This window comes from Salvelinus namaycush, chromosome 36 (assembly GCF_016432855.1).
Source record: "Salvelinus namaycush isolate Seneca chromosome 36, SaNama_1.0, whole genome shotgun sequence".
Classification (NCBI taxonomy): Eukaryota; Metazoa; Chordata; class Actinopteri; order Salmoniformes; family Salmonidae; genus Salvelinus; species Salvelinus namaycush.
Genome location: NC_052342.1, coordinates 12597961 through 12742139, shown reverse-complemented (window position 1 = coordinate 12742139; position 144179 = coordinate 12597961). Strand labels below are relative to the sequence as shown.

Here is a 144179-nt window from a genome sequence, read left to right as displayed (position 1 = left end):
CGAGTCATACTGTACTGGCAAATTTGATACCACCTGCTGTGTAAGGTCCAAAAAGCTAAATCAAATCACATATCGAATCGACTTCAGGGAAACAAAAAATATATAATAAAACGGAAAAACTAAAACAGCACAGCCTCTGAGAATAAAATGGTGGTCTTTATGGAAGTAGTTAGGATTGGTTTTGTTGAAACCAGTGTTTTTACTGAGGGCACCAAAAATGATCCCGTATCATAAAACATTTACGCCATTAGCTGGAATGTGGGGCAGCGTATAGAAGGGATGGCTTAAATCATGAGAGTAATACACACACACACAGAGTCATTATACAGAGAGACAATGCTGAATAAAGACCTCCAACTTTCACTGCCCCACAGCTCAAGTGGAGCTGGCAGGAGCCATTCATAGTTTGCACATCTGTCACTCAGTCGCGTCATGCCATTGTTATGAACGTTCTCAAGCCGTCCTCTGCCGGCGGCATCATAGTGGTGCCCAAAAGTCGTGATAAGCCCAATCATTCTGGACGGAAGCTAACGACTGTTTATTCTAAATTACACAACAGTGTCCTGGAAATACGAGGACATTGCTAAAGTAGGCAAATATTTAGTTGGAAACAACTTTGCCATCATTATCATGTCGTCAAATTCCAAGTTTAGACAGATGGCAATGTCGTCATTAGCTAGCAAAATTCGTCAAAAATAGCAAGCAATGCTAACGTGAGCTAGCTACAATCTGGTGGTCTCCCCTCAATCTTAGCTAGCTAGATAATGTTACACTGCATCTGAAGTCAATCTGGCGACATCAAAACGACAAAAGGTTTTCCTACTAACCATTTGCCTCCTTTCAAAATGGCATTTATTTCCAAGCCATTATAATGCAGTTCTGAAGAAATCTTCCCTATTTTAGGGGACCAAAAGTGTTGAGACAAATTTACTTAAAGTATATGTGTATTAAAGAAGTAAAAAGTTTAGTATTTGGTCAAATATTCATAGCACGCAATGACTACATCAAGCTTGTGACAAATTTGTTGGATGCATTTGCTGTTTGTTTTGGTTGTGTTTCCAATTATTTTGTTCCCAGTAGAAATGAATGGTAAATAATCTATCTGTATCATTTCAAATACAAAGTGAAGGAGTACAGAGCCAAAACACTTGTCACTGTCCTAATTCTTTTGGAGCTCACTGTATGTCAGGCAGGTTAAGAAATATTACCAGTTGTTATGCCTTTGTCAGAGAAACGTCTCAGGAAAAACATATTTGTCAAGACAACAAAACAATAGAGGGAAAGAAGCCTTTAAAAAAAAAAAAAAAAATACCAGTGACAAGAACACAATACACATTCATTTTACAGATTGACAACGAATGTAACTAGGTGAAAACGATGTACGCAATAAACATCTCCCAGCTAGGAAACAGACTGGAGGTATAAGGGAGTGTCGTGTGCCTTCACAAACCCTTTATAAGGACCTTTATAATGCGTCACAAACCATTCATAAGCAAATGCCATGCTAAACAGTAAAAAAGGTATTTAATGTCGGCAATGCACCAGATTAAAAGCTATCTGCCTGGCTTGTGAACACGGGTGGGACCACCTTGCAAGAATTAAATATTGATAACCATCCACCGCGTCATTGATTCAAATAACTGCTTATTAAACCCAATTAAATAATTTGTTCCACATTTGATCATTTAGGCCTAGGTATCTAAAACAATAAGCAGTTTGATTTGATCAGAACCATCTATATGTACAGTATAGACCAGTTTGATTGAATTCCAGCCCACAACGAAAGTGTGATTTCATGAGAAGAAAAGAAAAAACACCTACTAGGCTTTAGAACACCTAAAACAGTAATGACCGTAGGGTAAGGTTACCACTGATTGTTTTCACAAGCCAGATGGCACACACAGGTAGACCCCTCCACCAGCTATGAGGTGCGATATGCCTCCCTCTTCATCATCTACCCTCTCCTTTATCTTGATATTCTGGCAGTAAAAGGTCGTTTACAGACAGAGCAACTCTTGCTACCAGGATTATACTGCATAAGCGGTTGACTAAAACGAATTAGGCCAGCCATCCAGAATGCACTGCAATGGTACTGCACCACAACAAGAGGAAAGGCGAGGTCAGCATCTAGCAATATAGTCAAAAGTGATATCTGTCAGACATACACCGTTGGGACACTGCCCACAGCTGTGGAGCAAATATTATGAAGAACGACGTGGCATTGGATGAGCAAAGACAAGGTACACTGAAAGTAAACTACAGGTTGACATCCAATTAGACAAAAAGCAAAGCATGAACTGTCCTCTCGTTTTTCCTCTAGGGGGAGGATGTCAAGGTCTTCACCGTCTGAGGTAGATGGCTCGTTTAATTTTGTTATGGGCATGTTTACCGTACACCCACCACATTGAAGATGATGCTGTAATCACGTGTCACCACCTCGAGAGCACTTCACAGATGATGAGATGGAAAGTCAGAGACAAACAAGTGTTAGCTAGTAGGCCTACTAAACCTTGGTGAGGAACTGACAAGAAGGATTCAAAACTTTGACAAATAAATGAATGTTGCAGACTCTGATCCTGATTGGAATGTTTTATGTCACACACACAGAATAGCCAGTCACTTATGTTAGTCCATTCCCTTTCATATCTAAAATGGCATTGAGGACAAAATAGCAAATTTATATTGAAATGTGACAGAAGAGAAGATGAAAAGTTCTGAAAAATAATTTGTTCGATAAATTAATTTATCAATACACCTAGTCACTACAAAGATACAGGTCACTCAGGGATTCCCCCATGAGGTCAATCGTGACTTTAAAACAGTTAGAGTTTAATGGCTGTGATGGGAGAAAACTGATGGGTGGATGGAACATTGTAATTACTTCAGAATACTAACCTAAATGACAGAGTAAAAAGAATGAAGCCTGTAGCAAATCAGAATATTTCAAAACACTCATCCTGTTTGCAACAAGAAACTAAAGTAATACTGCAAAAAATGTGGCAAAGCAATTCACTTTTTGTCCTGAATACAAAGTGTTGTATTGGATTTGCCCCAAACATATTACTTAGTACCACTCTCCATATTTTCAAGGATAGTGGTGGTGGCATCATGTTATGTGTATGCTTGTATTTGTTAAGGACTGGGGAGTTTTTCAGGATAAAAAGTAAACAGAATGGAGCTAAGCAAAGGTAAATTTCTAAAGGAAAACCTAGTTCTGTCTGCCTTCCACCAGACACTGGGAGATGCTGAAAGGTGAATTCAAGACAACCTAAAACACAACGCAAAATCTACACTAGAGTTGCTTACCAATAACATAGTGAATGTTCCTGAGTAGCCGAGTTACAGTTTTGACTTAAATCTGCTTGAGAATCTAATGGCAAGACCTGAAAATGGTTGTCAAGCATGATAATGATAAACAATCAACTTGACAGAGCTTGAAGAATTTGTAAAATAATAAATGGGCAAATGTTACACAAGTCAGATGTGGAAAGCTCTTCAAGACTCACCCACAAAGACATGCAGCTGTAATTGCTGCCAAAGGTGATTCTAACATGTATTGATTCAGGTGGTTGAATACTTATCTAATCAAGATAGTGTTGTATTATTCATGATTGTTTTTACAAAGGTTAGATTTTTTTCTTCGACTTTGATATTAGAGTATTTTGTGTAGAATCGTTGACAAAAATAAATGACAATTAAATCATTTTAATCCAACTTTGTAAAACCACAAAATGTGGAATAAGTCAAGGGGTGTGAAAACTTTATGAAAAAAACTGTATATAGATAGCAAAACATTAAATGAGTAAATAAGTGTGAACGCGTATGGCCTACGTCAGTGGACTACTGGGGTGTCGCAGATATGGCAGTCTTGTGTGCAAAGGAATGAGATTGAAACGTTCAACTAACCAATTCTGGTGGCTCATGCTAGCCTATATTTAATTTCTCGTGCGATGCAGATGGTGCCCTCAGGTCTGTTAGTGCGTCAGTTTTCCCATAACTTGCATGGTGGCACTCAAAATGGACAACATTATACATGTGGAAAAACATACATTTTCATTCTATTCCAGATATTGCCGTTCATCCGTGACCCTATACACAGTTTTCCCTTGAGCATCCTATTGTATACAACCACTGTTTCAAGCACCCATTGTAAAACGGACTGTGAACTGTTTAAGGGTACCCCACACAAACTTCATTCATCAACTTCATATTGGACTAAGTAACGCATTATTTTAACATCTTCTGAAAGCTGGGTTGTGAATAGAGAAACGGACAAACGCACGTTGCCGGTGCATAGTGCCAACCATTCCCTTTATAATAAACCATACCACAAACTATTTGAAATGTGCACATTGATTCCCTAATTTGGATAAAACAGCAAGGACGCGCTCATTAAGTGACGCTCTTTAATCACCGCAACTGACACCAGAAACTATTGATATCTTGACAAGGCAATTAATTGCAACCTGCGTAACCAATGAATACCAACCGTGACACACCGTCGCCAAGTTTATTTAAAAATGAAGTCTTAAATATAACAGCGTATAACTCATTAGCCTACACATTACATCCAACACAGGCAAATATTGTATATACGAGAAACTGCAGGTAGGCTAATTGAAGTGCATTTGCGAACCAAAATATAGATGAAGATGCAGGCAAAATCGTATAGTCTACGAATTAGCATAATATTCTTACCGTGTTTTAGAAGACAGTGGTGAAACGAGTATACCCTTCAAATAGTCCTCCCATTGAAAGTGTAAGTGATAAAATTGTTCACACTTATTTTCTTTACACAATTGATATCGTCCTTGCGCACAGATCAGTCTCCTCAGAGGGTCGAGGGAAAAGATGGGCGATTCCAAATAATAATTTCGAATAACTCCGCTTATATTTTCTCAGAAGTCCGATAGTAGGCTAGAAGAGCTGGACATGTCTGTATGATCCGTGTACTGTCGATATTGCTGGAGAAAGAACGGTCTCCTTGTGTATCCAGATGACAGTCCCTCAAAAGAAGTGGCGCACATTACGTCCTCTTGTGCAGTAACTACTACATCACGTCCTCTTGTGCAGTAACTACTACATCACGTCCGAAAGTAAAAGCTCAAAGGCAAAACACATTAGCGCAAAAAAAAAAGTAGGCTATGCCAATAAATGTGTCTTGTTTGAAAATCTCCACGGCAAAGAGCTCGATATATTTTTTTGCTTCCAAAGCTTTTCTCTCGGCGCATATGACAAACCAATTTCGGAGCACTGCCTGGGAGAAATGCGGTCTTTGACTCAAGGTAGAATGCGAGAACGGCGAGACGCAAAACTCGGATCTGGATTGTCGCTCACACAATATACTCGGGCTCCACCTAGCAGTAAACATGGGATAAAAATGCAACCAACTACCTACGCCTCTACCTGTATCATGCGTGTTTGACTGTCAAGTGAAAGTCATATTACATTTGTTTCAGTAAAATAGGTCTGTGCTTGCAGGCCTGACTCGAAATATTTATGAGTAACATACCTCTCAATAATTGCTTGGTAAGGCTGTGGACATGTGAAAATGAATTAACTGTCAGCTGCTAGCAACACTGTATATAAGTGTACCACTTTCATTAAAGTACCAAATAATTAACAGCTGTGCCATATAGATTGAAAAATAGTTGGGAAGATATTTTCGATGTACTGATTCCATGGTTTGTGAACTGATACGCAAAACGACTCCGGATTCAAACCGTATAATTTTACCATTGAAATTATTATACAAAATTATTGCAACCAATATATATATATATGGGGGATACAACCTTCCCAGCTCTGCAGATTTTCCGGCAAAAAGACAGTCATTTATTTTGGTACTGTCCATATGTAGCTTGTTTTTAGTCACAGGTCCAAGAATGGCTAATGCTGCAGATAGCACTACTGGGTGGTTTGAAAAGTCATAGTCAATCGATCAATAATATAATAATACTTTTAGCAACAGAAAAACATCTTTAATTTACCATCTGTAGAAAGTATGAGAATAGAAAGGTTCAGAACTTTTGTGACACATCACAGCACAGTTTAAAATCATATGGAAAATAGAAGAGATAGATGGGAGGGGTTGAATGGAGCTAAAAGGTGGGACTAATAGCAACAAGATAACTCATGTAAAATATACTGTGTCTGTAAAATGTATATACTGTAGGTTCAGAACTTTTGTGAAACAGCACAGTTAAAAATATATGGCAAATAGAAATCAAACTGGATGGACATCAGAAATAGATGAGAGAGGTTGAGGGTAGAGGAAGGACAGGTCTAAAAACAAACAAAATAGAACTATTGTAAAATAGATTGTGTCCGTAAAATGTATATAGTATGTATAAACTGGAAGTAGAAGCCTAAGTGTTGTTTTTCATTAGTTTACACCAATTAGGGGAGGGGTGGTAGGGTTAGTGGAAAATAATAAAGGAAAATATATTTTTAAAAGAAATATGTATGTATGTATATGTATATATAAGTACCAGTCAAAAGTTTGGGGACACCTACTCATTAAAGGGTTTTTCTTTATTTTTACTATTTTCTTGTAGAATAATAGTGAAGACATCAAAACTATGAAGTAACACATATGGAATCATGTAGTTACCAAAAAAGTGTTAAACAAATCAAAATACATTTTATGTTTGAGATTCTTCAAAGTAGCAACCCTTTGCCTTGATGACAGCGTTGCACACTCTTGGTATTCTCTCAACCAGCTTCACCTGGAATGCTTTTCCAACAGTCTTGAAGGAGTTCCCACATATGTTGAGCACTTGTTGGCTGCTTTTCCTTCACTCTGCGGTCCAACTCATCCCAAACCATCTCAATTTGGTTGAGGTCAGGTGATTGTGGAGGCCAGGTCCTCTGATGCAGCAGTCCATCCCTCTCCTTCTTGGCCATCTAGCCTTTACACAGCCTGGAGGTGTGTTGGGTCATTGTCCCGTTGAAAAACAAATGATAGTCCCACTAAGCGTTAACCAGATGGGCTGCAATATATGAGGCTGGTAACTCTAATGAACGAATCCTCTGCAGCAGAGGTAACTCTACAATCGATCTGCAAAATTAAAGCTGATCTACCCCTCCTCCCCAAATAATGATAAACATAAATAAGGTATAAGCCTAGTTAAAATGATTCGTTTTCACCTTATAAAGCTGTGGGCTAATAAATAGTTGATGTTTGATTGAGAATGTTTTCAAACTGGAAAATGTACTGATAGAGATTATGAATTAATTAAATAATGTATTAATTATTAAATTAATGAATGTATGTTAAATGACAGGTCTGCATATCTTAAATGTTATACTGAATGTTTAGGACTAAATACATGTAAATATGTCTTTTTTTAAAGTATTGTTTCAAAATCAATCACCAAAAGCGCTCTATATCACATACAAATGTTTGAATATCGTGTTGTGTAGACCTTGATAGTGAAGCACATTCCTTTTAAGTATACTGGGACACCTTGATCTAGTGCACTGCAGGCAGGCAGTGGTTCATTTTTCAACGGGGCTTCCATTTGAAAAGACGAAGTGTTATCTCTAGCCAGCACTGCTTGCAATGTACCCCCGATGCAAATGGATTTCTGCAGGAAGTACGCTGACCAAAGCTGCATGTCATTACTGTACCAGTGCTTGAGAACCTTGGTAGCTACCTAGGTTCTGTATGGCTATATACTGTATATAATATACTGCTGCCATCGTGACTGCATTAAACAGTACATGAAAACTGCCTCCACAACAACATATTCCAAGCACAATTATGTGAATATCATACCATTTATGGAAATAACCACATTCTGAGATCTTGCATTATCACACATTTCAGAGACACAAATTAGACCAAGACAGTTTAATAGTATAGGTTGCATGTTACACCATAGCACATACGTCTGCGTCCCAAATGGCACCCTGTATTCTATAGTACACTACTTTTGAACAGAGACCTATGGGCACTGGTCAAAAGTGGTGCAGTAAATAGGGAATAGGTTGCCAATTGCAGGAGAGATTGAGAGGGACAGAGAGGCATGCGTCCTGCATCATGTAACTAACTCAGTCCGCCTCCGCCACACTTGCAGCCGTATGTGCTATATGCTGATTCTATGGAGCTTCAGTGACTAGATTCACAATAGTGAGATACATTGGTGGAGGATACCATTATTGAGTCATTATTGAATAGACAGAGGCACATTTCAATTTCTTATTACTTGTAAACACGGCCATTGAGTTACTGGACAATGTATAATTATGTGTGTGTGTGTGTGTTACTGACAAATACAGCTGCCAACAGTGGGGTTTACCCAACACAGACAGTTAAGCACCTGAGACATACTGTAGTCATAATAATTGAACATCTTAAAGTGATACATGGAACCATAAAAGCTCAATGCACAAACTCAACATGCCGCTGAGAAACTATGCCAAATATAAAGCTGTTTAGGAAAATTAAAGCTTATGGGGACATGAAGCAAATCAAATAAAGTAGCAGACATTCCCATTCATTCATGCTTGCAAGCAAGCAGAGGATTTTATTTCATCGTGGAATGTTGACACTTTAATAGTGCTGAATGCTTAAAGTGCTGAAGCAACTTAAAGCTTAGTTGTCCTCTGCTTATTGTGTTAAAATGTGTGAATGTGCAGTTGTTTTGCATTATTTACAAAGGGTTGTTTGATTTCTCGATTTTCAACATCAGTATCAAGATAGTGAACCTAGTTGTAATTGTTAGGCCTTTGTGCTACTCCCTTGGGTAACCTTCTCACTACTTGATAGTAGGCTTTTGAGCAAGAGCAATCGAACCTTATATAAATATCAAGTTTGCTTAGCCTTACTTTCTGATGGTCTCACGTAGAGCATATAAAAGTTCTGTAGACATTTGGAAGATTTAGGCCTACCGACAACTATACTGTTATCCAACAGTTAGCCAGTCTACTTTACTTGCATAACAATGGTTGAATGGAAACATGGTTAGTGTTAGGTTTTCAATGTTGCCGAGAGCTGTGACACACTGGTCTGTACCGGAGCCCGTTTGTTGGTGCAATATTTGCTGAAAAATTTGCTCAAGCTTTGATTGGTTCTCTTAAACGTTATTGTTTTCCTGAGGGGTTGAGAACTCTCCTTGTTTGGATTTGAAAATCCAACCGTTGTATTGGAAGGGGGCTGTGTGTGGCTGTCCATGGGGCTGTTTGAGTGAGACAGAGAGGAACCAATCAGTAAAAAAGCACTGCCCCCTTTACTATCAACGCTTCAAACCTATAACATCAAGTTGCCTTTTCAGACTCTGAAGTCAGGAAGACCTCGAGTTTGCAGTCAGCCAGACTAGACAGTCATTGGTTTCACATGCAAAACGGTTTAGCTTTATCATGTCATGCCTATTGTCAAAGGTTTGGGTATTGAGTTTGCTATTTCTATATTTAGAAATGGTTAGAAATTACCTTTGAATCCTCATGATTGACTCAGTGAAATGTTTGTTGTTTCTGCTGTGTCAACCAGAGCAGTGTTTGGGAAGCCAATTATCCTGTGTTTTTGGGTAGGCCTAATGTAATGTTACTAAATCCCAAAGGGAGAGTAGGGTTTGCCGGTCTATTACATGTTCTATGCATAGTTAAACACTACTATTGAAATGCAGGCTATATACAGTATTTGGTCATTGAGATTGTTTTACCTGAATGTGTGAATAGTGTTTTCATGCCTACGGAAGACTATTAATTGATGATTGGTCTAAAATGGAATAGTCCATGTTGAGGGTATCCCAGGTATCCTGTTTAAAGCCTGTCATTCCTCTGCCAGAGAGAAAGGGGGTAAGGTTGTTATACTGGATGCTCTAGCAGGTGTGATTGAGGCTTGATTGTTTATCCGTTTATCTGAGAATGTTTTCCTGTTTGTTGTTTTTGTTGTAAATATGTGTTACATAGTGTATATGTAAGTTTGGCGCCATTAGCTTCTCCACTAATAAAAGTCCTCACTCAAGGCATTACACTTCACGAACATCATGATGCCTGCCTCCTCACTGCAACATCCACCCTGACACTGGAAGGCTAACATAACACCATGCGGACAGATCAATTTACGCCTGTGTTCTCAGTGAGTCAGAATTTCATAATCAATTTGCAATGTGGTGTATCACTTGAAATGGCACGTCCTTGTTTAAAGCTGAATGTCAACTCAATGAATGTCAGAGGGAGATATGACATTGTTGAACATCAAACAGGTCAGTAATATTGACAGCAGGGCTTGTGTCAATGTCTTTTTAATTCCAGTCAATTCAGAAAGTAAACCAAATCCCAATTCCAAAATGTCCTCATTGAAAAGCATCGAATACTCTTTACAATAGAAAAATAAAACCCATAAAGAAGGAGAAAAACTAAAAGATAAAATCCAGAAAAACACAGTTTAAATAGAAACACTAACACCCTTCAACAGTTGAAGCTTGAATATAACACAATAAACACCTGATCTGCAGAGATTTCTGCCAGGAAATCCAAGCAACAATATGTTGAGAAAGGTGAAAGTTCAGGGAAAATTGGCAAATTAAGAAAGATTGGCAAATTAAGAAAGAGGAAAAGGAACGTACCATCCATAGCATTCAAACCCCAATTGGTACATAACAATGGATCCTCCTGAAATCAACTGTCTTAAAAGAAATGATCACAAACTGTATCAATCCGAAAACAAAAGTTCAAAGGAAGATACAGACAATTTCCTTTCAGACCGTTTTACAAATTTACAAGTGAACCAAAATAAATAAATATGGATATAAACATAACCTCAGGTGAATTGTTGGAGGCCATCAATAATCTACAAAACGGGACATCGTCACAAATGACCAAAGTCTATGTTAATTATGATCACAGCAGCTCTAGAGAAAAATGTACTTCCCCGGTCATTATGTTTGGCTACAATCACCCTACTTAAAAAGAAAGATAAGGATCCATTGTCATGTGGATCCTTCTGCCCAGTATCACTCTTGAATGTGGATTACAATATCATTGCTAAGCTATTGGCTTTTCTCATAGAAACAGTAATACAAAAGTTGATTCACTCAGATCAAACAGGGTTTATAAAGAACAGGATGTCTTCAGATAATCTCTACCGTTTTTGTTTTTCCTCAATATAATTCGTCACACCAAGAACTTGAATGCTCCCATAGTGACAGTATCAACAGATGCTGAAAAAGCATTCGATAGGGTGGAATGGCATATTTGGTGGCTGTTTTAAAAAGTTTGGTTTTGGTCTGGTATTTTGTTCCTGGATTAAGCTATTGTACAAAGATGCACCAAAGCATCTTTACGAACAAATGGACAGATCTCTGAATCATTTAAGTTATCAAGAGGGACAAAACAGGGATGACCTTTGTCTAGTTATTTATTTTCTTCAACCACAGAACCCTTAGCATCAATAATTAGAACTCACGGTTCAATCCGGGGCATAGAGATTGGTGGAGATCAACATGTGATATAATTTTATGCAGATTACATTTTACTGTATTTATCTGAACCAGAACATTCTCTATCATTTATTTTACTACTATTGGACACATGGTGCTGTAGAATTCAAAGTGAATTGGGAGAACATTGAAATAATGCAAATTTCTAATTATGATATACAAAACAAATATATTACCAAGATGTACTGTATGTATTTATATAGCCATTACATTCATAGGACTTCAAACATTCATGCCAGAATGCATGCAATGCACCCAGAAATGTTACATCTCTGTTGGAGATGCAAAAAGCACAAAGGAACCCTATTACACATGCTGTGGTCCTGTAACAAACTGACACCATTTTGGGATAATGTATGTGCTATCATTTCATTGTGTCTAGGAATTGATATACATCCATCTCCATGATTATATATGTTGGGGAATGTATACATTGTTGATCAATATCAGAGAACGTTTTGTCATCTAGGTCTAATTAGTGCAAATAAATATGAACTCAACAAAAAAAGAAACGTCCTCTCACTGTCAACTGCGTTTATTTTCAGCAAACTTAACATGTGTACATATTTGTATGAACATAACAAGATTCAACAACTGAGACTTAAACTGAACAAGTTCCACAGACATGTGACTAACAGAAATTGAATAATGTGTCCCTGAACAAAGGGGGGGTCAAAATCTAAAGTAACAGTCAGTATCTGGTGTGGCCGCCAGCTGCATTAAGTACTGCAGTGCATCTCCTCCTCATGGACTGCACCAGATTTGCCAGTTCTTGCTGTGAGATGCTACCCCACTCTTCCACCAAGGCACTTGCAACTTCCTGGACATTTCTGTGGGGAACGGCCCTAGCCCTCACCCTTTGATCCAACAGGTCCCAGACGTGCTCAATGGGATTGAGATCCAGGCTCTTTTCTGGCCATGGCAGAACACTGACATTCCTGTCTTGCAGGAAATCACGCACAGAACGAGCAGTATGGCTGGTGGCATTGTCATGCTGGAGGGTCATGTCAGGATGAGCCTGTAGGAAGGGTACCACATGAGGGAGGAGGATGTCTTCCCTGTAACGCACAGCGTTGAGATTGCCTGCAATGACAACAAGCTCAGTCCGATGATGCTGTGACACACCGCCCCAGAACATGACGGACCCTCCACCTCCAAATCGATCCCGCTCCAGAGTACAGGTCTCGGTGTAACGCTCATTCCTTCGACGATAAATGCGAATCCGACCATCACCCCATGTAAGACAAAACCGCGACTCATTAGTGAAGAGCACTTTTTGCCAGTCCTGTCTGGTCCTGCGACAGTGGGTTTGTGCCCATAGGCGACGTTGTTGCCGGTGATGTCTGGTGAGGCCCTGCCTTACAACAGGCCTACAAGCCCTCAGTCCAGCCTCTCTCAGCCTATTGCAGACAGTCTGAGCACTGATGGAGGGATTGTGCGTTCCTGGTGTAACTCGGGCAGTTGTTGTTGCCATCCTGTACCTGTCCCGCAGGTGTGATGTTCGGATGTACCGATCCTGTGCAGGTGTTGTTACACGTGGTCTGCCATTGCGAGGACGATCAGCTGTCCGTCCTGTCTCCCTGTAGCGCTGTCTTAGGCGTCTAACAGTACGGACATTGCAATTTATTGCCCTGACCACATCTGCAGTCCTCATGCCTCCTTGCAGCATGCTTAAGGCACGTTCACGCAGATGAGCAGGGACCCTGGGCATGATCACCTTGGGGAATGTGTTGTATAGTGGCTGTTTTTGTTTTGTTTCTGTTGTTTGTGGGGTGCTGTGGAAATTCAACAAAACAAACATTGAAAAAACATTGGAATTTGAATTGAAATTGAATTTGGAATTTCAGTATACTTCCTTAATTGTCTGGAATTGAATTGGAATTGACCCCAGCCCTGATTGACAGGAATATTTATGTAAGGACCGATGCTGGAGGTGAGAAGCAGGTACGAGTAGTCAACATTTAATTTTGACCGGACATAGAACATAACAGGAACAGCGTCAGCATCGGGTAACATAAGGACATATGACAATTAATGCAGCAGCGGGGAACAGAGATAGGGAACTGACAAATATAGGGGAGGTAATAAACAGGTGATTGAGTCCAATAATACGCTGATGCGCATGACAGGGAAAGGCAGGTGTGCGTACTGATGGTGGCAGTAGTGCGTAATGCTGGGGAGCCTGGCGCCTTCAAGCGTAAGGGAGGGGGAGCAGGAGCAGGAGCAGGAGCAGGAGCAGGAGCAGGAGCAGGAGCAGGAGCAGGAGCAGGAGCAGGAGCAGGCGTGACAATTTATGTACTACAGTCTTTTTATTAAATTCAACAAAAAAATCTCACTCACATCGGCCTTCAAAAAAACATAAGTTATAGATATAGCTTTAGTGTAGTTTGAACTGTGAAGGTTGAAATTCAGTTTAGTACCCCACATAGACACGTTTAACAAGCTCTCTAAACAAGATAAAAACTTAGCTACAAATCATCAAGAAAAAGCACATTATAACATAGCCCTACAGAGCTCTCTGTCACGTATACAGCTAATAACAGTAAGTACAGTTATTTTAACAGTAATGTTCCGTCATAGCGCATAACATTGGAAATTGTATGCGCTAATTTGTTGAGGAACAGCGGCACTGATCGGCAAATAACTCGCAAGGTGGGTATCTATACGGAACAAAAATATAAACGCAACATACAACAATTTCAAAGATTTTACTGAGTTACAGTTCATATAAGAAAATCAGAAAATCGAAATAAATAAATTAGGTCCTAATCTATGGATTTCATATGACAGGGAATAGATACCTTACAATAAATGTAAGGGCGTGGATCAGAAAACCAGTCATCGCACTGCATTTGCCTCATGCAGCGCGACACATCTCTTACGCAAATACTGTAGTTGATTAGGCTCCTGATTGTGGCCTGTGGAATATTGTCCCACTCCTCTTCAATGGCTGTGCGAAGTTGCTGGATATTAGCAGGAACTGGAACATGCTGTCATACGTGTCGATCCAGAACATCCCAAATATGCTCAATGGGTGACATGTCTGGTGAGTATGCAGGCCATAGAAGAACTGGGGCATTTTCAGTTTCCAGGAATTGTGTACAGATCCTTGTGACATGGGGCCGTGCGTTATCATGCTGAAACATGAGTTGATGGCGGCAGATGTACGGCAGGACAATGGGCCTTAGGATCTTGTCACGGTATCTCTGTTCATTCAAATTGCCATCGATAAAATGCAATTGTGTTTGTTGTCCGTAGCTTATGCCCGCCCATACAATAACATCACCGCCACCATGGGGCACTCTGTTCACAACATTGATGTCAGCAAACTGCTTGCCTACACAACCCCATACACGTGGTTTGCGGTTGTGAGGCCAGTTGGACATACTGCCAAATTCTCTAAAACGACGTCTACTTATGGTAGAGAAATGAACATAACATTCTCTGGCAACAGCTCTGGTGGACATTCCTGCAGTTAGCATGCCAATTGCACGCTCCCTCAAAACTTGAGACATCTGTGGCATTGTGTTGTGTGACAAAACTGCACATTTTAGATTGGCATTTTATTGTCCACAGCACAAGGTGCACCTGTGTAATGATCATGCTGTTTAATCAGCTTCTTGACATGCCACACCTGCCAGGTGGATGGATTATCTTGGCAAAGGAGAAATGCTCACTAACGGATTTAAAAACATTTGAGAGAAATAAGCTTTTTGTGCGTATGGAACATTTCTGGGATCTTTTATTTCAGCTCATGAAAAATGAGGAGCAACACTTTACATGTTACGTTTATATTTTTGTTCAGTGTATATATTGTACGGTATAGATGCTACACAAATAATTTATATGCAAAGTCACTACATAAAGGGTGATATAAAAGGTCAAACATATGTATCAATAAAACTTGAATTAGAACAAAAATCCTGCATTCCCACTCATTAAAATGTACCAATATAATTGTAGACTTGTACACATGTTCTATGATTAGGGGAGGTGTTTGTGTACTGTCGTCCCACTAATCAGAGCAGCAAAGCTCAACTAGATCACGCCCTGACCGTAGAGAACTAACAAAGCTCAATTGTCACGCCCTGACCGTAGAGAGCTTTTTATGTCTCTATTTTGGTTTGGTCAGGGTGTGATTTGGGTGGGCATTCTATGTTGTATGTTCTATGATTTTGCATTTCTATGTGTTGGGCCGGGTGTGGTTCTCAATCAGGGACAGCTGTCTATCGTTGTCTCTGATTGAGAACCATACTTAGGTTGCCTTTTTCCCACCTGTATTGGTGGGTAGTTGTCCATGTTTAGTTGCCTGTGAGCACTACGTTGGCTTCACGTTTCGTTTGTTATTTTGTTAGTTTGTTAAGTGTTCTTCGTTGAATTAAAAGATGTATTCCAATCGCGCTGCACCTTGGTCCACTCCTTTAAACGGCCGTGACATAGATAGCATGGTTGAATTTGAGATAGTTACTGAAAACGTGTGTCAGGTCTCAGAGGTAATGCCTAGGCTTCAGCTCAGTAGTCTAAACACTGTCTTGCCGCGGTGCAGAAGGCCAGGATTTGTCTGTCACACCTTGACATATGATTGGTTTCTACATGACTTGCATTGGCTAATGGTGCTTGGTTAATTTGTGCCATTTATGATGGTTCATAATAGGATTTATGAAATAATAATGTGTATCTAATTGCAGAGGAAATAACTGCAATGTCAACTATTGGGGATAGAATAGAACTTTCATTTGTCAAATCTGCCAGCTCATCCAATGACTTCCCCACTTTCATATTGGCCTCCCATAGGTTGATACAATAAACTGTCTAGGAATCTGAAATGCACGACTGAACAAGAACATCCTGTTATAAAAGCAGCATGGATTGGAAAAGGGATTTAGCAAAAAGTGTCCCAAAATGATCTGAATTCACACTTGAAAAATTAGCAACTGTATCATATAAAGGGTTGCAAAACAGTTTGGCAAACCATATGTTATGACCTAAACTTAACAATATGTCTGTCAAACTATATTTTCACAGTATTATGAATGAATTGTGGTTCATAGTGTGGCTGATTTTAAAATCGCATTAGTACTGTACAAAGTTTGAGGTGCGTCCAGTGTGGCATCCAGTGTGGAGAACTGAGGTCAACCTAGCCCCGCCCCCCTCCCCATCTTGTACTTCTGAGTGGGAAACCTTCCCAGGCAGTAGCCTGCCTAGCTCACAAACTAGAATCAGGGCACCCACTATGACAAGGTTAATTGACCCACAGTCCCACACGGTGACATGATATCATTGATGTGACGTGCAAATGAGCGAATAAAAACTGATCTCGCAAATGTCACCATTCCAATTTTTTGGTGCGGTCGCCCCATGCCGCCCCCATGTCGCCTATACCTAAATCCGCTACTGCAGCCGTGTATATCCCCCCGCAAGAGGATACCAAGATGGCCATCAAGGAACTTCACTGGACTTTATGCAAACTGGAAACCATATATCTTGAGGCTGCATTTATTGTAGCTGGGGATTTTAACAAGGCTAATTTGAGAAAAAGGCTCAGCATATCGATTGCTAAACACGAGCAAGTAGCTACTCTAACTTCCGTGATGTATACAAGGCCCTCCCCCGCCCTCCTTTGGCAAATCTGACCATGACTCCATCTTGTTGCTCCCCTCCTATAGGCAGAAACTAAAACAGGAAGACCCCGTGCTTAGGTCTATCCAACGCTGGTCTGACCAATCGGATTCCACACTTCAAGATTGCTTCGATCACGTGGACTGGGATATGTTCCGGGTAGCCTCAGATAATAACATTGACATATACGCTGACTTGGTGAGGGAGTTTATAAGGAAGTGTATGGGAGATGTTGTACCCACTGAGACTATTAAAACCTTCCCTAACTAGAAACCGTGGATTGATGGCAGCATTCGCGCAAGACTGAAAGCACGTACCACCGCATTTAATCATGGCAAGGCGAATGGAAATATGGCCAAATACAAACAGTGTAGTTATTCCCTCCGTAAGGCAATCAAACAAGCAAAGTGTCAGTATAGAGACAAAGTGGAGTCGCAATTCAATGGCCCAAACACGAGATGTATGTGGCAGGGTCTACAGACAATCACGGATTACAAAAAGAAAACCAGCACCGTCGGGGACATCAATGTCTTGCTTCCAGACAAATTAAGCAACTTCTTTGCATGCTTTGAGGACAATACAGTGCCACCGATGCTGCCCACTACCAAAGACTGTGGGCTCTCCTCCTTCGTGGCCAACGTGAGTAAAACATTTAAACGTGTTAACCCTCGCAAGGCTGCCAGCCCAGATGGCATCCCTAGCCTCGTCCTCAGAGCATGCGCAGACCAGCTGGCTGGTGTGTTTACGGACATATTTAATCAATCCCTATCGCAGTCTGCTGTACCCACATGCTTCAAGATGGCCACCATTGTTTCTGTTCCCAAAAAAGCTAAGATAACTGAACTAAGTGACTATTGCTCCGTAGCACTCACTTCTGTCATCATGAAGTGCTTTGAGAGACTAGTCAAGGATCATATAACCTTCACCCTACCTGTCACCCTAGACCCACTTCAATTTGCTTTCCGCCCCAATAGGTCCACAGATGCTGTAATCGCCATCACACTGCCCACTGCACACTGCCCTATCCCATCTGGACAAGAGGAATACCTATGTAATAATGCTGTTCATTGACTACAGCTCAGCACTCAACACCATAGTACCCTCCAAACTCATCATAGTACCCCCCCCCCCCCAGTGCAACTGGGTCCTGGAATTCCTGATGGGCCGCATTCAGGTGGTGAAGGTGGGAAACATCTCCACTCCGCTGATCCTCAACACTGGGGCCCCACAAGGGTAAGTTCTCAGCCTCCTGTACTCCCTGTTCACACACAACTGCGTAGCCATGCACGCCTCCAACTCCATCATCAAGTTTGCAGACGACACAACAGTGGTAGGCTTGATTACCAACAACGACGAGACAGCCTACAGGGAGGAGGGGAGGCATCTCGGGGTGTGGTGTCAGAAAAATAACCTCTCACTCAATGTCAGAAAAACAAACTAGATGATCATGGACTTCAGAAAACAGAAAAGGGAACACCCCCCTGTCCACATCGACAGGACAGCAGTGGAGAAGGTGGAAAGTTAAGTTACTCGGTGTACATATCGCAGACAAACTGAAATGGTCCACGCACACAGACAGTGTGGTGAAGAAGGGAAACAATGCCTCTTCAACCTCAGGTGGCTGAAAAAAATGTGGCTTGTCACCTAAAACCCTCACTAACTTTAACAGGTGCACAATTGAGAGCATCCTGTCGGGCTGTATCACCGCCTGGTATGGCAACTGCATCGCCCACAACTGCAAGGCTCTCCAGAGGGTGGTGCGGTCTGCACAACGCATCACTGGGGCAAACTACCTGCCCTCCAGGACACCTACAACACCCGATATCACAGGAAGGCAAAAAAGATCATCAAGGACAATAACCACCCGAGCCACTACCTGTTTACCCCGCTTACATCCAGAAGGTGAGGTCAGTACAGGTGCATCTAAGCTGGGACAGAGAGACTGACAAACAGCTTCTATCTCAAGGCCATCAGATTGTTAAACAGCCACCACTAGCACAGAGAAGCGACTGCCTACTTACAGACTTGATATCATTGGCCACTTTAATAAATGGAACACTAGACACTTTAATAATGTTTACATATCTCACATTACTCATCTCATATGTATATAATGTATCCTTCACTATCTTTATTATCTATTTCATCTGTAATGAATACGCAGGGTGAAAAAGGTGTAGATTCACGCGCCGAGAGCAGCAGATGTTTATTAAGCCTTCGCAGAAGGCAGGAATTGTGGTCACAGGCAGGCAATGGTCAAACACAGGTAGGCATTCAAAAACAAACAATACCTCACAACCAAACAAACAGAAAGAATTGAACTAAATAGGGAGCTGATGAGAAACGAACACAGGTGAAATCAATGAACAAAAAGGAAAGACACGGCTATGTTCCAGAACACAAAGAAACAGGGCTACATTCAAGAACACAAAGAAAAAGAACACAAGGTTGACTAAGAAAATAAAAGCAGAAACTTACAGCCTCTTAGCCGCTCTGTCACTGCTCATCCATATACAGTACGTGAACCCTTTGGAAATAGCTGGATTTATGCATAAATTGGTCATACAATTTGATCTGATCTTCATCTAGGTCACAACAATAGACAAACACAGTCTGCTTGAAGTAATAACACACAAACAATTATACGTTTTCATGTCTTTATTGAACACACCGTGTAAACATTCAGTGACGGGTGGAAAAAGTATGTGAACCCTTAGATTTAATAACTGGTTGACCCTACTATGGCAGCAATAATCTCAACCAAAAGTTTTCTGTAGTTGCGGATCAGACCTTCACAACGGTCAGGAGGAATTTTGGACCATTCCTCTTTAGAAAACTGTTTCAGTTCAGCAATATTCTTGGGATGTCTGGTGTGAACTGCTCTCTTGAGGTCATGCCACAACATCTCAATCGGGTTGAGGTCAGGACTGGGCCACTCCAGAAGGCATATTTTCTTCTGTTGAAGCCATTCTATTGTTGATTTACTTCTGTGTTTTGGGTCGTTGTCCAGTTGCATCACTCAACTATTGTTAAGCTTCAATTGGCGGACAGAGAGCCTTACATTCTCCTGCAAAACGTATTGATAAACTTGGGAATTAATTTTCCCGTCGATGATAGCAAGCTGTCCAGGACCTGAGGCAGCAAAGCAGCCACAAACCATGATACTCCCTCCACCATACTTTACAGTTGGGATGAGGTTTTGATGTTGGTGTGCTATGCCTTTTTTTCTCCACACCTAGTGTTTTATGTTCCTTCCAAACAACTCAACTGTAGTTTCATCTGTCCAAAGAATATTTTGCCAGTAGCGCTGTGGAACATCCAGTTGCACTTTTGCAAACTTCAGACATGGAGCAATGTTTTCTTTGGACAGCAGTGGCTTCTTCCGTGGTGTCCTCCCATGAACACCATTCTTGTTTAGAGTTTTACATATCGTAGACTCGTCAACAGAGATGCTAGCATGTTCCAGAGATTTCTGGATGTCTTTAGCTGACACTCTAGAATTATTCCTAACCTCATTGAGCATTCTGTGCTGTGCTCTTGCAGTCATCTTTGCAGGACAGCTCCTAGGGAGACTAACAACAGTGCTGAACTTTCTCCATTTAGAGATCATTTGTCTTACCGTGGACTGATGAACATCAAGGCTTTTAGAGATACTTTTGTAACCCTTTCCAGCTTTATTCAAGTCAACCATTCTTAATTCTTAATCTTAGGTCTTCTGAGATCTCTTTTGTTCGAGGCATGGTTCACATCAGCAATGCTTCATGTGAATAGCAAACTCACATTTTGTGAGTGTTTTTTTAAGGGCAAGTCGGATTTTAACAACATCTCCAATCTCATCTCATTGATTGGACTCCAGGTTAGCTGACTCTTGACTCCAATTAGCTTTTGGAGAAGTCATTAGCCTTGGGGTTCACATACTTTCCCCAACCTACACTGTGTATGTTTAAATGATGTATTCAATACAGACAAGAAAAATACAATAATTTGTTTGCTATTAGTTTAAGAACACTTTGTTTATCTATTGTTGTGACTTAGATGACGATCAGATCAAATTTGATGACCAATTTATCCAGAAATCCAGGTAAATCGAAAGGGTTCACATACTTTTTCTTGCCACTGTATTTTATACGTATATATTCTTATCCCATTCCTTTACTAGATTAGGTTTTGTTGTGGAATTGTTGGATGTTACCTGTTAGATACTGCTGCACTGTCGGATCTAGAAGCATAAGCATTTCGCTACACTCGCAATAACATCTGCTAACCAACCATGTGTATGTGACCAATAAAATTGTATTTTATTTGATTCCTCACACTCATTCTTGGAGGTGTGTTGTGTCATTGTCCTGTTGAAAAACAAATGATGGTCCCACTAAGCGCAAACCAGATGGTTTCACAGACAGGGTCACCAGCAAAGCACCCCACCAACATCACACATCCTCCTCCATGCTTCACGGTGGGAACCACACATGCAGAGATCATCCGTTCACCTACTCTGCGTCTCACAAAGACATGGTGATTGGAACCAAAAATCTGACATTTGGACTCATCAGACTAAAGGACAGATTTACACCGGTCTAATGTCCATTGCTCATGTTTCTTGGCCCAAGCAAGTATCTTCTTCTTATTGGTGTCCTTTAGTAGTGGTTTCTTTGCAGCAATTCGACCATGAAGGCCTAATTATCGCAGTTTCCTCTGAACAGTTGATGTTGAGCTGTGTCTGTTACTTGAACTCTGTGAGGCGTTTATTTGGGCTGAAATTTCTGAGGCTGATAACTAATGAACTTATCCTCTGCAGCAGTCACTGGCTTCATCAATAAGTGCATCGAGGACGTCGTCCCCACAGTGACCGTACGTACATACCCAAACCAGAAGCCATGGATTACAGGCAACATTCGCACTGAGCTAAAGGGTAGAGCTGCTGCTTTCAAGGTGCGGGACTCTAACCTGGAAGCTTATAAGAAATCCTGCTATGCTCTCCGAAGAACCATCAAACAGGCAAAGTGCCAATACAGGACGAAGATTGAATCGTACTACACCGGCTCCGACACTTGTCGGATGTGGCAGGGCCTGCAAACTATTACAGACTACAAAGGGAAGCACAGCCGCGAGCTGCCCAGTGACACGAGCCTACCAAACGAGCTTCGAGGCAAGCAAAACTGAGGCATGCATGAGAGCATCAGCTGTTCCGGACGACTGTCTCATCACGCTCTCCGTAGCCAACATGAGTAAGACCTTGAAACAGGTCAACATTCACAAGGCTGCTGGGCCAGATAGATTACCAGGACGTGCACTCTGGGCATGTGCTGACCAACTGGCGGGTGTCTTCACTGACATTTTCAACATGTCCCTGATTGAGTTTGTAATACCAACATGTTTCAAGCAGACCACCATAGTCCCTGTGCCCAAGAACACTAAGGTAACCTGCCTAAATGACTACAGACCCGTAACACTCACGTCCGTAGCCATGAAGTGCTTTGAAAGGCTGGTAATGGCTCACATTAACACCATTATCCCAGAAACCCTAGTCCCACTCCAATTTGCATACCGCTCAAACAGATCCACAGATGATGCAATCTCTATTGCACTCCACACTGCCCTTTCCCACCTGGACAAAAGGAACACCTACGTGAGAATGCCATTCAATGACTACAGCTCAGCGATCAACACCATAGTGCCCTCAAAGCTCATCACAAAGCTAAGGATCCTAGGACTAAACACATCCCTACGCAACTGGATCCTGGACTTCCTGACGGGCCTCCCCCAGGTGGTGAGGTTAGGGAGCAACATATCTGCCACGCTGATCCTCAACACTGGAGTCCCTCAGGGGTGTGTGCTCAGTCCCCTCCTGTACTCCCTGTTCACCCATGGCTGCATGGCCAGGCACGACTCCAACACCATCATTAAGTTTGCAGACGACACAACAGTGGTAGGTCTGATCACTGACAACGACGAGACAGCATATAGGGAGGAGGTCAGAGACCTAGCCGGGTGATGCCAGATTAACAACCTATCCCTCAACGTAATCAAGACAAAAGAGATGATTGTGGACTAAAGGAAAAGGAGGACCGAGCCCGCCCCCATTCTCATCGATGGGGCTGTAGTGGAGAAGGTTGAGAGCTTCAAGTTCCTTGGTGTCCACATCCCCAACAAACTAGAATGGTCCAAACACACCAAGACAGTCATGAAGAGGGCACAACAAAGCCTATTCAGGATACTGAAAAGATTTGGCATGGGTCCTCAGATCCTCAAAAGGTTCTACAGCTGCAACATCAAGAGCATCCTGACTGGTTGCATCACTGTCTGGTACGGCAACTGCTCGGGCCTCTGACCGCAAGGCACTACAGAGGGTAGTGCGTACGGCCCAGTACATCACTGGGGCTAAGCAGCTTGCCATCCAGGACCTCCATACCAGGCAGTGTCGGAGGAAGGCCCTAAAAATTGTCAAAGACCCCTGCCACCCCAGTCATAGACTGTTCTCTCTGCTACCACATGGCAAATGGTACCAGAGCGCCAAGACTAGGACCAAAAGGCTTCTCAACTGCTTTTACCCCCAAGCCATAAGACTCCTGAACAGGTAATCAAATGGCTACCCGGACTATATGCATTGTGTCCCGCCACCCGCCAACCCCCTCTTTTACGCTGCTGCTACTCTCTGTGACTATCTATGCATAGTCACTTTTCCTATACCTACATGTACATATTACCTCAATTAGCCCGACTAACCGGTGCCCCCCCACATTGACTCTGTACCGGTACCACCTGTATATGGCCTCGCGACTGTTATTTTCACTGTCATTTTACTGTTTTTTTATTTCTTTACTTATCTATTGTCTACATAATACCTATTTTTTACTTAAAATTGCACTGTTGGTTAGAGCTTGTAAGTAAGCATTTCACTGTAAGGTTGTATTTGGCGCACGTGACAAATAAACTTTGCTTTGATTTGAACTCTGGGTCTTCCTTTCCTGTGGCAGTCCTCATGAGAGCCAGTTTCATCATAGCGCTTGATGGTTTTTGCAACTGCACTTGAAGAAACTTTCAAAGTTCTTGAAATGTTCCGTATTGACTGACCTTCATGTCTTAAAGTAATGATGGACTGTCGTTTCTCTTTGCTTATTTGAGCTGTTCTTGCCATAATATGAACTTGGTCTTTTACCAAATAGGGCTATCTTCGCTATACCACCCCTTGTCACAACACAACTCAAATTAATCATCCCATTTCACATACAGTACCAGTCAAAAGGTTGTGCACCTACTCATTCAAGGGTTTTTCTTTATTTTTTACAATTTTCTACATTCTAGAATAATAGTGAAGACGTCAAAACTATGAAATAACAGATATGGGATCATGTAGTAACAAAAAAAGTGTTAAACAAACCTGAATATATTTTATATTTGAGATTCTTTAAAGTGGCCACCCTTTGCCTTGATGACAGCGTTTCACATTCTTGGCATTCTCTCAACCAGCTTCACCTGGAATGCTTTTCCAACAGTCTTGAAGGAGTACCCACAAATGCTGAGCACTTGTTAGCTGCTTTTCCTTCACTCTGTTTTCCAACTCATCCCAAATCATCTCAATTGGGTTGAGGTCGGGTGATTGTGGAGGCCAGGTCATCTGATGTAGCACTCCATCACTCTCCTTCTGGGTCAAATAACCCTTACACAGCCTGGAGGTGTGTTGTGTCATTGTCCTGTTGAAAAACAAATGATAGTCCCACTAAGTGCAAACCAGATAGGATGGCGTATCGCTGCAGAATTCTGTGGTAACCATGCTGGTTAAGTGTGCCTTGAATTCTAAATAAATCACTGACAGTGTCACCAGCAAAGCACCTCCACACTATCACACCTCCTCCTGCATGCTTCATGATGGGAACCACACATGCGGAGATCATCCGTTCACCTACTCTGCGTCTCACAAAGACACGGCGGTTGGAAACAAAAATGTGGTTCCAAATTTGGACTCATTAGACCAAAGGACAGATTTCCACAGGTCTAATGTCGATTGCTCATGTTTCTTGGCCCAAGCAAGTCTCTTCTTTTTATTGGTGTCCTTTAGTTGTGGTTTCTTTGCAGCAATTCAACCATGAAGGCCTGATTCATGCAGTCTCCTCTGAACAGTTGATGTTGAGCAGTGTCTGTTACTTGAACTCTGTGAAGCATTTATTTGGGCTGCAATTTCTGAGGCTGGTAACTCTAATGAACTTATCCTCTGCAGCAGAGGTAACTCTGGGTCTTCCTTTCCTATGGCTGTCCTCATGAGAGCCAGTTTAATCATAGCGCTCGATGGTTTTTGCAACTGAAAAGTTCCACATTGACTGACCTTCATGTATTAAAGTAATGATGTACTCTCATTTTTCTTTGCTTATTTGAGCTGTTCTCTTCTGTACACCACCCCTACCATGTAGCAGCACAACTGATTGGCTCAAACACATTAAAATGAACTTTTAACAAGGCACACCTGTTAATTGAAATGCATTCCAGGTGACTATCTCATGAAGCTGGTTGAGAGAATGCCAAGAGTGTGCAAAGCTGTCATCAAGGCAAAGGGTGGCTACTTTGAAGAATCTCAAATATAAAATATATTTTGATTTGTTTAACAGTCTTTTGGTTACTACATGATTCCATGTGTTATTTCATAGTTTTGATGTCTTCACTATTATTCTACAATGTAGAAAATAGTCAAAATAAAGAAAAACCCTTGAATGAGTAGGTGTGTTCGAACTTTGACTGGTACTCTATATCATTAATTTATTCGTCCAAAAATGACTGTAGCAACAGCAGATTTCCCCTTTAAGGAGTTATTTCTTAATGATTGAGATCACTGACTTTATTGATAGGCATACGCACTGAAGTATATTGAGAAACTATTCTGCATCAACTTGAATAGGTTTCAGGACCCCTACGCTGTGAGTAATCAGAATAACACAGGAGATCAGAACTTCACAATGTGAAGGACAGATGGAAAGATAAAGATGTGTTATCTATGTTTTGACAAATAGTATGGTATATACCCTTGTTTATCATTCTTGCCAGCGACCATTTCTTCAAGCATTGATGTTACCTGCAACATTGTGAAAGCCTGTGTTAAGTTACATTGCATTGCATTGCATGTTCTGCCTACGCCCCCAATACCCATTATACTTTTTATGCATGGTATTTGAATGTATGTGTAGCGTGGTTCATTCTGCGTTGTGTGTTTTTAATTAGGACGCTGCCACAACTGATGGTCTGCTCGTTGAAATCTTTTTATTTGCCCTGCACACGAAGAGACAACACACACGTTACCCTTGGTGCAGTCACAGCTCTCCGGCACCTTGCTAGCCGAGGGTCAGGCAAAAGAGCGCCAAAAGGAATTAACAGGTGCTGCGTGCACACACTCGCTGCACAACAGCATATACAAGTAAAACTATACAGAACATAATTCTGACAAAATAAAAGACATACCTGCACACGAAGAGACAACACACACGTTACCCTTGGTGCAGTCACAGCTCTCCGGCACCTGCGCGAGCACATGGACACTCACTCAACCACTGTCACAAGTACTCAGAAGTTACAACAGATACCCCAGTCAGTGAGCTCTGTGAAACTTGTTAACATAAATTCCTACACTGTCCACACTATAACAAACGTATGGTTGCAAAACAGTACATTGTATAACCTTATGACGGTTTTATATTAAACAGTTTCGGAGCCAAGGACAACATACCTTGCTAGCCGAGGGTCAGGCAAAAGAGAACGATAAAGTGGTATGGGAATACAGATAACCCGCGATGGGCCAAACCAAAATATACAAAACTTTTACAATCACTTGTATGTACAATATTGGTATGAAAAAGTGTTTGTACACCAAATAAAAACATTAGCTATGCAGCTGTAATTAAATAAAAAAATACACTGAATTATTATTATTATTATCAGATTATTAACATCCCCTCTTGACCTGGCCTATTTGACTTGGTCCTTGTGTGCAATTTGGTGCGTAATCTAGGGGAACAACATCACACTGCTACATATGCAATAGCAGACATGCCTTTTGCAATACCCATGATTATAAAAATAGACCCCCTTATAAAATTGCCCAATGCATATGAAATAAATCCCCAATCAAGTCTGTCTGAGTGCAATACTTGAGATGATTGAGATGCAGAACAGCAGGCTGCACTTTAGGCCTAGTTGTCATGGTATCCACCAAGCGGCGCCTGTGACTTCCCAATAAACTTCCACCGTCTCTCCCATAGCTGGTCTCGATCTCAACTCTCGGTGACGCTGTTGCTGCAAATGTCTATAGAATATCGAGTTACAATACGCCCCATCTTTAAGCCCAGTCTATGCGCCGTTAGCCGGAGTACAACAGGACACGTCCTGTGTAAGCCGCCAGCAAAGGGTCAACGCCTGTGTAAGTTTCCTTCGTTCCTATAATACTCCTTTCAATGCATTTGGCAAGATAAAAGTTATTAAGCGTTTCGGATACATACGTAACGCTGAATTCCGAGTTTGGATTTTGAGCAACAGTGTTGCTATTGTAAAGGCTACGTTATCTGACGCTCGCGCGGTCAATGTTTCCAACGACATCTGTATTTTCTCTCCCATAGCCTATATTATATGTTTATAGTTTTCTCCGAATGTTTCAAGCACTTGGGCGGTTTCATTACGTTGTCACAACGGTATACAACTTCTTTGGCGTCTCTGATAATGTCGAATACCTGTTGATTCAGTATCCTGAAGAAGAGATGGAGAAGGAGGGGGAGTTGAGAAAAGCGGATTGTATTCGTTGCCTTCTGTTGCCGAGGCGAGGCTAGATTTAAAATAATACTATGTAAACGTATAAACAGACAGTGCTGACACTTGTACAAACACATTTCAGTTAGTTAAATATGCCTTGAGTGAGCGGTGAACGAAAACTATGCTATAGTGGTGTTATGGATCCATAGTTAGAACTATCCCAGCTAGCACATAACGTTTCTTAGAGCTTGGTAAGAGCCAGTGGCGTGTATTGATGGAGGCCATGGGAAGCCAGGCTTCCCCCAAAAAATTACCAAGAAAAAAAACCCATACAATTTATCTTTCATCTCTGTGTTTTCATACTTCTCCTTAAATTCACAAGAGGCTGAATCTATCTCTCCAGAGAAAGTATCTGAGCGAGCGAAACAGCACCTCTCTGTCTCTGTGTGTAGCCCATGAGATTGTTGCCGCCCGTAGCATTGCATGCAAGTGTAGCCAGAGAGCATTTGTCCACCCATGATTAAAAGAAACTATAATATAATAGCCAATCAGCTTTGAGCTAAACTGAGTGAGCTCAACTGTGAATGGTCCTGGCACACCAAAAAAAAGGGTCAAGGGAAGCCTGTTTTGGATTTGGCTTCGGCTTCACACCAATCACATCACATCTAGAGCAAACATCAAATGATATGCAACAAATCTAGTTTTTTTCTCTTGTTGTGTTGTTTTCCTTCGGTGGATAGCTAGCTAAAATCGGCCCTTTCCTAAATTAGCCATGGATGGAGTTAGGGATTTTGACTTGTGGATTTTACTTAATTCTCCGTACTGGCCAATAATTATAACGGCAATTCTGATCCAACCATAAATTCCTACTTTGTGCCCCTGAAAGGATGTAGGTGTAGTAGGCTTATGTTGACCCAGCTCATCGTTGCCCATGAAACAAAGTTAGGCTAGCGAGCAAGTATTTTAGCCAGGTAGCCTATGACAACAAAAACTAAAAGTGTATTGTATGACTGAGTCATAGACCATTTCGTACAACTAGGGTGAGTCAACATGTTTCTATTTGCATTAACACACACAGAAATTAGAACCATGGACAGCCAAATAATATTTAGCTTACATTGATTGGACTAAATAGTTTTTGGTGTCTTTTAGTTGTCACTGTATTAGACTAAGCATGGGTGATTTGATGATGCAGAAATGGTGCTGGAATAGTGGATGCAGCTTCTGTTTTCTTTGTAACTTGTGGTTACTCTCCATGGTTCTAAATAGTGGTTTAGTAGTCCGAAAATGTCAGAAACATTCACCCAGAAACATTCACCCTAAAGGCATTTCATTACTTTAACAGAACCTTGATAAACAATGATCATCTGTGGGAATTTCAATACTTCAGCATAACATTTTCTGCAGGTTTCCTCATGGTTACATTTAGTCATGTTCTAAGAACATTAAGAAAACGTTACATAAAAAACCATAAGAAGACATTAGTAACGTTGTAAGAATGTTATTTAAAACCGATACATTCTGTTCTCAGCGTCAACAAAACTCTATTCTCGATCTTGTTAAGTGTGTTCAGGTGTGTTGGCCACGCCCACTAATTTGCCACACCTTATCTTAATGAGTGCTTGTTTCCTTTGAAATTTTCGCTTAAGTTCTCAGAACGTTTTTGTTTTACCGGTCAGGAAACATATGGCTTCGTTCCCAGAACCAATTGGAAACCAAAAACGTATGTTCCCACAACTACAAAGAAACCAAATTTGTTAGCTGGGATCCCTAGAAAAAAAACTTCAAGAAACCATTATCCTATTGACTAGTCAATCTGTTTGTCCAAACCAAATGATAGGCCCTAAATAAAGCTTTAAGTTGTTTCTATTTTGGTTTCAAACTCGTTTTTATATTGGGTGACAAAAAGGGCTATTGTCTGTAAGTTTATAGACATTTGCTGTAAATATAGCCTACAGATAGGCATATAGGCTATTCTATGGCTGATAATGCCATGAGAATCGGCTATTCAGCATATGCACCTGCACCTAATGATTGAGCTAATATAAGATTTAAGAAAATTAAATAATTAAGATCCTCCCCATACCACTTCTCATTGATAATGGATAAATGCAATTAAAGAAACCGTTTTCTATCAATGTGCTTGCATGGTATGACTGGAGTGGGTATGACAAGGTTACAGAGCAGTTAGTAAGACAATTTACTGTATTCCAACTAAATATGCAAAATTTAACATCCAGGTATTTGTACATTATTGTACCTTTTGATGTATAAAAAATGTCCCAATATAAAAGGAAGACATTTCATTCACATTAGAACATTGACTTCATCTGCATCACTTAACCTTTCAGTTTTAAAAGCATCACTGTGCCTTGGTATAGTAACACACAACTAATTTCTTAATGTATTAGTGGATACTTGATATACAGTAACTGAGATGTGATATGGCTATTGATTCGGGTACTGAGCATAGAAGCAGAACACCTGCCTGTTTGGCCTAACATGCATAGTAAATGACTTTGCCAAGGCCAAACAGATGACTGGCGGTGACATACATGTCACAAAGCCATTGCCAATGTCAGTTAAGGCCCCAGGAATGGCAATTGGCAGATGTTAATCCCTGAATAAGAGCATTACTCAAATACAAAGGCCCCATCAACCTGCATGTGCCTAGTAATGACCTACTTCTTCTAGTAGTATTGTAGCACCTGCACGAAACCTTTGTTTTGTAGTGTAGCAGCTCTCATCTTTAGCATAACAAAAACAAATTCAGCATACAAATCTGTATTTTATATTATGTCCTGTGAAGTATGACAATTCAGAGAGTAGGCTGCTGAGATGTTTTAATTGTCGGGCAGTCTTTAAGAACACACTCGTCAGAGTGGACATGGATATAAACACTGAATGACTAAGTAGCCTATGTGATAATGATTGACAAAAGTAGCATTGCAACAACACTCGTAATGGTTTCATGTTGATGTCATATTCATTTGGTCAAAGGTCAAATAGGGGGTGCTTATATGGAGGGTGTGTAACACATATGTATTTTTTGCAGGCCTTGACTACGTGAAGAGTAACACTCATCGGTTGATAGGCAGCTATCCCATCTACCAGGAATAAAAGACATGATTGAGACAATGGGTAAGTGATCAGTCAATGTGTGTTAGAAAAGTGTTGATTGCTAGTGTTGTCAGTTATGTCCAAGGTCTCACAACATGAAAACAGGGAGAGGTGATAATGTTTTGATGAAGAGAGTGAATTAGATTGATGTTATTATTTATTTAGATAATGTTGCTCCCCATCTCCCATCCAAACATAAAAAAATCCGGACTAGGCCTCAGTTATTGTAAAATCACCCTATTTCTCGAACAAACACAGACCCTGAGGAGAATCCTTGTTATGCACGCCTGAACACTCCGCTACGAAAACAACAACAAAGTACCCCGGACGGTACAAGCCGTTAACAGAGAAATGTGTCTGTCGAGACTCTCGTGTTATTGGTTTGTTTACTGTCTCTGCACAAAGAGGTGGGCTAGCTCTCAGAACAAACAGTGCTTTGGAACTCGTGCACACCCTATTAGGTGTTAGTCACAGTCCGCGGGCTTTGGAAATTGCCCCGTCAAACCCATCCTTGGCTAACAAGCCGCTTTGAGGAGGCGAGAAGAGCTTATGCAGGGTCGAGCAAGCAAACTGTGGAGGACCTTTTTTCTCCGGTTGCCCAGTCCGGACCTGTGCGTCTTTCGGCCGAGCGAAAGCTAACAGCAAATCATTGTTATTCTGAAAGAGAACATCATGTTGAATGGAAGTTAAGCTAAGCCTCAGGGTGGTCTCTCTCGCCCCCCCCCCCCCCCCCATGAATCATTCACATAGTGCTTCACACATTAGCAAGCACGTTTGGTGCTGTGTGTCAACAGGATGTGTTACTACTTACAGTAGATAAGACTTTAGAAGTCAATTGTAGGATAGACTTCACATTCCTTCAACACTGGGCCCCTCAGGGTTGTATACTTAGTCACCTCCTGTACTCCCTTTCACCCACAAATGCGTGGCCCGCACATGATTCCAACACCATCAAGTTTGCTGACGACACAATGGTAATGAGACAGCCTACAGGGAGGAGGTCAGAGACTTAGCAGTGTGGTGCCTGGACAACAACCTCTCCCTCAACATCAGTAAGACCAAGGAGCTGATTGTGGACTACAGGAGAAAGAGGGGAGAGCACGCTCCCATCCACATCGCTGTAGTGGAGCTGGTCGAGAGCTTCACATTCGTTGGCCTCCACAACACTAAGGACTTAACATGGTTTACACGCACCCTCACATTAGTGAAGAGGGCACGGCAGCCACTCTTGCCCCTCAGGCGACTGAAACGATTTGGCGTGGGTCCTCGGATCCTCCAAAACGTTATACAGCTGCGCAATCGAGAGCATCTTGACTGGCTGTATCACCGCTTGGTATTGCAAATGCACCACCCTGGACCGCAAAGCGCTACAGAGAGTGGTGCAGACAGTCTAGTACGGGCTGAGCTCTTTGCCATCCAGGACCTCTATATCAGGTGGTGTCAGGGGAAGGTGTGAAAAATGGCCAAAAAATTCAGCCACCCTAGCCATGTTCACTCTGCTACCGTCTGGCAAATGGTACTGAAGCATTGGCTCTCGGAACAACAGGCTCTGAGACAGCTTCTACCCCCAAGCCATAAAACTGCTAAATAGCCAGACTGCTAAATAGCCAATGAATGGTACCCAAACTATCTTGCAGTGACCCTACGCACACTCATTAGACTATATATACACACCATATATGTATTATTTCATAGTTTTGATGTCTTCACTATTATTCTACAATGTAGAAAATAGTAAAAATAAAGAAAAACCCTTGAATGAGTAGGTCTGTCCAAACTTTTGAGTGATACTGTACACTTTCAAACTCATCCTATGCTGCCTGCTGCTACTCTGTTCTCTATTTATTCGTATTATTGTTTATCCTGATGCTTAGTCACTTTACCCTGCCTTCATGTACTTTTCTACCTCAAATACCTTGTACCCCTGCACATTGATCTGGTACTGGTATATTGCTCAATTTTTTGTGTATTTTGTTTCCCTTGTGTTACAATTTTGTATTATTATTGTATATTTGGTAAGCAGTTGAGGCTGCTGAGTGGAGGACGGCTCATAATAATGCCTGGAATGGAGCAAATGGAATGGCATCAAACACATGGAAACCATGTGTTTAATGTATTTGATACCATTCTGCTCTAGCCATTACCACAGGTCCGTCCTCCCCAATTAAGGTGCCACCAACCTCCTGTGTTGGGAAGGGCTCGTAAACAAGCATTTCACAGTAAAGTCTACACCTGTTGTATTCGGTGCATGTGAAATAAATACGTTTTGATATCTCAGCAATCCATCCTAAATAAAGATGTCAAAGGGGGCATGTCAGCCTCCTATCTAGCTGTACTCAACTTCTAAACAATTTCAAAACACTTGCGTTGACCACCCTGCATGTTCATACTGATAGCTATCCCTCTCTTCCACTCTTCTCCACGTGGCTGCCTCCCCATGCGGTCACTGGACTATGCAACGCTTTTGCAGATACCCAGCGTGCCTTGCAGGCAGTGGAGCGTCTCCAGGCCAAGCTGAAGGACCGGGGGGAGGTCCCCACCGAGGAGAAGCTCAGCCTGCTCAAGTCTGTTCTCCAGAGCCCCCTGTTCCACCAGATCCTTGCCCTGCAGAAGTCTGTCCAGCTCCTCAAAGACCAGGTGGGTAAGATCAGGTTTCTCTTGGGTGTTGGGATGTAGGATCACTAAGTTAGTCAGCTAACTTTGATGAACAATATCAAATATACAGTGCCTTCAGAAAGTATTCACACCCCTTGACTTTTTCCACATTTTGTTGCGTTACAGCCTGAATGTAAAATATACTGAACAAAAATATGAATGCAACATGTTGGTCCCATATTTCATGAACTGAAATAACATTTTCCATAGGCTCAAAAAGCTTATATCTCTTACATTTTGTGCACACATTTGTTTTCATCCCTGTTAGTATTTCTCCTTTGCCAAGATAATCCATCCACCTGACAGGTGTGGCATGTCAAGAAGCTGAGTAAACGGCATGATCATTACACAGGTGCACCTTGTGCTGGGGACAATAAAAGGCCGCTCTATAATGTGCAGTTTTGTCACACAATGCAATGCCACAGATGTCTCAAGTTTTGAGGGAGCGAGCAATTGGCATACTGACTGCAGGAATGTCCACCAGACCTGTTGCCAGAGAATTTAATGTTCATTTCTCTACCATAAACCGCCTTAGAGAATTTGGTAGTATGTCCAACCGCAGACCACATGTAACCACGTCAGCCCAGGATCTCCACATCCAACTTCTTCACCTGCGGTATCGTCTGAGAGCAGTCACCCGGACAGCTGATGAAACTGAGGAGTATTTCTGTCTGTAATATAGCCCTTTTGTGGGGTAAAACAAATTTTGTTTGGCCTGGCTCCCCAGTGGGTGGGCCTCTGCCTTCCCAGGCCCAGCCTTGTGAAATCCATAGATTAGGTGCTAATAAATATATTTCAATTGACTGATTTCCTTAAATGAACTGTAACTCAGTAATATCGTAAAAATTATTGCTTGTTGCGTTTATATTTTTGTTCAGTATAGTTTAATTTGAGATTTTTTGTCGCTGGCCTACACACAATACCCCATAATGTCACAGTTGAAGCCTAATTAAGTTCAGGAGTAAAATTGTGCTTAACAAGTCACATAACATCACATAATAAGTTGCATGGACTCACTCTGTGTGCATTAATTGTGTTTAACATAATTTTTGAACGACTACGTCATCTCTGTACCCCACACATACAATTATCTGTAAGGTCCCTCAGTCAAGCAGTGAATTTCAGACACAGATTCAACCACAAAGACTAGGTAGGTTTACTAATGCCTCGCAAAGAAGGGCACCTATTGGTAGATGGGTAAAATAAAAGCAGACATTGAATATCCCTTTTGAGCTTGGTGAAGTTATTAATTACACTTTGGATGGTGTATCAATACACCCAGTCACTACAAAGATACAGGCGTCGTTCCTAACTCAGTTGCCGGAGAGGAAGGAAACCGCTCAGGGATTTCACCATGAGACCAATGGTGACTTTAAAATAGCTACAGAGTGTAATGGCTGTGATAGGAAAAAACTGAGGATGGATCAACAACATTGTAGTTACTCCACAATACTAACCTAATTGACAGAGTGAAAAGTGTAGGAAAAAATTAGGCAAAGCAATTTACTTTTTCGGTTCAGCCTGCTTTCCATCAAACACTGGGAGATGAATTCACCTTTCAGCAGGACAATAAGCTAAAACACAAGGCCAAATTTGCACTGGAGTTGCTTACCAAAAAAAAAAACTTTACACTTGCAAACTTTGCTGGAGTTGTTAGCTGGCTAATTGTTTTCGTCTTGGATGTTTTGTTTACTATTGCAACCTTTTGATGGCAAATTTATTTTACAATTCCACATAGGCTAGCTAGTTGCTAAGGGTCGACTTTTCCAGAGAAGTTTTTGCACTGCAAGACTGCGATCAAGCAGAAAACGGCACTATTCTTGCACCACAGTATATTGTCTAGCTATGTAAATTAGAATTTCATTTTACTGCTGTTACGTTCATAGCTGACTTGTAAATTGTTATTTTATTATACAGCAGCCTACATGCTTTTTGTAACTAAAATAGGCCTACTGGTTGAAATGGATCAAAGGGCCCTGCAGCTGCTTATGAACTCTCAGGTAGCCTGGACTCTAGAGCATGTTATGACGTCTTGCCTCATTTTGTTTTGTTGACCCGACAAACCTCTAAGCAGTCTATGGACAAGGTATGACAGCAATCCATGCTTTGGTTGTTTTTTGTACTTTGAGTGAACTATCCCTTTAAGAATGAGGGTTAGGGTAGCCATCACTCTAACCCTTACAGGGCGTCATACACATGACCCAATAAAGTAAACATAGACTTAACCTCAACCCATCTCTGGTTCCAACTCCCTAACTTGTCTTTAAGTTTTTGTCCACATTGTAGATAAATGTGTTAATGGCATAGCTTCAGACTCAGGATTGACCATGTATGGTCTTTGCTACGACAGTATTATTATGTCAGGTAGCAGTAATTTATTTCATTCTAACTACCAATTTCAATCTTGATTTGGTCTGCATTGAATCCAATTGAATTATTAGGGCTCCAGACAGATTTAGCTTTTTTTTCTTCTCAAATCATGTATTACTGTGGTCATATTGCAGTCCGAGTTCATCTGGGCACTTTTAATAAGGTTACATAAGCAGACAATACCAGGAAAAGCCAAAAGGCCTCCTCGGCTTATCCAGGGCCCATGAGAAATGTAGATTTGTTTTTGCCCAAGAAAGAGCTCTGGTTAGGTCACTGTGGGAAGGGGCCAGGGTGAGTGCTTGAGACAGAAAATATGTGAGCTATGCAGTGGGAGGCAGGGGGGCTGCTACATCTTTTATTTTTTTCAACCCTGAAGGAATTCAGATTATAAAATCCTTGCAGGCATTTTTTTGTGCGCCAGTGCTTTATAGCTTATTTCAGCAGTGTCACATAACTTAGCACAATGTAGCAATCCAGTCCACACCGTATAGCATGAGTAACTGTGTGTGGCATGCTAAACTATTGCTCTTCCACCCTAATGTTTTCAAGCTAAAATACATGAGTAATGGAGTCTATGTTTATAGATAAAGTGAATCAAAGAAAACATGAAATAATGTAAATTCAATTTAGAGGAACAGAGATTAAGCTGAGATTTTGCAATACAAATAGACTTTCTGGTTTCCTTAGGCGAAACCAATTTGTAGGAAAGCTGTAGTTAGTGTTTTTGTTGTCAGTCAATGCCTAGACCCACACATAGTCTGTCTGTCTACTCCTGCCAGTAGCGCCTAGCACTGTCAGTGTCGCTATGGCGACGGGGCCTGCTCGCAGAAGAGAGAGGCTGCCGCCGTGTGAAGTGGGGCAGAAACAATTTCTTAAATGTGCAAGAACCAAACTGGAACTTTAATCCTCTTAGCCCGGCTGGCTAACAAAGCTTGTGTATGGGACAGCAACTTGAGCGCTACGCTAACTTAGCCGAGCCTGCAGGGTTTTTCTCTTTACAAAGGCTAAAACCTCACCATATGCTACTGGCTGGATGACATGTCAGCTAGTGTGTCAAAAATGCTTCTTCAATATGCTAAGCACACAAGCACAAGTTCAAAAGGGCAACCGAAGCCGAGGATGCTATATTTCAAACAAAGTGCTCATGAAGCAATGCGCTAGTCCTTTTGGATCACATTCAAACGAATCATAAACAAACATTAGAGCCAAAAAGCAAATGAGATTCAAAAACATAGTTTTACACATTGTCTAATTCATGTAATCCATTAGTCACAAAACCACAGTGGTTGCAGCCCATTTATTGAGTAGCATATCAAGGCATCCAGATGGCTATGATGGAAAGAGTCATTGTTGGATCAGCTGAAAGGCTATTATCTCTGAAGGATTAGACTGCTATAGATCCAGCTAATCATGGTTGGGTAACGAGCTGGCCTGCCTCTCCCGCTCCTAGACTTAGTTTGATTTAGGGAATTCACGAAATTAGCCTTTGTTTATTTTAACAGCAGTGATGGCAGGTTTTTGGTTAGAACTTGATGGGATCGGCTTGTGTGGCCTTATTTGGGATATTAGTGATACTCACTGCAATGCATGTGCGTAACAATGTGACAAGTAAACATGGTTTGTGTTGATATATTCAAAAATAAAGCCGTAATTTTGTGGATTAAGTCTGTTTCTTGCGAGATGTATAATTCCTACCATCACAACATTGAATATATTTGATTTCAAATAATTGGTTATAGTGTTTGTGATCATGTCTCTCTAACTTCAATCAAACAACTGCCACAAATTCAATAAACAGCACTTCAAACTATATCAGCCAACAGCTTTTAGCAGCTGCTCTTATAAACAATACTGAGTTTACACAGTTTGCCAAAATGTTGCAAAACCTAGAATTCTTAAATGCAACACTTGTTGACTGTATTTCCATTGATGGTTTCAGGGTGGTGTCACATCAACACTTAGCGGTGACCTGAGTGAATGCTACACATCAGCCCAGGCCAATGGTGGCCATCTTGCCTACCCAGAAGCCTCCACTAGTACACAGGTCAATGGGAAGCAATCGCCTGAGGATTTTGAGCACATCATTCGCTCCATGGCTCAGGTAAAGACATGTTTGGATAAAAAGCAAGCATTTCATACATTTTGAGTTATTTAATCACAACAATTAACTTTATTTTAGATACACATATATTAAGAGGTACATATTTCATTATGGTTGATTGTTTTTGTTTCATATGTGACTGGACTTTTGCACAAATGCTGTTGGTGGTACAATTTCTCTACATCCCTAGACTGTAAAAAATGTATTATCTCCAGAAATGGATCTTGATAATCACAAGCAAGACTGGTTACACTCCCGGTCAATCTAGCTAAATATTCAAAGACATTCAAAGACAAGTGCGCACTACACTACACTACGCTGTGTTCAGTGTACATTCTTGAGTGACTTCGGAGGAGAGTGTGTGACTTTGCTGCTACTGTGAGAGGGGGGTAAGGAGGAGGGCTAACGTGGAGTGTGTGATGTATATGGGTACATTTGTGTGTGTGTGTGTCTCTAGGGGCGCTACGTGACGCACATGGAGCTGGTGAAGCCACTGTCTGGGGGTCTGGGCTTCAGCGTGATTGGCCTGAGGAGCGAAAATCGCGGGGAGCTGGGCATCTTCGTCCAGGAGATCCAGCCCGGGAGCGTGGCCCACTGGTATGGGAAAGTTAACAAGGGTCATCCCCAGCAGATAAGTCTGGTTGAAATGACATCATTAGAACCAGAAACCCAGTTTTGCCTACTGGGTCAACCGTTGATTATCTAATGTGTTAGTGATGGGCTGGAACAAAATGCATGCCCACCCTGTGGCGGACAAATCTGGTTGTAATGAAGTCATGAAACCAGAAACCCAGTTTTTGCACATTCAACAGTTGATTATCTGATGTGTTAGTACTGGTCTGGAACAAAAGCCTGCCCACCCTGCATCTCCCCAAGACCATAGTTGGTGACTACTGTCTTTTTCAACCTGCATCTTTTCAACAGCGAGATTATCCGCAGTTCTAAGCCTTACAGCCCATTAGATAATCAACTATTCAATAATGAATTTAGTTGCACTGAGGCCGCATCCTAATGAACTATGTTTGACCTCGAGTCATCAATGAAAACTTAACAATATAAGTATTTAAAGGGATAGTTCACCCAAAATTACATATTGGAAAAAACTACTCAAAAGTTACCACTTACAGCTGCAATATGTCACTTTTTGGGCGACCTGACCTAATTCACTTAGAAATGTGTGTTATAGATCTGTCATTCTCATTGAAAGAAAGTTTAAGAAGCAGTAGATCTGTTCTATCTGCGCTATGTCTATGCTTCAATATTTGCGATTATGAAAAATATATTTCACAGCAGTTTAGATGCTACAATAATTCTCTACACTATACTTGCTTGTTTTGTCACATAAATTAAGTGAACTATTAGAATTGTAGCAACCAGGATGCCATACTGTCATTTTGGTGAACTATCCCTTTAATTGATGTCTTGTGGGAATATTTTTTATCATGAGAATCCTCCTGTTCCCACAGCGATGGGAAGCTGAAGGAGTCAGACCAGATCTTGGCCATCAACGGTCAACCCCTGGACCAGACAGTGACCCACCAGCAGGCCATAGGCATCCTGCAGAGAGCGTCTGAGTGCGTGCAGCTCACCATAGCCAGAGGACCCATCCCTCAGCTGGCCAGCCCCGTGGTGTCCCGTACCCCCTCCGCTGCCAGCACCCTGTCTGCCCACTCCAGTGCGGTGAGGGGAGTGCACACACAGAAGCTTGTGGAAGCATACACGTATATAAACACATTAGCGCACACACACACACACACAAACATGAGCATACTCACATTCTGTATACACACACAAACTATAGTGTCTCACATTCCCGGGGGAGCTAGCGTAAGGCTTGACCTCTCTAGCGTGATGAGGAACACAGACACAAAAGCACCCCTTATACACAGACGGTTGTATAACGTTAGTTCACTGGGGCACACACACACACAGCAATATTCAAATTCCTTCTTTGAGCACTTAACATATTCCTTCTCGCTCCTTGTGGCACAAAGAGCCTCAACGGTGTATCTCTATCACCCTGTTCTGTGTAGTTTTCTTTGCATCCTCCCAGGTGGTTCCTGGAATGATGTTTCTTCATTTCCTCTTCATTAGTCCTAGTTGTTCTCCTTGGACGGCATACCTCTCTTTTACCGTGAGGGTTACACCCTATATATAGTAACCTTTCTGTAGTGAATGTTTTGAGATCCTTATCTGACGCTCCACTCTCTGGGTCCCTCCTTAGGCCTACTGGAATCATGTGGAGACCATGGAGCTGGTCAACGACGGGACAGGCCTGGGCTTTGGCATTGTGGGAGGAAAGACCACCGGTGTCATTGTCAAAACCATCCTGCCTGGAGGCATCGCTGATCAGGTGACTTCAATGTCATGGATGCACCACACATTGGTATTTAGAGGATTTGCCAGCAGGAACCAACTGGGCAAAAATAGTTTTAATCAATGTTTTTTTACACGTTATTTCAACAACAACAAAAAATCCATGTGATGACGTTGAATTAACGTGGAAAACTGATTGGATTTGCAAGAAGTCCTCAGCGTAAGGATTTCCCTAAATCCAATGTCAGGGTGACATTTTTGGTTGAATTCACGTTAGTTGACATCTCAACCAAGTTCTTATAAAAAATAAATGTTGAACTGACATCTGTGCCCAGTGGGGAATCTTGGTTTTTGTAAGCCATACCTACTAGTAATAACCAACTTTCATACCTTGTACTTAGGATGGGCATCTGCGCAGTGGGGACCACATCCTCAAGATTGGGGACACTGACCTATATGGCATGGGAAGTGAGCAGGTGGCTCAGGTACTGAGTTTTGTATTGAATTGACTACTGATAATGAGACTTGTCTGAGACTTTTAGACATATGACATTGAGTCTTGACAAAAACTTCTCAATTTTATCCCCATTGTCCTGCTTTTTCCATGGTTCTATACAGTATAGCCCTAAGTGACAAGTACAGTATTTAGTGTGTAATGCTGGTCTCAGTTGTATTGTGATTGGTCCAGGTCCTGAGGCAGTGTGGTAACCGAGTGAAGTTGGTCATCACCAGAGGCCCTCCAGAGGAGACCGCCATCGTCCCAATGGTGTTGCCCACGGTCACAGAGCAACAGGTACGACAAGACAATCGTGTGGGTGGTTGGGTAGGGGGGGAAAGGGGGAAGATGAGGTGGTTTTATTAGGTTTGTTTCCTTAAAATGTTATATTTACTAATGACTAGGATTAAGGGCACATGGTTCTGTCTCTCTTTTGTTACAGCTCTCTTTTCCTCAGAGATAGGTATCCAATGAGAATAATTTGTGACACGTAACATCATCTGTGACTCAGCCTGCGAAGTCACAATGTTCCAAAAGGCTAACAACTGGAATTCGCTGTCCATTATCAAGCAGTATTAACCATGAACTTTATCAACATTCCATGACTCACACTCCCAAACTAGACTGTATATTCTTCTCTGTACACAGTCTCTGTAACCCCATTGCTTGATTGCAATTTTTAGTTGACATTCATCAAATAAATAACATAACTCATCTGGCTGACAGAGTTGATGCATAGGTGAGGAATGCTTCTTGGTAAATTGGTAACAGCACGTGGAATTGGGGGAATTCGGCACCCGCGACTCGCCCTCTCCACTGTGCTCTCTGTCGGCCATTTTGTAGAATGTAGAAGCTGACTCACTCTTCCTCTTTCTCTTCACAGGGATACGAGGAAGAGGAGGCCGAAGCGTTCGACGTTGGGCTGACTAAGAACGCCCAGGGTCTGGGAATCACCATCGCCGGCTATGTGGGGGACAAAAATTCTGGTAAGGCTTGGCAGCATTGTTTACTACTGGAAATAGTTTGGTTTTATTTATTTTCTAATTTATTCACTCTCCTTGGGATGGAATGAAACCACTTGGGAAGGAATTTACTTTAAAGAGTCCCATGGAATGTCTGGAGCAAAGAGCTTTGTAGTGACACTGCCTCTTCTCGGGAAATTGTGAGTGTTTCTGACTTCTCTAGAACACTCAAACTGCAGATCCAGTTTGAGTGTTAAAGGGCGTCTCTTGTACTGTATAAAGGATACTGCTTGTTTTAAGAATGTTATCCACACATGGTCATTGTGTCTATTTTGCCATTTTCAGAGCCCTCTGGTATTTTCGTGAAAAGTATAACTAAAGACAGTGCGGTAGAGCAAGACGGCCGGATCCATGTTGGGGACCAGATCATAGCCGTAAGTGTCTTAGACTATCCTCAACTCTTTTTTTTATTTTCATTTTTTGGTTATTGTAAATTTAAAAATATATATTTTCACTTTCTGACTTGAACAGATAGAGTGATGGAGGATGACAGTGGGTAAAGATGGATAGAGATTGTGGAGTAGGCCAGATTGGAACCTAAGCCAACACTAGCTGCCCTAAGCGCTAGACCACCCCAAGCCACACCCTTCAGATTTTTTATCAGCTGTTATGTAAATTTCAATTCCATGCCAAAGTATAAAATAAAGTGTGCAAGGATATTTCTCTCATTTGGAATAATATGGAGCTTTATCTATAGATAATGTGGGGAGATATTAATCTCCCATATTTGAATAATTTATCTTCAGCTGAGATTTATACACACTGTTCCAAGGCCGTTACGGTGACCGTATTACCGCCACACCGGCGGTCACGAGTCATGACGGCAGTCAAATTCCACGTGACCATTTAGTCACGGTAATTAGGCTTCTCCAAGCTCTGATGCTGCTGATGGTCATTAGTAGTCTACCAAACTTGATAACTGCCTGGTACTCAACATTCTATTTTACCTCTAATCACTCTGACATCAATGCAAATGTAATCAAAAATCTAATCAAATACTTAATGGGAGCCCATTAGCTCATGTTGCGCAACATTTCTATAGGCTATGCGATTGAGTGAGAAAACAGAGTGAAGGCCTCTATTAAAAATAGTATTATCCCATCAGCTTTCTATAGGCCAGGCCTACTATATTTATTTCTCAACTTTTCTAATTTTAAGCACATTGCTTCTCTTTACAACAGGAGTATAGCCTACATGGCTGGCATTGAAAATGAACCACAGGAAAAGCGTCCTCCATTCGCTATTTTCGAGACAGGTGCATGAAAATGGTCCATTCTAAATCAAAACAAATTTCACACATACAGTACCAGTCAAAAGATTGGGCAGACCTACTCATTCCAGGGTTTTTCTTTATTTAAAAAAAAATGTCTACATTGTAGAATAATAGTGAAGACATCAACACTATGAAATAACACATATGGAATCATGTAGTAATCAAAAAAGTGTTAAACAAATCAATGTATATTTTATATTTAAAATTCTTCAAATAGCCACCCTTTGCCTTGATGACAACTTCGCACACTCTTGGCATTCTCTCAACCAGCTTCGTGAGGTAGTTGCGTCACGGATTTGTCTGTCTTCAGTTGTAGCCTGTGTGAAAGACCCGATCACGTGATTGCATTGGCTAATAAGAATGTAGCTATCTTAGACAGCCATGTGAGTTAGAGGTGCTTTGGAGCACGCAGGCGGGAAAAGGGAATTATTATATTCGTCCCAAGCGCACAACGGCCACTGGCCGCAAAAGGCATGGATTTTTTTAGGGGGCATTACAAAGGGGATGCCGCCCGGAAATTGCTTGGCAAATTGTGAATGAGAGACTGATGAAATGTGTGCAGCCTGCGCAAATAACAAAACAGAGTTCATGCCTTACATGCAACTTTTTTCAAATCATCATTAGAGTCGCATAATGCAGCCTTAGAATGTGTTAAAAATACAAACGTTGGGCTATATGTTTTGATCACAACTAAAGTTGCATAAAGAACTATAAATTAAGCATATAGCATGACCTGTTTCTATGTTAACTGCTCAACACAGAATAGCCGCATGTGTGCACTCCCTCAAATCTTTTGGAGAAAATATCCTTTCTATTTTATTCAGCTATGTTCAATTGTGTTCTTCATACTATAAATTAATGCCACGGAATTCTAAACAAATCTTGCCTGCTAAATGAACTAGTGTAGCCCACAGCCATATGGCATAGCCAGATCAGGTCCCAACATAAGGACAACTCCGAGTATACTATTCTGTTCTTCTGAAATAGACTACATTTTCTTTATATCATGTTTCTTTAGACCTGTCTAAAATACATTATGGATTTATTGGGATGGTATAGGCTATATTACATTGATTTATTAGACTTTTTAAAATGTAGATGTTCCAAAGGTCTGAATGACTGGCTTGTAGACTATGCGTGGAAGCCAGGAAATGCAAAATAAATGTCATGTTAATTAACAGTCAATTACCGTGAGACCGGCAGTTATTTTCTTGACAATCACCGGCTGACAAAATGTCATGACCGTCACAACCCTAGTCATGACCCTAAATTGAGCATTTACTATTAATGCAAAACCCTTTGTGTTACATCCTGAATAAATTAATGGATTTGAAGCCTGAGCAAATCTTCCATCATGATTTATTTTCTTTTTGTGATGTAGGTTTGTCTATTGGCTGGGACTATTTCTGTGTGTATGGGTGTGCCTGGTATGGGTGTGCCTGTGAGCTTGCTTTCCTATTCGTGTGTTGTCCTGAGAATGTATCCCATAGACTTGGATAGACGACTCACGTGCCATAAAGGCTGTTTAAGTATGGAGAAAGATCTCATTGACGCTTTCCATGCTGTCACAGAAGCCAATATGACAAAGATGCAAAGAAGAGCACTCTAAGCACTCTATTCAACTCCATGATGTATCCATAATCATGACATGAATGATCGCCCCCTGCAGGTGGACGGTAATAACATCCAGGGCTACACCAACCAGCAGGCCGTGGAGGTGTTGAGACACACAAGCCAGACAGTTCACCTGAAGCTGATCAGGCGAGGCTTCCGTCCAGAGGATATCCCACCCGCCGCTGTGGTGCCCAGTGTGATCGTAGTCTCACCAACCCCAGGTGGCAGAGACACGACACTGGAGAGGACGGATGTTGTGGACGCCACCACTCAAGGTACCTGTAGACAAAGGGTTTGGGCCATGTTCATTAGGCAGGAAATTGAAAAAAACTGACTTAAACAGGGAGAAACTACCTGGATTTGTCCAATTAAAAAACACACTCTATTGCGTTTTCCGCTGCAAAGCATTTTAAAATGTTGTCAATGGCGTGCCCTAATGAACATGACCATGACAACTGCATCTTTGATTGACAGTCACATATACCTCCAATCACAGTAGTCTATATTCAAGCAAAACACAGTGCATATATGCACTACCGTTCAAAAGTTTGGGGTCACTTAGAAATTTCCTTTTTTTTTTTTTTTAAATAACATCAAATTGATCAGAAATACAGTATAGACATTGTTAATGTTGTAAATGACTATTGTAGCTGGAAACAGCAGATTTTCTATGGAACATCTACATAGGCGTACGGAGGCCCATTTATCAGCAACCATCACTCCTGTGTTCCAATGGTGCGTTGTGTTAGCTAATCCAAGTTTAAAAATAAGTTTAGAAATAACACAACAATACACATAAATCTAGAAGTACAAATACACATGTGCATGCACACACACACTTGTGCACACTCACACACACTACCCATAATAACACAATCCGTGACGACATAGCCAGCATGTTCGGAGCTGGAACCAGGACTAACTGAAGCAGACCTCTGATGCGTGTGTGTCTTTACCATACAAGACACAATGCACAACCCATGCCATCATAACCACCATGTTTGGGCTGGGAGCAAGATGACTTAACCAAGAGCACTACAAGTGTGTATGTGTGTATTGATGTGTATATATTGTGTACCCCGGTGCAGATAAGAAACAGTACCAGGCATTGAGTGGGGAATCTGATGTCACCAACGTGAAGGATCAGTTAACTGAGAACACCAGAGACGGTAAGTGAATCCACTCCCCTGTTATCTGGGGTCCTTTACTAAGTATAGCTAATGGATTGGAATCTGTTTTAAAGTATGCTATTGTTGTGAGGACTGGTTTGAGGCTACTGTGAATTTCAAAATGATTGAACCAATGCATCTGTAGATGCTCAACAAACTATTAATGGATGTCTATAGATGTTTTCCCTGTTGTAATTCAGCAAAAATGTTGTTGACGTTGTTTCGATCGTCTGTTGATAGTTTGTTGAGCGTCTACAGATGGACTATCCAAATGAAGTGTTACCACATATTTCAAATATAATGTGCATGTAGAACATAAGGATCTGTATGTTTTCTCCATAATATATATACAGATTCTCTTCACATTAAAGGGTAAATGAAAGATCCTTTGAAGTGGTTCTTAAAGTAACGCGTAAACTCTTTCAAGTAGTGCGTTTGGAGATGTCTAACTGTAGCCTACCGCTTGCTGTGACTCATTGAGTCTGAATCAATCAGATGGGACATAGTAGTTGGTTGAATGTACTTTAAACGTCATTCTATTTAAGTCTACACTGAGTGTACAAAACGTTAGGAACACCTTCCTAATTTTGAGTTGCACTCCCTTTTACCGTCAGAATAGCATCAATTCATCGGGGCAACAAGGTGTCAAACTTTCCACAGGGAACGCTTTTGACACCTTGACTCCAATGCTTCCCACAGTTGTGTCAAGTTGGCTGAATGTCCTTTGGTTGTTGGACCATTCTTGATACACACGGGAAACTGTTGAGTGTGAAAAACCCAGCAGCATTGCAGTTCTTGACACAAATCGATGCGCCTGGCACCTACCCTGTTCAAAGGCACTTAAACCCTCTGAATGGAACACATACACTACTGTTCAAAAGTTTGGGGTCACTTAGAAATGAAAGAAAAGCACTTTTTTTGATCAAATTGATCAGAAATACAGTGTAGACATTGTTAATGTTGTAAATGACTATTGTAGCTGGAAACAGCTGCTTTATTTTTAATGGAATATCTACATAGACGTACAGAGGCCCATTATCAGCAACCATCACTCCTGTGTTCCAATGGCACATTGTTAGCTAATCCAAGTTTATCATTTTAAAAGGCTAATTGATCGTTAGAAAACCTTTTTGAAATTATGTTAGCACAGCTGAAAACTGTCGTCTGATTATAGAAGCAATACAACTGGCCTTCTTTAGACTAGTTGAGTATCTGGAGAATCAGCATTTGTGGGTTCGATTACAGGCTCAAAATGGCCAGAAACAAAGTACTTTCTTCTGAAACTCGTCAGTCTATTCTTGTTCTGAGAAATGAAGGCTATTTCATGCGAGAAATTGCCAAGAAACTGAAGATCTCGTACAATGCTGTGCACTACTCCCTTCACAGAACATTGCAAACTGGCTTTAACCAGAATAGAAAGAGGAGTGGGAGGCCCCGGTGCACAACTGAGCAAGTGGACAAGTACATTAGTGTCTAGTTTGAGAAACAGACGCCTCGCAAGTTCTCAACTGATAGCTTCATTAAATAGTACCCGCAAAACACCAGTCTCAACGTCAACATTGAAGAGGCGACTCCGGGATGCTGGCCTTCTAGGCAGAGTTCCTCTGTCCAGTGTCTGTGTTCTTTTGCCCATCTTATTATTTATTTTTTTATTGGCCAGTGAGATATGGCTTTTACTTTGCAACTCTGCCTAGAAGGCCAGCATCCTGGAGTCGCCTCTTCACAGTTGACATTGAGACTGGTGTTTTGCAGGTACTATTTAATGAAGCTGCCAGTTGAGGACTTTGGAGTCATCTGTTTCTCAAACTAGACACTAATGTACTTGTCCACTTGCTCAGTTGTGCACCGGGGCCTCCCACTTTCAAAAACAAGGACATTTCTAAGTGACCCCAAACTTTTGAACTGTAGGGTACATCTGAATTGTATCAAGGCTTAAAAATACTCATTTAACCTGTCTCCTCCCCTTCATCTACACTGACTGAAGTGGATTTAACAGGTGACATCAATAAGGGATCAAAGGTTTCACCTGGATTCACCTGGTCAGTCTATACACTGGAAAGAGCAAGTGTTCCTAATGTTTTGTACACTCAGTGTATGGTATGTTGATGTTTTTAAGATGCAAAGCTAACAGAGGATGAGGAGTTGGAGCTGAAGAAGAAGTGGCAGGAGACTCTCGGCCCCAGCAACGAAGTAGTGGTGAGTTAACAGAAGTAACATCCACCCAAACACAGCCTATCTTTACTAAATGATACATGGTTGTACTTTTTCCTGTTTTACTCATTATATTGCAATTGTATAGATGGAAAAGCACTGGTTGCAGAATAAAAACATTATTGTATGTGTTGTAAATAAAAACATTGTTCGTTAAAAAAAATTATACTATATTGCCACACTACGTAAATTGAATGCTGACCATTATAGGACAATTTCATAAGATGTGCGAAAGCATAATTTTTCGAAAAAGCTTCATAGTATTTTTGTGCCAACTGAGTTGTGCCCATGCCCATGACAGGTTGCCCAGGTGGAGAAGTTCAGTGAGAGCAGTGGTCTGGGAATCAGTCTGGATGCCAACAGCGGGCACCACTACATCCTCTCCGTTCTGCCGGAGGGGCCAGTGGGACGCTGTGGGAAACTCTTCAGTGGGGACGAACTGCTCGAAGTAAGGGACACCGCCAATAGCGAGAATATGGTGAACAACCGTTAGCCTGGAACTTACTTAGTGCACAAATTCTTCTACCACTGATATCAAGGTGCCTAAATTCCTTGGATATATGTAGAGTTTACCTTGAATAGGATCTCTGCAAGCGTGGGAACATTGCCTTTAAAAACAGCAATGCCCTATAACCTTTAATCGGATTGAATCCTGGCATGAGTGACTCAACATAAGTGTTGACCATTGGATGTGTGTGCCCACCCCTCTCAGGTCAATGGAATATCCCTGATTGGTGAGACCCACAAGGAAGTGGTGAGCATTCTGAAGGAGCTGCCTGTCTGTGTCTACATGGCCTGCTGTAGGCCCGCCCCTCTCCTGAAGAGTGACAGGGATTCTGGCCAACCAGGGTTGGATGAATTTGCTACTGAACCTAAAATGAAGGTACTTCCCCACTCTGCTTTGATGTTATTGATCATAAGTTGTTAGTGAAAAAACTCACCTGCTATGGATTTACATTACTTGCCATCGCATGGTTGGAGAGTTATTTATCCAGTAGAACCCAGAGAGTGTTCTTCAATGGAAGCTTTTCTAACATCAGATATGTACAGTGCGATGTTCCTCAGGGCAGTTGCCTTGGGCCTTTCACTCTTTTATATTTTTACAAATAATTTGCCACTGGTCTTACATGAAGCTGGAATGAATATGTATGCTGATGATTCCACACTCTACATGTCGGCACCCAAAGGCAGTGAGCTCACAGAAATTCTAAATAAGAAGTTATGGTCAGTATCAGAATGGGTCATTAACAGCAAACTGGTCTTAATTACATCTGAAACTAAAAGCATTGTATATGGTTCAAAACATTCTCTAAGACCTAAACCTCAACTGGAGTTGAACATAACGGGTGTGAGTTGAGGAAGCTACACTCCTAGGTATAACATTGCATGGTCAATTATCATGGTCAAGTCATTTTGACAAAGTTGCTGTGAAGATCGGGAGGGGTATGTCTGTTAAAAAGATGTTCTGCATTTTTTAAACAAATCAACTGTACAAGTTATTCAGGCTCTGGTCTTGTCCCATCTTGATTATTGTCCAGTAATATAGTAAAGTGCAGCAAAGAAAGACCTAGCAAAGCTGTATCTGGCTCCAAGCAGCGCAGTACGCGTTCCCCTTAACTGCACATATAGAACTAACAATAACAACATACATGGCAGTCTTTCCTGGTTGAGTGTTGATGAGAGATTAACTATAGACAATTCCAGATTGTCTGCATAATCAAATAACCTACAGCTCAGACACCCATACAGTTGAAGTCAGAAATTTACGTACACTTAGGTTGGAGTCATTTGAAATTTGTTTTTCAACCTCTCCACAAAACTATAGTTTTGGCAAGTTGGTTAGGACATCTACTTTGTGCATGACACAAGTACATTTTCCAACAATTGTTTACAGACAGATTATTTCACTTATAATTCACTGTATCACAATTCCAGTGGGTCAGAAGTTTGCATACACTAAGTTGACTGTGCCTTTAAACAGCTTGGGAAATTCCAGAAAATTATGTAATGGCTTCTGATAGGCTAATTGACATCATTTGAGTCAATTGGAGGTGTACCTGTGGATGTATTTCAAGGCCTACCTTCAAACTCAGTGCCTCTTTGCTTGACATCATGGGGAAATCAACCAAGATCTTAGGAAAAAAAATGTAGACCTCCACAAGTCTGGTTCATCCTTGGGAGCAATTTCCAAACACCTGAAGTTACCACGTTCATCTGTACAAACAATAGTACGTGAGTATAAACACCATGGGACCACACAGCCGTCATACCGCTCAGGAAGGAGATGCGTTCTGTCTCCTAGAGATGAACATCCTTTGGTGCGAAAGTGCAAATCAATCCCAGAACAACAGCAAAGGACCTTGTGAAGATGCTGGAGGAAACAGGTACAAAAGTATCTATATCCACAGTAAAACGAGTCCTATATCGACATAACCTGAAAGGCCGCTCAGCAAAGAAGGATCCACTGCTCCAAAACCGCCATAAAAAAAGCCAGACTACGGTTTGCAACAGCACATGGGGACAAATATTGTACTTTTTGGAGAAATGTCCTCTGGTCTGATGAAACAAAAATAGAACTGTTTGGCCATAATGACCATCGTTATGTTTGGAGGAAAAAGGGGGGAGCTTGCAAGCTGAAGAACACCATCCCAACCGTGAAGCACGGGGGTGGCAGCATCATGTTGTGGGGGTGCTTTGCTGCAGGAGAGATTGGTGCACTTCACAAAATAGATGGCATCATGAGGTAGGAAGATTATGTGGATATATTGAAGCAACATCTCAAGACATCATCAGGAAGTTAAAGCTTGGTTGCAAATGGGTCTTCCAAATGGACAATGACCGCAAGCATACTTCCAAAGTTGTTGCAAAATGGCTTAAGGACAACAAAGTCAAGGAATTGGAGTGGCCATCACAAAGCCCTGACCTCAATCCCATAGCAAATTTGTGGGCAGAACTGAAAAAGCGTGTGCTAGCAAGGAGGCCAACAAACCCAACTCAGTTACACCAGCTCTGTCAGGAGGAATGGGCCAAAATTCACCCAACTTATTGTGGGAAGCTTGTGGAAGGCTACCCGAAATGTTTGACCCAAGTTAAACAATTTAAAGGCAATGCTACCAAATACTAATTGAGTGTATGTAAACTTCTGACCCACTGGGAATGTGATGAAATAAATAAAAGCTGAAATATATCTTTCTCTCTACTATTATTCTGTCATTTCACATTCTTAAAATAAAGTGCTGATCCTAACTGACTTTAGACAGGGATTTTTACTATGATTAAATGTCAGGAATTGGGAAAAACTGAGTTTAAATGTATTTGGCTGGGCCTCCCGGGTGGCGCAGTGGTCTAAGGCACTGCATCGCAGTGCTAGCTGTGCCACCAGAGAGTCTGTGTTCCAGCCCAGGCTCTGTCGCAGCCGGCCGCGACCGGGAGGCCCATGGGGCGGCGCACAATTGGCCTAGCGTCCTCCGGGTTAGGGAGGGTTTGGCCGGCAGGGATATCCTTGTCTCATCGCGCACTAGCGACTCCTGTGGCGGGCCTGGCGCAGTGCACGCTGACCAGGTCGCTAGGTGTACGGTGTTTCCTCCGACACATTGGTGCGGCTGGCTTCCGGGTTGGATGCACGCTGTGTTAAGAAGCAGTGCGGCTTGGTTGGGTTGTGTTTCGGAGGACGCATGGCTCTCGACCTTCGCCTCTCCCGAGTCCGTGCGGGAGTTGTAGCGATGACTACTAACAATTAGATACCACGAAATTGGGGAGAAAAAGGGGGTAAAAAAATGTATTTGGCTAAGGTGTATGTACATTTCCGACTTCAACTGTACATACCCCACAAGACAAAGCGAATCTAAAACAAATTAATGGCAACGCGTTTCATTATACAGTGTCCAAGTTCCTTGCTGTTCAAGACAGTCGTGAACAGGGCACGACAATGCCTATTCCTCCTCAGGAGGAGAGAGGAGACTGATATAGGAGAGGAGAGACTGAAAAGATTTGGCATGGGTCGTCAGATCCTTCAAAAGTTCTACAGCTGCACCATTGAGAGCATCCTGACTGGTTGCATCACCGCCTGGTATGGCAACTGCTCGGCCTTGGACCGCAAGGCACTACAGAGTGCCATCCAGGACCTCTATATCAGGCGGTGTCAGAGGAAGGCCCTAAAAATGTCTACCCCAGCCACCCTAGTCATAGACCATTCTCTCTGCTACCGCACAGCAAGCATTACCGGAGTGCCAAATCTAGGTCCAAAAGGCTTCTTAACAGCTTCTATCCACAAGCCATATGACTCCTGAAAAGCGAATCAAATGGCTACCTGGACTATTTGCATTCACCCTCAGTTTATTTTAGTAAATACTTAGCACTTATTTTTCTTAACTGCATTGTTGGTTAAGGGCTTGTAAGTAAGCAATTCACTGTAAGGTCTACACCTGTTGTATTTGACACATGTGACAAATACAATTTGATTTGACACTTTAAACCCCCTATGCAGCTTTGAGACCATTCTTTCAAAGTCATTGAGATCTCTTCTTCTAGCCATGGTAGCCAAAATAATGGGCAACTGGGCATTTGTATATATGACCCTAAGCCTGATGGGATGTTTTAATTGCTCAATTAAATCAGGAACCACACTTGTGTGGAAGCACCTGCTTTAAATATACTTTCTATCCCTCATTTACTCAAGTGTTTCCTTTATTTTGTTACCTGTAGATGCTGTTGACATTACCATTATTACATAGTGTATTTTTTTAACTGTCAGTGTTCCAGTAACTGTCATAGCATAGTCAATGCTTACTAGCCTAAACATAATGCAATATAACATGCATGTTTGGGGTCAATTCAGATTTCAATTCAGTCATATACTTTGTTCATTTCAGCAAGTGAATTGTTCAGGAAGTGATTTGAAAATTGAAGGTAAAGCCAGAAAGTCCTTCACAAAATGGTGGGTGTTAGACATACAGTAGCATACAGTAAACACTGTTTTCCCCCACCCCTTGATATTCAATGGCTGATTGGGAATCAACATCAGTAAGTCCTCCTACTTCACTCATCCACCCTCATCCATTAGTTTAACACAGTCTGTTCAATGCTCTGCCGGGCCTCCAGATTGGCAATGATGATGGATTAAGATTTAGGATTAGGAAGGACGCTGACTCTTTATTAACACCAATCCATCTAAAGTAATACCTCCGGTACTGTGACAATACATGAGATACAGGCAATAGTAGCCAGGGAGCTACACAAAGGAAACCTGCATTTGGATTTTGGAATTCTCCTCAGCTCATCAGATGCCTCAGTTCAGGAAGAAAAAAAAAGCATACAGCACTTCTGCTTAGCATCCAAAGATTCCCTTTAATGTGCTGCCAAAGATCTTATGAAACGGTACTAGTGGAATACCAGCAGCCTATGGGCTCGGAGTGAGTCAGGAATGCGTGTGCTGGGATGATATCGAGGGTTTATCTCTGCAGATACAGGGAGACCTCGGCAGTTTCCTGGTTTTCGAAGGTTCTGAGGGGGTGGCGACGAGGGAAAATGTAACGGATGAGACACTCGGAGCTCCTTTGGCCATGTGGGAGACGGAGATACAGGACATTGAGCTGGAGAAGGGTGAGAGCGGACTGGGATTCAGCATCTTGGACTACCAGGTGGGATTTCTGATTTGGAATTATGGGAGTGATTATCATAGGAATGATACGCTTTTGTTGTGGGTCGTTCCTGTCTTCTTACTTTGGGAGGAAGTGGTCACGTGAGCTTTAGGGCCGTTGCCCTCCTGGAAATGAAGTTCAACAAATAGCATAAGTGACTCAATACACTGCAATGCGCTGTTTTTTCCCATGTAGATTGAAACTAAGTTGCTTACTCTTATTTTTGTTAAAAGTAATAACTTGTGATTTACAGAACATTCAGAATAAACAAATCCTCCAAATAAAAGTGAATGATACATCTCCGTCCTTGTTGGTGTATTGGATTATCTGTTGAGTGCATCCATTGACATCACTGACACAGATCTTGTCGTAGGACCCAATGGATCCTGCCAAGACGGTGATTGTGATTCGCTCTCTGGTGTCTGAAGGAGTGGCAGAACAGGATGGCAGGCTATTGCCAGGTGACCGGCTCATGTTCGTCAACAGCACCAACCTGGACAACGCCAGTCTGGAGGACGCTGTCCAGGCATTGAAGGGGGCTAACATCGGCAAGGTCCACATTGGGGTGGCCAAACCACTACCTGTAAGGACACCCTATTGTGAGGTCTGTCCTATGGAGAGACTAGTGAGGTGTGTGTGTGCGTGTGCATGTTTTATATGTACAGTGAGCTCCAGAAGTATTGGGACAGTGACCGTTGTTGTTTTGGCTCTGTACTCCAGCACTTTGGATTTGAAATGATAGAATGACTATGAGGTTAAAGTGCAGACTGTCAGCTTTAATTTGAGTGTATTTTCATCCATATCATGTGAACCGTTTAAAATTACATAACTTTTTGTACATAGTCCCTTCATTTTAGGGGACCAAAAGTCATCATTGCGTGCTAGGAATATGGGACCAAATACTAAACTTTTGACTACTTTAATACACACAAGTGAATTAGTCCCAATACTTTTGGTCCCCTAAAATGGGGGGAACATGTACACTAAATGCAGTAATTTCTAAACCGTTCACCCGATATGGATGAAAATACCCTCAAATTAAAACTGACAGTCTGCACTTTAACCTCATAGTCATTGTATCATTTCAAATCCAAAGTGCTGGAGTGCAGAGCCACAACAACAAAACATGTCACTGTCCCAATACTTTTGGAGCTCACTGTATGTGAGCGTTTGTGTGTGTGTGTGCGCGCTCAGCATTTGTGTGCGTTTTCTCTCCGGTGTGTGGCCACCCAATAATGAGGGCTCATCTTACAGATGTGTTGAATTTTTCATGCTGAGACAGTAGAGTTAGGCCACATGCTAATGCTGACATACTCACCTCCAAGCTCCCTGACAACAGCATAAGGCAGCACAAATATCTCTGCCTTTTGTATCATATTGCTTTATTATTGCATTTTGAGGCACCTTGGAGTCCGTGTACATAAATGCATTGAGGCAGCTGTCAAAATAAGGGTTTTCCTACAAACATATTCACCACCTGAGGGATTGCTTATCTAGTCTTTCTGTGAAAATTGGTTGCATTCTTTCAGCTTCAGAGTTATATTTCTCTATTGGGCTTGCCATTAGATTATGATGAGAACATACAGTAAGTTCTGGCTCTGATGTCAAGGTTGTTGCATGTCCGGTGGATTACAGTGTTTTTGTGAAGCCTCTGTGGAGGTATCGAGCTTTCCTGCAGCTCCTGGAATGTGTTTTTTTTTTTTTTTAGGGAGGGGGGAGTGGCATTTTTGTTATATTGCTTCACAAAATTGAGTTTGACTGGTATAAGCCTCTAATAGCTTCTCCAATCTTTCCCTCTTTTCTCTATATCTCTTGCTCGCCGGGCATTGCGCTAGATACAATCAAGATCAAACGGTCCATTTAAAGCAATCTGTGGCAAACTCCAAGAAATTATCTCTTTTGAAGTCCTTTGGAAATCAAATAACCAAGTACAACTTGTCACCAAACTATTACAAAAGTAGAGACCAAACCATGGAGACCAAATCAAACCAATAAAACTCACACTCCTTTCGCTACTAACAACCTCAACTAAAAAATTGAACAACTCCAATAAAATTTGGCTTGTGAATTTGTAGACAATGATTGGAATTTCCTCAGTATTTCTTTCTGAGAATTTCCGGATATTTTCCATTTACAGCCCTCTCTCCACAGCCATACAATGAAGAGGGCAGTCCGTCGTCATTTTCGGGAATCTGTTCTTTTATATTCAACACTCTGCTGGTTAAAGAGAGAGAGGAGGAGCCAGCAGAGGGCCACCGTTTCTGGGCAGAGCCTGCATTGGTTAGTTGCCGTTGGGGACAAGTCAAACTAATCAATGAAATTGAGGGACAAGGGAAAAACCAACCAATCAAAATTAGACACAAAGTAACCATTGTGACTTCTAAAATGCGTCCTTTAAAATACTCTATTAAGGGAATTGAATTTAATTCATAACTAATCAAATTTGAGCAACAAAAAACAATATATCCTTTTGAAATGGCTCTGATGGCACCCACACAGCTATCCATGATTGGATAGCTCATCCATGGCATAGAGAGACATATTCCCCATCCAATTCACTACATTGACATTCTTTAATGCAGATTGACTCCAATGAGGTAGACCTGACCGACGAGAGGGTGTTGGCGCATCGCTTCTCTGGCGAGGAGGATGACACCTTCCAGGCATCCATGCTTGCCCTCCATGGCAGCACCTGCAGCGCTGACCTGTCCTACCAGATGATCTTGCAGTCCTCCACACCCAAGGTAGGCCAACAAACTTGCACTGTGGCTAGCTAAGTCAATTTTAAAGCCATTACAGTCAGCAATTTTAGAAAGCTTATTTCAAAGCAAAAGCAGTATCAGTATGGTCATGTCATTTATTTCAATGTCATTGGAGCAATTGCAAGCTGCTGCCTTTTTCACTAAGAAAACCCCTCACGTAATCAAAATAAGTTGCTTATTCTACCATACAAGGTTGACATTAGAAGTACTGTGCTATCTATAATTGTTTACCTTCTTCAAACTGGCAGCTATATTGAAGTGACACAATGTTTATTTTGTTGTTAACCCCTTTGCATGTACTGTATGTTGCCTGTTTTTGTTGTAGAGCTTTGTCTTGGAGTACTGGCCCCAGACTACTTACGGATGAATGGTTGAGTGTTTTTTAGATTAGTATCTACCTATATACTGCACTGCACCGTAACAAGATATGACTACCCTATTAGAATTAAATGGTCTGTTGCGTGCTTCAGTCCTGCTCTCAGCATTTCTGCTTGTTGCAGTTCTTCCAAATAGTTTGCTCTCCCAGGGATTTATTTTCCCAAGTTTTATATTGCCATCTCAGATGCTTAAGGAATCGCTGAAGAGATTCATTGCAGCACAGTCCGGGCCTCATGAAATATATCTAGGATGATAATAAAGAGATATTTGGTGCATCGCACACTCTAAAACAGGATCATCTGTAATTATCGCTATTCCCCATCTGTCACTGATGGCTTTTCAATGGCTCATTACGAGGAGTGCAGAACGGCGACCGAGGTAGACGAAAACCCCCCAGTTGAGTGATTGTGAAACTAACGAGGTGTAACCTCCATTTTGGCTCGTCTGGTTTGTTTTACCTACATAGCGGAGTGCTCGTCTGGACTTGTTGACCGAACATCCCTTCGTGACGTTGTCCTGCCTCGCAGACGACACTGAACCCTTTTCCCCGGAGGAGAATCCTATCGCTTTCCCCCTGCCCAGGAGTATTGGAAGTCACACCCTAATGATTGACAACACACTAGCTAGCTCCGATCAGTACCTGGCACATCAATTAACCCATTTGGAGCCGTCGGATCTGTCGAACTCGTACAGTCCGTACACTGACCCCGAGCCCGGTTTGAATGATTTGGGGGAGCCAATGCAGTCTCTGCGTTTTCCGGTGGAGTCCGCCATGGCCCTTGCGGACATAGGGGAGATGGAAGGCTTAATGAAGGTAAACCAGCCTTCATCTAAAGAGCTGTGCCATCTGTCGGTTTGCCATCAAATGTCATTAACTGTGCCTCATAATCAAACAATCATGTGTAAATTGGTCATCAGGAACTTGAAATGCAAGAAGTTACGTTTAACAAATGTTGAAATACAGTACGACTCATCACAGGCCAATGTGAAATTAATTGGATTTACGAGAATAATGGCTAATATCTTTTGGCTAACCAGTTTTAAACATTCTACTTTTTACTAGAATCTAATTTCTAGGTATTACATGCTGAAGGTAATGGCATAACAGAAAATAATTTAAGATAAACCCCTTCCTTACCTTGTATGTTTGATTCCCTGGCCCTTACTAATCGTTCCCACGTAACCTCACTGGTAGTTTAGATTAACTATATTTTATTCTGTCACAATTGTTTAATTTTATTTACATTTTGTACCAAAACGTCCTCCATAGAAAATATTTTATAATTTAAACTCAATCTCATTCTGTCACAATTATTCGTTTTTGGATTTTGTACCATAGAAAATATAGAGAAATGTGATTAATGAATACTTTTTATTGTATTGTCGTTCTCAAGGGGGATGAGCCATCTGTAAAGCAGTCCAAAGAGGAAGGGGACAAGATTATAACCACTGGGAGTAATTTTGAAAGGACAATCACTGTTGTCAAGGGCAACTCCAGTCTCGGTTTGTATTAATACTTTGGCAATATGCTGTATATTTATTTTTCTAAATGTCAGCCCTGATGAGAAATTGCTGTGAAGAGAACAGCGTTCACTTTTTAATAATAAATCATTCATCTTTATAACTTAAAATTTTATGTAAATAATGCAATATCTGTTGCATTATGGTCTTTCTGTCTGTTAAGGTTGTTGGATATTAACTATGATATTATCTATGTGGATCTCCAGCGCATCAACATTATTAACACATGATTAAAGATTGAACACATTACACATAAATGTGGGTGAATGTATTACGTATAGGTTTCAGGTCTTTGAGAATGTTGTGTTTGTATCTACCTACAGGAATGACCGTGAGCGCCGTCAAGGATGGCTTGGGGATGCACATCCGCAGCATCATCCACGGAGGCTCCATCAGCCGAGACGGCCGTCTGGGGGTGGGGGACCTCATCCTGGCCATCAACGGCGAGCCCACGGCCAACCTGACCAATACACAGGCCCGCGCAATGCTCCGGAGACACTCCCTCATCGGGCCAGACATGGGGTAAGGACCCGGGCTATGCAATATGTTCAATATTTTGAAACCTTGTCCTTGGAAACCTGTTTTATATGGTTTCACTATAGGCCTAAATTAAAATATCCCAAATACTGCATATACAGTTGAAGTCGGAAATGTACATACACTTAGGTTGGAGTTATTAAAATTAGTTTTTCAACCTCTCCACAAATTTCTTGTTCACAAACTACAGTTTTGGCAAGTCGGTTAGGACTTCTACTTTTTGCATGACACAAGTCATTTTTCCAATAATTGTTTACAGACAGATTATTTCACTTATAATTCACTGTATCACTATTCCAGTGGGTCAGAAGTTTACATACACTAAGTTGACTGTGCCTTTAAACAGCTTGGAAAATTCCAGAAAATGATGTCATGGCTTTAGAAGCTTCTGATAGGCTAATTGACATAATTTGAGTCAATTGGAGGTGTACCTGTGGATGTATTTCAAGGCATAACTTCAAACGAAGTGCCTCTTTGCTTGACATCATGGGGAAAAAATCTAAAGAAATTAGCCAAGACCTCAGAAAAAATTATTGTAGACCTCCACAAGTCTGGTTCATCCTTGGGAGCAATTTCCAAATGCCTGAAGGTACCACGTTCATCTGTACAAACAATAGTACGCAAGTATTAACACCATGGGACCACACAGCCGTCATACCGCTCAGGAAGGAGATGCGTTCTGGTGTGAAAAGTGCAAATCAATCCCAGAACAACTGCAAAGGACACTGTGAAGATGCTGGAGGAAACAGGTACAAAAGTATCTATATCCACAGTAAAACGAGTCATATAGCGACATAACCTGAAAGGCCGCTCAGCAAGCAAGAAGCCACTGCTCCAAACCCGCCATAAAAAAGCCAGACTACAGTTTGCAACTGCACATAGGGACAAAGATTGTACTTTTTGGAGAAATGTCCTCTGGTCTGATGAAACAAAAATAGAACTGTTTGGCCATAATGACCATCGTTATGTTTGGAGGAAAAAGGGGGATGCTTGCAGGCCGAAGAACACCATCCCAACCGTGAAGCACGGGGGTGGCAGCATCATGTTGTGGGGGTGCTTTGCTGCAGGAGAGATTGGTGCACTTCACAAAATAGATGGCATCATGAGGTAGGAAAATTATGTGGATATATTGAAGCAACATCTCAAGACATCAGTCAGGAAGTTAAAGCTTGGTCGCAAATAGGTCTTCCAAATGGACAATGTCCCCAAGCGTACTTCCAAAGTTGTTGCAAAATGGCTTAAGGACAACAAAGTCAAGGTATTGGAGTGGCCATCACAAAGCCCTGACCTCAATCCCATAGAAAACTTGTGGGCAGATCTGAAAAGCGTGTGTGAGCAAGGAGTCCTACAAACCTGACTCAGTTACACCAGCTCTGTCAGGAGGAATGGGCCAAATTTAACCCAACTTATTGTGAGAAGCTTGTGGAAGGCTACCCGAAATGTTTGACCGAAGTTAAACAATTTAAAGGAAATACACTCAATTAGTATTTGGTAGCATGTAAACTTCTGACCTACTGGGAATGTGATGAAAGAAATAAAAGCTGAAATATATCTTTCTCTGTCACGTTCGTCGTATAGAGGAGACCAAGGCGCAGCGTGATTATAATATATCTTCCTTTTAATGAAGAAAGAAACACGAAGAACACTAAACAAACTAACAAAATAACAAAACGACCATGAAGTTATATTATAACAAGTGCTGACATGCAACTACATATAGACAATAACCCACAAACCAAACTGGAAAATGGCAACCTAAATAGGATCCCCAATCAGAGACAACGATAAACAGCTGCCTCTGATTGGGAACCAATTCAGGTCACCATAGACCTACAATTACCTAGACTTACAAAAAAACATGATCTACAAAAACCCTAGACATGACAAAAACAAGCATACCCACCCTGACCAAAATAATACAGAAAACATAGAATACTAAGGTCAGGGCGTGACATTCTCTCTACTATTATTCATACCACCCTGAATACCACTGCTGGCTTGCTTCTGAAGCTAAGCAGGGTTGGTCCTGGTCAGTCCCTGGATGGGAGACCAGATGCTGCTGGAAGTGGTGTTGGAGGGCCAGTAGGAGGCACTCTTTCCTCTGGTCTAAAAAAAATATCCCAATGCCCCAGGGCAGTGATTGGGGACACTGCCCTGTGTGGGGTGCCGTCTTTCGGATGGGACGTTAAACGGGTGTCCTGACTCTCTGAGGTCATTAAAGATCCCATGGCACTTATCGTATGAGTAGGGGTGTTAACCCTGGTGTCCTGGCTAAATTCCCAATCTGGCCCTCAAACCATCACGGTCACCTAATAATCCCCAGTTTACAATTGGCTCATTCATCCCCCTCCTCTCCCCTGTAACTATTCCCCAGGTCGTTGCTGCAAATGAACGTGTTCTCAGTCAATTTACCTGGTAAAATAATGGATAAATAAAATTAAAAAAATAATTCTGTCATTTCACATTCTTAAAATAAAGTGGTGATCCTAACTGACCAAAGACAGGGAATTTTTACTTGGATTACAGGAATTGTGAAAAACGGAGTTTAAATGTATTTGGCTAAGGTGTATGTAAACTTCCGACTTCAACTGTACATACAGGGCAGATTTCACCTCAAATATATTATCCCTAGATTCACTACACATATACACACACTTTTTTGATGTTACAATGTAAAAGTCAGAGAGGACTTTTACATAGACACACGATTATACAATCAGATAAATGGTGCCTGACATCACACTAAATGCCTCTTGATCAAATGTGGAATATTTATTTTTTTGTTATGTAAATGATTTGGTGGCTTTTTCTAAAGCCTATGTCTACAATTATGAGCAAGTCAAGCATTGAGTTAAGCTTCGTAGTGTTTTGCATTTGAGTAAATTGTGCCAAATGATCCCATTAATGTAATTTGTTTTGAACCTCTCGTAGAAATATTATCTTCTCCTAGTACATCTCCCACACAACAGCTAACTGTTTTAACCGAAGCAAATACACATTTCATTGAACTGAATTGAGATGACTAAAATGCATACCTCAGAAACAACACCTGACAATGAATGTGTAGTAAACATTATAATGCAGTAGAGTGTGTTGAGGAGCTCAGTTTAATTTTAACAATTCACTTAGGAAAGGTCATTGTAATCCAGTGTTGTGAGTCATAGACCACCTTAATATCACTTAAAAGTTGTGCCACGCAAAGCATGATAGAATGTTCATATGTAGGATCTTAATTTGAGCCAGTTTGCTACAGCAGGAAAATAATCCTGCAGCTACAGGAAATGTGAATTATTATGTGAATTATAATTAATGGACATTTTTGCAGGGGTTGATACATTTCTCGTGAGGGAAAATCAACTCTGAAATTTCAAAGTTGAAATCGCAAACTTCAGAAACCCTTTTAAACCCTTTAAAACTACAAGTTTTAAATGTTCTGCCTTGCAGAAAAGTTCTCCTGCAACAGGGTGATCAAATTAAGATCCTACATCTGTATACAGTATCAATCAAAAGGGTGATCAAATTTAGTTCCTAAATTTGTATACAGTACCAGTCAAAGTTTGGACACACCTACTCATTCAAGGGGTTTTCTTTATTTTTACTGTTTTCTACATTGTAGAATAATAGTGAAGACATCAAAACTATGAAATAACACATGGAATTATGTAGTAACCAAAAAAGTGTTAAACAAATCAATATACACTACCATTCAAAAGTTTGGGGTCACTTAGAAATGTTCTTGTTTTTGAAAGAAAAGCACTTTTTTGTCCATTAAAATAACATCAAATTGATCAGAAATACAATGTGGACATTGTTAATGTTGTAAATGACTATTGTAGCTGGAAACGGCAGATTTTTTTCATGGAACATCTACATAGGCGTACGGAGGCCCATTATCAGCAACCATCACTCCTGTGTTCCAATGGCACGTTGTGTTAGCTAATCCAAGTTTATAATTTTAAAAGGCTAATTGATCGTTAGAAAACCCTTTTGCAATTATGTTAGCACAGCTGAAAACTGTTGTGCTTATTAAAGAAGCAATACAACTGGCCTTCTTTAGACTAGTTGAGTATCTGGAGAATCAGCATTTGTGGGTTCGATTACAGGCTCAAAATGGCCAGAAACAAAGACATTTATTCTGAAACTCGTCAGACTATTCTTGTTCTGAGAAATGAAGGCTATTCCATGCGAGAAATTTCCAAGAAACTGAAGATCTCGTACAATTCTGTGTACTACTTCCTTCACAGAACATTGCAAACATTGTCTCAACGTCAACAGTGAAGAGGCGACTCCGGGATGCTGGCCTTCTAGGCAGATTTGCAAAGAAAAAGCCATATCTCAGACTGGCCAACAAAAAGAAAAGATTAAGATGGGCAAAATAACACAGACACTGGACAGAGGAACTCTGCCTAGAAGGCCAGCATCCCGGAGTCGCCTCTTCACTGTTGACGTTGAGACTGGTGTCTCAGCATATGTGAGAACTCCTTCAAGACTGTTGGAAAAGCATTCCAGGTGAAGCTGGTTGAGAGAATGCCGAGAGGTTGCAAAGCTGTCATCAAGGCAAAGAGTGGCTACTTTGAAGAATCTCAAATATTAAATATACAGTGGGGCAAAAAAGTATTTAGTCAGCCACCAATTGTGCAAGTTCTCCCACTTAAAAAGATGAGAGAGGCCTGTAATTTTCATCATAGGTACACTTCAACTATGACAGACAAAATTAGGGGAAAAATCCAGAAAATCACATTGTAGGATTTTTTATGAATTTATTTGCAAATTATGGTGGAAAATAAGTATTTGGTCACCTACAAACAAGCAAGATTTCTGGCTCTCACAGACCTGTAACTTCTTCTTTAAGAGGTTCCTCTGTCCTCCACTCGTTACCTGTATTAATGACACCTGTTTGAACTTGTTATCAGTATAAAAGACACCTGTCCACAACCTCAAACAGTCACACTCCAAACTCCACTATGGCCAAGACCAAAGAGCTGTCAAAGGTCACCAGAAACAAAGTTGTAGACCTGCACCAGGCTGGGAAGACTGAATCTACAAGAGGTAAGCGGCTTGGTTTGAAGAAATCAACTGTGGGAGCAATTATTAGGAAATGGAAGACATACAAGACCACTGATAATCTCCCTCGATCTGGGGCTCCACGCAAGATCTCACCCCGTGGGGTCAAAATGATCACAAGAACGGTGAGCAAAAATCCCAGAACCACACGGGGGGACCTAGTGAATGACCTGCAGAGAGCTGGGACCAAAGTAACAAAGCCTACCATCAGTAACACACTACGCCACCAGGGACTCAAATCCTGCAGTGCCAGATGTGTCCCCCTGCTTAAGCCAGTACATGTCCAAGCCCGTCTGAAGTTTGCTAGAGAGCATTTGGATGATCCAGAAGAAGATTGGGAGAATGTCATATGGTCAGATGGAAAACTCAACTCGTCGTGTTTGGAGGACAAAGAATGCTGAGTTGCATCCAAAGAACACCATACCTACTGTGAAGCATGGGGGTGGAAACATCATGCTTTGGGGTGTTTTTCTGCAAAGGGACCAGGACGACTGATCCGTGTAAAGGAAAGAATGAATGGGGCCATGTATCGTGAGATTTTGAGTGAAAACCTCCTTCCATCAGCAAGGGCATTGAAGATGAAACGTGGCTGGGTCTTTCAGCATGACAATGATCCCAAACACACCGCCCAGGCAACGAAGGAGTGGCTTCGTAAGAAGCATTTCAAGGTCCTGAAGTGGCCTAGCCAGTCTCCAGATCTCAACCCCATTGAAAATCTTTGGAGGGAGTTGAAAGTCTGTGTTGCCCAGCAACAGCTCCAAAACTGCTCTAGAGGAGATCTGCATGGAGGAATGGGCCAAAATACCAGCAACAGTGTGTGAAAACCTTGTGAAGACTTACAGAAAACGTTTGACCTCTGTCATTGCCAACAAAGGGTATATAACAAAGTATTGAGATAAACTTTTGTTATTGACTAAATACTTATTTTCCACCATAATTTGCAAATAAATAAATTAAAAATCCTACAATGTGATTTTCTGGATTTTGTTTTCTCGTTTTGTCTGTCATAGTTGAAGTGTACCTATGATGATAAATTACAGGCCTCTCTCATCTTTTTAAGTGGGAGAACTTGCACAATTGGTGGCTGACTAAATACTTTTTTGCCCCACTGTATATTGATTTGTTTAACACTTTTTTGGTTACTACATGATTCTATATATGTTATTGCATAGTTATGATGTCTTTACTATTATTCTACAATGTTGAAAATAGTAAAAATAAAGAAAAAACGTTGAATAAGTAGGTGTGTCCAAACTTTGGTCTGGTACTGCACATTTAATATTTCTGACGAACACCAATTGAATACTGTCGGCTACATTAAGGTCGGACTTTCAGTACTATAGAAAGGCTTTTGGACTACAGCATTTGGACTGTGCTAGCATAGATGCTCAATGGTGAAATTTGAACAACTGACTAATGCCCTTCACTTTCCTAAATTGTATTTTCTCCATGTATTCGAGGGAAGCTACATTAAAGTGTGGGGCACCATTATTTTCAGTATCTCAAGTCCTGCTTGCTCTACTCTAAACTTCTCAGTACAGTATGTTAGCCCATAAAATCCTCTTCACCTTCTAGATCTGCTTGTGCACCAGAGGACGATCTGTGCCCCTTTTATGTGTGAGTATTGCTAACTCCCACGCTGACGGGTGTGCAACCGTAATCTGCCATTTTAATTTGTTTCCTCACTGTCCACTCTACCTCACCATTCTCATATGGGCCTCATCGCCTGTCCATGGTTGGAAGTTTTATCCAGATCTAGAAGTTAAAACACATACAGTATATCAACCATACTGTATATCTACTTACACATACAGTATATCAACCATACTGTATATCTACTTACACAAACCTTATCTCAGCCATATATCTACCATACACAGATCTTATATCAACCATATATATAGCTACCATACGTAAATCTTATATCAACCATATATCTTCCATACACAAACCTTAGTCTGACCAGTTCAATTAAAAAAAGAGCAAACTACTTAACTGTTACTTCTTACTCATTAATAATACAAAATATTGTAAAATTATGTTGAAATCTGTGGCCATTAAAATTCTCCAGATCAGATAATCTTATTGGCGACATACAGCAAAGTGACCGCAGCTAATCACCGTTTTACAGATTTAAAAACAAAAATACAGCATATTTTATATTGCCAATACCATCACAGATATATCTCCAAACCATTTTCTTTGGTGTGGCAGCTAAGCTTCTATTGGTGTCCATGCGCACAGGTAGTCAAGTTAACACAGGCCTAACACACAGTCAATGTATCTGGATAAATCTCTCACTGGACTGGACTGCACCACTAACCATTAAAACGTCATCCTTAACACTCCATTGACATTCTTTTCTGGGACTATGGGGCTTGCAGGTCCATTTGTGTGGCGATAACGATTCATTTGGAACTTTTTGAACTTTGCTCTATCACACACTAATCCACTTGTTCCTTCCATCATCTGTTTTTGGAAACATTTTAATTGCTGTTTGAATGAACAGGGATTCAAGTACCTCAGTGTCTGCATGTCCTAATGTTGAAGTACGAATTAATCCGTCGTTGTTAGATCTGTCATCTTCACTCAAATGTGTACGTGTGTGTGCTTTAGAATCATCTAATCACGATTAATTACTTGAAACTGGGCCTACAAAAGCAGATCTATGCTCTTTGCTACTTAACTTTCGTTAAATTCTTAATATTTTGGAAAGTTGTTCTTCTGTTCCAGTACATTTGGTGTTCCAATTGATGTTCCCTTCAAACCTCCATGACATATTTTGGAAAGAATTCTGCCACTCAATTCGATTCGAGCCAACTTTATTGGCCCAGACATTTATGAACGACGGAAACATCTGTTTTGGATAGTTATGCGGGGACGACTGCTACATTATTCATTGACGGCTCACCTTGGGCTCATGATAGGCAGAATGCATTGCCAGAGAAATTTAGAGTTCATTCCTTCCCCTCCTGCAATCTTGTGCCGCACAGTTAATTTGGACGGGGAGAAAAACAGGTGCGCTCCTGCATGTAGATTAGACGTCTATGAATAAATAAAAGTCCTTTTGTAAAAGTGCCCTTTCTGTCGTACCAGGTGGCATATGAATGCAGGCACTTCCACACTAATGCTTTGTTAAACGTTCATGTCATTCCTAATGATGAATATTGACATGCTTGCACACAAGGTTGAACTCTCGTGTCATATGTTTATGGATAGGTTGTATATTTGGGGGTATTTGCAGTGATGATGACAAATCTTGGTCAGGTTGTTATCAGGAGTGTGCTGAGGCTCATTGGTGTGCGTGTGTGCGCACGTGTGTGTGTGTGTTATCAGCATCACCTATGTTCCCGTGGAGTATCTGGAGGAGTACAAGGCCAGCCTGGAGCAGCCTAAAGATGACATCTTCTCTGATGCTCCTCAGGCCCCAAAGTAAGCTCAAACGTTATACAACTTTATAGAAGTAATACATTATAGAAAGGTATTTTCATGACGATTCCCTCACTAAATTCATGCTTTTGATTTCAAGCATAGACTAACTTTCGCAATATTCTTTTGTTGTACTCCAGACAGTACTAAAACAAGTCAATTACTATCAGACCAGCTATGGTTTACAAAGGCGGCTGTTTTCTGTTTGTCTCTTTGCAGAAGAGAAATCCCAGAACTCCCAGAGCGGGAGGATGGAGAGGGAGAGGAGAGCGAGCTACAGAGTGCCACCTTCAGTAACTGGAACCAGCCCAGGAGGTGAGTAGGAAGTTAGACTTTGTCTTGGTCCCGAACATAGAGTTGGATAGAGGGTGACCTTTCCACAAAGCCTGTTTTAGCATGGGCAGCGCCATTGAAGGCTTTCACTATTTTAAAGTAGTCAACTGGATGTGACTTCCTAAGAGCTAATTTTAAGCGTTTATCATGGCAAAGATAGGGGACATACCCTCTTTCCAACTCTAATGTTAAGGGGAAAAAATCTGATTGGGTAAATAAGCAATAAGCACTGATTTGGATGTCAAGCCAAGGTTCATGGCATTAGTTATACCACTTTGGAACTGGGCTAGACCCTGCACACATATTACCCACTGTCTGGGTTCTGCTTTGTGATAGTAATATTGTTCAAAACCGGTGTCCTCACCTCCTGTCCTCGAGAGGTGCTCTGCACTGTCTGCTGATTCTAATCAGTGACTGATTTTAGGCGAGGGAACGCAAGTGTGTGACACTCTCAGTCCAATCAATGACAATCAAGAGGAAATCAGCAAACACTGTGGCCCTCCAGGATTATTAATAGCTGAGGCTAATTAAATGGGCTGCAACGTTTAGAATGTCACAAATAGAAATGGAGCCACCTGACAGTTTCCTAATCTAAAAGACAGAGAATCATATCAGGTTTACCTAGTTTACCGACCCAACACAATGCGCCCTTTATTTTATGCAACAGATAATCATTTACAATCTAAATTGTTGAACCTTCTGTAACGTTGCTCTCTCCTGAATTTGTATTCAATAGGTTCTTACACAAGCCATTTCCTTCCTTCAATGTCACATCTTATTTTTACTTTGTGTACAAATAAATCAAATTAGAACCCCAGAACAGGAGTTGGCCAACTGTGTCCCAAGAAGTGGTACAATAAAGAACCCCCTTTTTAAAATATATTTTAGAATGCATGTCGTCTCTCTCAGGGTGGAGCTCAAAAAAGAAGCTGGCAAGTCCCTTGGCATCAGCATCGTGGGGGGCAGAGGAATGGGCAGTCGCCTCAGCAACGGCGAGGTGATGCGGGGCATCTTCATCAAACACATCCTGGAGGACAGCCCCGCCAGCCGCAATGGAACCCTGAAGACTGGAGACAGGGTTGTTGAGGTACACCCATCAATGTTAGTGCTCCCGAGTGGCGCAGCAGTCTAAGGAACTGCATCTCAGTGCATGAGGCATCACTACAGTCCCTGGTTTGATTCCAGGCTGTATCACATCTGCCCGTAAAAATGTTTATTGTATTTCACAGTAGAATGTATTTACTTTGACATGGCAAAATGGTTATTGCACAGTAAAAACCTATTAATTACTTGTTTGTTTCTTTGGAATGTATCAGGTGGATGGCGTGGACTTGAGAGATGCCAGTCACGAGCAGGCTGTGGAGGCCATCCGCAGGGCAGGAAACCCTGTCGTGTTCCTCGTCCAGAGTATCATCCACAGGCCCAGGGTGAGCCTTCTAGCTCCCTGTGTTGGCACGCTAGCGCCCTGTGTTGGCACGCTAGCGCCCTGTGTTGGCACGCTAGCGCCCTGTGTTGGCACGCTAGCGCCCTGTGTTGGCACGCTAGCGCCCTGTGTTGGCACGCTAGCGCCCTGTGTTGGCACGCTAACGCCCTGTGTTGGCACGCTAGCGCCCTGTGTTGGCACGCTAGCGCCCTGTGTTGGCACGCTAGCGCCCTGTGTTGGCACGCTAACGCCCTGTGTTGGCACGCTAGCTAAGTGGCTAATGTCTTTCAACAACAATACTTTATTTCCTAGTCTCAAACCATTAATTATCCCATTTAACACAACATTAACTTCAAAAAGCTACTTAACCATCCTGTATCCAACAAATACTACAGTAGCTATCTATATCTCATTATTCAATTCGTTGATGGACTCCTTGTCAGGATTCATTTCACTAAAAGTTCAACGGAAACTTCAAAACATTTGACTGACTGTATTTTGTCTGCATCATCTTCATTGGTTTGAAAGCGCCATTAGGCTCCAAAAGCATGACGAACTAATATCCTACTGAAATTGCTACCAGCTTTGCAATAGCCAACATATCTTGATGTCCGACTTACAATCATTCATTTTCATGCATGTTTGAAGCTTTCCAGACATTTTCCGTAACCTTCCACTAACCTTCAACTAACCAGTCCAGCATGCACCTCTTCCTCAGCCCGAGTCCCACTGTAGCCCTGCTTCGTCACCAGTCATAGAGAAATACAGCACCACTTTAAAATGCTTGCCTTATCACATGTGCCAGGTAATCTCTTGCTCTGTCTCGCTCTCTCTGTTTATTTGTATTGCTTTCTTCCTCTCTCTATCTCTCTCTATGCACATCAGTAGAGTCTGTTGCTTTATCTCTCCATCCAGAAGTTTTCAGACTCTCTAATAGGCTACTGTATGTGCATGCAACAGAAACGTGCAAAAAGAGACCCAAATAAAAATTGGAATCTGAGTGCATCCAGGGGGAAAAAAGAGATCAAACGTTATATGCTACAAAGGTTAACTGCTACGGGCAGGTATGTATTGCTCTTGCTCTTTTAAATGGTGCCACTGGGACCTACCTACAGATCGTAATGATGCTTCCTAGCAGTTCCCCTTTAAGGCCTTCTACTCTTCTGTGTCACTGGTGAATAATCCAAAAGCAGCCTTAAGGATTCTCTAAAACATTTATTGTTTGGTTCTAAGAAAGAGCTCCACTTTGATTTTCTTGAAAAGAAAATGAGTCTCCTCGAGGACATTCATTACCAGTCACTCATTTTTTAATAATTTGACTCCAGAGGTGTTTTTCCTTTTGAACATTTTCTTGTCTATTCCCTTCTTTCCTGGACACCTGATAACATTTTTGTCAGGGCTCTGCCGCCACATTTCATTTCCTTCAACTTCTGTATCCTTGACTTGCTGTTGATCCCCTGTGTTGCTTTTAGAAGGCGCCCCTACCCTTTCTTCTGCGGCTAAACACCCACCCCGGATCCAACCCACGACCCACTAATCAAACCTCTGCCAGCTTATTATCTCCTGCCTCTCCGCTTCAGGTTAGACTGTCTCTGTGTGTGTGAGCGTGTGCGTGTGCGTGTGTGTGTGTGTGTGCGTGTGCGTGTGCGTGTGCGTGTGTGTGTGTGTGTGCGTGTGTGCGACCCAGTGTCCAATCTTCCTTCATGTAGACTGCTTTCTTTTGCTGCTCAATGTTTGCTTTTTGTGGTGGGTTCAATCCTACAGTGTATAATATACTCTTTGTATAGAATATTTTCTCTTTGGCCCAGTTTCCCAGACCCAGATTAATTTTACTAATGAACTCAAGAGCATGCTCAGTGGAGAATCTCCATTGAACACGCATATGAGTCCAGGAATAGATTGTCTATATCCCAGTCTGCCTGGGATACCGGCTCATAACGTTTTGTGAACTGAGGAAGAGTCAAGGAACAGGAAAACCTAAAATAGCTCATATGTCACGTACCCCAAACCACAAGGTTCACTGCATGTTGCTGTGGTGGTTTCTAGTTGGCAGGCAGAATATATTAAATCAGCTCCTGGGTGAGAGGTGGTCAGGCCTGGGTGGAATATTGATAACGGGCTGCCTACCTCACTGAACACATCATCATTTTAGTTTTCCCAATGTGTATATAGTACCCACATTGACCAAGGGCAATCCATAATATGTTGTAGCCAAGCCAATACAACCACAACTCATGAAGAAAAACAATAACAATTGAAGTTTCACTCAGGCTACTTTTTCTGTTACGTTCAAACAAATGTTTTTAATATATTTGGATGCTTTTACTTGTCCCACGCAAGTCTCACCAATTAAATACAGTATGATGCCTCACCGTTGTAAATTCAGCCTTTGCTGATTATGACATTTGATGGCAATGCCTAGCAGTGTATTTTTCATGTTTCCGTCCCTCTTGTACACGACAGTCCTCAACCACGGACACCAACGAGGAGAGAGCGGCGGCCATGGCACGGCGCAATAGTGACAAGGTCAGTGTCACTATGCAACCTTTAGACCTATGTCAAATACTAGAGGTGCACTGGATTTAGCACAGCGTTTGCACTTGTGGGACTATTTCATTGGTTCCACCGTACTGAAACCAAAGGAAAGTATTTTGAAGTGTTTGGGCCCTGGTTTTGTAACCTTAGGGAACAATGCCTGTAACTTGATATTGTATTGTCGTAGAAGTCTCAACCCAAATTCCCGCAGGGCTTTGTGTACACCTTTTTCATGCCAAAATGATTTACATCCATGTACATTAAACTATTCACCTGTCAAGTCCATCATGACCAGCAAATGTGTGACTGAATACACATGACCCTTCAGGAATCGAGTTTGAGACACCTGGGATAAATCTTATTTAGTTGATCAAATTAGGATTTTTAGTAGACCTAGAACTTCACTCACACTCTCCATCGTAGCGGTGGAGTGAAGTTTCTGCCCTTAGTTTCACAATGTTGTCCTAGTCCTTTGTTGTCTGTCTCACTGAAAGTCTCTGACTCTTCTCTGTTCTCTGTAGGAGGTTGAGAGTCACAGTAGACTATTCCTACGCCTCTCCCCAACTAACCCTTTCACTCCTACTCCGTTTAAGGTTTGTGGGTCTTTGTGTTGTCGTGCTTTTCCCCTTCTATTTCCGTGTATGCTCGTACGGTTGTGTTATGGAATATATGTGGAGACTCATATATTGGACAGGCCTTACATGCATACATGCTGTCCTAACACATTTCCACTAAAACTATCTGAATACCTTTTTCTTTTTTGTGTTTTGTTGGTACAAATAGAACATTGAAATGTCGAAATTGAAACTTGCCCATTTTAATCTCTTGCAAAAATATGCAATGTTTTGATTCTGAATCAAAATGCATTTTAATTTGCCTAAATTTATTAAAATAATTAAAGTTTTGTCTTGGATTGTGTTGCACTTGCTTCGTAAGGTAAGTGTCCATTTGCATGTGTTATCAGATGGACAATGGTTGAATTGAATTCTATCAGTAAGGAAAATTTTGTTATTAAACTCAGTCTTGAATATTAATCTAAAAATACACTACTTCTGACTTGAATCAATGGAATGCTTTGCTTACAGCAGTTTAGTCAAATAACAGTTTAGTCAAATAAACAAAAAATACATGCCTAAAAAGTAGGGTGACGCCATTTTGAAAATGTCCACCTGCAGATGAGTGACTAAAACATACTTTACCGACTCAACAGTATGGCTTTAGGTTGTAGTCAGCTAAACCTGCTACGCTGAAACAAAATGATTATCTGCCTTTTTGCCACACTACAAATCTATTGTACTGATACCTCTGTGATGTGGCAGCCACTAAAGAGGGAAGCGGGAAAGACATCGTCCACAACTCCTCACCTCTCCCTTCCCGTGGTTCCCCACGTCGGAGAGACAGACACCGATACCCTGACAGAGATTCCCGACAGACAGGCCCAGGCGGAAGACGAGGATGAGTTTGGCTACAGCTGGAGTGAGTTTGACTCTATGAACAGATCTAGGGACAGTTACCCTCCCCTTAATCCTAACCATTGGCCACAATAGGCGGGGGCACTCAAAACCGACCAATAAGGGCAACTTCCTCCTTCTTCATGAAAGGTCACTCATTGGACCAAAGTTGGCTAACTAATTATGTTATCTGGGTTCTCATATTGTTATTATGGATCATTATACAATGAACAAGACTTAGGATGGACCCAGTGCAGAAACAACTCCTAGCCCCTACTCCCTAGGCACTTGAATAGAACTGAATATATATGATAGGTGAAAGTCTTACAAATTCATTATGAGCAATGTGCAGCTACTACCATATTGTTTATACCTATCAAATCCTTTCAGATTAACATGAAGTACCACTGCCTAGTGGATAGGCACTAGGGTTTGTTTCCATGGATTCAGCCAGCCCCCTCTTAGTTTACCTACTCCCGTGTGCTACCACCTAGTGGCCACTAGAGGGCCTCCACATTGCATTAAAAACATGACCTGATCTGTGCAATCATTGTCTTGCCAGTGCATGAATTGGGCCGGAACACACCGGCACACCCAAAATAGGTACAGGCACCTATTTCAGTCTACTTCAAGCACTAAGTCTTGCTGCTAGGCTCCCAAGGCAAGTGAACTAGGCTAGCACAATCATAGAATACCTATCCAATTATTCAAAATGCAGTGCCTAGGGGATAGGGCAAGGGGTGGTTTCTGGACGGGGCCTCAGGCTCTTCTGATTATGGACAGTATAGTCCCTACTGGGCCCCTGGTGTGTGTGTGCAGTGTGTGTGTGTGTGTGTGTGTGTGCCCTGTGGGGATCAGATTGATGAGGTGAGTCAGGGAGATTAGTACAGGAGTGATGGTACAGTACAGTACAGTCCGTGGCACTCAGCCCAGAACAACATGGTCTCCTCTGAATACTAGCCATTCCACTGAGAGATAGAGAGAGGCCTGTCTGTCTGTCAGGATCAACACAAACCTAGGCTTGGCAGTGTCTTTGTAAGTTGAAACCATGACATATTTGACTATATTGTGAGATGTGTTGAGTATGACTTTGCATTTTGATGTGATCCTTTAGTTTAGAACCACTGACTATGATTTCTGTTAAAAGTTGTTTAATTTCCATTCATGGCTTGGTTGTATGAGTATAGCAAGTCAAGAAAATCTATCCAGCTCAAATCTATGCCATACACTATTACGAAAGCTATTCAGTTATACAGTCAATCATTTCACATTCATCAGTATGATGTTTCAGTGGTTCGACTCATTTCAATCTATCCACTGTTCTCTACAGAGAGCATCATTCAGCGCTACGGCAGCCTCCCGGGGCTGCTGCACATGATTGAGCTGGAGAAAGGGAAGACCGGCCTGGGCCTTAGTCTGGCTGGCAACCGCGACCGCTCTCGCCTGAGCGTGTTTGTGGTCTGGATTGACCCCTGTGGCGCTGCCAGCAAAGATGGTCGCATTGTGGTTGGGGATGAACTGTTGGAGGTAAGGAGCTTGGATTAGTAACTTAGTGGTCACCGACGCTATAGATGGGTGGTTTTTAACCAGGAGTTGGTGCCTAGTGGGTATTACTGGGTTTTATGTACTAAATCACATTATGTCTCGATTTAGATTTTCCTCTCTGATTTGATATCCAATCTCCACAATATGATCTAAGGTTTGCACGAAGGAAGCAAAACGAATGCCAGTTGCTGAATTGAATAATGCGGTATGTTAGACAGTAGTAACACATTCCATATTGTTCATTTCTGCACCCTATCAGATCAACGGGCAGATTTTGTATGGGCGGAGTCACCAGAATGCCTCCTCCATCATCAAAAGCGCTCCGTCGAAGGTCAAGATCATTTTCATCAGGTAGTGTACTTGAAGTACAAAGGAAATATATCACAAGTCTTTATTCCCATCCCCCACCATGTATATTTTCAACTGAAGTTCAACTCGTTTCTGCCTTGCATAAAGCAATATAATCACTCATCCCAATTCTTTACAATGACCAAAACAATTTACATATTCTGTAGCTGAGCCCCTTCAATAGCAGAGGACTATTTTAAGCCTAATAACATCACCATACAAAGCCCAGTAGAGGGAGCTGTGGTGTTACAAAAGACTGATCTAAACTGATATCAGTGCAGACAGGCAACACGATACTCCAAGATGTCTCCTTCCATTGTATCCTGCGTTATTCCTGGTAAGGTCACATGATCATGGAAAACCAACGGTCCAGCTACTTATGACAGGCCAAAAGAAATCTGACCAAAATAAGGCAGGCAGGAACACACACTACTTAACTCAACTGACAGCCTCAATTAGACTGTGTGGTTCACAGACTCGGGATACGTCCCAAATGGCACCATATTCCCTACATTGTTCACTATTTCTGACCAAAGTAGTGCACTGTATAGGGAATAGGGTTCCATTTGCGACCCACTCATGAGCTATGGGTCTCAGACAGACAGAAAGATGTGTCCTGAAGCAGTGACTAGTGATTTACTCTTGAGTTATGACTGGTGGACAGGAACACAGATGCTCTGAACCAGATGGCTGTAGGACCAGTGAGGGAACATGGAGACACCCTGGAGCCCCAGACAGAGGTAAACATGTCACATGCATACACACATGAAATGTCCCTTCTCACACAGGAACACAAACAGACACATATTCACACACGGTCTCCCATTCATCCTGTCTATGTGTAGATAGTTTCTCTGATTTGAAAAAGGCCTTAGGGTATGAAGCAGCTCAATGACTGAAAAGGCTCTATGTTCTACTCTTTCAATCTCTTATTAATCATTTTCTCACAGCTAGAAACATGTACTTCCATTGTACCCTCGGCGATCGATGTCGACGTGTTCAAGTATGTGCAGCACGTCATTCTGCCGAAGGTGAGTTACCTTGAGACTCTCCCATGCTGCTCTGCTATCAGTTAACATAGGCTCAGACCTCTTCATGGGGAGAGGGAGGGAAAGAGGGAGAAAAGGAGACTATTCTCTATTCTAATTGACTAGGCTGCTACAAGAGGGAGGGAAGGAAATGAGAGAGGGAGGACAGTAATATACCCTAGGAACTGAGAGAGAGCAGGATGGACAGAGAGACTAAAGAGGATGTGAACCTATTCTAGTTTAATGGGTCTTCTGACAAGCCAAACACCTGGTTGGGAGTCTCAGCCTAGCTGTCTGTCCACATGGTTTATTATATAATAGTCTATTAGAGGATCACGATATGAAGTCAACATCTGGTATGGGTACATACCAGACACATACTTTTCTGTTACATCCTCTCAGTCCCCAGGAACAAAAGATCATGCCGTTTCAAGATGCTGAGTAGAACTGGGTCGTGTTCATTAGGGCACACCCTAGCAAACCGTTTTTGCAATGGAAAACTAAAATGAGTGTTTCTTATTGGTCAAGTTCAGATAGCACCACCCTGTTTCTATATTGCCCCGGGGGCAGCATTCGGTCTTCAATGAGGTCCGGCGGGACGTAATGAAAATTGATTATATTTCCTTGCCGTCAAAATTAGCAAAAGAAAGTTCCCTAGCCATCGTTTTTTTATTTTTTATTTCCGATGCTCCCTGACTGTCTAGCTTTAATTTAAGTGATTATTAGCAAGTTGGACACAGTCAAGAAACTGTATGAATGTAGGTCCATTATCATCTCTACACAATTTCGATTTGGTTTTAGTCATTTTAAGTGTGTGTGTGCGCACGTGCGTGCGCGATGCTGTGACACATCGCCCCAGACCATGACGGACCCTCCAAATCGATCCCGGTCAAGAGTACAGACCTCGGTGTAACACTCATTCCTTCGACGATAAACGCATATCCGACCATCGCCCCTGGTGAGACAAAACCGTGACTCGTCAGTGAACAGCACTTTTTGCCAGTCCTGTCTGGTCCAGCGACGGTGGGTTTGAGTCCATAAGCAACGTTGTTGCCGGTGATGTCTGGTGAGGACCTGCCTTACAACAGGCCTACAAGCCCTCAGTCCAGCCTCTCTCAGCCTATTGCGGACAGTCTGAGCACTGATGGAGGGATTGTGCGTTCCTGGTGTAACTCGGGCAGTTGTTGTTGCCATCCTGTATCTGTCCCGCAGGTGTGATGTTCGTATGTACCGATCCTGTGCAGGTGTTGTTACACGTGGTCTGCCACTACGAGGACGATCAGCTGTCCGTCCTGTCTCCCTGTAGTGCTGTCTTAGGCGTCTCACAGTACGGACATTGCAATTTATTGCCCTGGCCACATCTGCCGTCCTCATGCCTCCTTGCAGCATGCATAAGGCACGTTCACGCAGATGAGCAGGGACCCTGGCCATCTTTCTTTAGGTGTTTTTCAGAGTCAGTAGAAAGGCCTCTTTAGTGTCCTAAGTTTTCATTACTGTGACCTCAATTGCCTACCACAGGTGCATGTTCATTAATTGTTTTTGGTCCATTGAAGAAGCATGGGAAACAGTGTTTAAACCCTTTACAATGAAGAGCTGTGAAGATATTTGGATTTTTACGAATTATCTTTGAAAGACTGGGTCCTGAAAAAGGGACGTTTCTTTTTTTGCTGAGTTTAGAACCATAATGTTCCAAACTGCCTCACAATTTACAAAACAAACCGTTCTTGCATTGTGACGTTTCTGGTTATCAATGGCTCGCTTTGTTCATGTTTAATGTGTCATTGTGCATGATTCACTGTGTCTATAATTATGGTTGACAGCGAGGTATCTCTTTTGAACTCAAGGAGGAGGGTGGATTCGGCATCACTTTCAGTGAGGAAGACCCCAATAACGGGGTGGTGATTCAGAGTATATCTGAAAAAGGACCAGCAGGAAAGGTATGTCACTCTATCTTACTCTCCTGATTCAAACAGGTGTCCTGTATAGCACTCTGTCTTACTCTCCTGATTCAAACAGGTGTCCTGTATAGCACTCTTCTTCAATCCTGGTCCTGGGGACCCACAAGGTGAGCAGACTTTTGTTCCAGCCTAGTGCTAACACACCTGATTAAACTAAGAGGACCTTGATTAGTTCAATCAATAAAGTGCTGGGTTGGAACAAAAGCATGCACACCCTGTAGCTGTCCAGGAGCAGTTTTAAAGAACAATGCTGGACAGAAAATAATATTGGACATCCTACATGTTATGCTAATTGGATGGATATATTTCCAGATTAAAAACATTCTCTAACACCAGTCCTGTATTACTCTATGCAGGACGGCAGCATCAAATCTGGAGATAAACTGCTGGCTGTGGAGGATGAACCAGTGGTGGGCTACACTGTGGAGAGGGTAAGATCTGCCTCTGCAGCAAATTTTAGACACACCCTACGGCCAGGCTTAATGGATAGTAATTTGATTAGTTTGTTGACTGTTTATTATATTACTTTATTTATAAAAAATAAAAATAAATGTTACATATACATACATTTGACATAGTTTGTTGTGTGTTAATTTGACATTTTTAGACCACAGGTTTGGGCAAAATGTACTGAATACATATGCAAAATACCATAAAGATCAATATATCAAAATAAACTTGTATTAAAATACAAGAATACATTTGTAGCTAGCCCGAACAGCAACAACATTCTCAGTAACTGTTACAAAAACGTGTTACTTGCTCTGACTGTGATATGTTGTGTTTAACTACCTGAGTTAAGCAAGTCATTCTGTGTGTGCTAAATGACCTAAATGTATATGTGAAAATTAACAAGCCAAAATTAACTGCAAAGCACACGGTATTGTTTTGGGGCTGAGCTCATTAGAATAATACTCAGCATGCTTTGCAATTGTTTACATATATATTAATGTTTACTTCATTTAGCAGACTCTTTTATCACACCATAGTGCGATCAGACTTCTGATACCAATGCAGGGTTAAAGGGTAGCCGCAAACTAAACCGCTATTTAAAAAATGGTATAGAAAAGTATTTTGTGTTTTGAAAATGCAAAACGCATTGGAGTATATTCAGCCCAGTGTAATTCAAATTACAAAATATTCAGGAATAATTCAAATACGTATTTCAAATACATGTAACAGACGTTCTGCCCATCTCTGATAGACCATCTGTTGGGGACTATGCAATTGTGTATTTTTTTTCCTACGTTTTAGGTCCACTCTCTACTGGGGAACGCCAAAGGCTCAGTGAAGTTGACAATCTGCACGAATGAGTCATTGACCCTCCCCCCCTACTATACTGATCAGGCCACCAGCCTCCCTAGCATCTACATGGCTAACCTGGGCCAGCCTGAGTCAGAGCCGATCAGGAGTGAGTAAACAGCTTGTCATGTGTTGACAAAAATACACAATGCCATACATCATTAGCATTTGGGTTTATTGAACGTAAACAACTTAGCTGAAGATTTCTTTTACATAACTTAAATATTGGTGCTAGTTATAACTCAAAATCTGAATGAAGCATGATTCACTCAGTTAGGTAGAGCAGAGTGATATGCTTATAGGGCAAGTGCCCCCAACTTCAATACCAATCACTTGGCAAACCAATCACGTCTGTGATTGTTAGTCAATAAGTTTCTGCTGATTTACACAATGAAGAATGAAACCGATACAGTATACAAATATAGTATTAATATAGCCTCTAGTTTTACAGTGACTGAATATATTCTAGTCTGATTTTAGCTTGCCATCAAGTTAATAGGTGCTTTAGCCAACTCCTCTGAATATGTTTTGTCATTGCCTTATTGAATAGCATGCCAATAATAATCTGAGGAATTGGCTAAAAGCACAAAGATCTGGGACCAGGCTAGAATGAAAACTTTTCTTCAATATTTTCATCTCAATTTCCCACTCTCTCATCAGGCTCAAGTCGCTCGTCCACCCCTGGCACTCTGGCCTCATCTGACCCTGTGACCTGTCCCATCATCCCCGGCTGTGAGACCACCATAGACATCTCCAAAGGCCACACGGGCCTGGGCCTCAGCATCGTGGGGGGCTGTGACACTCTATTGGTAGGTCAGAGTGCCAGGGGTGGCTCTGTGATGACTGTGGGTATTTGAAGTTATTGTAGAATAATAACAAAACTTGTATTTTTGAATAAACTATGACAGAATGATTGTTGGATCCCAATTAACAGATTCCAAACTGACAGATACTGACAAAGAATCTGGGTTAGTTTTCCATAGATTTATCTGAAGCTTTAAATCAGAATTTACACTGGGTTTTTGTCCAATTCTATATTTTATAACAATACATAAGAAACAAGTAAAAGTTCACCCACTAACATTACGAGAAGACAAATTACCACTACTACTTACACAATGATACAAACTTAAAAGATATGCCACCCACTTAGAAGTCTTTGGTTCCGTGTGCTTTTAGAGCTGGCAGTATTATCCCAGGTCTGAAATAGCTGTGGAGGCAGTGGAATGGCAAAGGAATATAGGAAATAATGCAGTCTGTCACACACGCACACACCCCGCTCCTCCTCTCCCCCCGTGTGCTCAGTCAGTCCTCAACCACAGGAGACAATATCCTGGAATGTGACCCTTGACCTGAGAATGAGCCCCCCCATAGACACCTACACACACAGACTCTAGCTAGTGTCAACCTGTTCCACTCTGTCTCTAATCTCTCATGTATTCCTGAACTCCTTCACATTGTCATTTTATTCTCTTCATTTCTCTATTTGACTATTTCTCTGTTTCACCTTGGTTCCTCCCTCCGTCTTCTATTTCTCCTTTTCTCTTTTCCTTGTTCCCTCCTACCGTGCCACACACCTCTAGTATCCCCCTTTCTCACACTCTTCTTCTCTTTCTCTAGGGGACCATCATCATTCACGAGGTCTATGAGGAGGGAGCTGCCTCCAAGGATGGGAGACTTTGGGCTGGGGATCAGATCCTGGAGGTAATGGAATGTAACAGGGGCCTGTATTCATAATTTAGGATCAGTTCCACCCTCCTCCTATCCCTGTAATCATATTCCTCATGATATAAAAGGCTAAACTGATCCTAGATCATATAGGCACGTATTTCACACTCTAGTATAACACTGCATTCATATCACTAAGTGACTCTTAAGATAGGATTTGGTTCATAGAATCTGAAGAAGAATTTTTCAAATGTTACATCTAAAATTATATAAATATAGATAATGAATGGTATATATAGTCATTATATGTATATATGACGTTATATAGAATGACATCTTAATAGTCAGCTTAACTCTTTTGCCCTTTGCTTTGTTATAGACTAGGGGTGTGACTGGGGCCGTTAGTCATGGCAACTCAGTCAATGGGGCTGGAAGCATCTCACTTAACCCCCTTTCAATACATGCACGCACACACACACCAGCACATATACACATACTCTTATGACTTAATTGCCCCACCTCAGTAATTCACTTTGGGCCCCCAGCTAAGCCGTAGTATTCATACTGCTCATGATATGGTCAGGGGGATGGTGAGAGAGTGGCCACCCATTCTGTGGCTCAAGCAGCACCAACGTCATTAGGGACCCATTTCAGTCTGCTATGAGAAAAGCCATACATGGCTATGCTAGCGCTAATGGTCTATTTCCCGTTGATATGGACCCTTAAAGAGGATGAACGGGATTTTAAGCACTTACAAATTCTGAACATATTGTACAAATTGGAATTTGTAACATATCATACGAATTGCAGGATTTTAAAAAAAGAATAATTTGCAGGACGTAACATATAATACGACTGGATGACGTTGTGCACCATCTTCGGGGACCCGTTTTGGCTCGTGTGTGCTACTTTCAACACTACTGGCTGAAATTGTACAAAACCTCTAGCATCACTTTAAAATAGGTTGCAGGTCTCAGCTCTAAACTAAGTACATTGTGGTGTTATTATTAGAAAAGGTTTTCAAAATATAAGTATAATTATACTAAAGTATAGGCCTACCCTCAGACATGTATGCTAGCTGTTGACCCTGTATGTTACATTATTCACATTCTTCACCAATATTCATGTTTGTCAGTGTGTTTGGGCCTACAGTGTTTCTATAAATAGGTAGAATATAACATGCTATCAATTGTACCCTTGCTGCCACATTTTATATTGACAAATCTGTTTGTTTCTCTCTCACTATCCCTTCCTCTTTCATCTCTCTCTCCCCCTCTAATCTCTCTCCCTCCCCATCTCCGTAGGTGAATGGCATTGACCTGCGCGTGGCCACTCACGACGAAGCTATCAACGTGCTACGGCAGACCCCTCAGCGGGTGCGTCTGAGCGTGTTCAGGGATGAGGCTCAGTACAAGGAGGAGGACCTGTGGGATGCCTTTACCGTGGAGCTGAACAAGAAGCCCGGCCAGGGCCTGGGCCTCAGCATCGTGGGGAGAAGGTACTCGAACCTATAAGTCTTATAGGGACGTTTGACTGAAAACATTTAAGGGATGGCCTAAAATGTACATCGTAAACAGGGATGTCCTAAAATGTACACCGTACGTTTGGATATCCTCAAATGTACACCATAAACAGGGATGTCCTAAAATGTACACACTGTAAAGATGTTGGAGAGAAGCTCTCTTTTGCTAGGATGATTAGATGAATTTATTTGTTACATGCACAGGGTCGCAGATGTAATTGCAGGGTACAGTGACATTCTTAAGCTTGGAGCTCCAACAGTGCAGGTCAAAAAGTGTCACGTTCGTTATAATGAGTGTACGAAAGCGCAGCGTGAGTAGAGTTCCACATATTTATTGAGGTGAAACTTCAAACAAATAAATAAACGAAAGTGCCGTTTGTAGCGCACATAGCACTAAACACAAACAATATCCCACATCGCAGGTGGGAAAAGGAACACACTAAGTATGATCGCCAATTAGAGGCAACGATATTCAGCTGCCTCCAATTGGGAGCCATACAAACACACCAACATAGAACTAAAATAACTAGAAAACCCCCCTAGTCACGCTCTGACCTATTACACCATAGAGAACCCCAAGGGCTCTCTATGGTCAGGGTGTGACAAAAAGAGAAGTGAATGAAACAATAATAAAAAATAATGGTAATAATATATACATATTTACAACAGTAACAATGATAAATGTCCACTGGGGGTGGAAGCAGGGTAAATATCCATGTGGGGGGAGAATGTCCCCGAGGGGATGTCCATAGGGGGAACAGCAACCCATCAGAGATGAACTAAGACCCTACTAGCGCCTCTAGAGCAATGCTTCTTAGTCCCATTCACGGGGGGGGGGGGGCACATTTTTGTTCCAGCCCAGCACTAATACACTTGTTTCAAGTAATCAACTCATCTTGTTTTTTTTTATTTAGACCACAATTAGATTATTGGACATAGTTTAAATAATGTGTTGACTCATTCAGACTCACATAAGGTCATGCTGAGCCATCCTCAGTGTGTTATCCCAGTAGATAACAACACACGCTTGAGGGTCTCTCAACACATGGTGTCAAAGGTGTGTGACCTCTAGCCCTAACTCACTGGAGACAGACAGCACAGGAATGGCCCCAGCAGAGAAACCTCAGGAAACCACCAGTGTGTGTGTGTGTGTGTGTGTGTGTGTGTGTGTGTGTGTGTGTGTGTGTGTGTGTGTGTGTGTGTGTGTGTGTGTGTGTGTGTGTGTGTGTGAAACATGCTTCTCCTGTTTGCCTGAGCCAATTAGACATTTGAGGAGTCAGGCCTGCAGTGATGACGGGGATTGTTTGGTGTGTGTGTGCAGGCCACAGGTTATTTAGCATTGTGGGTCAAGGTGTTTGACCTTTCCCATCTCAGTGATTAACATTGGTCATTGTATTGACTAGTTGCTATACTTGCTAAGAAACTAGTTAAATCAATGGTGACAGGGGGGAGCCAACACTTGTTTTAAAATACACTTGTTCTAGAAAGAAAATGAAGAGAATACAATGAGGAAGATTAGGCATTTAAAGATGTAAATGTGTTCTTCATTCAACATAGGAAACGAAAAAGGAAACCTACTAGAACTGGTACCGAATTGAAGAGTCTGAACGGGAACTGGTATCGGAAAAGAAAAAAATCCCAAAGATACCCAGCCCTTGCCCTAGTAGATAGATGTATAGATAAGTCCCACATACACCAAGGTAGATATACCCTGGATTTTTTACCTGGGTCTGCCTTCAGTGTATTTCGGTCATCCTACCTGCTTTGGAACCTGCTTTTCCTTAACATATCTATAGATCCTGAACCGCCACACCTGAACCGCAGCAGGAGGCAGGCATTTGATTAGCATTTTTACCTAATAGATTGTTAGATAGATTGATAGATACCTTATTGTCCTCAGAGAGAGCCTATTAGTTAAATACAACACTTTAGAACAACACAATTAAAGATACACTTAAAATACATCATTTGATTTGGTATCGAATCCTAACTGCAAAATGCTCACACACAAATGACAGACACATGCACAGAGACCAAGCACTCACACTAACGCAACATAAACCCTGGTTAACCCATATGTTGTTTCTATCCACAACAGGAACGACACAGGGGTGTTTGTGTCGGACATAGTGAAAGGGGGCGTGGTGGAGAGTGACGGGAGGCTGATGCAGGGAGACCAGATCCTGTCCGTCAACAAGGAGGATGTCAGAAACGCCACCCAGGAGTCAGTGGCTGCACTGCTGAAGGTGAACCTATGAAGGAACCATGGGAAGCTGGGTCAAATAAAGCCTGGTCCCAGATCTGTTGGTGCCGTCTTGATATTTGACCACAGGCTTTGGCTGTACAGTGGTAACAGATTTGGGACTAGGCTGGGTTTTTGTTGTCTCAAATAAAAATTGTTGATATGGATAGATAATTAATGTATTTAAAAAGGAAATGTATAATGAGTGATGTATTGGCTCTTTTCCGACCGGTTGGTGTGGAATACATCCCTAGCATCTCTTCTTTGGATGGTTTGTTTAGTTGAAAAGCTATTTATGTGTTTGTATGTTTACACGTGTGTGTTTGCAGTGTGGTGTGGGACCCATAGTGATGGAGGTGGGCAGATTTAAAGCCGGACCCTTCCACTCTGAGAGAAGGTTCTCACAGAGCAGTCAGGTAAGCTGCCATTTTGTTTTCTGAACCTTAATTATATCCTGGGACCTGTTCAGGAGAGCAATGTTACAGAATGTTCAGATAGAAATGCATCTAACAGATAGGACCCATGTAGACACCCTGTAAGTTCTATTCATTACAGTTCTATCTGAATATATTTCAACTCACTGAATACTCCCTGGATCTCTTCCTTCCTCTATATCCTATTGGTAGTTCTTAGTCCCAAAATAGAGTTCAGATAAAGGAAAGCAATTTGCATTTCACGTTTCTCTTTCCTTGTGTTTGGGTAGATGAGTGAAACGGGCAGCTGCAAGGTGACCCCTCACTCGCTGTCAGCCTCCTCTGGTAGCCTCCAGATGGACTGTGACAGCGTACAACATACAAGTCAGGAGTCTAAGACCTTTTTAGTTGATAAACATCTAGCTGTTTGGAAAGCTAAAGCTAGCCCTCATGTCGTGGTCTCATTTGTGTCGATTCATTTTGGCTGTTTACTCTTGTTTTCTCTTGTTTACTCTTTTATATAGCACTGGACCACCAGCAGATCAGAAGTGTTGAATTCACAAAGGTCAGCTTTCTTTTATAATATTTATAATTATACCGAAAAACAAATCTGTTTTTAGCTTGTCCTTGTATTATCGGCAACATGCCGATTGTGTCAATCTAAGTTACACAATAAAAAAATCCCTATCAAAATCTGTCAATTTAAGCTAGAGTAATCTGTTTTTCAATCTGCCGATGTCGCACTTCCGCATCTGCAGAGCTAGAGCGCTGTTTGTCAGACCTTGAGACATCCCGAAAATCGGTCTTCTCACGAAAACTTCTGTAGCCTCCGAACGGTTTGACCTATAAACTACTATGACCACTATAGAAAGGGGAGACTCAGAACAGGTGGTCTCCATTTTGCACTTTGACCACCACAGGTGTCAGGGGACTCGTCTGAAGGTAACCAGCACCTGTTTACAAAAATGAATGAAAGTACAGTTTGACGGTAGTTTTGTGCCTACCCAAAAAAGGGTTAAATAATGTGTAAAAAACACCAAATATTTCCTGCGCTTTCTTATATCTCATAGATATAGGACAGACACTTCAAACCTTTGTTTCTTATGATTTATTTTTTTACTCTTTTTTTGGCATTTATGAATGTTTTATTCAGTGTGTTTCTCAGGGCTATAGTAGTAAAGGCCAAATTCAATATTTTATCAAATAATTATTTCTATTGTTTTGGTACCTAAAGGGGTAACACAATTCCAAATCAAATAGCTAAATTATCCATAGTATGACCATCTTATAATAATTCACATGTCAGCTTAGCACAGCTTAACACTATTTAAATAGGTATTTTATTTGTCTCTGTGAGGTGATTTATAGTGATTTTGAAGTACTTTTGTAATTGGTTGTCTTTCCTCATAGGGTCTCACTGATTCATTGGGCATCAGTATTGCGGGTGGAGTAGGCAGTCCCCTGGGCGATGTGCCCATCTTCATCGCCATGATGAACCCTACCGGCCTCGCTGCCCAGACACACAAACTCAAGGTGGGTTGGTACAGCAGCAGCCGTAGGGACCTGATCAAGAGAATATGGGTTATGTGGGCTATGTTGTTTGTTGACTTCAAGGACCCTCAAGGAAAGTCAGACTCAGCTAATCACATGGAATCTATTCACTAAATGTTCACCCAAACGAGAGAAAGAGATTCGTTTTGAGGTACAAATAATCAAACACCAAGCAATCGATGAAAGTTCGTACAAATTCACCAAATGCAAGCACAAACGTCAGGTTTCAGTCAACTTTAGAATATTTACACTTACAGTAAGTGTATTCCTCCTTTATTTGTGGCTGGTTCATTTTGGACAGTGGGCTATTCAGATTTGTGCACGTAACTCTGGTCAATCTTTGCGTGAAAATGTTATCTCAAGTCTAAATACTGCCTGTAGTCAGTCTCAAGTCATCACGTAGGTTGGTTCTATTAGTGTCGAGGGCCTTTACAGCTGAAAGCGATGGCCTATGGCCTCCTGCAGAAGGACAGACAAACTGACCATTGTAGCCCCCACAGACAGACTGGCAGCAGACAATAGTAGAGCAGTAAGCCATAGGAGACCATAAATCTCGTTATACTGCACTGAGCCCATAAAATGTAACAGAATAGAGGGACTGTGTGGATGTCTTGAATAGAATATCTATGTTGGTATCCCTTCAAAAGAACAAGAAGAATGGGTGAACTAAAACAGGCGAAACACAAAGCAGTGATTTAGAAATACTGGATATGGTTTGCTTGCATTAGATTTAGCCTACATGAACTTTATCAGTAGTTATCTTATTTTATCATTACTAAGTCAGTATTATTATAATATATTGCTTTATGATTCCTGGCTGAAGGCCAGCTAATGAGTAGTAATGCATGATCAATATGCTCTATCAGCACAAACCACTATCTTCCTTCCGCTAACCCCTTCAAATCAAACTTTAGGTGTGGACTAACAGTGAAATGCTTACTCAAGGGCCCTTCCCAACAATGCAGAGAGAAAGAAAATGGAGAAATAATATAAAAGTAAAACACATAGTAGTAATAATAATAGCTAGTGGCATACAATACAATGCCTTAAATACGTCTTTGTTAGTTTACAATACAATGCCTTAAATACGTCTTTGTTAGTTTACAATACAATGCCTTAAATACATATTTGTTAGTTTACAATACAATGCCTTAAATACATCTTTGTTAGTTTACAATACAATGCCTTAAATACATCTTTGTTAGTTTACAATACAATGCCTTAAATACATCTTTGTTAGTTTACAATACAATGCCTTAAATACATCTTTGTTAGTTTACAATACAATGCCTTAAATACATCTTTGTTAGTTTACAATACAATGCCTTAAATACATCTTTGTTAGTTTACAATACAATGCCTTAAATACATCTTTGTTAGTTTACAATACAATGCCTTAAATACATCTTTGTTAGTTTACAATACAATGCCTTAAATACATCTTTATTAGTTTACAATACAATGCCTTAAATACGTCTTTGTTAGATTATTCCTAGGAGGTATGGGGTTAGGGAACGATTAAGGGATTGATTTAGTATTAGTTGCTGTCTCTAACCCAAATGTACCGGTATTACAAACATTGTGACCAAGGGGTTAGCACATGCTGTAACCTCTAACCTTGTGATCTCTCTGTGACCCCTCCAGATCGGTGACATGATCGTCAGTATCTGTGGGACCGCTACTGAGGGTATGAGCCACAGCCAGGCCGTCACCCTGCTGAAGAATGCCACCGGCACCATCGAGCTGCAGGTCAGTGAAAGACTAACGTCATTCTCCCAACTACAGTAAGATTATACTGGTATTTTAGCAGTAATGCATTTACAGTGCAACGCATATCTGAAAACCTCTACTTCATCAGTGATAACTGTGAATACAGGTATACTGATGAAGTAGAGGTTTTCATATATACGTTGTATATGCATTGTTGCTAAAAGATCAGTATAGTCTTGTATCCACGGGTGCGTACTGTGGAGATTGAGCTACCCTTAATTGATATACAGTAATCCCTCGTTTATCGCGGGGGTTACGTTCCGAAAATGACCCGCGATAAGTGAAATCCGCGAAATAGAAAACTTTTTTTTTTTTTACAATTAGCAACTATTACATGTATACAAATACAGTGACTCACGTGTAGGCCGTTTCGTCGACATTATGGGTTTAGGAGATGTTCGAAATTACAAGATAATTTGGCCAACTTAATGTAAATTTGCCAAGCTGTTTTATGTACGTACACATAACTGCACGAGACGACAAAATGATAGCACAATTCGTAGCATGTTTTGATACAAGAAGCGGGAGTGAGTTTTTAGCGAATCAGAATGCAGAGCACAATGCACCAAAAAAAAAAAAAAAATGCATTATGAAAATCCGCGAAATAGCGAATCCGCGATAAGTGAACCGCGAAGTGGCGAGGGATCACTGTATTATGCATTATCGGTAGCTTGAGCATGTACAGTATAAAGCTCTGTTTTGTTTTATGTGCTTGCTGTCATCTACGTCAAGTTGTCTGTAAATGTTGATGATGAAATTGTTTTATATTGCAGTGCTCGAAAATGAGCTGATGAACTGAACAAACTAAACTAAACTAAAGGACCTTTTCATGTATCATTTGTCTTGCAACAACAAAACCCAACAGGTGGTAGCAGGGGGTGATACCACAGTGACCGGCCCATCTCAGGAGCAGACAGCTGCCGGACTCTCACTCTCCAGCCTTACTGCTACTAGCATTTTCCACGACGACCTGGGGTATGTACGCGCACACACACACACACACACACACACACACACCTGTTGTTTCTGTCAAACCCGTACAAGGCCTGAGAAACATTTCTCTGCATCCTACAGACCTCCTCAATATAAGACCATTACCCTGGCCAGGGGCCCAGATGGCCTGGGCTTCAGCATTGTTGGTGGCTTTGGAAGCCCACATGGAGACCTGCCCATTTATGTGAAAACCGTGTTTGGAAAGGTTAGGGGAAATCTCATTTTTTTCGCTAAATTATGTTTTAATAGAGCAAGTCAGTATTAGTATGTTAAATCGATTAAATCTATTCCTTTTGAATGTACATTTATGACAGTTGTAATTGTGGTAACCTGTGTGGTAACCTGGCGTGTCTGTTCTCCAGGGAGCAGCGTCAGAGGACGGGCGTCTGAAGCGGGGGGATCAGATTATGGCTGTTAACGGACAGAGTCTGGAGGGGGTCACCCACGAGGAGGCCGTGGGCATCCTGAAGAGGACCAAGGGAACAATTGCCCTCACTGTGCTCTCCTAGACACACTCACACCTCACCCTACACGCATAGACAAAGACTCATACCTTGGTGTAGACACACACCCTAATATACTGTATATGTATTGAAATGTGAACAACCCCATTCCTAAACTCTAACATGCTGACCAAACTGGACGCGCGCACGTTGATTTTGTTTACCCACATCAGAAGCGATCAGGACACACAGATTGAAATATCAAAACAAACTCTGAACCAATTATATTAATTTGTGGACAGGTCGAAAAGCATTAAAAATTTATGGCAATTTAGCTAGCTAGCTTGCTGTTGCTAGTTAATTTGTCCCGGGATATAAACATCGGGTTGTTATTTTACCTGAAATGCACAAGGTCCTCTACTCCGACAGATAAAACAGTAAACCAAATTAGTTTCTCGTCATCTCTCCTCCTTTCTTCAGGCTTCTTTTTCTTTGGACTTTATATAGCGGTTGGCAACCAACTTTACTGTGCATTACTACAACCGACTGGAGAGTGGACGTCAGTTCATCTTTCAATCACCCACGTGGGTATATGCCCCTAAACACCAATGAGGATAAAGAGGCAGGACTTGCAGCGCGTTGAGCTTGACACATAGAACCAACTTCTATTTTAGCGTCTGGCCACGCAGGCGCTAGCTATTGCGCGCAAGCAGTGTGGGTGCATTGATTGAATAACAGGTATGTGTACATTTATTTTGCAACACTCGTGCACGCGACGCGAGCAGTGTGGTCAGCATGTAAGCTTGTATTGAGAAACACTGTGATCCATAGTATTTGTATTTACAAGAAGCTACTGCAGGTAGACTGAAATATTCACTGGACAATGTGGCTCAGATCTTTTATACTCTAGTTTTCTATGCTCAGACATGGACTGTGTTATGATATTTAGGGTTAAGAGCCCTTTTAAGCAATATCTGAAATATATTGGTAGAATAAGACCGTTATTTAAAGCTTATGCTACTGTAAACTGCTGTCCATCCTCTTCTATAGTGAAGTCACTGTCGTATTTAAGTCTAGACTCTAGACTGAATAACATTTGAATAACGTTTTGTTTGTGACGCAAACCACCTTTTCAGGAGTGAAATGATCTCAAAGCTTTGGTTTCTTGGTCAGAAGTTCTACAGACCAAGTATCTAAGTGTGCGTGGTCACACACTCAGGGAAAGGAGAGGGTGTGTATGAGACGTAATGTAGTTTTGCTAATGCAGATGTGAAGTATTGTTTCACAGTATTTTACCGTTCAAGTATTACCTATTTTTGGGGGTCATTGTCTGCCATGACCATACTTTATCATAATATGATAGTAGGTGAAGGAAACCAGCTTATATGGTCCATCTCAGCTGTCTCCAACCTGGAGAGTTACTGCAGCCTTTTGCTCAAACCTAGCGCTAGCACACCTGTTTCACATAATCAACCGTTGACCATTTTCAATATGGACAACAATTAGCCGAATCAGGTGTGTTACTGTTGGGCTGTCCAGGAACTTGGAGCTTCCTAATTCATTTCAAACCATTAGCTAGATACCCCATGTTCTAGTTTCACGACAATGAATCCCATTTTTAACATGGCGTCAGTCACACTCTTACAGATGTAGGGTCTTAATTTGACCCAGTTTGCTACAGCAGGAAAATAATCCTGCAGTAACAGGAAATGTGAATTATTATGTGGATTATAATTAATGGACATTTTTGTAGGGGTTTCCAAGTGGAAATTACAAACTTCAGAAGCCTTTTTAAACCTCAAATGCACTACACATTTAAAATGTCCTGCATTGCAGGAAAGTTTCCCAGCAGCAGGGTGATCAAATTAAGATCCTATATTACAATACATGTGTACTTAGTTAAGTACATTCAGCACAGTATTGAGTTGTTCAGAGGCTGAGTTAATAAAAGTTACCTTCAAGCCCCATTTATTGATTGGTTTTATTTGAGTAATGTAATAGGCTTTTCATTACTGTGTCTAACTGGTTATGTAACAGTTGATGGCAATTCTATTGAGAATATCCACCAAGCGGTGGTTATTATTGGAGGCTTACGACATCACACAAGACCTGCACATCTGACTAATATATATATCTTGTGGATTCAGGATTCGTGAGGATGTGAGGTGCGAATGTGGCTTATACAGCTGATATATTATTAGCTAGAGGCTATACCTACTGTAAGATTAAAGGGAATGGCTCCAAACCCACACATCTAAGCAGAAAATGTATAAGATATCAAATCTGATACTTTCTTAGATATCTAAAGGATGTTAATGTCATACATAATACAGTTACTTCATCCGTAGTCATGTTCGTTAGCCACCAAATGGAAGAAAATTGACTACCTAGACCTTTCCAATGTGAAACAAATGTTCCTTTTCTGTTGCAAAATGCAAAGATTTTAGGATAAGTGCCCAAATGAACAAACCCAGGTTGTTCTATGGAGCTTTTTCAGAGTGAGAGTAGAGAATGGGTCTCTGTTCGTTTAGATTTACTGTAGGATGTCCATACAGACAGCTGTTTCACAGTATAGCACGTGGTCTGTGTGAAGTCCTCCTATACATGAAATCCTTTTCTTAAGCTACAGTAGTTTAAAGAAATAACAAGTGTTCGATTACCATGGGAAGTCAAGCGGACCGGATGAAAGGGTGACACCCAGGGCAGCATCTTTCACTGGGGACGGGAGGGATGTGACCCCCTCCATGTTCTGAAATTGCATTTTTGTCCGCCCCAGTTTCATAATTGCACTGTGAAACAAAAAGAGGCATCTATGTGCTTTTGGACCATGCGGATGCCTCAGAGAGGTCAGGTAGGCTGTTTGGTGTAATGAGCTGGCTGGATTTAGGACCACGCGTACACCTGCACAGAGCGAGCAAGTTGTAAAAGCAACTCGTTTTCACCAGTTGGTGAACCATTAGATCTTATTTGAAATCAAACAATGACTATGAAGTTAAAGTGCAGACAGTCAGCTTTAATTTGAAGGTATTTTTATCCATATTGGGTGAACCGTTTAGAATTTTAGAGCACTTTTTGTACATGGTCCCCCCCATTTTAGGGGAGCAAAAGTATTGAGACAAATTCCCTTGTATGTGTATTAAAGTAGTAAAAAGTGAAGTATTTGGTCCCACATTCATAGCACGCAATGACTACATCAAGCTTGTTGTGACTCTACACATTTTTTGGATGCATTTGCTGTCTGTTTTGGTTGTGTTTCAGGTTATTTTGCCCAATAAAAATTCATGTTAAATAATGTATTGTGTCATTTTGGAATCACTTTTATTGTAAATAAGAATAGAATATGTTTCTAAACACTTACAGATAATCCTGAATGAATCGTGAATAATGATGAGTGAGAAAGTTAGATTGACAAATATCATACCCCCAAGACATGCTAACATTGCACCATTACAATAACAGGGGAGGTTAGCATTTTGGGGGGGGGGGGGGGGTATATTTGTGCGTCTTTTTTACTCATCATTATTCACAATCCATAATCTATAATCATGGTAGCATCCACATTCATGTAGAAGTGTTTAGAAACGTATTATATTCTTATTTATAATAAGTGACCCAAAAATGGCCCCAAACAACAGGTCATATTAGATTGTTAGAATTCAAAAATTCTGAGGGAGGACCCCCAGACTGCCTGCCAGGTTATGTCCCCCCCACTTCTAAAACCAAAGTTGCGCCCCTGATGAAACCTTTGTAAGAGGTCTCTGGCTGGGTTTTTCTCTTCACAGTGTTGGAGTGTCAAAAAGTGTGACTTGTTACTGTGGCTAGAGCTATGGGATGTGTGTTTTTGTCTGTGTGTGTTTGTGTTGTTTGCTGTCATGCTATTGCTAAGCTAAGGCATTGTCTGTGCTTACTGACTCCGAATTCAATGGGAGAACCACCCCAAGACACCCAGAACTAAGTAATCTCCTACAAAACCAAGTGACATCTTGTTTCCTTTTTCAAAACAGCCTAATGTAAACAAATACTCCAATCACCAATTGCCTCTATCCAAGTGGGAAAACTTCCCTTTTTTGCTATCCAAATCATTTTATTGTCAATTTTGTCCTTCTGTATCTTAGAAATCTTGGAACCATAAACAAAGATAGCACCATAAAAAAGAACAATGCTGCCTTAAAATTCCATCAAATTCTGGAATATGAGGTTCTGACTGGAAGTAATGACTTGTCATTTCATCACTGACTTTTCACATTTTCAACCTAAAGATAAATCAAAACCATTTTTGACCATGTCAAACTTTAACCTTGTGGATATATAGTATGTAGCTGGTTTGACCAATTGTCAACATTAGCAGACTAGCTAACTTTAATATAGCTCATCTATTTAGCGAATATGTCATTGATTTGAAGAATTGTTCTGACTTCAAAACCACTTGAACACAATCATGTCATATTCAGGACTTCACAACTGGGAAATACGAGATTCCTAGGAACATTTGAAGGCCTCAGCAATCGCCTTTACCACCACACAAACGTGCAATACATCACATTGACTTTACAATAGTTGTCAAAGCGACAATAGTGTAAACGTGTGAATTTGCAGCATGATTAGGACCTTTCCTCACTGTATTGCTAGCTAGTATTGTAGCCTACAGCTGTTAGCCCAGTGCCACAACTCAAGAACCCGACACATGCTATAGACAGCTGAGCTATCCCAAGCACCTGCTGTTTTAATTGCCTGTGGGGTTGTGTGTTAGTTACCTAACCGCTCCAGACTCAAGAAACATGAGCTGGCTGACGAGAGGATTGGCTTGTCTGGGCTAGTTCCTGAGAAGTGAGATCAGATGCGGGCCACCAGGTTACGCTTAGCTGAGCAGGGTCAGATTTCATTAGTTAGTTCTGTCAGGCGTTTTCAGACCTCAAATCTTGAGAGGAGTACAAGCCCTGTGCTATCTTTTGTGTAGATCCAGTGTCATCAAGAAGTAAATAGGAAGGATTAGACAATGTGAAAATGAAGCTAGACTTATCTCGACATGAGACCACTTATGATCCAGAAAAGTCAGACAAAGTTTGAATTTGGAATGAAATTAGAAGGGTTCAATAGGGTCAAAACTATAAATAAGATGTGTTTTGACAACAATAGTCACTTCCACATATTCCTCAACAGAGAATCGTCAACCCCTGACTAATGCTTCCACCCCTGAGCTTTAGTCTTTGGTTGTGAGGCCAGGATTTGCCAGTCGTTCAAACACCTACTACAGTATCAAGTTGTGGTGTGACTATGCGTTGGCCATTGAGAGGTTAAGCAAACAGAAACCAGCAGCCACAGCCAACAAGTGGTTCATGATGACTCAACTAACATGCCACGGTAGGGTATCTCACGCTACATCACCCCTTCTCATGACATTTCAGTTTATTGCCACTTAATGAGGATTTCCTTGCATAGCTTGAATACCGAGGGCATGCAGTGGGATGGTGGAATGGATAGCGAACAAAGAACTATGCTTTCCATTGTTGCAGCAGTTTGGTTATGGAATTCAATAATTTCATGGGAACCCTGTAGCTGAAGGGTGCCTTCATATAAGGTTGTCAGGAGCATTAACATAATGAGAGAATATTTTTGTCATGACACAGTAGTCATTCGTGTAGCAAGTATTGACCTATGACATCCACGTCGTCTTATTGACTGTAAAGACATACCGTTCAGTTTTCAAATCTGTTTTCACACTTTTCACACCCTATGTTTAGTCTTAGGAATAACTATCCTTATAGAGGTTAGTGGCTAAATTCAATGTTTGGAAAGACTACATTAAATCAAGATCAGTAGTGTGCAGTCAGCATGTCAACAAACATAGCAAGATTGATGTTTGTTTTGTCCCGTCTGAGTGCAAAATGTATCATTCAGAACTATAAAGCAGCATAACATTGGGTCTGGTTAACCAATAAGTGGATGGGGTAGACAGTGGATCAGCACAGTCTATGCTGACAAGCAGCCAAAAGTTTTTAATTGATGCTATTTAGTTGTTGAAGAAGCCAGTACAGACAATGAATCAAGAGGGCAATTAACTTTAGCTCCATAACAAATGGTTTCTCTACCGTTTCCTGTAGTGTAGGAATTTCCTCACTTTAAAATGTTGTCGTCATAATGGTATTCTGGAAACACTATACTTGAAGGTTGTTAGGAATTATACTGCAACACTCGCTTGGTCCCTAAAGGAACTGCTTCAAGTAAAGTGCTACTGGCCTGCTACAATAGACAAATAACTTTTGCAGAGCGTGAGACACTAATTTCATTGAAACCTGGGCGTAAGTGTGCTGGCTCCACGAGAGGCTGGTGCTGCTTAGCATAAAATAATGTTCTGGTTCTATTTTCAAACCCTGCTTTTTCCCTAGTGTAGCTTATATATTACTGCTAGTCACTACTCTGATACAAAGCATATTTTCACGTCTGCTTGATCTTAAAAATGCAGTAACATATTAAAAAAAACCTGCCACACACTAATACATGTTTGCACACAGGGACATGGATGATTGAAAAAGTGCCTAAACATGGTGTGAAAAGATAAAACGATGGGCGCACTCATGCACAAGGAAGAGGTTTTTATCTTGTGCATGGATCTGACTTCTACATTACATAAAAGGCCTTATTATGTAGGCTACACCGAGGGAGGGAGACAGTCTACCAACCGGTCGATCGGGTTACACCTTCCTGGGTTGACACTTGCAAAGGGTCAAAGGTCATCGCGTACTGAGCCATAGTTCATTCTAATATATGCACAGACAAACTAACGAACATATACAGAAAAAATATATAAACGCAACATGTAAAGTTTTGGTCTCATGTTTCGTGAGCTGAAATAAACGATTCCGGAAATGTTCCATATTCACAAAAAGCGTTTTTGTCTTTTGAGCTTCTAGTCATGAAATCTATGCAGCTTGCTCAATCACTTTTTATAGCTACTGTTTACAGGCCTCCTGGGCCGTATACAGCGTTCCTCGCTGAGTTCCCTGAATTCCTATCGGATCTTGTAGTCATGGCAGATAATAATCACATTTTTGGTGACTTTATATATTCACATGGAAAAGTCCACAGACCCACTCCAAAAGGCTTTCGGAGCCATCATCGACTCAGTGGGTTTTGTCCAACATGTCTCCGGACCAACTCACTGCCACAGTCATACTCTGGACCTAGCTTTGTCCCGTGGAATAAATGTTGTGGATCTTAATGTTTTTCCTCATTATCTTGGACTATCGGACCACCATTTTATTACGTTTGCAATCGCAACAAATAATCTGCTCAGACCCCAACCAAGGATCATCAAAAGCCGTGCTATAAATTCTCAGACAACCCAAAGATTCCTAGATGCCCTTCCAGACTCCCTCCACCTACCCAAGGAAGTCAGAGTACAAAAATCGGTTAACCACCTAACTGAGGAACTAAATTTAACCTTGCGTAATACCCTAGATGCAGTCGCCCCCTAAAAACAAAAAAAAGATTTGTCATAAGAAACTAGCTCCCTGGTATACAGAAAATACCAGAGCCCTGAAGCAAGCTTCCAAAAAACTGGAAATGGTGCTACACCAAACTGAAAGTTTTCCGACTAGCTTGGAAAGACACTACCGTGCAGTATCGAAGAGCCTTCACTGCTGCTCGATCATCCTATTTTTCCAACTTTATTGAGGAGAATTAGAACAATCCAAAATGTATTTTTGATACTGTCGGAAAGCTAACTAAAAATTCCCCAAGAGAGGATGGCTTTCACTTCAGCAGTGATAAATTCATTAACTTCTTTGAGGAAAAGATCATGATCATTAGAAAGCAAATTACGAACTCTTTAAATCTGCGTATTTCTCCAAAGCTCAGTTGTCCTGAGTCTGCACAACACTGCCAGGACCTAGGATCAAGGGAGATACTCAAGTTTTTTAACACTATATCTCTTGACACATTGATGAAAATAGTCATGGCCTCTAAGCTTCAAGCTGCATACTTGACCCTATTCCAACTAAACTACTGAAAGAAAGAGCTGCTTCCTGTGCTTGGCCCTCCTATTTTGAACATAATAAACGGCTCCCTATCCACCGGATGTGTACCAAACTCACTAAAGTGGCAGTAATAAAGCCTCTCTTGAAAAAGCCAAACCGTGACCCAGAAAACATAAAAAACTATCGGCCTATATCGAATCTCCCATTCCTCTCAAAATGTTTTGAAAAAGCTGTTGCGCAGCAACTCACTGACTTCCTGACAATGTATACGAAATGCTTCAGTCTGGTTTTAGACACCATCATAGCACTGAGACTGCACTCGTGAAGGTGGTAAATGACCTTTTAATGGCGTCAGACCAAGGCTCTGCATCTATCCTCATGCTCCAAGACCTTAGTGCTGCTTTTGAAACCATCGATCACCACATTCTTTTGGAGAGATTGGAAACACAAATTGGTCTACACGGACAAGTTCTGGCCTGATTTAGATCTTTTCTGTCGGAAAGATATCAGTTTGTCTCTGTGGATGGTTTGTCCTTCTATAATTTTTGGTGTTCCTCAAGGTTCCGTTTTAGGACCACTATTGTTTTCCCTATATATTTTACCTCTTGGTGATTTCATTCGGAAACATAATGTTAACTTTCACTGCTATGCGGACAATACACAGTTGTACATTTCGATGAAACATGGTGAAGCCCCAAAATTGCCCTCCCTGGAAGCTTGTGTTTCAGACATAAGGAAGTGGATGGTGGCACATGTTTTACTTTTAAACTCGGACAAAACAGAGATACTAGTTCTAGGGCCCAAGAAACAAAGAGATCTTCTGTTGGATCTGACAATTAGTCTTGATAGTTGTACAGTCGTCTCAAATAAAACTGTGAAGGACCTCGGCGTAACTCTGGACCCCGATCTCTTTTTTGATGAACATATCAAGACTGCTTCAAGGACAGCTTTTTTCCATCTACGTAACATTGCAAAAATCTGAACCTTTCTGTCCAAAAACAATGCAGAAAAATGTATCCATGCGTTTGTCACTTCTAGGTTAGACTACTGCAATGCTCTTCTTTCTGGCTACCCGGCTAAAGCACTACTTCAGTTAGTGCTAAACACGGCTGCTAGAATCTTGACTAGAAGCAACAAATTTGATCATATTACTCCAGTGCTAGCCTATCTACACTGGCTTCCTGTTAAGGCTAGGGCTGATTTCAAGGTTTTACTGCTAACCTACAAAGCATTACTTGGGCTTGCTCCTACCTATCTTTCCGATTTGGTCCTGCCGTACATATCTACACGTACACTATGGTCACAAGACGCAGGTCTCCTTATTGTCCCTATAAATTTTAAGCAAACAGCTGGAGTCAGGGCTTTCTCCTATAGAGATCCATTTTTATGGAATGGTCTGCCTATCCATGTGAGAGACGCAGTTTCGGTCTCAACCTTTAAGTCTTTATTGAAGACTCATCTCTTCAGTAGGTCCTATGATTGAGTGTAGTCTGGCCCAGGGATGTGAAGGTGAACGGAAAGGCACTGGAGCGACGAACCACCCTTGCTGTCTCTGCCTGGCCAGTTCCCCTCTCTCCACTGGGATTCTCTGCCTCTAACCCTATTACGGGGGCTGAGTCACTGGCTTACTGGTGCTCTTCCATGCCATCCCTAGGAGGGGTGCGTCACTTGAGTGGGTTGAGTCACTGACGTGATCTTCCTGTCCGGGTTGGGGCTCCCTTGGGTTCATGCCGTGTGAGAGATCTTCGTGGGCTATACCCGGCCTTGTCTCAGGGTAATATGTTTGTGGTGTGGGGTTCTAGTGGTGTGGGGGCTGTGCTTTGGCAAAGTGGGTGGGGTTATATCCTGCCTGGTTAGCCCTGTCCAGGGGTATCGTCGGACGAGGCCACAGTGTCTCCCGACCCCTCCTGTCTCAGCCTCCAGTATTTATGCTGCAGTAGTTTATATGTCGGGGGGCTAGGGTCAGTCTGTTATATCTGGAGTATTTCTCCTGTCTTATCCAGTGTCCTGTGTGAATTTAAGTATGATCCCTCTAACTCTCTCTCTCTCTCTCTCTCTCTCTCTCTCTCTCTCTCTCTCTCTCTGTCTCTGTCTCTCTTTCTCTCTTCTCTCGGAGGACCTGAGCCCTAGGACCATGCCTCAGGACTACCTGGCCTGATGACTCCTTGCTGTCCCGAGTCCACCTGGTCGTGCTGCTGCTCCAGTTTCAACTGTTATGCCTGCTGCTATGGAACCCTGACCTGTTCATCGGACGTACTACCTTGTCCCGGACCTGGTGTTTTTCGACTCTCTCTACCGCACCTGCTGTCTCTAACTCTTAATGATCGGCTATGAAAAGCCAACTGACATTTACTCCTGAGGTGCTGACCTGTTGCACCCTCTACAACCACTATGATTATTATTATTTGACCCTGCTGGTCATCTATGAACGTTTGAACATCTTGGCCATGTACTGTTATAATCTCCACCTGGAACAGCCAGAAGAGGACTGGACACCCCTCAGAGCCTGGGTCCTCTCTAGGTTTCTTCCTAGGTTCCAGCCTTTCTAGGGAGTTTTTTACATCTGCATTGCTTGCTTTTTGGGGTTTTAGGCTGGTTTCTGTATAGCACTTTGTTACATTGGCTGATGTAAAAAGGGCTATATGAATCAATTTGATTTGGTTTTGATTTGATTATTTCTCTAAAATGTTATGCACAAATTTGTTTATATTCCCGTTAGTGAGCATTGCTCCTTTGCCAAGATAATCCATCCACCTGACAAGTTTGGCATATCATGAACCTGATTAAACATTATGACCATTACACAGGTGCACCTTGTGCTGGGGACAATAAAAGGCCACTCTAAAATGTTCAGTTTTGTCACACAACACAATGCCACAGATGTCTCAAGTTTTGAGGGAGCGTGCAATTGGCATGCTGACTGCAGGAATGTCCACCAGTGCTGTTGCCAGATAATTTAATGTTAATTTCTTTACTATAAGCTGTCTCTAATGTCGTTTTAGAGAATTTGGCACTACATCCAATCGGCCTCACAGCAGCAGACCAAATGTAACCAAGCCAGCCCAGGACCTCCACATCTGGCTTCTTCGCCTTCATCTGAGACCAACTACCTGGACAGATGATGAAATTGAGGAGTATTTATGTCACCCCTCCGTCACGACGTAACCTGAACACCCATATGCGGCCCGCTAATCGTTAGCTGTCTTATCGGCTGCTATCTGAATAGCTATAACTATTTTGCCAATTGGATCGGTCCCCTCTACCACACGGAACCCCACTAATCTACCGACGGAAACGCACGAGGTGGCTAAAAACAGACCTCCTGTCACGTTCGTCTTCCTCCTCATCTGAGGAGGAGTAGTTGGAAGGATCGGAGGACCAATATGCAGCATGGTAAGTGTTCATCTTGAATTTATTTAGAAAAGAGAACACTGAACGAACTAACAAAAATAACAAACAACGAACGTGAAGCTATCGAATAAAGTGCTGACACAAAACACTACACATAGACAATCACCCACAACCCACAATGACAAAACAGGCTACCTAAATATGGTTCCCAATCAGAGACAACGACTGACACCTGCCTCTGATTGAGAACCATATCAGGCCAAACACAGAAACAGAAAAACTAGACATACAACATAGAATGCCCACTCAGATCACACCCTGACCAAACAAAACATAAAACATACAAAGCAAACTATGGTCAGGGCATGACACCTCCATCCTCTGCCAGCTTGCTACCCATGGCCCGGCTAGCTGTCTGAATCACCGTGACCCCAACCAACCTCACTACTCACTGGACCCTTATGATCACTCGCCTAAGCATGCATCTCCTTAATGTCAATATGCCTTGTCCATTGCTGTTCTGGTTAGTGTTTATTGGCTTATTTCACTGTAGAGCCTCTAGCCCTGCTCATTATACCTTATCCAACCTTTCAGTTCCACCAATTATGTTCAATTATGTTTCTAGAGACAATATCTCTCTCATCATCACTCAATGCCTAGGTTTACCTCCACTGTATTCACATCCTACCATACCTTTGTCTGTACATTATACCTTGAAGCTATTTTATTGCCCCCAGAAACCTGCTCCTTTTACTCTCTGTTCCGGACGTCCTAGACGACCAATTCTCATAGCTTTTAGCCGTACCCTTATCCTACTCCTCCTCTGTTCCTCTGGTGATGTAAAGGTGAATCCAGGCCCTGCAGTGCCTAGCTCCACTCCTATTCCCCAGGCGCTCTCTTTTGATGACTTCTGTAAACAAAATAGCCTTGGTTTCATGCATGTTAACATTAGAAGCCTCCTCCCTAAGTTTGTTTTATTCCCTGCTTTAGCACACTCTGCCAACCCGGATGTCCTAGCCGTGTCTGAATCCTGGCTTAGGAAGACCACCAATAACTCTGAAATCTCCATCCCTAACTACAACCTTTTCAGACAAGATAGAACGGCCAAAGGGGGCGGTGTTGCAATCTACTCCAGAGATAGCCTGCAGAGTTCTGTCCTACTATCCAGGTCTGTACCCAAACAATTTGAACTTCTACTTTTAAAAATCCACCTCTCTAAAAACAAGTCTCTCACCGTTGCCACCTGCTATAGACCACCCTCTGCCCCCAGCTGTGCTCTGGACACCATATGTGAACTGATTGCCCCCCATCTATCTTCAGAGCTCGTGCCGTTATTTTTATTAAATGCCTTCCTCACCATCTGAAATAAGCATGCCACATTCAAGAAATTTAGAACCAGGAACAGATATAGCCCTTGGTTCTCTCCAGATCTGACTGCCCTTAACCAACACAAAAACATCCTGTGGCGTTCTGCATTAGCATCGAACAGCCCCCGTGATATGCAACTTTTCAGGGAAGTTAGAAACCAATATACACAGGCAGTTAGAAAAGCCAAGGCTAGCTTATTCAAGCAGAAATTTGCTTCCTGCAACACAAACTCAAAAAGATTCTGGGACACTGTAAAGTCCATGGAGAATAAGAACACCTCCTCCCAGCTGCCCACTGCACTGAGGATAGGAAACTCTGTCACTACCGATAAATCCACTATAATTGAGAATTTCAATAAGCATTTTTCTACGGCTGGCCATGCTTTCCACCTGGCTACCCCTACCCCGGTCAACAGCACTGCACCCCCCACAGCAACTCGCCCAAGCCTTCCCCATTTCTCCTTCTCCCAAATCCAGTCAGCTGATGTTCTGAAAGAGCTGCAAAATCTGGACCCCTACAAATCGGCTAGACAATCTGGACCCTTTCTTTCTAAAATGATCTGCCGAAATTGTTGCAACCCCTATTACTACCCTGTTCAACCTCTCTTTCATGTCGTCTGAGATTCCCAAAGATTGGAAAGCAGCTGCAGTCATCCCCCTCTTAAAAGGAGGGGACACTCTTGACCCAAACTGCTACAGACCTATATCTATCCTACCCTGCCTTTCTAAGGTCTTCGAAAGCCAAGTCAACAAACAGATTACCGACCATTTCGAATCCCATTGCACCTTCTCCGCTATGCAATCTGGTTTCAGAGCTGGTCATGGGTGCACCTCAGCCACGCTCAAGGTCCTAAACGATATCTTAACTGCCATCGATAACAAACAATACTGTGCAGCCGTATTCATTGACCTGGCCAAGGCTTTCGACTCTGTCAATCACCACATCCTCATCGGCAGACTCGATAGCCTTGGTTTCTCAAATGATTGCCTCGCCTGGTTCACCAACTACTTCTCTGATAGAGTTCAGTGTGTCAAAGGGCCTGTTGTCCGGGCCTCTGGCAGTCTCTATGGGGTGCCACAGGGTTCAATTCTTGGGCCGACTCTCTTCTTTGTATACATCAATGATGTCGCTCTTGATGCTGGTGAGTCTCTGATCCACCTCTTCGCAGACGACACCATTCTGTATACTTCTGGCCCTTCTTTGGACACTGTGTTAAAACCCTCCAGACGAGATTCAATGCCATACAACTCTCCTTCCGTGGCCTCCAACTGCTCTTAAATACAAGTAAAACTAAATGCATGCTCTTCAACCGATCGCTGCCTGCACCTACCCGCCCGTCCAGCATCACTACTCTGGACGGTTCTGACTTCTGACGAATATGTGGACAACTACAAATACCTAGGTGTCTAGTTAGACTGTAAACTGTCCTTCCAGACTCACATCAAACATCTCCAATCCAAAGTTAAATCTAGAATTGGCTTCCTATTTCGCAACAAAGCATCCTTCACTCATGCTGCGAAACATACCCTCGTAAAACTGACCATCCTACCGATCCTCGACTTCGGCGATGTCATTTACAATAGCCTCCAATACCCTTCTCAATAAATTGGATGCAGTCTATCACAGTGCCATCCGTTTTGTCACCAAAGCCCCATATACTACCCACCACTGCGACCTGTATGCTCTCGTTGGCTGGCCCTCACTTCATACTCGTTGCCAAACCCACTGGCTCCAGGTCATCTACAAGACACTGCTAGGTAAAGTCCCCCCTTATCTCAGCTCGCTGGTCACCATAGCAGCACCCACCTGTAGCACGCGCTCCAGCAGGTATATCTCTCTGGTCACCCCCAAAACCAATTCCTCCTTTGGCCGCCTCTCCTTCCAGTTCTCTGCTGCCAATGACTGGAACGAACTACAAAAATCTCTGAAACTGGAAACACTTATCTCCCTCACTAGCTTTAAGTACCAGCTGTCAGAGCAGCTCACAGATTACTGCACCTGTACATAGCCCATCTATAATTTAGCCCAAACAACTACCTCTTCCCCTACTGTATTTATTTGTTTATTTTGCTCCTTTGCACCCCATTATTTCTATTTCTACTTTGCACATTCTTCCACTGCAAATCTACCATTCCAATGTTTTACTTGCTATATTGTATTTACTTCGCCACCATGGCCTTTTTTTGCCTTTACCTCCCTTATCTCACCTCATTTTGCTCACATTGTGTATAGACTATTATTGACTGTATGTTTGTTTTACTCCATGTGTAACTCTGTGTTGTTGTATGTGTCGAACTGCTTTGCTTTATCTTGGCCAGGTCGCAATTGTAAATAAGAACTTGTTCTCAACTTGCCTACCTGGTTAAATAAAGGTGAAATAAAAAATAAATAAAATAAACATGTATGACGTCGGATGGTAGAGTGGTTTGCTGATGTCAACGTTGTGAACAGAGTGCCCCATGGTTGCGGTGGGGTTATGGTATGGGCAGGCATAAGCTACGGACAATGAACACAATAGCATTTTATCGATGGCAATTTGAATGCACAGAGATATCATGACGAGGTCCTGAGGCCCATTGTCGGGGCATTCATCCACCGCTAATCACCTCATGTTTCAGCATGATAATGCACGGCCCCATGTCGCAAGGATCTGTACACGATTCCTGGAAGCTGAAAATGTCCCAGTTCTTGTTCATTGAACAACCGTCCTGTCTGGTGAAGCAATCGTTTGTCCTTCCTACGCTGTGCCTGTATATTGCCTGTGGGTTTATTACTCAGTGCTCTTAATGAAGTACTGTCTCAGAGGTTAGTGGAGGCACGTGCTTGCACAATCCTTCGTATTGTTGAAGTCGGCATACATTTTCTAATCTAAAAGGTCTTGCTCACTCAAGGACTTACTGTGTACAGTTCAGGTGACGACTGTTGACATATGATGCACGAACCTAGTCATTTTGGATGACATACGTACCTATTACACTATGCTTTGATAAGCTTTTGACAAGGTCGGTATCAACATTGTTTAATGAATGTATTCAATGACTAATAAAGTCAGACAATGAGGATTTATGAGTACTCATTTCTGTTGCCTACATTGACTGTCGTTGGTAAACAAGTTGGTGGTTTCTAACAACTTCTTCAGTACAAAATCCTTAGCAGTACACTGAGCCCCATTACACTGGCTAAATAACATTACATGACAGTACACTGAGCCCCATTACACTGGCTAAATAACATTACATGACAGTACACTGAGCCCCATTACACTGGCTAAATAACATTACATGACAGACACTGAGCCCCATTACACTGGGTAAATAACATTACATGACAGTACACTGAGCCCCATTACAGTGGCTAAATAACATTACATGACAGTACACTGAGCCCCATTACAGTGGCTAATAACATTACATGACAGTACACTGAGCCCCATTACACTGGCTAAATAACATTACATGACAGTACACTGAGCCCCATTACACTGGCTAAATAACATTACATGACAGTACACTGAGCCCCATTACACTGGCTAAATAACATTACATGACAGTACACTGAGCCCCATTACACTGGCTAAATAACATTACATGACAGTACACTGAGCCCCATTACACTGGCTAAATAACATTACATGACAGTACACTGAGCCCCATTACACTGGCTAAATAACATTACATGACAGTACACTGAGCCCCATTACACTGGCTAAATAACATTACATGACAGTACACTGAGCCCAATTACACTGGCTAAATAACATTACATGACAGTACACTGAGCCCCATTACACTGGCTAAATAACATTACATGACAGTACACTTGCAAAACAGTTCTTTATGGGTTCATGTCCTCACTTTCCCACTCCGGTGTCACATTTCGACCCAGACAGAGCGAAGAAAGAAGAGGAGTAAAATACACTTTCTTTGTGTCCTAATTTAGATTCTAATAACATAGATGATATAATATGTTTCAGGCTCAGTGAGGCATCATAATAAACAAACACATTTGTGAAAGCCATACTTGACAAGGACATTAAATGCTATGATTTATGGTTTTACAAAAACGTATTCCTCCTTGGGATATGGTTTAAAAGGGTGATCTGGGATTGGTACATTAATTTTGGGACTTGTATATACAGAATAGCCATTGATTCTTGAAAAATGTACTTATAATTTGATAAGCTTGTTTGAATCCCAGATTCCCCCTTTCAGCTCTGCTAGTTTTATGTCTCTTGCCTGTTAAGTAGAGATGGGAAGTAACCAAATCAACCACAACATCACTGAGTGGCCTTGTCCCCTAACCTATGTTTACTAAACATAGAGGGTTGGAGGAAATTTGTTTAGAAAGACAAAGCCCTCCCAAGTCCTCCCATGTGTACTAATATATTTTTTGTTATATAATACAATGCAAGGGTTGTGTGTGTGTGTGTGTGTGTGTGTGTGTGTGTGTGTGTGTGTGTGTGTGTGTGTGTGTGTGTGTGTGTGTGTGTGTGTGTGTGTGTGTGTGTGTGTGTGTGTGTGTGTGTGTGTGTGTGTGTGTGTGTGCGCTTGTGTGCGCGTGCACATGTGTGTCAAATATTGAGTGTGTACTAATATATTTTTTGTTATATAATACAATGCTAAGGGTTGTGTGTGTGTGTGTGTGTGTGTGTGTGTGTGTGTGTGTGTGTGTGTGTGTGTGTGTGTGTGTGTGTGTGTGTGTGTGTGTGTGTGTGTGTGTGTGTGTGTGCATCAAATATTGAGTTGTCTGGGCAGGTTCTGTTTGAGATGGTTAGTGTTTCATTAAGGTGTTGACAAGGCATTATGTTGCAACAGGACCAATGTTTGCATGAAATCTCTGTCTTCAACATGAATAGTATTGGATTTCTACCTGTATCTATATCAATCTGGATTTCTACCTATAAAATAATCTTCAATCATGCCATGTGTACAACATATATATTACACATCAAAGTGGATTTGTTTGAAAATGGGAAACATGCACAGGCCTATGCAGGTGCTTATTGGGTAAAAACAATAAACCTTTAACACAACACAAACAGGTAATACGATTATTAACAAGTGCACCCGTTGTTAGTATTGACACTGATTCATGAGACATTGTTGATAGTATGACCATCTGTGGAGCATCTACAGATGGACTATTCAAATAAAGTGTGACCTAACTTCATCGCAAACTTTCTGTTGATAAGCAATTGCTTGCTAAGGTTACGGTTACGGTTAGGTTTAAAATAAGAGTTAGGGTAAGGGTTAAGGCTAGGGCTAGGATTAGGATAAGGGTTAGGATAAATTAAATCCAATTTTATTCGTCACATAAACATGGTTAGCAGATGTTAATGCGAGTGTAGTGACATGCTTGTGCCTCTAGTTCCGAACATGCAGTAATATCTAACAAGTAATCTAACAATTTCACAACAACTACCTTATACACACAAGTGTAAAGGAATGAATAAGAATATGTACATTAAAATATATATGGATGAGCGATGGCCGAACGGCATAGGCAAGATGCAGTAGATGGTATAGAGTACAGTATATACATATGAGATGAGTAGTGTAGGGTATGTAAACATTATATAAGGTGGCATAGTTTAAAGTGACTAGTGATACATTTATTACATCCAATGTTTTATTATTAAAGTGGCTAGAGATTGAGTCGGTATGTTGGCAGCAGCCCCTCAATGTTAGTGATGGCTGTTTAACAGTCTAATGGCCTTGAGATAGAAGCTGTTTTTCAGTCTCTTGGTCCCAGCTTTGATGCACCTGTACTGACCTCGCCTTCTGGATGATAGCGGGGTGAACAGGCAGTGGCTCGGGTGGTTGTTGTCCTTGATGATCTTTTTGTAGGTGTCCTGGAGAGCAGGTAGTTTGCCCCCGGTGATGCGTTGTGCAGACCTCACTACCCTCTGGAGAGCCTTATGGTTGTGGGCGGAGCAGTTGCCGTACCAGGCGGTGATACAGCCCGACAGGATGCTCTCGATTGTGCATCTGTAAAAGTTTGTGAGTGTTTTTGGTGACAAGCCAAATTTCTTCAGCCTCCTGAGGTTGAAGAGGCGCTGTTGTACCTTCTTCACCACGCTGTCTGTGTGGGTGGACCATTTCAGTTTGTCTGTGATGTGTACGCCCAGGAATTTAAAACTTTCCACCTTCTCCACTACTGGTTATTTTCCTGACACCACACTCTGAGGGCCCTCACCTCCTCCCTGTAGGCCGTCTCGTCGTTGTTGGTGATCAAGCCTACCACTGTAGTGTCGTCTGCAAACTTGATGATTGAGTTGGAGGCGTGCATGGCCACGCAGTCATGGGTGAACAGGGAGTACAGGAGAGGGCTGAGAACGCACCCTTGTGGGGCCCCAGTGTTGAGGATCAGCGGGGTGGAGATGTTGTTTCCTACACTCACCACCTGGGGGCGGCCCGTCAGGAAGTCCAGGACCCAGTTGCACAGGGTGGGGTTGAGACCCAGGGTCTCGAGCTTAATGACGTGTTTAGAGGGTACTATGGTGTTAAATGCTGAGCTGTAGTCGATGAACAGCATTCTTACATAGGTATTCCTCTTGTCCAGATGGGTTAGTGCAATGTGCAGTGTGATTGCGATTGCGTCGTCTGTGGACCTATTGGGGCGATAAGCAAATTGGAGTGGGGATAAGGGTTAAGGTTAGGATTAGGGTTAGTAGATAGTTTAAATATTACTGATAGTCTGTAGATAGTCTGTAGAGCATCTACCAAAGGACTATCCAAATAAAGTGTTAGATAAAATGGCAATCTGTTGCCCCCATCACAGTAAAAACACCTTAGGACCAATCTGTTTGAAGTACAAACGTGTTTTATTGGTCAAACTCTAGGCAGCAATGGTAGCAATTTTTAGAAATGATGTACTCTCATTGATGCGAGGGTCTATCAACAAGAGGACAGAAAAAAAGGTTTGAAGTAAAATAATAGACAGGTGGCTTTAGAAAACAGAAGCTGGGTTACAAAAATGTAGCAAGTGTGTCAGGGAGGGTGGGGTGTAAGACACAGTGTAATGTTGTGCTCAACATAAATAACACACACTTGCACCTTATTATTATCTGATGTTTCTTAAGGATATATAATTTATATATCAAGCAGTGCTTTATATTTTTGAATGTGTCATACATACAATTTTTTTCAGTTAAGGAAATTGACAGGCAATGGAAAAATGTGTTTGTTTCTCTGCCAACTTTCATAAGATACAATCTCCCTTTCAGGTTTGTGCTATTGAAAAATAGTTATACACCAGGATGATCTCAAATGACACATCCATTCAGTCAGAAATGGTTCACTGTTTTAGCAAGATGTCTGAAGATCATATTACCTACAGCAGCACATCCATTCCAGTGCCATGAAAACTGGACAAGTTGTGGAGTGATACATTGTGACAGGTTGAAAACCCCTCTCTACATATTGGAATAGTCTAAATACACTTGGCAACCTATTAGTTACAGTACAGAGATATGGAGTAAATTGAGACTTGACAAAATTGATTGTTATCTATTGTACGACTATGATTTATATTTCAATGAATTGGCACATGTGGAATATATATTTGAATCATCCCTATGGTAAAGAATCATCCATAAATCTTAATTGAGGTAATTCTTTTTGATGGCACACCCCTTGCTTCAGTTAAACATGTACAGCTTTGGTTCATATTAGGGCCCAAGAAAACTCAATTTCTTAACACAAATTCACAAGGATTACATTCAGATTCAATTTCTGTTGGTACTAATATCACTCCATCCCCATGTAGCTGCAGTCTCCCATTCCCATGGGCCTCTCATTTCACAACGGATAACTGTCAGGTCAGCCTGGTAGCATAGTAAACAAAAATCCGTAACGCTGTAATTAGTATGATATGTTACTGTAGGTTTGAAGGTTACTTAATGAAAAAAAACTAAAGGAACGTCTATCGACCCACAGGTCGCGCATTCAAATCTCATCACGGGCAACTTTAGCATTTTAGCTAATTAGCAACATGGCAACTACTTACTACTTTATTTGCTACTTTGCAACTAATTATCATGTTAGCTGACCCAAACTGCATGATAACAGTGCCTGAAACTAGTTGATTCATCACCATTGTCATTTTCTGTGGATTATTTGGCTGCTCTATCAAGGCAGGGAAGACAACAGGGAAAAAATATGTTTACAGATTCCCCGCAATCATGAAACACCATTGGTGACACCAATGAGATAAGACTCAAGAACTGTCAGAAAAGCAAAGAAACCGTTTTGCCCGTCAAGACCTGAACCCAGACAGCTGTCTGTAAAGGGTATGCTATGATCATTTCATCACTGGTAAGTCAAGTCTGATGGATTTCGAGTTCAGTTTAGCTGTTATGCTAATCAGGTGTTAAAAACAACACTAAGTTAGCGAAAATTAGCTAACTAGATAGCTTGTAGTGTAGCCATTAGCATGTGTCCAGTGAATTTCAAGTTTTGGGGGCGCAATTCTTTTCACCATAAAAAAGCACCTTTATAACAAATGATTGAATGCCTCTATCATTTCAGACTAATGTAAGCCTACTATTCCTAATGTGATGAGAAGATTGGATAGTGATAATTTAGGAGATTAATAAACGCGTAGTGGCATAGGCTTATAGGCTATATCAGAGAAGTTTCTTTACTTTGCACGGGGGAAATTATTGTATTTGATTAACATTTGATGTAATTCTACTACACTTTATATGACTGGAGACAATATCAGAATCGTTTTTGATACGATGGCCTACTCTACTGACAACAGATCAATACAAACAACCTTGTCTTGAATGCAACCATGTAATCTAGAATATGACGTTAATTTGACAAAAGCTGGATCTCTTCTAGCCATGACCATGAAATGGGGAAACGCAAATTGTACAATATGACGTTCATATACACTGGAGGACATTATTGTCCCAAAAAATATAACTCAGTGGTTATATTATATTCATATGATAACCCAATGATAATTTGTTGAGAACTTTATTCATAAGAGGAGGGAAAATGTATGGACATTACAGCATAGGACAAAGGCCTCAATGGGATAGGACAACCGGCTGTGTTGACTATTGGATGTTCCAGCCCAACATGTCACATCCTGAACTGTTTCACCTGTCTTTGTGCTTGTCTCCACCCCCTCCAGGTGCCACCCATCTCCCCCATTATCCCCTGTGCATTTATACCTGTGTTCTCTCTTTGTCTGTTGCTCCTGCCTGTTTCTTGCTCCTGTTTTCTAGTCCTTCCCGGTTTTGACCAATCTGCCTGCCCTGAGCCTTCCTGCCGTCCTGTACCTTACCCCACCTTACTGGATTATTGACCCCTGCCTGCCCTGACCCTGAGACTGCCTGCCGTTCTGAACCCTTTGCACCCTCTCTGGATTATTGACCCCTTCCTGCCTTGACCTGTCGCTTGCCTGCCCCTGTTTAAGGAATAAACTTTTGTTTCTTTGACACTGTCTGCATCTGGGTCATTCCTTAAACGTGATAGTACGAACTGGCCATGACTGACCCAGCAGACTCGGACCAGCTCTGCAACTCCCTCTCCTCCGAAGGAGCCACCATTGGAAGGCACAAGGAGTTGCTTTGTGGCCTTATGGAATGGTTCCAGACCTTGGCCGAACGTCACAACCAAGCACATTGCTGGAACAATTCCGTGGGTGGTCTACTATGCAGCCTACCACGACGGTAACCTCCCAGCCCCTCACTAACACGGCTGTTAGCAGTGCCGTCACCCCGGTTTCCCAGGAACCCTGCTTACCTCCCCTGGAGCGCTTCGATGGAGAGTCGGGCAACTGTCGTGCATTTCTCGCCCTGTGTTCACTCATCATCGAGCTGCAGCTCTCCACCTTCCCCTCGGACTGCTGTACCTCATCACGCTGATTTCCGGGAGGGCTCTCGCCTAGGCTACGGCAGTATGGGAACAACAGTCAGCTATATGTTCCAGTCTGGAGGAGTTCGTGGCAGAGGTAAAGAAGATTTTCGATAATCCATTGTCCAGGAGAGAGGCTGCCCGGAGGTTACTCCAGCTTCAGCAAGGCTCTCGCAGTGTGACAGTCTACACAGTGGATTTCCGCACGTTGGCAGCTGAGAGTGCCTGGAACCCGGAGGCACTGTTTGATATGTTCCTGCACGGACTTTCGGAGGAAGTAAAGGATGAGATTGCTGCCCGGGAACTACCGACGGATCTCCACTCGCTCATCGCCTTGACCATTAGGATCGATGGGTGACTACGGGAACGAAGGAAGGAGAGGAGATTCGATTTCACTCGCCCCTCCAAGGATTCCACCTCGCCTCGTCCCCGACGGCTCCGTTGCCAAGAAGAACCCGAGTTTCCCCGAGAGTCTCCGAAGGCTGCCGATTCACCTCTTCCTGAGCCCATGCAACTAGGCAGAGCTAGGCTGTCTCCAGCTAATCACATCCCTTTTTATGTCATGTTGCTGTGGGTGAACCAGTCAAAATCTCTCCGGGTTCTCATCGACTCTGGGGCCAATGAGAGCTTTATGGATGCTACCCTGGCTTCCGAGCTGGATATCCCCACTCAGCCCCTCTCCATTCCCATCAACATTGGAGCACTGGACGGGTGCTCTATAGGCCGGGTCACCCACAATTCCACCCCCATCAACCTACGTGTGTCAGGGAACCACAGCGAGATGATCCAGTTCCTGCTCATTAAGTCTCCTCAGGTTCCTGTGGTATTGGGATTCTCCTGGCTCCAGCGACACAATCCCCTCATTGACTTGTCTGCCGGTGCCATCATGGGCTGGAGTCCGTTCTGCCACGCCCATTGCCCGAAGTCCGCGCAGCCTGTCCCGGGATGTCTTCCCGGGGCCTCGGAAGTTGCCTTGGACCTCTGTGCCATTCTCGCGGCGTACCAGGTCCTCCGGGAGGTGTTCAGTAAAGCTTGGGCCACTTCGCTGCCACCGTACCGACCATATGACTGTGGGATTGATCTTCTCCCAGGCACCACTCCGTCCCGGGCACGACTGTACTCTCTGTCGGGTCCTTAGACCAAGGCTATGGAAACCTACATTAAGGACTCCCTAGCTGCTGGGTTCATCTGTCCTTCTGCCTCCACTGCCGATGCATCGACTACCGAGGTCTCAATGACATCACGGTGAAGAACCGCTACCTCTCATTTCCTCGGCATTCAAGCAACCCCAGTGGGCAACCGTGTTCTCCAAGCTGGACCTACGGAACTCCTACCATCTGGTGCGGATACGGAAAGGGGACGAGTAGAAGACTGCCTTCAACAAGTACCTGGTCATGCCCTTTGGCCTTACCAACGCCTTACATCTGTCCCTCCGGGTGGAATCCCACATACTCTCTCCTCGGTTTACCGGCCTGTTTCCCATCTCCAAAATCATTAGCCCTTCTGCTGTTCGTCTTCTGTTGCCCCGTACCCTTCGTATACATCGCACCTTTCATGTGTCCAGAGTTAAACCCATGTCTCACAGCCCTTTGTCTCCTGTGACCAATTTGAATTCCTTGCAATAAAACAGGGCCGATGGCCAAATACCAAGAATCCTGTTTCAGGCTCAATGTATAGACAATTCGGACCAATGAGAACTTGCCACATGTAGCTATGAGTCTGTCTCTGACCCATTAATAATTAATTCCCCATTATAATGTATTTCTTATAGACCAACTATTTTCTTTCTTTTACAATTTAAACACATTCAGCATAGACAATGTAATTGTTGTGGTAGTCTTAGGCAAACCATATTTGTTATCACTGTAGTACCACCTTCTGGGAGAGAAGTACTGTATCTGGCATTGAACTTGGTGGTAGTAGTTGTGTGTATGTTTGATGTGAAGGATCCCATCATTCTCTGCTTCCCGACATTTCAGCACAAGGCATGTACAAAATCTAGATCATGTACAATCCAATACATTGTCTACTGGTATCGATTTAAAATTGAGAACATACAGTTGAACAATATGTAAACAATGTGTGAGTTAAGCTATTCTCTGCTTCAGATGCACAATGTCAAGGGGTGCATTGCAAATGGCCATAAGGATAGGATAATGGTTCCCAACTCTGGTCCTCGAGTACCCCCAAACAGTACAGTTTATTATTGCCCTGGACAAACACACCTATTTCATCTTGTCAACTAATCATCAGACACTTTGAGTTGAATCAGGTGTGTTTGCCTGGTGCTACAGCTAAAATCTGTGCTGTTTGGGGTATTCAAGGGGCTGGGAACCACGGCTGTAGGCCTATGGCTGCATTGGCATTGCATGTAATTATCAGCTGCAAAACGGGTTTACATTGCTGATATCCTGAAAGAATTTTGACAATGAAATAAAACTAATTGGAGAGCTTATGACTGAACAAAAAGGTAATGTTCATTTGAGAATAGCAGGATTGTGATCTGTGATTAATCAACATTGACAGTAGTTCATAGTCAAGTTAACAATTAAAACAAGTTTAAACACTTAATTTCAAGGAATCAACACTTATGTGACTCTTATCAATGTATTCGCAAATTAAATTCTAATTAGCTGCTAATGTGTCTATCATAAAGAATTACAAATGCCCTGATGATCTAGATGAGACTGCCAAATCGAAGAAAAGGTAAGAATCTCTGGATTAACTATCCAATGTTAGCTAAATGTAGTAATCAAAAAATTGGCAACATTTCTTTAAATGGACAATTCTGTGAACTGTCTTGTGAAGTTTTAAATTGACACAATACCTATTACCAAAGGTGTCAGCTAGGTATGACGTGCAGGAGCTTGCAGGGATATGTAGTTTTGCATGATGTCTACTTTGATGCTATCTGAGAATAAATAGAGCCGAATATATTGATAAAAGTAACTTTGTCCGAGAGACATTTACATGGTAATCAAAACATCACGCCAGGATAAGCCGATACAAAACACAGTCCTTATTTGAAGTGTTTCAAAAATCCCCTATGGGAAAAAGGATGTGAACCATTTCCCTGTTGAGTGCTAGGTTTATGGGAATTATGAAACCTCCAATGTGGGGCTCTATACATACTGTATCTACCTTTATCACTCCAGTATCCCTGCACATTGTAAATATGATATTGGCACTGACCCTGGAACTGACCCTGTATATAGCTTACTTAATTTTTTTGTGTTATTCTTCTGTATTTTTCCCGTGTATTTTTGTTCTATATCACGTTTCAGGTAAGACCCAAATGCAGACTGTGTTGAAGTAACAATGTTTATTACAGCAACAGAGGCAGGCAAACAACAGGTCAAGGCAGACAGGGGTCGATAATCCAGAGTGGTGGGGCAAAGGTACAGGACGGCAGGCAGGTTCAGGGTCAGGTCAGGCAGAGGTTGGTAATCCAGAGTAGTGGGGCAAAGGTACAAGACGGCAGGCAGGCTCAGGGTCAGGGCGGGCAGAAATGGTCAATACCGGGGAAAAACAGGAACAAACAAGAGACAGGAACAGAGGGTAAAAATCCTGGTAGGCTTGACAAAACAAGACAAACAGAGAACACAGGTATAAGTACCTAGGGGATAATGGGGAAGATGGCCGCCACCTGAAGGGGGGTGGAGACAAGCACACAACAGGTGAAACAGATCAGGGCGTGACATTCTACTTTACTTTCTTAAGTGTATTTATAGTACTACTGATATGATTACTACATTATTGGGAAAGAGCAAGCAGTAAAGCCATTTCACTGTACTAGTGCACGTGACAATAAAAACTTGAAACTTGAATTGCAATTAGTAACATATCATATGAAATGTAATTTGTAACATATCATATGAAATGGATGATGGAAATCCACAAATGAATACATACCATACCAAACATAACATACCATACTAATTGAAGTGTCCCTGATTTTCTACCCCTGAGTCTAGGTTGGTCAGGTACTGTAGCTATTCCTTGGAAGGGAGGAGGAGTTTATCTTTAAATACACACATTGTATGCTGCTTTTGGTACAGTAGATTTTCTTTCTAACTAGAGTTTCCAACTTATTTTGTCACATCAGGCCGGCCTGATAAGTCAACCTTTTATGATCCCTGTGCAAGAGACGCAAAGACACAGCGAGTGCCGGTATGTTTGCAGAGCTGAAGTTAGGGAAACCACAAGGCTAAGCACGATATAGACATGTGCTGCTTAACCTTGGTAAAGGACAATTTTTCAACCTGACAGGGTTCAGCCGATACATTGAGATAGGATACTTGGGAAATTGGAACGAATTACGAACAAATGGTGGTCCAAGCAACATTTCAGAAAGAGAGCCCTTTGAGGAAGGATCCTTTTCAATAAAATTGGATGAAAAAGTGCATTTGGACTCTCAAATTCAGAGACAGAGCTATGGTTACAAGGACTGACCATCCCTGACATCAAAATGGTAGTTTCAACCATGTTTAGAAGCTATACAATGTTTGGTTACAATTACATTGTTTACAAACAATGTTGGGGAAAAAAATCCTATTTTGGGTTCTGATGGCGTAAGACACCATTATTGATACATACACTAAATGACGGATAAGAGCACCGTGTTGAGTCCATCGTGCCTTCCATCTTGGCACTCCTCCACCATTGTAAAAAATATTTTGGAAGCTATAGAAATGCATTTATTAATGTCTACATTGGTTTCTGCCACATTTGTTATATTACAGACACCTTAATGCATACTTTTTAATTATATTATGTGAGCTAAACAAAATGAAAAAATATATAAAACATTTTTTTCCCTTAAAGTATAACTTTTGGAGATTACTAATCTTACTGTCCCCACGACAACAACAAAATATTTAAATACATGTAATTTTGTCCTTGAAACTTTGGATTGAAATACTGTAGAATTCCATTCATTCCAATGGAGGACTGCTCCTACTGGGGAGTGCCAATATGGCTGACCGGCGGCTTCAAAGCCTGTCAATGGCCAATACATAGCATCAGCATTCCAGGGCTTATATACATCATTGGTAAAACAGTTGAACTAAGCTCATGAGGCATTTATAACTTACACACTTTAACAATCAATGGCTAAATACCATTAATTAGTGGCAGTGGCTAGGTAAATAAAATACATCCGTAAATTGCAGTCTCTCCTGGTTCATATACTATGAATTGCTTATTAGGCAAGTAACCACATACATAATGGTGTAATTTGGGTGAGCTATCCCTTTACCATGATCTATTACTAAACTCCAACAATGCTTGACAAAGATAGAACACTGTGTTACATAAGGGACCTAACTTAGTGACGTAAGCTTTTCCATTATTAGGGTCTATCATGTGTTTGTGTTTCAGATTTCTAATGGACCTACTGCATTCTTGACTGACATGTGTCTCTGCCATGGATGTAAAAAAAAAAAAATCTAGTCCATTGATTGAGTGAGAGGAATAGGCTTGGTTTTAACAAGCTATGCATGTTTTGAACCATTTCATAAAAATGCTCTCAGATTCAGAGTAGGTCCTACAATATGTATCGTCATCAAGTATGATATATCTTCCGAGGAGGATGTCACGCAAGGAGTCAAGGAGGTTTCTTCAAGCTTTAATCTAAATGTCTATCTATATCTGTTCAGGTATAGCTTGGGGAGGCTTCTTTGTCAATATGTAAACACTCAAATCCCTTACATAAAGAAGTGTGAAACAACCCTAACTGTATAAACAAATAGGTTTTTCAGGGTTAGTAACTTCAAGTATTAAAACTACATATAGCGATTGCCGTTCCATGTTATTGTCAGTCATTGCAAGGGCACTTGTCAACAGCAGTCAAAACAGCCGTTGTCTTTCATCTCGTAATGAGCTTCAATTACAGTACCAGTCAAAAGTTTGGACACACCTACTCATTCAAGGGTTTTCTTTATTTTTACTATTTCCTACATTGTAGAATAATAGTGAAGACATCAAAGCTATGAAATAACACATGGAATCATGTAGTAAACAAAAAAGGGTTACATTTCAAAATATATTTTATATTTGAGTTTCTTCAAAGTAGCCACCTTTTGCCTTGATGACAGCTTTGCACACTCTTGGCACTCTCTCAACCAACTTCACCTGGAATGTTTTTACAACAGTCTTGAAGGAGTTCCCAGATGAAACCTATGGTGTAGCATGTAATAATTGCATCATCATAACAGTAGCTTGATCCAAGAGTCCTAAAAATCGTTCTCTCTAATGTTGCTTCCCAGACAAAACCCCTCATTAGCTTTTTTACAGCGTTTACAGTATGCTATTATTGTCTTATCAGCCGAGCAGTGTTACAGTGATGGTTATAAGAAGTTAAAGAGAGAAAATTGGGGAGGTGTCACGCTGGAATTCCAGGACATTCTTGAAAGGTTGGGCACTCAGAAGGACCTATAAAACGGTCAAACAACCCACAACAGACTGGTTCCCACACTCCAAAGGAGCAGCTCTACCTGTTATTGAAATATATGCGTATGTCTCTCTAAGTTCAAAGGTTTTGCACATGTTCAATTCACTCTGGCCTTACGTTATATGCCAATGAGATTTAAGAAATACGATAACACAGATGTAATGGAGGCCACAGAAATGAATGCCATTGTCATAAATTGTGTCAAACCACAGGGACTTTTTTTGCTAACAATAATCTACTATACCCTAATGCTGTACTGTGTATTGGCGTACGATGACCTACCAGCGTTTCATAGTAGCTGTGCGTGTGCAGTGCTTTAAATTCAATTTTCCCCATTTGACTTACGAGCATACCCTGGAGGGGTAGCAGTAGCGTTATGTCCCAAATGGCACCCTTTTCCATTCTTAGTATTACTTAGGTAACAGAAGTGCACTGTGTAGAGAATAGGGCGCCATTTGGGACACACACTAGTAAAAGCGGCCATATGCCTTTAAAACAGAGGAGACGTGCAATATAACCTCCTCAACGGGGCATTAAAATGTGTTTACACTCCTTTGCCAGATGAGCGTTACCTCCCTATCAAATTCCGTTAAATATGTAGCCCCATAAACCTTGGCTGCTATTTGGCTTTGATGACTCACTGGTATTGACAGTGCGTCGTTTGTTGTATTATTGAGCAGAGGGTTGTGGGTTTACGTCCAGGATGAGACAGAATATGTACTGTTCTACTTTGCCACTTGTAGAATCCGCGTTGCGGAGAAGGTGGGCGGATGGAATCCCGGAATCCAGCCATTAAAATAGAATTCAACAATTTAATTGTTTTATAGTACTTCAAGTAAGTGTACTGCTCTTATTAGAAAAATGCATTAATTTCCTTAAGATTATCATAACATGTTAACAAAATGCATCAGTGATTTTCATTTTCCTTTAACTTTCTGGAGAGGCAACAGCACAGGAATGCCCCTGTCTGTGTGTCCACGTTTGTCTACCACTTTGTGTATCCATTACCGATGATGCTAACGTAATGAAAATGGTTTTCTGGTAGATGGAAAGACTTTCCCAAAACCCTTCTCACTTAAATGTTAAATACAAGTAGGGTATGCCTACCTGGCAGAATGATATCATGACTATTTCCATCAATCCAGTGGCCATTTGTTTTGCAAACTCTGCAAGCACGTGAGCGCCACAGAAACATCGCCAAAAACGATCTCTGGCCTACACACTATCACATCTTATTGTGAAATAGACACAAATGACTTATTCGAAATCCATGACACGATTTTTTTCACAATCCATTTTGTGTGCTTACTTTGGCCATCTCTCCATCACAGAAGCACTGAGCGAGGCTGAAACAGTTGCACTCTGGAGCTGCCCTGCTCAAAGAAAATGTACCAAAACAATAATACCATGGAGGAGTCGAGTATGTTGCTCTATTAAAAACAATGATTTTTTTTTTTACATTTGTTTACAGTGGTGGTGCTGTGCCCCACTTGCCCTGAATGACGCATTGGCAGAGGTTAAGGTTAGGGTAAGGGTAGGGTTAGCTAACATGCTAAGTACAGTAGTTGCAAAGTAGCTAAAAAGTAGTAAGTAGTTGCAAATTAGTTAAAATTGTCCAGGATGAGATTTGAACACACACCTTCAAGTTGGTAGACATTCATATATGCCCACCCATCCTCCCTGACCAACCTCCTGCCTATCATTTCTGTCTTAAGTAACCTCCTGCCTATATCTATGATTGAAATGCACTATGTACAAAATCATGTACCACACACAAAAAGTGTAAACGTTTTTGTGCGCCTGTCACAAATTTCCAAGAAGCAATTAATGTATATTTCAAAACAATCTGTGATAATCGGTTGCCCTGGCTGTTGCACAGTTGAATTAAAGGGTAACTATACCCAAATATTGACATTTTATTGATTTTTCCCTGACCTCAAAAGTGGTCTCCTGATGTGGTTTAAGCATTGTTGTGGACTCAGAAAATGTAATTGTATTATTTTTCTATTAAAAACTGATTTTGAAAGAAAAAAACAGAAGATTTTTTTTGTTGAAGAACCCAAAAACCTGGAGAAACAAAATGGAGAAAATGGAATTTGGGAAAAAACTACATGGTATCATGTAAAAAATATAACAGATTTTATAGGGCCCTAGCCACTGCACCAATCTATTATGTACTTAGCCAAATACAGAAGTAAACATTGAAGGTATAGGTTACATACTGCTGCTGATTAAGAATAGCATACTCTGTTGATCTCTTCTTGGAAGTGGATTTCATGGTGGCCATTTTGTGACACAAATGCTGTCTTTCACCTTTGCACCGTGGAGACAGGAATGTCTCCCGGTGTCGTTGCATGTCTCCAGGCGATAATTACAGCAGAAATATGTTCACACCGTGGATCCCTTAGTCTGTTTGAGATCATGCCATGGTGCTGGAGGCTAAAGGGTTTGAACAAGCATGTGAGACACGGCACAAACCTCGCAATTGGCCCGCCGAAAATGTCCAGTTTGGTGCGTCAAAAACATGGATATAATTAATGGCACATTAAAGCACATAACATAGACAAAACTCAGACAAACGTCTGTCTAAAGTACAGATCATTGCTCGTTGTGGCAAAGGTCTTCAGATTTTGACGTGTGGTCAGTTCAGTACTTTCAAAATATTGCACTTATGCCACTATAGGGCCAACCCGGACTGTACTGTGCTGGTTCTAGTACAGCTTGTCCTGGCTTGGCTCGGTTTGACCCTATAGTTTGATTTTGAACCAGAAAATGAAAGATAGCTCAGGGAGTATATCAAAACTTTTCTTTCAGTACCTACTGAACAAGACACTGGTTTGCAATGCCCCAACTGTGGTAATCGTTTTCGATAGGTCTTTCTTGGCTGCATAAAGCATCCGACACTGCTGAGGGAGCGTCTTCATTCACTGAAATGTTCTTAATTTTTTCCATCAAACATGTATGAACCTGTTCATTGGAACAACAGCTTTGACATGTGCTCATACCTCATGTTAAACTGCTGTCCTACAGGCAATTATCAAAGAAAGAATGATAGATGATAATTCACAACCATACAATATATTACATATATCTATTTTATAGCCAGATTAGATTCCTTAAAAGATCTGACAGGTCTACATGGGTTTCTGACCTCTCACTTAAACACCATTATTACCCAAGCGTCCCTGTTGTGAAATCTGTAGTCAGCACATTGTGTGTTGACATGCATAGACAGTGAACTGTTGACAGACATCCCCGCACGGCTATGCTAACACACAGAATCGATACGATATGCTTTCTCATGATCTTAGCTCTACCCACATTTGTCTACATATGTCTACTCCAAGGTTTTTGTTTTGAAATTTGAGAGTGTTGAAAACCAAGTGCCCAGACCCACTCCACAGAAAGGCTGTATAAAGATGAAGTATTTTTTGGTGCACTTCACAGAACATCACAGCATGCCACACTTGCCTGGGTCAAAATCTGTATGTACAAAATAATCACCAATGTGGTCCATGATTAATGGTGATGTGATTCAATTAACGGATTATCCTCCCATGTGTTGTTTTCTGTGAATGGAAGTGCGTCCGCGCAGAGACGCATGATGGGGCATGTTCAGTAGCAAGCGATAAATTGCCGCGTGGCGCTAAGGCCGCCCATTGTGACTCGCTTGTGGGCTTGCTGGCAGCATATGGCAGAATGTTCGATTGTCTATCAAGAATTCAGCATAGCAAGTTTGTATGAAGGTCTGGTTATTAAATTGTTAAACAGTTTAATAGTAATATCCTCTAAAATGCTCTGGTGACAAACAAACTTTGCTGCCCTGTTTCCAATTGTCCTCATGGCTGGGAGAACCTATTCAAGTAAGTAAATACATTTGGAAAATGTAAAAAAAAAAAAAAAAGAGGTATTATTAGCTAGCGAGCTACAGTGCAGTCTAACTCAAATGAGCTGCTAAATGAGCAAGCTAGTTGGGTAGCTAGCTATCTAGCCAACTTTACATAATGTATCGATAGCTAGCTAAGTGAATTAAATATCACCAGCTACCTAACTTAATTTTAGCTAGCTATCTTGATGTATTCATCACTGTAAAAAACAAACTCCAAATGCATTTGTAGGTGGCTAGCTAACAACCATGGAGGAGAGTGAAAGGAGAGCAGCCCCAACTGTCAAAGTGAGAGAGTAGGCTTATCACGACACAAGGAGAGACCCAGATGCGGATGGTTTGAGCTTTGGTATTTATTATAATCCAAGGGATAGACAAAAGGCAGGTCGGGGACAGGCAAGCGTTCATAGCCAGGGCAGAGTTCAAAACGGTGCAGGGCGGCAGGCAGGCTCGAGGTCAGGGGCAGAGTGGTCAGGTAGGCAGGCTCAGAGTCAGGACAGGCAAGGGTCAAAACCAGGAGGACGAGAAAAAGAGAGACTGGGAAAAACAGGAGCTGAGAGAAAACCGCTGGTTGACTTCGCAAACAAGACGAACTGGCACAGACAGACAGAAAACACAGGTATAAATACCCAGGGGATAAGTGGGGAAGATGGGCGACACCTGGAGAGGGGTGGAGGCAAGCACAAGGACAGGTGAAACAGATCAGGGTGTGACAAGGCTATTCTGGATAGGTCAGGTACTTGTGTAGTTCCAGTCCCTAGAAGTGAGGACGAAGATAATAGTAACATAATATTCAGTGCGGTGTAATTTGAGTATATTGAGGTCTGTTTCTTGTAAGGTTTTCTGTCCTCAGATAAAGAGAGCTGTGAAGGAATGTCTACAGATGACGAGGTCCCAATGAAGAGCAGTGGTTCTCAGTCCTGTTCCTGGGGACTCAAAGGGGCGCACATTTTTTTTGTTGCCTTATCACTGCACAGCTGACACATATTATCAACTCATCATCAAGCTTCAAGTGGTATTTATGTATTCATTTGTGATGCTATCCTTGATATGATCCTGTTATTGTCACATGCTACACATGCACATGTGTGTGCACATGCATCTATCAATCCAATGTTATCATGATTTGTTATAAGGGATATTATACTTTTGTAATCCACAATTACCTGGTGATGTAAAAGTCTAATAATTACATTGTCTTCCATATTCCTACAGATATCTTGTAACTGGAGATTGATTCAAAACGATTGCCTACAGTTACAGTGTAGGGCACTGCAAGGTTGGGTGACCAGGGCCATCTGGGAATGCCTCCTGGAGGAATTCAGGCGTGTGAAGGCTACCTGTGTCCTGCATAACTTCCTGAGAATGGACACAGGGACCAGGAGGGGATCTGCAGCTCGCCGTCGTGTGCCAGAGGAGAAGTCTGGTGCTCTGCAGGATGTTTCAAGGATGGGGTCCAACAACGCAGCAAGAGAGGCAATCCTTGTGCAGGAGATCTTCACCTTCTACTTCTTCGAAGAAAATGTTATGGGATTCACGCCATTGGTTTTGTTGGTAGTCCGACATTATGCTCAAATAGCCACAATAGTCTTTTGGCTACTGTCTAAAACTGTAAGGGTACAACGTCAGCGTTCACTGTGAACGCGTGCCGGAAGTTGCACCAAATTATCATAATGTTCAAGTTTCTGCTCACAAGACTTAGAATTTGCTCAGTGCCCCACAAAAATTAGAGGGAACATTGCTTGGGGGCTAGGTCTGTTTGCATTTTAATAGATGTCATTCCAATGCCATTTCAATCCATTTAGGTGAAACAACCTGATACAAGAGGAAACATGTCCATTTCAGTCAGCTCTTTTGAACGTGTGTGACGTCCAAACTTGAAGTTTGACGGTTATCAATCACCAACCATCTACCTGAATGTTCCAGTTTTGCTAATAGGCTAGTTACTGGTTGGTATATCTGGTTGGTATAGATTGCCTTCGGAAACTATTCAGACTCCTTGACTGTTTACACATTTTGTTAAGTTACAGCCTTATTCTAAAATAAAAAAATACATGTAAAAAATGTCAGCAATCTACACACAATAACCCATAATGACGAAGTGAAAACAGGTTTTTAGAAAGTTTTGCAAATGTGTTAAAAAGAAAAACAGAAATATCTTATTTACATAAGTATTCAGACCCTTTGCTATGAGACTCGAAACTGAGCTCAAGTGCATCCTGTTTGCATTAAAGGCACGACAGCCCGCTTAGAGTTTGGCAAAAGGCACCTAAAGACTCTCAGACCATGAGAAACAAGATTCTCTGGTCTGATGAAACCAAGATTGAACTTGTTGGCTTGAATGCCAAGCGTCACATCTGGAGTAAACCTGGCACCATCCCTACGGTGAAGCATGGTGGTGGCAGCATCATGCTGTGGGGATGGTTTTCAGTGGCAGGGACTGGGAGAGTAGTCAGGTATGAGGCAAAGATGAACAGAGCAAAGTATAGAGAGATCCTTGATGAAAACCTGCTCCAGAGCGCTCAGGACCACAGACTGGGGTGAAGGTTCACCTTCCAACAGGACAACGACCCTAAGTTCAAAGCCAAGACAATGCAGGAGTGGCTTCATAACAAGTCTCTGAATGTCCTTGAGTGGCGCAGCTAGAGCTCGGACTTGAACCCAATCGAACATCTCTGGAGATACCTGAAAATAGCTGTGCCGCAACGCTCCCCATCCAACCTGACAGAGCTTGAGAGGATCTGCAGAGAAGAATGGGAGACACTCCCCAAATACAGGTGTGCCAAGCTTGTAGCGTCATACCCAAGAATACTCAATGCTGTAATTGCTGACAAAGGTGCTTCAACAAAGTACTGAGTAAAGGGTCTGAATACTTATGTAGATGTGATATTTCAGTTTTTTATTTTCAAGAAATTAGCAAGAAATTCAAAAAAACTGTTTTTGCTTTGAAAAGCTTGGGGTATTATATGTAGATTGATAAAACATATATATAGATATATTTCATACATTTTAGAATAAGGCTGTCGCGTAAAAAATGGGGGTCTGGATACTTTCTGAAGGCACTGTATCTGCCCTGCACATTAGACATTAGTTCTTAGTGGCAAATATCCATGAGAAAAATATTGAGGTTGAAAATATAACTGTGTATTCCACTAAAATGCTAAATGCTTAAATTTGAATAAGTAAAGGCTAACACAGTAAATTCTAACATTTTAGCCAGAATGCTACCGACAATAGCCCTTTTCTGACCACAAACAGGGTCCCTCATCCAACCAGTTAGTTATGGGAATCTATCCTCCTACTGTTTTCACTGGTGGGCTTTAGAGGAATTCCTGCCACGTGACTACGCTAGCCAAGATTCAGGGATTTCCCATGCATTTTTTCCTTCAGTCATCACCAGCAAATGGCTACTGTCAGCTACTAATCTGTGCTTATGCCAGAATTACAAACATTTACTCTGCTACAGACAGGAAGACTTCCGGTACCATTTGAAAAACCTCCATATCCACAGAGAATGAGCAGCATTCTTCATTCTTTCGTCAGGCAATAGAAGGCTTTCCTTTTTCAGAGTAACACTAAGGGAATATCTTAGCGTGATTTCTAACATCCCATTCTGGCTATTCTTTTGGGACAGTCTCTGAAGACACTAACAAGAGATGTTTCAAAGAGATCATTTAAACGAGGAAATGCAGTGAAAGCTATGAGAGAGCTACTTTCAAGTGTTTTTCGCCAACATTAAATAAACTTCTACGAGGTTAAATTGGGACAACGTGCCATTGATTTCAACGCCAGTGTATACTTAACAGACTTTGACTCTGAGGACAGGAGAGAAATTCTCAAACGATAGACCTACACAAGAATGTACGCATTCACACATCAATGACCATCGTCCTATCTGACAACTAATTTGTCTTCATCAGTCTTCGCAGCTGCACAATATGTCTCTCTATCCAATGACAATAGTACATGAGGACTGTGGCAAGGGTTAGGCATCAATCTCAATGAACAGACAAGCTCCCTGTCAGTGAGTGGCCCACCAGTGGGATGCATAATGATTAGCCCGCCTAGAGATAATCATTAACAGTCACTGCTGATTGCCTGACTGCAATTACCTCACCTGTTGGTCGCTGTAATGCACAGCCAGCTAGGTCAGCATGTAATTAATAGCAATGGCTGTCCCGAATGGCACTCCATTCCCTATATAGTGCACTTTGTAGGGAATAGGGTGTCATTCGGGAAGCAAACATTGTCTATCTGGCGTGCATTTCAGATGACGTCATTGTAAATTGGCATAGAGCTTGGTCAGTGTCCTCAGGTAATAAGAAATCAAACACATTTACAATGTGTTGTATAAAATGTTGAAGTTGTAATTGTCCAATCCGGCGTTGTGGTAAGGACCAATGACAAAGAGTCAAGGCACTGTAGGGATGTAGGTTGAAGTGCAGCTACTTTATGTGGCTGGTGAAGTAATCAGGCATAGGGGAGGTTCAATGGCTTTAACTGCAAGTGATTCAAATGACTCCTGGCTCTTTAGCCTCAGTTCACCGTTATTTATAAATGTAGAAATTCATTCAACTAAGAGCAACTTCAATTCCCTAATGCATTGCTCCCGAAAAGCATGTATTTGTTAAGTAAAAACCAAACCATAGAAACCCACGACAGCAGATTGAACAAACGGTGTTGTACTTCCTCTTTGAACAGAAGAGGCCCTCTGAGTCCTATCGGTAACAGGCTGCTAAGAGGATTTTATCTTCAGCACAAAGAGCTTTCTGTTAGGCCGTGGGGATCCTGGGATCCCTGGAGTCAATTGGGACAGGTGGCTATCCCCATGGGGAGTGTATGTGGGGGCTGGGAGGGTGGTTGATGTGTAATCAGAGACCAGCCTGAGACATAAGCACTGGTGGTGTCGGCTGGTGTGTGGTGTGTTTCTTGAACGGTTTCTAAATGTTGAACAACATATTTACCATGGTTGGGTCAAAGGTGTTCTGTTCACGAACACCCACTCAACCAGAGAGGAAGTGTGTATATTAGCAGTAATAAACATTGGGACAGTTCAAAATGGCCGCTAAGAGAAGGTGGTTACAAGGTTAAAGAAGGGTTAAAGAGGTCAAATGTTTTTTCCATGCTTAATTGCTTCCCTCAACAGTAGGCAATGACTTATGGCCACTTAATAGGAGAAGATTTAAAGTAGTTATAACCGACTTGATTTGCACACATCGGCTTAGTTATCTATCAGGCTCGAGTATCACGGTGCATATGTAAAACTCATTTGGAATATGGTTCTTCTTGGAAAAACAGAAGCCAAGTAACTTGAGTCTACAATTCAAAGTCTCAGTGTTCTTTTGAGATCTGACCCTACTGGGCTCCCACACCACAGAGGTCGTAGAGGGGTCGTTGGTAGGTATTTGAACCTGCAGACATTACGCTGCTTCTGAGGTGGACACTCCAAATCCCCTTCAAGTGGAAACGATCTATTTTTTTCTTTCTTTTTGAAGTGTCCCATTTGAATGAGGAGGCTTTAGACCGTGCCAAAGAACCATTGCCAGTATCAAGGCCTAATCTGTAAGGACATTAGAGGTTCCTTACCTCTTGAACCAAAGCACTCGAGAAGAAATAGCAAAGGTCCTGTTACACATAGAGAGTCTTAATGGTTGAGTGAGGATCAGACCTGGGTTGAAATACTACTTGAAATAATTTCAAATACTTTATCTGTGCTTTATTGAACTTGCCTGGCTTAATGGACCAATAGAATAGTCCCAAAACAGTAAACCCTGCCCATCTGGCACTCTAAGCAGACTAGAGCAAACATTCAAAGTATTTGAAAGATTTCAAATAGCATTTGAACCCAGTTCTGGTGAGGATTGGACGCCAGGGTAGCTTTTTTTATGTACTACATCTGTCAGAAATGTCTAGCGATAGAAGGGGATTTTGTTGCAATCTAGCCTCAAATTTGATGAGTGAATTCCTATTTTTGGCACCCTAAGCCACGCCAGGGGCAGCGGGATGGACAATCAGACCTTTGTCTGTTTCGCGGCGTCACATCATCAGACAGTAACAACTGGAGGTCTGTGAAAGAGGAAGACATATACTAATCCGATGTAGTTAGTTACACGATCACACCAAAACCACTCAGCCAGTAGTGCTAAGAGGATTTAAAATTTAAAGACACTTATATTGCCTCCTAGGTCTAAAACAAACCAGCTCCCATCTGATCTGATTGGGAACAACTGTAGTGATGTAATGATTGCAAACACAGAAAAATGTACAATCCACGATTTACACTACATCGCCAAACAGATCTGAATATGTGTAAAATGTCCGTACTGTACATACAACTAAGGTGAAATGATATCAGAGGTATCAGCCATCGGTTGGAAGAAAATCCTCAAACACATCCTGTGATCGAGATCAGAGGGAGGGATCTTGTTGGGAAAGACAGTGAGGGGGAGTGTAGTTTGTGCATCTTGCCAAGGGGATCATATCCCGTGAAGCGCTGTCAAAACGTTCCCAGGCAGGAAGATGCTTTTATGAGGTAGTGCAGACAGACAGCTTGAAACAGAGGATGATGGGCGCCCCATAATGACCTACCTGGAAATCTTTCAAATACATTTAGCGTTTGGTATAGCCTGCCTACAGTGCCAGATTGGTGGGCGTTTGCACTTTTCCAACAATTCTATTGGTTCCATTGTGCAAGGCAAGCTCAAGCAAGCCCAGCACAAGTACACTGAATAAAAATGTAAATGCAACATGTAAAGTGTTGGTCCCATGTTTCATGAGCTGAAATAAAATATCCCCGAAATGTTCCATACACACAAAAAGCTTATTTCTCTCAAATGTTGTGCACACATTTGTTTACATCCTTGTTTTCCTTTGACAAGATAATCCATCCACCTGACAGGTGTGGCATATCAAGAAGCTGATTAAACAGCATGATTATTACACAGGTGCCCCTTGTGCTGGGGATAATACATAATACACTCTAAAATGTGCAGTTTTTTCACACAACACAATGCCATAGATATCTCAAGTTTTGAGGGAGAAATTGGCAGAACGTCCAAGCGGCCTCACAACCGCAGACCACTTGTATGGCGTCGTATGGATGAGGGGTTTGCTGATGTCAACGTTGTGAACAGAGTGCCCCATGGTGGCGGTGGGGTTACGGTATGGGCAGGCATAAGCTACGGTAAACGAACACAATTGCATTTTATCGATAGCAATTTGAATGCACAGAAATACCATGAATGAAGAGATCCTGAGGCCCAATGTGAGGCCCATTTTTTTTAAGGTATCTTTGACCAACAGATGCATATCTGTATTCCCAGTCATGTGAAATTCATAGATTAGGGCCTAATGAATTCCTTTCAATTGACTTATATGAACTGTAACTCAGTAAAATCTTTGAAATTGTTGCGTTTATATTTTTGTTCAGTATATTTAAATCGATTTCAAATAGTATTTGAACCCATTTCTAAGTGACAATAAGGAGACTTGATCTCCTAGTCCGAATGAACACATTAATACAACAGCACTTACACAAGCCCAAAAGAGTGACAGAAATAAAATGAGGTTGTACAGTCTTAAAAAACTGCATATTGTTCTTTCCGCAATACAGAGAAAGGAGCCACAAATGACAATACAATATACAGTATAGTTTAATGAGAAGCATCACTGTAATGAAAATTCCAGATTCTCTGCATAATCAAAGAACATTCAGCTCAGACACCCATACATACCCCACAAGACATGCCACCAGGGGTCTCTTCACAGTCCCCAAGTCCAAAACGAATTCATGGCAACGCAGAGTCATGATAACATGGAACTCCCTTCCATCTCCAATTACTTAAGCAAACAGAAAAATTACCTTAAAAAAAAGATTAAACAACATCTCATGGAACGGCAGGGACTGTGAGGAGACACACAAAGAAACACACATACACCCAGACACACATCATTTTTGTTTGTTTTATTATTATCATTATATTTTTGTTGTTGTATTGTTTGTGTATTGTTGTATTTTAAATTTGTGTTACTGTCCTTGTCTATCAGTGTATGAGTGTTTTGTTACTTGTCATGTTTTGTGTTTTTTGTGGACCCCAGGAAGAATAGTTGCTGCCTCTGAAAAAGCTAATGGGTATAAGCATAAACAAATATAGCGTTCTGGAGGAATTCTCTGATGAAATGAAATAAATAAAAAAATACACAAATGCAATGAAGTTATGTTGAATTAGAAACACATAACATTTCATATTTGTATGTGTAATGCGTTTTGCCACACGGGAACACAGGAACATTCTAGAGTTAAATATAATTTATTTACTATATCAGTCCAGAGTCCAGTGTGCAAGCCCCTTGTGATTCAGAGGGGTGGTCATCTTCTACAGATGTAGTTAATGTGAATAATTATGTGGATTATGGTTAATGGACATTTGTTGTAGGGGTTAATACATTTTTCATTAGTGAAAATCAAGTCGTACATTATAAAGTGGAAATTACAAACTTTAGTAGCCTTTTTAAACCTCAAATACACACAAGTTTGTATTTACAAGAACATTTTTATCAACAAAAGAGTGATCCAATAAAGATCGTACATCTGTATACTGCAGGAGAGATGACTCAATTGAGTTCACCCTGCAACCTGTCGAAAACCTGATCAAATTCACTTGACCTGTGTAAGCCTGTCTTTTTTTGTGGTCTCTGGCCTAATTTCACCTTAGGTTTAAAGGTCAGTGTCTGTGATGTTGGGTGGAATCCCCAGCTCTTTGCACTAATGAAGTTACACCTTTCTGCATTTGTCGTACTGGGCATGAGAACATTTCCAAGATGGTGGAAATAATTGGCAGAAATTAGATGTGAAGTAGGTCTAAACCATCTTCAATCTCTTCAAAGTAAACAAAAATCCCCCCTCCCTTCTCTGCAATCTATTCCTACTCATGACACATAAGTTAGCTTTCAAAGAACAGACAACAAAGTCTAAAGCTCTGAAGGGGCTAAAAGCCTTGAAACAGAGTCTTTGATTCCGAATACAGCCATGTAAAGGTTTCCGTGCCTGATTTTTTTTTTTTTAAAGATCAAATGCAACCGGGAGTTTGTTTTGTTCTCTATATTTTTGACAGTTGAAGCTTCCTGGCTGATGTCCCACTATGTTTAATCTACACAGTTCAGTGGATTGATCCTCTGGCTGTGTACCAAATGGCAGTCTTTTCCCTTTAGAGTACAGTTCTTTTGACCAGGGCCCATAGGCCTGTGGTCAAAAGTAGTGCACTTTATAGGGAATAGACTGCCACTTGGAACAGAGCCTCAGTACAGTGTGGTAGAGGAGAGAGTGCATCTATCCCAGACAGAGATCAAACAGGACAGACACAGAGGGTGTTGGGAGGTGACCCGACAAACATCAAGGTGAAAGAGGTAGGAGAGAGGGTCGGGAGGGATAAAGGGGTGGGGGTGAGAGAGGCAGAGCGATAGGGAGAGGGTGAGGTGAGGGACTAAAAGAGGAGGGAGGGAGAGGGAGAGAGGGGTGATGAAGGAGGGGTTAGGGAAAGAGGAAGAGGGAAGATAAGAGGATGAGAGAGGGAGGAATAAGACTATATGATAGAGATAAGGGAATGAGAGAGGGAGAGAGAGAATATGAGATTCTCTGAAAAAAGAGAGAAAAGGGGAGCGAGAAATAGAGAGGGAGGAATAAAAACACAAGAGTGAAAGACAGGGGGAAGGCCATGTTATCATTGATCTTCTTTACCTTGACAGAGATGTATCACAACATATTCCATACTGACACAAATCTTCAATCAGACGGAGATGACCTCTTTGTCCGATATTTCTGACAGTCAGTCCACTTCAGTGCACTTTGGGGATGGGGACATATAGAATTTAATCAAATGGAACACTCTATGATGAGTACTTTAGATGACATGGGGCGCAACTTTGGTTTTAGAAGTGGGGGGACATAATGATAAACTCAGCAAAAAAATAAATGTCCTTTCACTGTCAACTGCGTTTATTTTCAGCAAACTTAACATGTGTAATTATTTGTAAGAACATAACAAGATTCAACAACTGAGACAAACTGAACAAGTTCCACAGACATGTGACTAACATAAATGGAATAATGTGTCCCTGAACAAAGGGGGGGTCAAAATCAAAAGTAACAGTCAGTATGTGGTGTGGCCACCAGCTGAATTAAGTACTGCAGTGCATCTCCTCCTCGTGGACTGCACCAGATTTGCCAGTTCTTGCTGTGAGATGCTACCCCACTCTTCCACCAAGGCACGTGCAAGTTCCCAGACATTTCTGGGGGGAATGGCCCTAGCCCTCACCCTCCGATCCAATAGGTCCCAGACGTGCTCAACGGGATTGAGATCCGGGCTCTTCTCTGGCCATGGCAGAACACTGGCATTCCTGTTTTGCAGGAAATCACACACAGAACAAGCAGTATGGCTGGTGGCATTGTCATGCTGGAGGGTCATGTCAGGATGAGCCTGCAGGAAGGGTACCACATGAGGGAGGAGGATGTCTTCCCTGTAACGCATAGCGTTGAGATTGCCTGCAATTTCAACAAGCTCAGTCCGATGATGCTATGACACACCGCCCCAGACCATGACGGACCTTCCAACTCCAAATCGATCCCGCTCCAGAGTCCAGGCCTCGGTGTAACGCTCATTCCTTCGACGATAAACTCTCATCCGACCATCACCCCTGGTGAGACAAAACTGCGACTCGTCAGTGAAGAGCACTTTTTGCCAGTCCTGTCTGGTCCAGCGACGGTGGGTTTGTGCCCATAGGCAAAGTTGTTGCCGGTGATGTCTGGTGAGGACCTGCCTTACAACAGGCCTACAAGCCCTGAGTCCAGCCTCTCTCAGCCTATTGTGGACAGTCTGAGCACTGATGGAGGGATTGTGCGTTCCTGGTGTGACTCGGGCAGTTGTTGTTGCCATGCTGTACCTTCGGATGTACCGATCCTGTGCAGGTGTTGTTACACGTGGTCTGCAACTACGAGGATGATCAGCTGTCCGTCCTGTCTCCCTGTAGTGCTGTCTTAGGTGTCTCATAGTATGGAAATTGCAATTTATTGCCCTGGCCACATCTGCAGTCCTCATGCCTCCTTGCAGCATGCCTAAGGCACGTTCACGCAGATGAGCAGGGACCCTGGGCATCTTTCTTTTGGTGTTTTTCAGTCAGTAGAAAGGCCTCTTTAGTGTCCTAAGTTTTCATAACTGTGACCTTAATTGCCTACCGTCTGTAAGCTGTTAGTGTCTTAACGACCGTTCCACAGGTGCATGTTCATTATATGTTTATGGTTCATTGAACAAGCATGGGAACAGTGTTTAAACCCTTTACAATGAAGATCTGTGAAGTTAATTGGATTTTTACGAATTATTTACGAAAAAGACAGGGTCCTGAAAAAGGGACGTTTCTTTTTTTGCTGAGTTTGTACAGTACCAGTCAAATGTTTGGACATACCATCTCATTCAAGGGTTTTTCTTTGTTTGTACTATTTTCTACATTGAAGAATAATATTGAAGACATCAAAACTATGAAATAACACATATGGAATCATGTAGTAACCAAAAAAGTGTTAAACAAATCAAAATATATATTTTTTGTTGAGATTCTTAAAAGTAGCAACCCTTTGCCTTGATGACAGCTTTGCACACTCTTGGCATTCTCTCAAAATATGAAATTACAAATGATGAAAAGTTTATGGAAGTATTGCTGACTATATTCAATGCAGAAGGCCTTATTGCATATAATTTAGAATTTGGTTGTGACTCATGTTGCTGCTACTCTAATGCATTACTAATCAAAGCCATGCATTACTAATCAAAGCTTTCAACTAATGCTTGAGACGTGCTTTGCTTTTGCTGTGCTTGTGCATATTCATGTGGTTTCTGCATATTCATGTGATACTGCTAGCTAAACTGCAGATAGGTCTAGGGCTCATATTCATTATAACACAGTATCTGGTCTTAAATGTTTACCTTCTATGTGTTTACGTTGCATGAAGGGAGATGGTATTTAAACCCAACCCTCCCACAGTGATGACACATCTGTCATTCACACATGGCCATTGTCAATTCAAATCTGGATAACCACATCATTATGGCATACAGTAAAGTCACCACCAGGGCCACGTAGCCAAACATTGTTGAACACTGCAGATAGAAATGTCACGAAGAGCCAACATTTTTCATTATTCTACATGTCAGAGGGGCAAGTTTGTTCTACATAGCATGTTTCTATCTGAACAGTCCAAATCATTGAGTCCTGCTGTACGTACCCCAGATTATAGTTTTAAAAGAGTCAGCTATCTATATATATATTGGCCAGAGTTCACATCCTAGGCCTAAATTGTGTGACTAATAATGACAAATTAGCCCATCCCTAGTCCCATGGAAATGTACCAGAACGGCTATGTCACCCCAGAAATGTTCACTTTACTACATGTCATACACTGCTTCTACAGCTGAGGATGGAGAGAGTAGGCACATGTGATTTCAGAACCTGGATTTTACATGTGTGTCTTGCGTAATAGTAAACATGATAAACTAACAGTGGGGGAAAAATGCCTATCATCAATTATATTTTCTGCATAGTATAATGTTACATTTGATCCATACAAGTGTATAATTAGGTTGAAATTATAAATTACCATCACTGTGAAATATTCAATATGCTGCTGATTAAATTCCTAATTTTTTCTCGCTGCATGCTAAATTACTACTATTGTTGTGCAGCACCATATCCCACACTATTTGTAATGAGCACAAATTGCAGTAAATGAGGCAAGCACTACTGATCATGTTAATGACAAAGTAAATGGGTGAATAGGTAAATAAATATAATTAACAACTCTCAACTAGAGACCTTAAGTTAACCTTAAATACCAGAGGGGAAGAATTGACCTTTCGCATTTCCTATGTCCTTCCCTTGGGAATGTCTGTAGTACTCAAGCGAAAATTACCCACTCTAAAATCTGATAAATATCTGCTTGTATTTTTTTTTTTATAGTCTCACAGAAAATGACTGTGTCTGGAATGCACCACGATAGATTTGAGGGTAGTATGTTCTCAGGGTGGTGTGCACTTGTATACTTGAGCTTCCCATAACTTTACACAATCTTGTTTACAAAAACGTACCAATGGAAATTGTAGTAAACCTCAAAGAATTTATAGTCCGAGTCTCAGACACCCATTGTTAGTCTCGCTTGTATTGCAAAAGGGCGATGGATGACTATACAAGAAAGTATTTTGAGACGATTTCTGCCATGCTTGGTGAGACAGTTCCCCAGACGGAGTAATGGGACTACAGATTGGACAGTGTCCAACTGGGGCTGTACTCTACATTAGAGATGCATTAAACAGCCCAAATGCTTGTGGGCACCACAGTTTAGAGTTTTCCAGTTATGTAAGGGGAGTAATCTAATTGGTCTGAAATATTCAGCTTGGCTGTAAAGTTGACTGGTATCGTCGGGCAGAAAATTACATGACAAACATAACACTGTGAAGTGTGGTTAACCTTGACATTCAGTAAGTATTTTTCCGAGTAAGAAATAAGATATTATTGGTAAAAGGCATACCACAGCTTGATACATCTCCCAACATGCACTCCTTTATGTCTGGGAAAGCAGAATGGTTGACACGCTGGATCCGATTCACTACGAGGATTGCGGTTGCAAAAGAATTAGCCAAACCAAGACCTAAGGAATAAAATGTGTTTGAGCTAGGCATTGACACTAATACCTTGTTCAGATATTACAAATATTAATTCAGAAATATATTTTCTACCACTTTCAAAAGTCTCTCAATGCTGGAATAACATTGCCCCATTGAAGTAGCAGAGCATACTGACAGGCACCTATATTAAATGACTTCTTGATTCTTGTTTGACTAGTCTATATGTGTGCCTTCCTTCCTGTTTTCAGGGGCCCGTACCTTTGCTGTATGGAAACCCTGTCCTGTTGATCCCCCTACTCCACTAACCCATATCCTGTTGATCCCCATACTCCACTAACCCATATCCTGTTGATCCCCATACTCCACTAACCCATATCCTGTTGATCCCCCTACTCCACTAACCCATATCCTGTTGATCCCCATACTCCACTAACCCATATCCTGTTGATCCCCATACTCCACTAACCCATATCATGTTGATCCCCCTACTCCACTAACCCATATCCTGTTGATCCCTACTCCACTAACCCATATCCTGTTGATCCCCCTACTCCACTAACCCATATCCTGTTGATCCCCCTACTCCACTAACCCATATCCTGTTGATCCCCCTACTCCACTAACCCATATCCTGTTGATCCCCATACTCCACTAACCCATATCCTGTTGATCCCCCTACTCCACTAACCCATATCCTGTTGATCCCCCTACTCCACTAACCCATATCCTGTTGATCCCCCTACTCCACTAACCCATATCCTGTTGATCCCCCTACTCCACTAACCCATATCCTGTTGATCCCCCTACTCCACTAACCCATGTCCTGTTGATCCCCCTACTCCACTAACCCATATCCTGTTGATCCCCATACTCCACTAACCCATATCATGTTGATCCCCCTACTCCACTAACCCATATCCTGTTGATCCCCCTACTCCACTAACCCATATCCTGTTGATCCCCCTACTCCACTAACCCATATCCTGTTGATCCCCCTACTCCACTAACCCATATCCTGTTGATCCCCTACTCACTACCATATCCTGTTGATCCCCATACTCCACTAACCCATATCATGTTGATCCCCCTACTCCACTAACTCATATCCTGTTGATCCCCCTACTCCACTAACCCATATCCTGTTGATCCCTACTCCACTAACCTATATCCTGTTGATCCCCCTACTCCACTAACCCATATCCTGTTGATCCCCCTACTCCACTAACCCATATCCTGTTGATCCCCATACTCCACTAACCCATATCCTGTTGATCCCCCTACTCCACTAACCCATATCCTGTTGATCCCCCTACTCCACTAACCCATATCCTGTTGATCCCCATACTCCACTAACCCATATCCTGTTGATCCCCCTACTCCACTAACCCATATCCTGTTGATCCCCATACTCCGCTAACCCATATCTGGGTGATCCCCATACTCCACTAACCCATATCCTGTTGATCCCCCTACTCCACTAACCCATATCCTGATGATCCCCCTACTCCGCTAACCCATATCCTGATGATCCCCCTACTCCGCTAACCCATATCCTGATGATCCCCATACTCTGCTAACCCATATCCTGTTGATCCCCCTACTCCACTAACCCATAGCCTGTTGATCCCCATACTCCACTAACCCATATCCTGTTGATCCCCATACTCCACTAACCCATATCCTGTTGATCCCCCTACTCCACTAACCCACATCCTGTTGAACCCCATACTCCACTAACCCATATCCTGTTGATCCCCCTACTCCACTAACCCATATCCTGTTGATCCCCATACTCCACTAACTAATTTCCTGTTGATCCCTACTCCACTAACCCACATCCTGTTGATCCCCATACTCCACTAACCCATATCCTGTTGATCCCCCTACTCCACTAACCCATAGCCTGTTGATCCCCATACTCCACTAACCCATATCCTGTTGATCCCCATACTCCACTAACCCATATCCTGTTGATCCCCATACTCCACTAACCCATATCCTGTTGATTCCCATACTCCACTAACCCATATCCTGTTGATCCCCCTACTCCACTAACCCATAGCCTGTTGATCCCCATACTCCACTAACCCATATCCTGTTGATCCCCATACTCCACTAACCCATAGCCTGTTGATCCCCCTACTCCACTAACCCATAGCCTGTTGATCCCCCTACTCCACTAACCCATAGCCTGTTGATCCCCCTACTCCACTAACCCATATCTGGGTGATCCCCATACTCCGCTAACCCATATCCGGTTGATCCCCATACTCCGCTAACCCATATCTGGGTGATCCCCATACTCCACTAACCCATATCCTGTTGTTCCCCCTACTCCGCTAACCCATATCCGGTTGATCCCCATACTCCGCTAACCCATATCTGGGTGATCCCCATACTCCACTAACCCATATCCTGTTGATCCCCCTACTCCACTAACCCATATCCTGATGATCCCCCTACTCCGCTAACCCATATCCTGATGATCCCCCTACTCCGCTAACCCATATCCTGATGATCCCCATACTCTGCTAACCCATATCCTGTTGATCCCCCTACTCCACTAACCCATAGCCTGTTGATCCCCATACTCCACTAACCCATATCCTGTTGATCCCCATACTCCACTAACCCATATCCTGTTGATCCCCATACTCCACTAACCAATATCCTGTTGACCCCACTACTCCACTAACCCATATCCTGTTGATCCCCATACTCCACTAACCCATATCCTATTGATTCCCATACTCCACTAACCAATATCCTGTTGATTCCCATACTCCACTAACCCATATCCTGTTGATCCCCATACTCCACTAACCCATATCCTGTTGATCCCCATACTCCACTAACCCATATCCTGTTGATCACCATACTCCACTAACCCATATCCTGTTGACCCCACTACTCCACTAACCCATATCCTGTTGATCCCCCTACTCCACTAACCCATATCCTGTTGATCCCCCTACTACACTAACCCATATCTGTTTGATCCCCATACTCCACTAACCCATATCCTGTTGACCCCACTACTCCACTAACCCATATCCTGTTGACCCCACTACTCCACTAACCCATATCCTGTTGATTCCCATACTCCACTAACCCATATCCTGTTGATCCCCATACTCCACTAACCCATATCCCGTTGATCACCATACTCCACTAACCCATATCCTGTTGACCCCACTACTCCACTAACCCATATCCTGTTGATCCCCCTACTCCACTAACCCATATCCTGTTGATCCCCCTACTCCATGGCTTTAACTGCAAGTGATTCAAATGACTCCTGGCTCTTTAGCCTCAGTTCACCGTTATTTATAAATGTAGAAATTCATTCAACTAAGAGCAACTTCAATTCCCTAATGCATTGCTCCCGAAAAGCATGTATTTGTTAAGTAAAAACCAAACCATAGAAACCCACGACAGCAGATTGAACAAACGGTGTTGTACTTCCTCTTTGAACAGAAGAGGCCCTCTGAGTCCTATCGGTAACAGGCTGCTAAGAGGATTTTATCTTCAGCACAAAGAGCTTTCTGTTAGGCCGTGGGGATCCTGGGATCCCTGGAGTCAATTGGGACAGGTGGCTATCCCCATGGGGAGTGTATGTGGGGGCTGGGAGGGTGGTTGATGTGTAATCAGAGACCAGCCTGAGACATAAGCACTGGTGGTGTCGGCTGGTGTGTGGTGTGTTTCTTGAACGGTTTCTAAATGTTGAACAACATATTTACCATGGTTGGGTCAAAGGTGTTCTGTTCACGAACACCCACTCAACCAGAGAGGAAGTGTGTATATTAGCAGTAATAAACATTGGGACAGTTCAAAATGGCCGCTAAGAGAAGGTGGTTACAAGGTTAAAGAAGGGTTAAAGAGGTCAAATGTTTTTTCCATGCTTAATTGCTTCCCTCAACAGTAGGCAATGACTTATGGCCACTTAATAGGAGAAGATTTAAAGTAGTTATAACCGACTTGATTTGCACACATCGGCTTAGTTATCTATCAGGCTCGAGTATCACGGTGCATATGTAAAACTCATTTGGAATATGGTTCTTCTTGGAAAAACAGAAGCCAAGTAACATGAGTCTACAATTCAAAGTCTCAGTGTTCTTTTGAGATCTGACCCTACTGGGCTCCCACACCACAGAGGTCGTAGAGGGGTCGTTGGTAGGTATTTGAACCTGCAGACATTACGCTGCTTCTGAGGTGGACACTCCAAATCCCCTTCAGGTGGAAACAATCTATTTTTTTCTTTCTTTTTGAAGCGTCCCATTTGAATGAGGAGGCTTTAGACCGTGCCAAAGAACCATTGCCAGTATCAAGGCCTAATCTGTAAGGACATTAGAGGTTCCTTACCTCTTGAACCAAAGCACTCGAGAAGAAATAGCAAAGGTCCTGTTACACATAGAGAGTCTTAATGGTTGAGTGAGGATCAGACCTGGGTTGAAATACTACTTGAAATCATTTCAAATACTTTATCTGTGCTTTATTGAACTTGCCTGGCTTAATGGACCAATAGAATAGTCCCAAAACAGTAAACCCTGCCCATCTGGCACTCTAAGCAGACTAGAGCAAACATTCAACGTATTTGAAAGATTTCAAATAGCATTTGAACCCAGTTCTGGTGAGGATTGGACGCCAGGGTAGCTTTTTTTATGTACTACATCTGTCAGAAATGTCTAGCGATAGAAGGGGATTTTGTTGCAATCTAGCCTCAAATTTGATGAGTGAATTCCTATTTTTGGCACCCTAAGCCACGCCAGGGGCAGCGGGATGGACAATCAGACCTTTGTCTGTTTCGCGGCGTCACATCATCAGACAGTAACAACTGGAGGTCTGTGAAAGAGGAAGACATATACTAATCCGATGGAGTTAGTTACACGATCACACCAAAACCACTCAGCCAGTAGTGCTAAGAGGATTTAAAATTTAAAGACACTTATATTGCCTCCTAGGCCTAAAACAAACCAGCTCCCATCTGATCTGATTGGGAACAACTGTAGTGATGTAATGATTGCAAACACAGAATTTACACTACATCACCAAACAGATCTGAATATGTGTAAAATGTCCGTACTGTACATACAACTAAGGTGAAATGATATCAGAGGTATCAGCCATCGGTTGGAAGAAAATCCTCAAACACATCCTGTGATCGAGATCAGAGGGAGGGATCTTGTTGGGAAAGACAGTGAGGGGGAGTGTAGTTTGTGCATCTTCCCAAGGGGATCATATCCCGTGAAGCGCTGTCAAAACGTTCCCAGGCAGGAAGATGCTTTTATGAGGTAGTGCAGACAGACAGCTTGAAACAGAGGATGATGGGCGCCCCATAATGACCTACCTGGAAATCTTTCAAATACATTTAGCGTTTGGTATAGCCTGCCTACAGTGCCAGATTGGTGGGCGTTTGCACTTTTCCAACAATTCTATTGGTTCCATTGTGCAAGGCAAGCTCAAGCAAGCCCAGCACAAGTACACTGAATAAAAATGTAAATGCAACATGTAAAGTGTTGGTCCCATGTTTCATGAGCTGAAATAAAATATCCCCGAAATGTTCCATACACACAAAAAGCTTATTTCTCTCAAATGTTGTGCACACATTTGTTTACATCCTTGTTTTCCTTTGACAAGATAATCCATCCACCTGACAGGTGTGGCATATCAAGAAGCTGATTAAACAGCATGATTATTACACAGGTGCCCCTTGTGCTGGGGATAATACATAATACACTCTAAAATGTGCAGTTTTTTCACACAACACAATGCCATAGATATCTCAAGTTTTGAGGGAGAAATTGGCAGAACGTCCAAGCGGCCTCACAACCGCAGACCACTTGTATGGCGTCGTATGGATGAGGGGTTTGCTGATGTCAACGTTGTGAACAGAGTGCCCCATGGTGGCGGTGGGGTTACGGTATGGGCAGGCATAAGCTACGGTAAACGAACACAATTGCATTTTATCGATAGCAATTTGAATGCACAGAAATACCATGAATGAAGAGATCCTGAGGCCCAATGTGAGGCCCATTTTTTTTAAGGTATCTTTGACCAACAGATGCATATCTGTATTCCCAGTCATGTGAAATTCATAGATTAGGGCCTAATGAATTCCTTTCAATTGACTTATATGAACTGTAACTCAGTAAAATCTTTGAAATTGTTGCGTTTATATTTTTGTTCAGTATATTTAAATCGATTTCAAATAGTATTTGAACCCATTTCTAAGTGACAATAAGGAGACTTGATCTCCTAGTCCGAATGAACACATTAATACAACAGCACTTACACAAGCCCAAAAGAGTGACAGAAATAAAATGAGGTTGTACAGTCTTAAAAAACTGCATATTGTTCTTTCCGCAATACAGAGAAAGGAGCCACAAATGACAATACAATATACAGTATAGTTTAATGAGAAGCATCACTGTAATGAAAATTCCAGATTCTCTGCATAATCAAAGAACATTCAGCTCAGACACCCATACATACCCCACAAGACATGCCACCAGGGGTCTCTTCACAGTCCCCAAGTCCAAAACGAATTCATGGCAACGCAGAGTCATGATAACATGGAACTCCCTTCCATCTCCAATTACTTAAGCAAACAGAAAAATTACCTTAAAAAAAAGATTAAACAACATCTCATGGAACGGCAGGGACTGTGAGGAGACACACAAAGAAACACACATACACCCAGACACACATCATTTTTGTTTGTTTTATTATTATCATTATATTTTTGTTGTTGTATTGTTTGTGTATTGTTGTATTTTAAATTTGTGTTACTGTCCTTGTCTATCAGTGTATGAGTGTTTTGTTACTTGTCATGTTTTGTGTTTTTTGTGGACCCCAGGAAGAATAGTTGCTGCCTCTGAAAAAGCTAATGGGTATAAGCATAAACAAATATAGCGTTCTGGAGGAATTCTCTGATGAAATGAAATAAATAAAAAAATACACAAATGCAATGAAGTTATGTTGAATTAGAAACACATAACATTTCATATTTGTATGTGTAATGCGTTTTGCCACACGGGAACACAGGAACATTCTAGAGTTAAATATAATTTATTTACTATATCAGTCCAGAGTCCAGTGTGCAAGCCCCTTGTGATTCAGAGGGGTGGTCATCTTCTACAGATGTAGTTAATGTGAATAATTATGTGGATTATGGTTAATGGACATTTGTTGTAGGGGTTAATACATTTTTCATTAGTGAAAATCAAGTCGTACATTATAAAGTGGAAATTACAAACTTTAGTAGCCTTTTTAAACCTCAAATACACACAAGTTTGTATTTACAAGAACATTTTTATCAACAAAAGAGTGATCCAATAAAGATCGTACATCTGTATACTGCAGGAGAGATGACTCAATTGAGTTCACCCTGCAACCTGTCGAAAACCTGATCAAATTCACTTGACCTGTGTAAGCCTGTCTTTTTTTGTGGTCTCTGGCCTAATTTCACCTTAGGTTTAAAGGTCAGTGTCTGTGATGTTGGGTGGAATCCCCAGCTCTTTGCACTAATGAAGTTACACCTTTCTGCATTTGTCGTACTGGGCATGAGAACATTTCCAAGATGGTGGAAATAATTGGCAGAAATTAGATGTGA

At 41.8% G+C, this 144179-nt stretch overlaps 1 protein-coding gene across 1 annotated transcript; it reads left to right on the top strand.

Moving 5' to 3' along the window:
• The first annotated feature begins 30931 nt into the window (after nucleotides 1-30931).
• Nucleotides 30932-91748, top strand: LOC120030235 (multiple PDZ domain protein-like). The gene is given in 48 exon segments (XM_038975582.1): nucleotides 30932-30935; nucleotides 33385-33551; nucleotides 37879-38040; nucleotides 38498-38637; nucleotides 39507-39720; nucleotides 40265-40393; nucleotides 40758-40841; nucleotides 41045-41149; nucleotides 41736-41838; nucleotides 42160-42248; nucleotides 44817-45036; nucleotides 45850-45930; nucleotides 48047-48126; nucleotides 48443-48589; nucleotides 48854-49024; nucleotides 53604-53780; nucleotides 54154-54363; nucleotides 56363-56524; nucleotides 57387-57734; nucleotides 58315-58423; nucleotides 58765-58963; nucleotides 65618-65659; nucleotides 67139-67155; nucleotides 67333-67474; nucleotides 67691-67786; nucleotides 68714-68891; nucleotides 69121-69699; nucleotides 71691-71753; nucleotides 73082-73238; nucleotides 74544-74740; nucleotides 75018-75109; nucleotides 75771-75846; nucleotides 76057-76137; nucleotides 77979-78071; nucleotides 78449-78523; nucleotides 79347-79503; nucleotides 80055-80203; nucleotides 81015-81098; nucleotides 82367-82560; nucleotides 84683-84830; nucleotides 85156-85242; nucleotides 85530-85700; nucleotides 85703-85804; nucleotides 86650-86772; nucleotides 88435-88539; nucleotides 89426-89535; nucleotides 89635-89758; nucleotides 89916-91748. Coding segments are annotated over 48 exon segments (6690 nt in total). The 3' UTR covers nucleotides 90063-91748.
• The last annotated feature ends 52431 nt before the right edge of the window (nucleotides 91749-144179 follow it).